Below are 144179 nucleotides of genomic sequence, written 5' to 3'. Positions count from 1 at the left end.
CCGTCCCTTGCCAGGCCCTCTTTGCCAGGTCCCTGTCCCAGGATTCGCATCTGGGCCAGGGCGCCTCATTAGGGAAACAGGCCTGCCCCTCGCCTGGGCCACTTGCTCTCCCTGGGCCCTTGGTCCCGCACCCTGCACCCTGAAAACCCTTACACCTGGCCGTAGACCTGGGCCTCGAGCCCCCTCCCCTCCCCAGCCCCCTGCCCCAGGCCTTAGCCTCTGGCCCCGCCCCCGCCCCCCCACACACAGCCACCGCCCCCCCCCAACACCCTTAAGCCTGGCTCCTGGCTTGAGCCTGTGCTGTCCCTTGTGGCTCAGCTCCGCCCCTGGGCTTTGAAAGCAGGGCCCTTGCTTGGGCCGTCCTCCTGCTCCCCTTGGCTTGTCCGCACTGCCCTGGCCTTGTGCCGCACGCCCCGGCCCTTCCCTGCTTTGCCCTTGCCTGGGCCCCCCCTCTAGTTCCCTAGCCCCGGTCTCCTCGCTTGGGTCCCTGCGCCAAGCCCCTGGACCACCCTGCCGCCCCCTCCGCCTCCCGGCACTGGAGCTGCCCTCCCTTGGCCCCTGTCTATCCCCTGACCCTGCCAGAGCCCTAGGCCTGATCCCTATGCCAGGATGCTCCCCTAGTCCAGGGCAGTGGGCTTGGCCTCTTGGCCTCTTGGCGCCTTGGTGCTCCCCAGGGGACAAGGCAGCCCTGCGCCTTGCCTGGTCCCTTTGCCCTCCCTCTGCCCCGGCCCCCCCAGCCCCGCCAGTGGACCTGGGCCTTGAGCCTACCTCCCCAGGGCCCATCCAGTGCCCTCCTCTGCCGTCCCTCCCGTCCACCCCATCCCCTGCATTCCCTCCCAGGCCCTGTCCTTTCCCTTGAGTCCCTGAGTCCGGCCGGGACCCCTCGCCATCACTCGTGGTCTCCCGTTGCAGGGCCTGGCTCCTTGCTTGAGCCCAGGCCGCTCTTCGGGAGGACCCTGTCCCTGTCCCATCCTCTCAGGCCCCTTGCTTGGGCCCCCTCCTGTGCCTGCCCTCTGGTCCCCTGGTGCTCTGTGTGTCCTTGCCCTGCCGAGAAACACCCCCTCCCCTGCTTGCCCCTCGCCTGGGCTCCTGGATCGGGTCCTGGCTCTCCCCGCTCCCCGGCTTGGGACCCAATGTCTCCCCCTCTCGGTGCCCTCCTTTGGCCCTTGTTGGCCCTCCACAGTTGGTCCCCCGGTCCCTTGGTGAGCAACTAGTCCCCTGGGGCAGCGGAGTGGCCTTGTCTGGCCTGTGCGCCCTGCAGGCTCCCAATGGGAAACACAGTCCTGCCCCTCTCCGGGCCCCCTTGCTGCCCGCACCCTGACACCTGGCAGTGGACATTGGGCCTGGCCTTGCGCCGCTGCTTTCCCCTGCGCCCTGCCCTCCGTGCGCCTGACCCTTCGCGCTCCAGTCCCCTGAGCCCCTGACTGCGTTCCTCCTATCGCGTGGCATGGTGTGGCATCGTGTCTGCGCTTGGGCCCCCCACCGCACTCCGCTTGGTGTCCCTGGTGCTTCCCTGGGTCCCCTCTTATCCTTGCACCGCCCCCATTCTCCCCTTCCCTGCTTTCTCCTCGCGGGGCGCGTTTGTTGGGTCGGTGCCCGCGTCTTCCTGTGGTGGGTCCGTCCCCTGCCTGGGCCCCTTTCTTGGGTCCTGCACTCTCCCCTCTCCGTCCCCACCATGACCCTGCTCGGAGCCCCTCCTGTCGCCCACCTCCAGGCCCCTGTCCCTTGCCAGGCCCCCTTTGCCAGGTCCCTGTCCCAGGATTCGCATCTGGGCCAGGGCACCGTAGAAACGAAACAGGCCTTCCCCTCGCCTGGGCCACTTGGTCTCCCTGGGCCCTTGGTCCTGCACCCTGCACCCTGAACCCTCACACCTGGCAGTAGACCTCGGCCTTGAGCCTCTTCCCCCCTGTTGGCATTAAGTCCCTCCCCTTCCCAGCCCTGTCTACAATCAGGATCCTCCTTCCCCAATCCTTTGCCTCTGGCTCTGTCCTGCCCTGCCCTGGCCTGTCTCCTGGATTGAACCTATGCAGGTCCTTGTGGCTCATCTGAGCACATGGGCTTTGAAAGCAGGGCTCTTGCTTGGGCTTTTCTCCTTCTCCCCTTGGCTTGTCTGCACTGCCCTGTCCTTGTGCCACCGGCCCGGCCTTTTCCTGCTTTGTCCTCGTGTGGGTTCTTCTCTAGGTCCCTAGGGTGAGCTCCTTTATTGGGTCCCAGCCCCACATCCCCCCTCTACTCTTCTGCCCATAGTACATCTCCACCCTTTGCCTTATCTCCATGGCCCTTTTAGTTTCTATTTCTGATTGACCCCTTTGTCTGATTTCTTTTTCTGGTTGCTCCTCTGGTGAGGCCTGTATGATTGGCCTTTTGGTCCGTTGGGCTTCCATGGGGCCTAGCATCTCCTTCATGATTTCTTTTTCCTCCTTTATCCACGGCCCTAGTCCCGAATTCTGGCTCCCAGCAGCACATCCAGGCCTTTATCCTACCTCGCCCTGTGCCCTTCTCTCCTCTCCCTTCTTTTCCTATCCCTGCATGTTTTCTTGAACTTCCTCCCTTCCCTCTATTGAGGCTTGCTCTTCCTTTTCCCAGCTCTTTGCTTGAGCCCCAGCTTTTCTTCTGGTGTACCCTTTTCTTGTCCCTTGATCTGAGACCCTCGGTTTTGCCCCCTTTCTGTGCCTCTTGTTTTTCGTTTGCTCTCCTTGGGTCCTTGGTTCCGTACACTGAATCCTTATATTTGTAGTACTCTTTGGTCTGGAGACTTTGTTCTAGTGTTCCTTCCACCTCCGTTGTCCTCCCTGGCCCTGTCCACTTTAGTGAATTCCATTCCCAAGCCTTAGCCCTTGACTCTACCTTCCTTGTCGTGGCTCCTGGCTTGAGTCTCTAGTGGCCCTTGTTGCTCCGTGTGACCTTAGGCTTAACAGTGCCTCTTTGCTGTTTTCCTGCTCTCCAGTCTGTTAGTGCCGCTTGCCTGTCATCTCTGGCTTTTCTCTTCTTATTGATTTCTTTTTTCGTCTATGTGGACGCAGAAGACATGTGTATTTTATCACTGATGTGTTAATTTGCAATGGCTCATCATAATACACTGAGATTTCATGGGATATATGTCATTTGATTCATCTTGAAGCCAAGCCATCTTGAAAGTATTTAGAATTTAGTGTATGTTTAATAAACAGTTTGTGAATCAGTAAAATAGTGAGTATATTCTAGTAACCTAAGGAGACAAGTGTCAGGTATTGTCATTTGTTTCTTACGAAATTGTATTCTATCTTTTTTTTTTTAAGAGAGAGTGAGAGAGAGAGAGAGAGAGAGAGAGAGAGAGAGAATTTTTTTAATATTTATTTTTTAGTTCTCGGCGGACACAACATCTTTGTTGGTATATGGTGCTGAGGATCGAACCCCGGGCCGCATGCATGCCAGGCGAGCGCGCTACCGCTTGAGCCACATCCCCAGCCCCTGTATTCTATCTTTAATTAGCTTGAGGCATTGCAGTTTGCTGAAAATTAAGACCAGGACACCTTTCAGGATATTATTGGAATGAATCTGGCGAAATGCAATGTAGTCTGAGAAAAAGGACACATTCCTTCCCTTATCAAAAGAGATCTCACGTCTACTCCTTCCCTCCGTGCACTAAATACCCACACTTCCACCCTGGGATTTTGGTAGAGCTGTTACTCACAGTATGGTATCATCCGAACACAGCTAATGGTCCTTGTTCTGGTTCAATGAACATATTGTTTCCCCTCCCTGCAGTTATCAGTTTTCGTGGACTCGATGGAACCGAAACATTCCAAAATTTGTGAGAGGAACCAAGTAATAATTCCAAGTTGAAACATCAACAATTTCAAAGCACAGGGATGATCTACAAGGGCACAAACTCACAGTAATTTTAGATGTGTATTCCAAAATTCAAGGTACGCTGCAAATGAAATGATGGCCAAAAGAAGACAATTCCATCAATGCTCATTTTCCTTCCTTCTTTCTTTCCTTCCTTTCTTCCTTCTTTCTCCCTGCTCTCCATATTTTGCTCCTTTCTTTACATTAGGCAGTACCAGTGACAATGGCCTGTCTATGGATGGTGGTGCCAATTGGAAGGTCAAGGAAGTGTGGTAAGCTGGGACATTGTGTAGGTCTATTCAAGAAGGTTTACAGGAGAAATTATTGGGTTCTGAGGGTTTTAGATCAATAAGTGAATTAATCCCCAGATGGTACTAACTGAGTGGCTACACAGGTGCTGTGTAGCCCGATGTGGTGGGCCTTTGGGGTCATGTCTTTGGGTTATATATTTTATATCCAGCACAGTGGAGTCTCTCTCTGCTTCCTGATCATTGTGTGATCCACTTCCCTCCACCTCACTCTTCCACCATGATGTTAAGCCTCATCGTGAACCTGGAAGAATGGAGCCTGCTGTCTATGGACTAAGACCTCTGAAATGGTGAGCCCCCCCAACAAAATTTTCCTTCTCTAAAATTGTTCTTGTTAGGTACTTTTAGTCATAACAGTGAAAAAGCTGAATAAAATAGACCTTTTCCTGGTCATGCAGAATTAGGGCAGGACAGAGGAGGACAAGTCAAACTGGTTGGAAGCAGAGGACTTTCATTTTCTCAAGGAGCCAGAGCACCATGACAGATGGCTGGGCAATCTACATAGTAGAACTCAAGGCAATAGCCTAGACAGATCCCCTACCAAATGAGAGGTTAGAAACTCTACCTGGGCAGTCCCCATGCGGGCCACATCTTTGCTCTGATTGGGATGACCCAGGTAAACTTAGGAAGATTTAGGAGTCCAAAACTTGTGCTGGGACCCATCGAATTTGACATTGGTGACTATGAGTCAGTTCCATGTCCACTGGCCAGGGATAAGAGAAGTTTCCCCTGCATGACTTGCTCTTCTAAGATTCCCAAGAATGGGGAGGCCTGAGGCTAGAACCAGGGTTTGTCTGTTATAAGGAGTTATGGAAGGTAGGGATTTGATGATTAAAACTGACTCTCAAAATGACTTACTGCCATTATAATATTCACTCCCCAAGTGAGCACAGGTGGGACCCCTAGTTTTCTCTGTTTTTAAAATCATGATCCTTTTTATTTCTTCCCTCCTTTTTGGACCACCAGGGATGCAGCAGTAAAACCTGAGAGATTTTGGTTATTTGTGCTTATGCTGTTGATGAATCTCTCTTGAATGTCTCATTTTCCTTTTTTTTCCAGAAAGAGTAGTTTATACAGATAGTAGCATTTGAGGATGTTCCTTCAATTTTGTCACTCCTCTAACTAGGTAACATGTTAATCTGGTGTTGATAGTGTTGGCCATTGAGACAAACTGACCAGTCCTAATGGAGGCCTGTGTGGGCCTCTGTGGCAGCAACTACCCACATACTTCTTTCAATATCCACATGGTTCCCCCTTTCTGGCTTTCAGATGCAAAATCAAAGAAACTTAAAATCTGAAGGGAAAATTCCCTGGAGCTCAACAGCTTGGATATTGTATTCATTGTTTGTTCAAATTTTCCGTGATATAGTTTACAAAAAAGATATAGACAACATGTATCACTTTAGTAGGGAAAGGTGTAAATCAGAATGAAAGAACTTACTATTAATGCTGTTTTTTTGGCTTTTTTTTTTTTTTGAAGAGGGTTATTTTTTCCCCAGATATCTGTAACCAAAGTAAAGTCTGGACAGATAGGTTTTATTGGGTATTGAAAAGATGTCTATTGAGATCTGTTTAGATTTGAGGCGAAATTGCCAATAGCCTAAAACAATAAGTATGTATCGACCTAAAACACAAATTCATAATGCTTGAAGTATTTTTCAAGAGAAAACCAAATTAAAGTATAGCATAAAGCAGTATGAAATAAATTATATAATCAGACTTCATTTTCAATATTCTTGACAGTATGGCTCAAAGAATACTCTTCCATGGCACCAATATTATCAGGTAGAGGGAGGGAATACCTTTATGAAGTTCCACCTTTTCTGCCTTTGTTCCCAAACTAACTTTTGTTCAGAAAAAGTTACCAACTCTTTGCATTGTCTTCCCTGGAAAAACCAGGAACTTCCAAACCCAATATTCTTAAAAAAAATGTATTAAACCAAAGCTCTTGACTTTAAAGGGGTAATCTTCCCCTAATTTATTTAGATGACTTTGCTCATGGTTGTGATATTATAACCAGAGAGGAACAAGCATTTTTCAATGAAAAGTAACTGTGAATTGAAGGATTCATTTTACCATGTGGAACTAAGTAAAGAAACCAGTATATTTTTATTTCAAGCAAAATAACAAGTTGTAAATGCATGCAAAACATTTGAAGGTCTGGGTAAACCAAGGATCAATTTATGTAATAATGTAATAGGATTGTGTTTCACAAGTAATATCTGTTGTTAGGCACCTTATTCCCAAAATCTCCATAAAATTTATTTGAATTTCTTGTGCACAGTATGCTACAACTGACAACGCTGGAGTCTGGCCTAACAGATGCTTTTCTAAAGAGTGGCGTTCACTTGAAACTCAGAAGAGGTAACCTGTATCTACCAAGTTATGTGACCCTAATAACCCATACAAAGTTTTCTAATTTCTATGATCATTATCTGTAAATGGGATGGTGCGCTTTGCCCGGAAGAAGTAACTTGGTTACTTCCTGGGATGGTCTCTCCCCTATTGCCCAGGTCTGTAAGTTCACATGGTGTGCACATACTTATGTGACAACACACTGAGGAGGAGCTGGTGCTCAGGGAGCAACTGGTCCCAAAACACTTGCGAAGAATCCCTGTGCTAAGCGGCTTTCAACCTTCAGGAGTTTTCGGATAAGTAAAATTCAAAGAAGATGAAAGGTGACAGATGTAAAGTTAGCAACTTTTATGAGTATAAACACAATCAAAAACACCAAGAAGTGGAGAGGAGTGTCAGCTTAGTGAAAAGTTGGTTTACTGATGAAATTTCCCTTTGGTAAATTACCAAATTTTAATTATAAATAAATTTTTGAAGTTTTTTTTTAATTTACCTCCTATATTATGTGATCTTGATGTAGGTCATTAATGACCAATAGTGATATATTTGTCCTCTAAAAGGCTGAAAATTTAGCTTAAGCTAGCTTCTATATTCATGTTGTGTCCGGAAATGCAAATGAATATAGACTAAAACAGAATGTGTTGTGAAATGATGTGAATGTTTTTAGTGATAAAAAATGTATGATGTTTCAATCAGTTTTCACAATAGTAGCTTGCCATAGCCTCATACAACATCCTAGACATCCCAGTATGTTTATCTGGGCAGCTGTTTCATGACGTATAGGTGAACAGTAGCAGAATCAATTTGCTTCATTAATGTTCTTGATGTCATTCCATTTACTCTAGTCTTTGATGTACCATTGTTATGCCAATGGATATACTGCTAGTTAGATTCAAAGCATGACTACCCCTCTATGACTGTATCAGTGAAGAACAAAATGAAAGTGATAAAGGATTGAGATACAGAACTTTTACAAAACCTCTAAAAAAAAAGATTTCCCCTAGAATGTACAAGGCTGGGATGAGACAGACCAATCTTAAGTGCATAATATCGTGGCAGAGGAACTAATCTGAAGTCTTCAAAAGGTAAGATGGAGATCCACAGATATCCCAAATGAAGGTATGTATCAGCATTATGATAATTTTAACATCTTCTGTGAACCACAGATTTTGATACATTACTTTTTTATCATAAGACGTTGCTGAGGGCCATTGCCAAGTAGGAATGACGCAAGACGTAAGATCATTATACCTATACAATAAAATTAAAGAATGAGTCTGATTAATTCTTAATGACAAGTCTTAAATGCATAATGTGTAAGGAATCCATTCATTATCTCCTAGTCGTGTCCAGTTTCACATGAATAATTGCAGTTTAATGCCCCTGAAGAACAGCTGCTGCTTTTTGTCTTTCCTCCAACATCTCTTCCTGTGCCAGTGGTCTATCTGTAGTGCTGCCAATCCAGGTGAAGGGTTTATTAGTATAGAACATCACATGGTGATGGTTACATAGAATGTAAATCTTAACCATTAATAAGAAAGACAACACAGAATTTTTTCCACATTCAAGATTAACTGTTTCCTGATTTGACCTTTTAAAAAAATATAATAATATATACTGTTTTATAAAATAAGTAGGCATTATTAAAAGTTTTCTCATTTAGGTAAGAATCCCAAAAGAAAGGTACATTGACTTGATGCCACAATATTTTAAAAGTACTATAGAAGCAAACTTGTTTTTTGTGAAAAAAAATTAAAAACTGCTCATGCAAAATCAATTCCACCAAGGCAATTTCATTTCCCAGCACACTGCCCTGATTAGATGGAAGCACTTTATTTGAGTGATCAGGAACTATAACACGAGACACCCTGAAAGAAGTTGGTGGAATCTGTTGCTTTGATAGTTTCTACATGATAACAGCTATATTAACTTCAACTTCCAAACTGTCACAAGTGTGTCTTCGATCTCACTTATTTTCCTGGGCTTCAGTTCCCTGTACTAATTTCCTGTTTAGGCTCTGTCCTATCATAATCTTAAAATCAATGTATCTGAGATCTGAAATTAATTTTATTATCTTCTATTCAGATCAGATATTCTCACAATCTGCTTTTTAAAGGACTCATGCCAGCCATGAAGTTAACAAGAAACTTCAAATAGTGACATTTAGAAACTTCAATACTATGACCCAGTCTCCTCCTTTTTAGGAAAACTTCTATGGTCTCACTTCTAAGATTACGTAGTTTTTTTTTTTTAAATTTGGTGCCAGGGATTGAAGCGAGGGACCCTTAGCCACTGAGCTACATCTCTAGCATCTTGTTTTATTTGCCAAGTTGCTTAAGGCCTTACTAAGTTACAGGGGCTGGCTTTGAACTTGTGATCCTCCTGGGTTAGCCTCCCTAGCCATTGGGTTGTTTTATTCTTTTTCTCAACCCCTTCCTCATGTAGTCTAAACCCCTCTTTTAGTAACACCTCTTGATTAACTAAACCAAAAGGCACATCTGATACTTTGGGCCATAGAGATTGGTTGATGAATAGGCAGGTGACTAAGATGCTAGTAAATATTTTTAAGAGGTTTCTCAGAAAAGCACCTTCATTATCCTTCAGTGGAGATACGCTCTTTCTCTTGGAAATTAGGGGGGGAAAGACATAATGCTTCTACAGCTGCTACCCCTTTCTTATAAGTGAAAAGTATATAAATTTAGGCTTAAGCAGAAAGCACAGGAGAAATTAGATTGTGACATTGTTGAACCACTAGATCATGACTGACCAGAAACCTATTCTTTTTAGGATTTTACATTTGTTGATAAAAATGTTTCCTGTGTCATTTGAGCTAGTTTAATTCATGTATTTTGTTTCTTGCAACCTAAACATTCCTAAAAAAGTACATCTTTCAGTTTGTGGTTTTCCTTTTATTAGGTGATTTATTCCAATCTATGTTATAATGGCAAATGTTTCTTACTTCGTATCAGGCCAGAAGTTTGGAACTTTTAAAGATGTACATCCGGTGTGTTTATGGCATCCATTCCCCATTGCAGGTGACCTTGCTTATCCTTCATTCCTTTATCAAGCAGATCTCATTTTATTGCACTTTGCTTTATTGCATTTTTGAAATATTTTATTTTATTTTACAGATTGACGTTTTGTAGCAGCCCTGCATCAAGGAGTTAATACCACTTTCTGAACAGCTAGGATGATGATTAGCCTTTTTTACCAATAATGAATTTTTAAATTAAGGTACATGTACTGGTTTATAGACATAATGCTATTACACACATAACAGAGTCATATCTTTTATATACACTGTGAAACAAAACTTTAATGTGCACTGGGAAACCAAAGAAATGTGTGTGATAATTTATTCCACTATATTCTTCATTGTAGTGGTCTGGAGCAACCAACAATACCTCTGAAGTGTGCCTATACATTAAATTAATACTAGTCTGAATTGAGACTGGAGGTTTAAGTAAGTCATCCATGGAAAGGTAAAGGAAAAAAAGCATTCCTGAAAAAAGGCATAGCTTGTGAAAAGTCATGGAATAATGGATGGCACATGCTATTTTCTTTTTTTTTATGAGTTTTTTTTATTTTTTTTTAGTGGTTGTTCAAAACATGATATGTGAAGAGCTTTGTAATGTTTTGAGTTTTTTTTTTTAATGTTTATGTTATTTATTTATATGCGGTGCTGAGGATCGAACCCAGGGCCTGACACATAGGCGAGTGTTCTACCAGTGAGCCTAAAGCCCAGCCCCACACATGCCATTTTCAAGAAACTTTGGGCTATTCTCTAAGGTGAGAGCAGAAGACACAAGTTTTGCACAATCAACACTTGAGAACCAATCGGAGTGACCTGTTGCCAGATTTGTTATTGTCTTTCTCACGTTTTGTTTAAAACCAACCAACAAAATTAACAAACATAAAACCAACCTTTGTTGTGATCCCAACATCCCTCTTATTCTTCTCTTCATGCTGGGTTGGTGTCCAAATTTTAAGATTTATTACCTTCTAATATCCAGCACTTTAAATTGTGTTGATTTCCAGTACATTTCCTTAAACAGGGAAAATTCTAAATCTGAAGTAGACTGCATTGAATTGTATTCTGTCTTCAGTTCTGACCCATATTCAAAGCATGTAATTGGCTTCATTGAGTATTATAAAAAATATTTTGGAAATTAGGGAGATTATTGTTGATATTTAAGTGGATCACAATAAAAATTCATTTACAAGGTCTTGAATGTGAAGTGAATTGTTAAGCAGAAGAGGGTTTAAGCGCCTACGTATTTTTAAAAATTTATTTTTTAGTTGTAGTTAGACACAATACCTTTATTTTATTTATTTTTAGGCAGTGCTGCGGATCAAACCCAGGGCCTCTCTCGGGCTAGGCGAATGCTCTACAGCTGAGTCACAACCCCAGCATCCTACTCCCACACCCTAAGTGCCTCCTTTTAAAAAAAGAAGGGAATTTAATTATATCTAGTAAAATAGGAAACTCAAGAAATGGTAAGCTACAGAACTATCCAATTGTGTGCTTTTTGTTGGTTTGCTTCACTTTGGAAAGCTATTTTGCCAAAAGTACATGTTCTGAGGAATACAGGACTCTGTTCCAATAACTAAGCTCTTGTCTTTCAGTGGGAAACCAGGCCCTCTGTACCCTGAGCCACCTTGCTTTGCTGGGACAGGGATTCCGCACTTTATTTTTGCCCTCTGCATTCTCTTTTTAGGTTCCAATATTGCGAGCACTAGAAGGAAAATGGAAGCGGTAAGAGACAGTGCGGCCATCCCTCTTTGAGCTTCCTACCTGTCTGCCTTTTCTTCACATGAGCATCGTCTGTCCTTAGTTCTTCACTCCAGTCGGCAGCAACTAAAGGCAATTCAGTTTTTTTTTTTTTATTTTCTGTGAGTAAGTTTCACAGTATATACTCAGAAACACTGGAATCAGTCAACTACTCCTAGAGTTTTTTCCAGAGGGCTCTAGTAAAGCCGTTACAAGGCCCTCAGGATCTATCTTTGGTTTTAAAATTATTACAATTTAATTTCTAATTTTAATAATTATTAAAACTTAGTTTTTAACTGTGTAATAGCTCTGAGTTCTGTTTTTCACTGTCAGTCACCTAGCTAATAACTTCTTACTTAAATAATTATTTTGAATTCTCATTGTTCATATAATTAATATACAGAATTCAAGTAATGAAGCAGAACCAGAAGGGTCCTATATATCAATATACATGCATATTTATGTATATATGATTTATAGAAATCATATATATATATATATATATATGTATATATATATATATATATATATATATATATATACACACACACACACATACTTGTACATATACATTTACATATCGTTGTTCCTTGGTATCTACAGGGGATTGGCTCCAGTCCCCCACCCCCAATGAATACCAAAATTTATGGATGCAGAAGTCTCTAATATAAAATATTGTCGATATTTCCATATTATCTATATACTTCCTCATACATACTCTAAAAAACATCTAAAAACCTCTATATTATTCATAATACCTAACACAATGTATCTGCTATGTAAGGAGTTGTAACACTGTATTTGGGGAGGCATAATGACAAGAAAAATGTCAATATGTGTTTAGTAAAGACAAATATTTTTTCTAACTATTTTTTATCTGTGGTTTGAACCCTCAGATGCAGAATACACAGACACGATGAATCGATTGTGTATACGAATTGGCTTAGAGTATTGTGGATGCTGAGTCATCACTTCTGAAATCAACACAATAGCCCATCTGGAAGGGTAGGCTGCAGCTTTTTGCAGGCTCCCAAACTACTGTCCCCAGGTGAGATTTCTTCCTTAGGGTACTCAGTTCTGCTCTTAAAGTCTTTCAGTTACTGAATCAGGTCCACACAGTTCATCCAGAATAATCTTCTAAAGTTAAAGTCAATTGATCAGGGGTTTTAGTCATACCTACAAAATGCCTCCACAGTAAAAGTACATTGATGTTTGATGTCTTAACTGGTGACTGTAGCCTATCCACATTGACACAGACCATGACCATCACAGTTAGGGTAGTTTCCTACCTTGATATGTACCTCCAACTCACACAGACCTTCCACTATCTGTAGATTGCTGGACTTTTTTTCTGGCTGAATAAATAATGGGAAAGAATTGCTTGGTGAATTTCTCATTCTAATTCCCTGAAGAGATCACAAAAGCGAAATCACCTGTGAATCCAAAGGGCGGACTCCAGCGCAAGGGTGACCTATCTTTAATAAATTTGCTTCTATTCCTGCCTTTGGCTTCTTGTATTTGATTATTGTTAATAAATTATGAGGAATACAACTTAAAGTTTTATTGAATAACAAACTATGTTTTCGTTAAAATAGTGAATTAGATATGGTGTTCTTAATTTCAATATTATCAACCTTTTAGCTTTCTGAATATTTCCATCAGATGCCTACAAATAAGAACTGCTCTAAAACATTCTATCTTTTTCTCTTCTATTCATTTATCATTTTGACCCAAGGCAAGATACCTAGTTAGCTCTATGACTTTCAGTTCCTTTCCCTGTTTATTTACCATGTTTCTTTGAGGTTCAAGTGGAGAATGTCAAAAAAGATGCTGGGTGCCTACTGGGAGGCACTCTCTACTTCAGGGAATTTACTAGGATTTCAAAAAGAGATGCACATAGCCATTCTGTTTCCTCTGTTCTAATATTTTAACTCAGTTTTCTATTTCTATTTAGAAAAGCTTTATTTGGCCTCTGGATTTATTTGTTGAACTTGCTATTCCAATAAAAATCATCTAAGAAATTGTTTCCTTTGGGAGGCAGTTATAAAGAGATGTATGAGTTTGATTTTCTAGATTTGTTTTTCAGAATGATAGATATGACAGAGATTGTTTGACTTCTGTTAACCTAGCATTCCTAAGTAGCACTTATAGAACTGGCGAGCCAAAATTAGACCCGAGACTAAAGGGAGATTTAACCTGCCCTCCATCACAGCCTTTACTAATGCTCTGAAAACAAATGCACTTATATCTTAGTTTTAGTGCATCTGGTCCTCATGCTGATATGACTGTGGTCTCAGTGCTATAGACTTGAGAATAATTTCCTGACTGCTGAGAACACAGTACCAGGGAGTGTGGAATGAAAGTCCATTTCATGTTTCCTCCTGGATGAACTATACCATTTCATTCTGGAGTTTGTTTCTGAAATGCCTAACTCAGTAAGCACAAAACACTGAGCATAGGACAGATTGTTATTCTGCCAGATAGTCATCTCCTCAGACATACTCAGGAATGGATATTGGAATGAAAAACTAAGGACAAAAGAGTTTGGAAAGACATGTGTATTAGTTTGTTAGAGATGCTATAACAAAATACTACAGAATTTGTGGCTTAAATAAGGGAAACATTTTTTTCACAGTCTAGAATCTAAGAAGTCTAAGGAATATTTGATTCCTCCTGAGACCTCTCTCCTATGGTCCCTGAAATTAAAGGAAATGTGAGAAAATCACAGACTTTGGGAAGTTTCTGTCAATGGAAAATGAAGATATAGAAACAAACTGTACTTCAGTTTTACATCACCTATTGACATGCTTTTGACTTTCAGGATCTTGGTCAAGAAAAGATGATTATGCCAGAATGTATCCAGGAAGAACCCCTCCAATTGGACTACCTTCTGCAGTAGACTGCCAAGGTTTTGCTTCTAATGGCCCTTCTCCAGAGGACTCTTCTTGGATTACTCATGCTGTTTCATCTCCTGGACTTGAGAAGAGCAGATAGATACTGGGAGCACAGATTCCCTCCACCCAGGATTGTCCACTAGTCAGTGGCTGACTGGTCCATAATCAGGAAGCCCAACACCCCATGTGGAAGCAGAACAAATTGCAGTAATAAAAAATGTACACCCCACAACAACCTTGGGCGTTAGATTGAAGTTGGAACTTTACTAGAAATTTCAGCTTTTCTTGGTTTCTTCTCTGTTCATGTTCTACTCCCCCAACTCCTGTCAGTTACCCTGGCAATGTGTCATTCATAAATTATTTGCACATAAATCTTTGACTCAGTGTGTGTTTCTAACAGACTTAACCAAAGCAACTTCTGTGACTAGATTTTATTCTAGTTTGTTTAATTTACTTGGAAGTAAGTAAATATTAAATCCAGACACTGTGATGAAAGGGGATTAAAACAGGAATCAGAGTTTAACTTTTACTCTGTCATGTATCAGCTTAGAGTCTGGGTCATTCATTTTAGTGCAAAAAGGCAGAAAAAAATCTATTCAATCACTCTTTAAATTAAAAAAAAGATTTGCTTATGTATATAACACCAAATATAAGGGTAGTCTGACTTCAGGCATGATTTATACTAAAAATTGTCTCATTTCTTCTGGTTTCTCCCTGAATTATGGCAAGATAGCCACCATGAACTCCAGATTTACATCTTAGTGTCCAGCAACCTCTGCAGGAAGGGGTCCATTGAGTCCCTGTGTTAGTCACCTTCATATTACCATAATGGAATATCTGAGAATATTAACTTATAAAGATAAAAGGTAGATGGCAATGGTGGGGACCCTGTGGAAGAGGAAATTGCTCATATCATGAGTTGGAAAAAGAGAAAGGGCTAGCCAAGGTCCTCTAATGCCCTTTTTGGGGAATGCCTCCAATGAAGGTCCTCCTAAGGACATTGTACAAGGCTCTGGCTCCCAAAAGTTCCTCAGTCTCCCAGTCAGACCACTTTGAGAACCAAGTCTTTAATGAATAGGCCTTTGGGAAACATTTGACATTCAAGGTGTAATCATCACCCCAAACACCAACATTCCTTGAATTTCCTCTGATTGGTCCAATGTAGTGCACATGCCTGCCCTTGTACCAATGAATGTGTCTGCTTGGGTAGTTATGGGGAAGATTTTCTTCTTTGGAGCCAGAACAGAGTCATCTTTATATTGAGTGAGAGTGGGAAAGTTATAGAATCCTGAAAAGAAAAAATGAGATATAAGAAAAGTGAGTGGATACTGAGCAAATAATTAATTATCTCACTCATTAATTAGCTCATAGAGTGAGCATGAATGAGAAAATTAACATTTATAAACCATAATATCCTTACTGTTCATTGGGGATACAGTAGTGATTGCAAAAAGTTGTTGTGATGATTAAATGATAAGTATAGAAAAGTTTTCAGCACAGTGCCCGCAGGTCATACTTCCTCAGTGCATGGTAGCTATTATTAGTACACCATTGGTGGAGTTAGTTGGTTACCACAAGTCCCCTTCTGCCTAAAGAACTTCATATTCTACTTTAGGTTTTCAGTAACACAATAAGATGTCAGGGAATGAACTAAGGCTGAACCAACATCCTGTGGACATGGGCCTGGAATGTCAAAGCACCCAGGCACAAGTGCTTAAAGATATAACAGAAGGCAATTCTGTCAATTTTTAAAATCCATTTGTAATTATTATTTCATCATGAGATCAAGAAGTACATTTTAGGGTTGATAACATGGAGATTTTGGAGGGAAATTAGTAGAGTAATGTGGAAATATTGCATTTTGGGTATCTCTTTGCAGCTTCACGCAATGCCTGTTAAATTGCTGACTAAATGGTAAAAAAAAAACCCACATGATGTACAGAATTTTATTCTAATGATCATGAGGGTGAGCATGAGATGATGATGAGTACCATCTGTGGCCCTTAGTAGAAAAACATAAATTTATCATATCACACAGCCATGTGTTAGGTGATAGTGGAACAAATTCCCATCATATATTATATCTTGTTTAGTTTCTAGGTGTCCTTTAATCATTTCCTGATTGAATGGAAATATATTCAAATTAAACAGTGCAAACTGCCTTTACAGTTAAACTTTAGTCTTTTTTCCTGAAAATAACCTAAACAATTACAATTTTTTTTTTAATATTCAATTGGTCCTGTTCCCGTAGACCCACACAGAAGAAAAGAGGAAGTTTAACAAGAATTCTGGCTTTATCTTTATTTTTTTCTTTGAAAGTGAAAAATATGCATTTCATCCTGGAAGTAATTTTGTAGTTATAATTTTATGGTTAATAAAAATGCTTTCTTTAAAAAGGTGGGTTTTTTTAACTTTGGGAAAAATGTTCTCCTCAGAACATATGTTCCCTTCTTGTCACAGGATAATGTCATTTTATTCATTTTGAGAAGAAAGAAAATCATCAGCTACTCAGACATACCCATTTGCTCAATAGATAATGTTCTGAGTAGATAGGGAAGACCTAGAGGGTCAAAAAGTATGATTTTCCCATTAGTAAGGGCTCAGGGCTCAATGGCCTCTTTCTTGCCAACTTGATCATGTGTGCTTCATTGAACAGAAAATAATGTTTTCAATGATTTTTTTAGAAAAACAGAATCCATTTGATCTATTATGAAAATGAACAGATAAATCAGAATTTGTTACAACTGTGATGGGTGAACTGGTGGGTTTTTGTTTGTTTGTTTGTTTTTTTAACACAAGCCTTGCTTCTGGGAGAAGTCCTAAGTATGCCCTGCTCCAATGCATTTGTTGAGAGGCTACTTAGGGTGATATCATCGCCTTGGAAATATACCAGGAGTCAGTGTAATGTGGGCTTCATAAAAGTACAGCTGAGAGTCAAAGGGCATTTTATTTTAGACTGTATTCAATTTTACAACTGCATAAAATTGAAGAAAAATATCTTTAGCTGCAGGGAATTCAGAGGAATATTACTGGTAGATGACACAATTAGAAATAACCTACTTATCATAAGTATGACAAAATTATTAAATATTATTAAACTGTCCTAAAATTTGTTTAATAACTCTAACTACAAATTGCCATCTGAACCAGTCTTGTTTTACTTCACTAGTAGCAGCATGCATGTAATAAAAAGGAAATTTAAGAAATAACAAAATTTTAAATAATTATTAATTTTAGTAACACAAAACTGTGAGATGGAATCACATTCACATATTAAGAAGAATAAATTAGCTCTCTACATACATACCCAATTTTCCAAGGTATTTAAGAATTGCAAATTTAAAAAGTAAATCTATGAGCTCATGAACACTTAGTTTTAATACATAGAAACTATTAATGCATAGAATGATTTTTTATAAACATGTATATTTTAAATTTATTCTTTTTTAATTATACATGACAGTAGAGTGTATTTTGATATACATACATGTAGTATAACTTTCTTGTGGTTGTACATGATGTGGAGTTATACTAGTCATGTATTCATATATGAACATAGCAAAGTGATCTCCTATTCATTCTACTGTTTTTCTTATTCCCACCCCCTCTCCCTTTCCTTCATTCTACTTTCTGTAATCCAGAGTACTTTTATACTTCCCTACACCCCCTCTCTTATTGCCTATTAGCATCCACATATCAGACAAAACATTCCTCCTTTGGTGTTTTGGGATTGGCTTATTTCACTTAGTATGATAACCTCTAGTTCCAACCATTTACTAGCAAATACCATAATTTCATTTTTTCTTTATGACTGAATAATATTGTGTATATGTACCATATTTTCCTTATCCATTCATCTGTTGAAGGGCATCTTGATTCGTTCCACAGCTTAACTATTGTGAATTGAACTGCCATAAACATTGATGTGGCTGTGTCTCTGTAGAATGCTGATTTTAAGTCCTTTGGGTACATGCCAAGGAGTGGGACAACTGGGTCAAATGGTGTTTCCCTTCCAAGTTTTCATACTGCTTTGCATAGTCGTTGCATCTGCTGAGAGCCACAGCTGAGTTGGAATGGCCCCTGGCATTTTGCCAATAGTATTGATTGGTGAGGCATTACTATCAGCTTCAGCTGCTACTTTGCAGTTCTCATTGCTACTTTGGAGTTCTTGTGAGGATTCCCGGAGAGTTCCCATTGGTTGGGGAAGTGCAGGAGGAGGGATTTCCGGAGGATATTTCCAGCTGCTGGTTCCTGGATGACCTGCATGGCATGGGGGAGGAGTTCCTACCTGTAATGGATGAGTTTACCTTTCCCCCCATTTTCTCGCCAACATTTATTGTAACTTGTATTCGTGATAATTGTCATTCTGGCTGGAGTGAGATGAAATCTCAGTGTAGTTTTGATTTGCATTTCTCTAATTCTAGAGACACTGAACATTTTTTTCATATATTCTTGACCGATTATATTTCTTCTGTGCAGTTTTTGTTCAGTTCCTTTGACCATTTATTGGTTGTTTGGGTTTGTTGTTGTTGTTGTTGTTGTTGTTGTTTTTCTCTTTTTTTCTTCTTTCTTTCTCTGTTTCTTTCTTTTCTTTTCTTTTCTTTTCTTTCCTTTCTTTCCTTTCTTTCCTTTTTTTGTTGGTGTTAAGATTTTCAGTTCTTTATATCTCCTGGAGATGAGTGCTCTATTTGAGGTATACAGGTGGTAAAGATTTTCTCCCATCTGTGGCTCTCTCTTCACATTCTTGATTGTTGCCTTTGCTTTTTAGTTTGATACACTCCCATTTATACATTCTTGATTTTACTTCTTGCACTTCAGGCATACAATGATTCTTCAAGCCTAAGCTCCAGAGTTGATGACCTCCAAGGAGGACTAGAACCATGAGCTGTGTTTACAATGAACCTTATTTCGTGTTCTTCAAATGTTTCTATGTGAAAGTCAGCAGAATATTATAATAATACCACATGTATATACACATCATCCATATTCAACAATTATCAGCATTTTCTATACTTGCTCCTTATTTTGTTTCTTTTCTATTTTATTTTGGAAGTATTTTAATGCATATCTTAAACATTAATATTTCATCACTAAGGACCTTGCTGTACAAACACCTCCAAGTATGTGAATATTTACCTGCATGCACACAATACCATTATCTCCTTCATCACAATTGCCAGGGACAGACCCTTAGTCCCCCACCTCTTCCAATTCAAATGTTGAAGCACTAATCCCCATGATGGTATTAGAAATTGGGGCCTGTAGGAGACAATTAGTTCTTAAGGGTGGAGCTCTCATTCATGTGATGAGTGCCTTGTTAAGGAGAGGACAGAGAGTTACCTAGCCACCTTTCTGTCATGAAACCACAAGGAGGATTCTGCTGTCTGCAACCCAGGAAGTGAATCCTTACCAGATGTTGGATATTGGCAGCACCCTGATTTTTGACTGCTCATCCCCTAGAACTGTGAGAAATAAATGTTTATTTTCTAAGACAATCTATGGCACTTTTTTATAGCAGCCTAAACCTACTAGGGAAATATCGATTTATCTAACCACACTGACTACCTAATTTTAAATCTGGCTTCAACAGGAGCTGTCCATGAGGGCGGAATTGTTCTGAGCATATCCTAGAGGTGGTCTGATTTTCCGTCATAACCCAGGCAACACCTTCTGGCTAATTGCCAGGTGCTATCTTAGCCACCTGTGGCCCCAGGACTGGGAAGTGGGTAGCAGCCAGCAAGTTAGGTTTCCTCCTTTCTGATGCAACATGCCCCACATGTTACATCATGCCCTACAGTTTGTATTTCTTCTTTTGAGAAGTGTTTGTTTAATTCATTTGCCCATTGTTTAATTGGGTTATTTAATATTTTGTGTGTGAAGGTTTAAAGCTCTTTATATATTTAAGGTATTAATCCTGTCAGAAAAGTAGCTAGAAAAGATTATCTCCCATTCTGTAGGTGCTCTTTGTTTGTTTACTTTGCTGTGCAGAAGCGTTTTTTGATTTGATGATGTCACACTTATTAACTCTCAATATTATTTTCCTGAGCTTTGGGAGGCTTATGAGAAAGTCATTGCCTGTGGTACAGTGGTGGCCCTCCATTTTCTTCTGGGAGTTCAGTAGTTTCTGGTCTAATTCTGAGGTCTGTGATGCATTTTGAGTTGATTTTTGTGCAGGGTGAGAGATAAGGGTCTAGTTTCATTTTGCACATATAGATAACAAGTTTTCTGACTTCATGGTTTTGGCTCAGGCTCTCTCTTATGATTCCAGGAAAGCTCTTGACTGGAGCTGAAGTTTTCAGAAGACATGACTCTTTTATAGGGCATCCTCTAGAGCACATCCTGTAAGTGTGTGTGTGTGTGTGTGTGTGGGGAGAGAGAGAGAGAGAGAGAGAGAGAGAGAGAGAGAGAGAGAGAGAACCCAAATCAATTTTTTAAAAATATATTTAAAGATTTTGCTATCAGAAGTGATTTACTATCTATTTTGGCATGTATTGTTTTGGTCTTAACACTGATACAGTATGGGCTAGGATGACACAGTTATGAATACTATGAAATAGAATTATTAAGGATCATCTTGAAAACTAGCCACTAAAAATGCTCACAAAACAGATGGCATCATCAGTATTCTAGATGCAGTGTTTCTGAAAGTGAGACAGAGAGACCTACTTGGATGATTCCACAGGTATGTACATGACTGAGCTGGAATTTAAATTTCACTCTTTCTGAGTCCTAATCTTTCACCAAGGACAAAAATTTTCTAATTTAATCATTTAAATGACAATCATTTTTTTTTCAAAATACCTCTTATACTATTCACTCTGATTTTTTTTATTTTTTTATTTTTTTATTTTTTTTATTGGTTGTTCACAACATTACAAAGCTCTTGACATATCATATTTCATACATTAGAATCAAGTGGGTTATGAACTCCCAATTTTTACCCCAAATGCAGATTGCAGAATCACGTCGGTTACACATCCACAATTTTACATAATGCCCTATTAGTAACTGTTGTATTCTGATACCATCTTAACATGGATTTTAGTAGTTAAACTTTATTCCAAGATATAGGAAACACAGAATAAAGAGATAAGTAATAAATATAAATAATAAAATAATAAATAATAAAATAATAAAGATAAGTAATAAAGAGATAATAAATGACGATATTTGATATTTCCAAGCATAGATGTTCCCTGGATTACAATGGTTCAAGTTGGTGTGAAAGCAATACACATTCAGTAGAAAGCATATTCCAGACCTTTTCCCTTGCTAATGATGTGCTGCACAATGCTCTGTGGTAACGTTGGGCAGCATCCAGTGAGCCCCCAATAAATGAGCAATTGACACTGCATAGTATAATATGAAGTGAACCTGTGCTTTGCAGGTTAGGTGTGGGGAAAGGCATTTTCTTTTTTTTAACAATATTTTCAACTTGTGATGGGTTTTTCAGGATGTAACTCCGTGATAATTTTAGGAGTGTCTGCATACAAATGACAAGAATCATTTTACATAGGTAGGAGATGTCATGAGAAACATAGATATGGCCTTTAACATTGAATCACATAGTCACAGGGATTCACTTTCAAACCTCCTGATAACATCAAAGAGAAAATCGAAGTGATGCTAAGTCAATTTTAGCAATTCTCTGAAATGATTAATCCTATAATACCATGGGATTAGCATTATACTCAGCCTCAGATTGTTAAACAACTATTGGGTAATGGTTGCTATCTAGAATATAATAGCATTCATTTAACTATATATATATATAATTTATATTTAAGTTTTATTGAGATATAGTCAGCAAATAAAAATTGTATGTATTTAAGGTATAACAATGATTTGCTATATCTATTACTGTAAAATAATTATCACAATTAAGCTAATTAACACATCCATCAGCTTACATAGTTACCTTTTTTTAAAATGGGGAAAATTGAGCCACCAGTACTAAATTACATTTAAAATATATTTTAAAGAAAAGTTTTGGTTTAGAACAAAATTGAGCAAAAAACAGAGTGTTCACATATACATCCTGAACTCCTACAGCAATTTTCACCATTAGTATTCCACAACAGAGTGGAATATTTGGTAAAAATGATGAATCTATATTGACACATCATTATCATTCAAATTCTATACAGTACATCAGGTTTCACTCTTGGAATTATATATTCTATAGGACTTGATACATGTACATACCCATTATTTTAGTACTATACAGAATCATTTTACTTCCCTAAAAATCCTCAATGTTCCCTTATTCATCCTTCCTGACCCCCTAACCTTTAGCAACCTCTGACCTTATATAACCTCTGACTTTATGTTCTCTCAGTTCTTTTTCCAGAATGTCACATTATTGGTATTATTTCTTAGATACCTATCACTTGAATGTTTTCACTGAGAAATATACACTTAAGGTTCTTCCATGTGTTTTCTTGGCTTAATGGTGCATGTCTTTTTTTTTTTTTTTCTGAACAATGTCCCCTGTCCGGATGTTCTACATTTTATTTATCCATTTACCTACTAAAGTGCATCTTGGTTGCCATCAAGTTTTAGCGTTTATAAATAAAGCTGCTATAAACATTAGTGTTCACATTTTTTCTTAGGAATAAAGTTTCAAATAATTTGGGAAAATACCAAGAAAGGAAAGCATAGGGGTGCATGAGAAACATATGTTTTTTTGTTTGTTTGTTTGTTTGGTTGTTTTTTTTTTTTTTTTTTTTTTGCGTTTGTTGTTTTTGTGGTGGTGGTGGAGGCAAAGGGGATTGAACCCAGGGCCTTGTGTACACAAGAAAAGCATGCTACCAACTGAGTTATATCCCCAACCCTATATATTTAGTTTTGTAAGCAACTACCAAACTGTACTCCAAAGTGGCCTTGTCATTTTGCATTCCTACCAGCAATGGGAGTTTCTGCTGCTCCACAATATTTGGGAGTGTTTTGTCCTGCATTTTGGCTATTCCAATAGGTATATAATAGTATACTTTTGTTTTATTTTGTATTTACCTGGTGACATAAGATGTAGTGTATTTATTCATATGCATATTTGCCACTTGCATCTTCTCTATGGCAAAGGTCCTATGTGTTTAGCTCCTTTGCTCATTTTTAATTGGATTCATCCTTTTCTTACTGTTCAGCTATAAGATTTTTGTATATAAGATTTTGTATATCAGATATCTTTTTTTTGTAAATATTTTCTCTATTCTAGCTTTTCCTTTCATTTTTTTACAATGTCTTTTGCAGAGAAGTCTCTCTATTTTTAATGAAGTCCAACATAATAAAATTATTTCTTTCAAGCATAATACTTTTGGTATTTATATAAAAAATAACATCAAGTAATTCAAGGGAACCTAGATATTTTTCCATAAGAAACTTCCTAGGCTTCACAGTTTTGGATTTGCATTTAGGTCTATGGTTTATTTTGAGTTAATCCTTGTCAAAGACCATATTTATGTGTATACATTTATGTGAGTCTTTTATTATGTTCTTTTTCTCAATGTGTGTATCATTTCACCAGCAATACAGTACTTCGATTGAAATAGCATTTGTATTTATTCTGTAGTTTTTCTTTGGTCTCATTATCTGCATTTTTGGTATCATTTTAATTTTAATGAGTAAAACTTGCATTTTAATTATAGTAGTCATGCAATATTCCATGTTAAAGAACATCTGAAGGTTAAAAAGATGATAAATGAAGCAATAGAGGTACTTCTTAACACTAATACACATTATTAGCAGAAATGATAGGTAAAAATTACTAACAAATTTTATTTTAATAATAAAAACATATTTAACCATAAAAAGATATAAACTGCTGGAATTTTATTGAGAATTTTTGCATCTATGTTCATTAGAGATATTGGTCTAAAGTTTTCTTTCTTTGATGTGCCTTTTCCTGGTTTTGGGATCAAGGTGATATTGGCCTCATAGAATAAGTTTGGAAGTGCTGCCTCTTTTTCTATTTCTTGAAATACATTGAAGAGTATTGGTATAGTTCTTCTTTAAAGATTTTGTAGAACTAGACTCTGTATCCATTAAGTCCAAAAACATATCAAAAAGATCATGCACCATGATCAAGTGGGATTTATCCCAGGGATGCAAGGTTGGTTCAAAATATGGAAATCAATAAATGTAATTCATCACATCAATAGACTCAAAGATAAGAAACACATGATTATCCCAATAGATGCAGAAAAAGCATTTGACAAAAGACAGCACCTTTTCATGTTCAAAAAACTAGATAAACTAGGGATAACAGAAACATATCTCAACATTGTAAAGGCTATCTACACTAAGCCTCAGGCCAACATCATTCAAAAAGAAGAAAAATTAAAGACATTCCCTCTAATAACTGGAAAATGACAGGGATGCCCTCTTTCACCACTTCTATTTAACATAGTTATTGAAATAGTGGCCAGAGCAATTATACAGACAAAGAAATTAAAGGGATACATAAAGAAAAAGAAGAACTGAAATTGGCACTCTTTGCTGATGATATGATTCCATACCTGGAAGACCATAAATGTTACACCAGAAAACTTTTAGAAATAATAAATGAATTCAGCAAAATAGCATGATATAAAATTAACACCCATAAATTGAAGGCATTTCTATATATCAATAACAATTCCTCTGAGAAGGAAATGAGGAAATATTTGGGAATCAACTTAATGAAAGAGGTGAAAGATCTATAAAATAGAAAACTACAGAACCCTAAAGAAAGAAATCAAACAAGACCTTAGAAGATGGAAAGATCTACCTTCCTCTTGGATAGGCAGAATTAATATTATCAAAATGACCATACTACCAAAAGCACTATACAGATTTAATGCAATTCCAATGGCATTCCTCATAGAAATAGAAAACGCAATCATGAAATTCATCTGGAAAAGTAAGCGACCTAGAAATAGCTAAAGAAACACTTGGTAGGAAGAGTGAAGCAGGTGGCATCACTATACCAGAACTTAGACTATACAACAGAGCAATAGTAACAAAAACAGCATGGTATTGGCACCAAAACAGACTGGTAGACCATTGGTACAGAATAGAGGACACAGACACTAACCCGCAAAATTACAATTATATTATATTAAACAAAGGTGCCAAAAAAATGCATTGGAGAAAAGATAGCCTCTTCAACAATTGGTGCTGGAAAACTGGAAATCCATATGCAACAAAATCAAATTAAACCCATATCTCTCACCATGCACTAAACTCAACTCAAAGTGGATCAAGAACCTAGGAATTAAACCAGAGACTCTGAGTCTATTAGTAGAAAAAAGTAGGCCCTAATCTTCATCATGTCAGATTTGGCCCCAACTTCCTTAATAAGACACCTATAACATAAGAATTAAAATCAAGAATCAATAAATGGGATTGATTTAAACTAAAAAGTTTCTTCTCAGCAAAGGAAACAATCTGCATGGTGAATAGACAGCCTACATCCTGGGAGCAAATTTTTACCCCTCACACATTAGATAGAGCCTTAATCTCTAAGGTATATAAAGAACTCATAAACCTAAGCACCAAGAAAACAAATAACCCAATCAATAAATGGGCCAAGGACCTGAACAGACACTTCTCAGAATAGTATATACAATCAATCAACAAACATATAAAAAAAGTTCATTATCTCTAGCAATTAGAGAAATACAAATCAAAACTATCTAAAATTTCATCTTACTCTGGTCAGAATAGCGGCTATTAAGAATACAAACAAGAATAAGTGTTGTCAAGGATGTGAGGGATAAGGCACACTCATACATTGCTGGTGGGACTGCAAATTGGTGCAGCCAATAAGGCAAACAGTATGGAGAATCCTTGGAAAACTGGGAATGAAACCACCATTTAACCCAGCTATCCCTCTCCTCCTCTATACCCAAAGGACTTAAATACAGCATACTACAGGGAAACAACCACATAGATGTTTATAGCAGCACAATTCACAATAGCTGAACTGTGGAACCAACCTAGATGCCCATCAGTAAATGAATGGATAAAGAAAATGTGGCATATGTACACAATGGAATATTATTCAGCAATAAAAGAGAATAAAATCATGGCATTTGCAGGTAAATGGATGGAGCTGGAGAATATAATGCTAAGTGAAGTTAGCCAATTCAAAAAAAAACTAATGCTGATTGTTTTCTCTGATATAAGAAGACTGATTCATAGTGGGGTGGGGGGAGGGAGCAAGGGAGGAATAGAGAAACTCTAGATATGGCAGAGGGGTGGGAGGTATAAAGGAGGGGGCAGGGGGTTAGCAAGGATGGTAGAATGTGATGGACATCATTATCCAAAATACACGTATGAAGACATAAATTGGTGTCAAATACTTTATATACAACCAGAGATATGAAAAATTGTGCTGTATATGTGTGATAAGAATTGTAATGCATTCCGCTGTCATATATTTTTTTTTAAAATCAGTTAAAAAAAGAAACACACTAAAATATAATTAAATAAACTGCTGTACATTTCACCCCCAATTACTCTTAACATTCCACCATGAAACTTTCCAATATTAAATATTCTTCAATACATATTATTGTATTAATAATTCACAATATCATTATTTGAAAGTTTTGGTAATTTGATATATTGCCAACATGTTGTAATTATTTTTTAACTCCTGATAATGAAGAAATATTATCTATTCATGTGATTTGCATTTCTAAGAATTATCATTTGTATGAATGGAGTGTTGAGATGTTTCTTATTTTATAAGAATTTGGTACATATTTAGCATAGAAAACCTCCATCTATGACATTAGCCAAGGACATTTTGTCAGTGTGCTATTTGCCTTAATAATTATATCAACACTTTTTGACATATTGACCTAAAATATTCATCATTAGTCATAGTCATCTTCATGTTTAAGCAGTTTTCACCTGTTTATGTATAAAATTTCTCTTTGATTCTAGTTTTTAAGGTAATCAGTTTATTTTTTATATATTTCAATTTTTCTGTGCTATTTTTAGCAAATTTATAACACATTTTTATAAATTTCATGGTGTTATCAGAGGAAAGTAGGGCAGGCTTTTTCATAACAGAGAAAATTCAGGGAGTAGGTATGTGAATAAAATGGCTAATTAGTTTGAAAGTTTTGTGGTCTGTTTTTTCCAATCCACTGCTGGCAGTCTCTTTGGAATTCAATAGTCAGTGGCAGACATCTGACATGCTCTAGACTGGAGAGACAATTGAATAGACTGCTGTATCACCTACAAGCTTAATATTTGAAAGTTTGCATATAGTGATTTCCCATTTAAGATAAATTTTCACATATACAACAGAATGCAATTTTTCTAACTATTTCAGCATAATCCAACATTTACCAAAAGATTTAGAAACTACACTGCTAAAATAAATAATAAGTAGATATAGATATTTTAGCATACAACAAGAAACCTGACAATATTTTTTATCTGCCTTCAAAAGTAATATAGTTCTCATTTTTAGTTTACATAAGTGCTTTTATTTAAGTGATTATAATTTTGCTCCAATTGAATCTTGATAAGATTATAATTCTTAGGATAGTATTTTGTAAATAAAGATGGTTTATAAATCTTATGAGTGAATTATTTCCATTTTATCTTATTAAAGAGAGTATAACATTTAATTTGAGTAAACCACTATTATATGAGCAACAGACAGAGTTTTAAATATGTAATCTTTCAGTTGGGGATATTTTAAATTCCAAAGACTGTTCCTTTATACAAAGAAACCTATTTACTGTGATTGTAGCAAATGTGAAAGTAACTTTATGCTTAATGAAATATTTTAATTAATTTAAAGTCTTGTTTGGCATTGATAATGATAATAAAAATCTGCTACTTTTTCCATTAAAAAAAGTTATGACTAGAGCATATTAAGAGTAAGCCAGGAAACACAATTAAACATGTCATGGAAATAGGAGATTTTGAATACAGAAAAAAATTCCAATTCTCAGAAAACTTGTAGGAGTTGAAAACCATAATTTAAGTTCACTCTGTCCCTGTTTTTTTCTTACATATTCTTTATTTCATACACATTCCGCTGATATGGGGAGAATTCTAGTCTTTGTTTTGTTTTCAGGGAGAGTTTTATAAAATGCAAATACATTATTAGGACACTGAAATAAATAAACAAAGACATAACTCCAAATTTTGTTATTGTTATATTCAATAAGCATAAAATGACTCTGCTAAACTACTGTAAAATGTTTGAAGTTCTTATGTTCAATTTCTATTTCATTGCAAATAAGTAATAATTTCCAAAACTGCACCAGTCCAGAGGTGACACTTTGAACAATGCTTCCCTGATTAAGACAAAGAAAGAACATTTATTAAAAATACACTAATTAAGAATTAGTGGTTAAAGCTTTTTTTCAAGTATAAATATGTTCTTCAGTTTTTTTGTGAAGATTATATATTTAAGTCTAAAATAAATACAGTAATATAACTGTCTTCTTAAATATAAACAGTAGCCTTATCACAATTGATGACCAGTGAAGACTTTCAATTAATTTATTTATTTTTTATTTTTTATTTTTTTTTAGAGAGAGTGAGAGAGGAGAGAGAGAGGGAGAGAGAGAGAGAATTTTTTTTAATATTTATTTTTTTTTTTAGTTCTCGGCGGACACAACATCTTTGTTGGTATGTGGTGCTGAGGATCGAACCCGGGCCGCACGCATCCCAGGCGAGCGCGCTACCGCTTGAGCCACATCCCCAGCCCCACAATTAATTTAAATGAGGAAAAAGTTGGGCCTTGAAAAAGAAACTCTACCAAGTTCAACAAATCTAATCTGTTTTCCCTCAAGAGTAACATTGGTTGTTAAATCAATCCTATAAATAATTTTTACTTTCCAGCATAAAACATTACTTGCTCTAAATAAGTGGATGGCAGTCTACATCCAAAGTTTCTGACTATTTCTGACTATTCCCCCACTGATCTTAATCAAGAACTATTTCTGCCCTAACTACTATGGGAGAATAGTTGCTAGTATAGTTCATGTTTTACACCAAGAAACTGAAAATAATGTAATTTCAGGATGAAAACTGTACTGAAATGCCTAAATATCATGATACAGTCCTATAAAAAGTTATAGCTTCAGAATAAAATCCTGAAAGGCCCTTTTAAATATGACACCATTTAGTGAATCAGGTTCCAACATTGTTTACAGCTCTAAAAAATGACAGTAAAATAAAATAAAACAATGTTAAAAATTGGCAATTTATAGAAAAATAAGGAAGTATTAAATCAAAAAACAAAGTAATATATACAGTAGATGTTTACATGTACTTTACCTAAATAATTGGGCTGTTATTTTAAAAATCAAAATTCCCACAACTAAAGAGGAATCCTCCTCCTGATATTTATGCTGTCATAATTAAAGAAATAGTCTTTTCTTACATGACTAATGTGAATAAATATAGCACAAGTGAATGAAACTAATAGGTATATGATTAAGTGTTTTATTTATAACTATTTTTAGTTGTTGCTTGACCTTTGCTTTATTCATTTATTTATATGTAGGATACAGAATCAAACCCAGTGCCTAACATATGAAAGGCAGGAGCTCTGCCACTGAGCCACAACCCCAGCCCATGATTATGTTTCAATAACCACTAACAATAATCTAAAAAGATACTGAGAATATCTATATTATAAAATAAATACAAGCCAAAAATAGATAACCAATAACTATTAGGCCTGAATTATTTTCAAATACTTTATTCATTACAAGGATTCCTTGATTCTATAGTGGTTTTATCAAAGGCCTGAAATATTTCCTAGCACTTGGCCAGCATCTACTCTTCTACAATAGAGGAAATGGGTATGGTAGAATTTTGCTGAAAAGAATTAAATTCATAAGTTCAGGGATAGCATTATTCCTCAAATATGCTATGGACCTGAGAGTAAAAGAATTACATTTAAAAAAATTTGAGGGCTGAGGTTGTGACTCAGTGATAGAGCACTCACCTAGAACATGCAAGGTCCTGGGTTCAATCCTCAGCACTACACATAGAAAAATAAAGTTATTATGTATATCTACAACTAAAAAAATATATTTTTAAAAATGGTTAACATGTAAAATTTTATTTCATGTCTATTTTAACCACAATACAGTGTTTAAAATGGAAAACGAACAACTGAGGGGCTCCAGTGAGGGAGCTGTGAGTCTAACAGAACAGACAGGTGGGTTCTCAGTGAGGATGGCAGGTGATTCAACTTCAATACGTATTTTAGATGGTGCCATATCCTGGGATATCGAGCCTGGTGAGGTGTTCATTTGAGGATTCATTTGGGAGGATTTGGTTGGTGATGGCAGGCTGTTCATAAATCCTTGCCTGAAATTTTGGTTGAAGAAGTCATTATGCCATTAGTGATATTAATATTGGGTCAGAGGAAAACATACTTTTTTTTCAATATACAGCTGAATGAAGGTCATAAATACGACAAATGTGGCCTTATATTAGAGTTTTTAAAGTGACAGATTCCTGAAAATAAGAAATGACACCTTCATTTGGGACATGTAAACCTCTATTCAAAATATGTATATACTTTATGTACCCATAGGAAAATTCTGTGATATAAATTACATGATGCACTTTTTCCTGAGTCCCCTCTCTTCCATTAGCCCATGACTCTAAGAAGAGCACCTCCTAGAGGCTGTAGGGACTGCTGCCTTAGAGCATTGAGCTCTGCCCTGAGCAACCTTGAAAGTGGCTTTCTGGTGAGGTCCAGAGAACGGCAGGAATGGAGAAGTCTGGGCAGGGCAATGGCATGGCATGACAAGAAATATTCTGAAAGATGCTGCCTTCTGTCTGGAGGATCTACTGGAAAAATAGATGTTGAAAGGAATTGTGACACCAGGAAACTTGGGGGAGGAACCATGCAAAGCATGCTGTGAAACCTGGCTTCACCTCGGAACTTTTCAGTAAACCTGTCTCTAACTGTGCCTAGAGAGGTGTGTGGCTGTCTGCACATGGGACAAAGTACCTAGTGGCTCCTCCTTCATCAAGGATAAAATCAGGGCCTTAAGTGAGACCCTGTCTTTTTTATGACTGGCTTCTTTGCATTGGCTATTATTTTCAAGGTTTATTCTTGTAATAGCATGTCATCAGTACTCCATTCATTTCTATTGCAGAACAGCATTCCATTAGATGGAAATGCTATATTTATTAATCAATTTTGTTAGTTGACTGAGTCACTTGTACTTTTTGGCTATTTGAATAACGCTGCTGTGAACACTCATATACCTTTGTTTCTCTTGGGTGTATACCTAGAGTGGGATTGCTGGGTCATTTAGTAAGTCTGTGCCTAACATGGAAGGAATTGCCAGACTGTGCTAGAAAGTAGGCACATTCTTTACATTTTTTCCCCAAGGTCACAGTGTGTCCTGAGAACATATGCTATTGTCCATGTCTTTGATTGTAGCCTTCTAGCCATAAAGTAGTCTCTTGTTATGACTTTGATTTGCAATTCCTTAATGATAAATGATAAAATGATTACTGTTTTGCAAACATAATGACCTTTAGAGAAGTGCATATTCAAGTCTTTGGATACTTTTTATTGGATTTTCTTTGTGTTTAGTTTTAACAGTTCTTTCTATATTTGGGAACAGTCATTTCTGAGTTATAATCTATGACTTACAAATATTTTCTTTCATTCTCTGAGTTGTCAATTCAATTTCTTAGTGTGCATTCTTTGATGTTCAGAAGCTTTTATTTTCAATAAAGTTCAATGTACTTATTACTTCCATTATTGCTTAACTGGTGCCTTATATTAGCAACCACGTCTAAATATAAGGCCAAAATGATGTATTCCTGTTTTTTTTTTTTCCTAAAAGTTTGTAGTTTTAGATTTGTGTTGAGTTCTGTGATATATTTTGAGGGTATGTGTGTGTGTGTGTGTGTGTGTGTGTGTGTGTGTGAGTGTGCATGTGTATATGAAGTGATGTAGGGAGTCTGACTCCATTCTTTTCTGTTCTTACATGCCCATTCATGCTTGGTGATGCCTTAGCACATCATAATATTGACCATACATATAAGGGTTTTCTGCCAAAACCCATTCATACTTTGCTCTTCAGGATAAGGAGACATGAAAGCCCCTAGGTGACAGGTTTGCTCTCTCTGTCCTTGCCAGCTCACTGTACAGTGCTCAACTGCAGGTATAGGTACAGCCTGTGCTTCCAGAGGCTGGGCTTTCTCTGGGCCTCATGCCCTGAAGACTCCATTTCCAAAGAGCACTCATACCCATACTTCTGTGTCCATACTACATATTAGCACCTCTGCAATATGACACCATAGTTGCTACTTGACCAAGCACATGTCCATCTAGACTGAACAGAGACCAAGGCACATTGAACCCAAAATGGACTGTTAGTCCCTTCAAGTGCATAGCTCCACGTGGTTACCACAAAGGTCTCTCCCTAGGATCTCATCCAAAGGGGCACATTAGCACATCCATGTAGAAATCAGTTATTGATTGTATGGGTAAGAGATAATTACACTTATATTAAATATCCAAAATTAGAAAATCATAGAGTTAGAAAGGAGAGAGTTTGTTGCCAGGGACTTGGAAGGCATTTAAGTGGTTGATTAACAGATTAAATTAATTGCATCAGTTATTAAAATGTTTAAAACCAAGTAATTGTGGTAATTTTACCACAAGATTGTAAATGTCAATACTTAACTTATTTTTTGATGGGCACTCTTATGAAAATTCAACCTCAATAACACCAATAAGAAAAAAATCGTGAAAACACTGAAGTCTATATAATTATAGCCAGAGGTTACAGAAATGAACTATGTATTTGGACATAACTTTCTTATCTTTGCATTTGAACAGATGACCAGAGTAACTGTATTATGTAGAACCACAAATATAGAATTCTGAGTACAATGAGTTATACTCAATGTATGCATAATATTCCAAAATATTTCCTATCAAAGTTAATATTTTAAAATAATAAAATAAAATAAAAAGAAAGAAACTATGGAGTTATAGTCACCCACATGTACTCTGTATCACCAGACTAAAGCTTGGATGGTAACATTGGATAACAGAATTCAATAGCTTTCTCTGTGTCAGACATTCATTATTTACTTTGTCCTTATCTTTCCATTATCTTGAGTCCTGACTGGAAGACTTCTAATCTTACAGATGAGTACACTAAATTCGAGGGATGAATGATGGTTCCAAGATCATCATCTACTCAGACTAAGGCTCTCACAATTAATTTGTGTGATTTACAATTTAGTGTATCATGTATCACAATACAAAGTCAGTCAGTGTTTTTTTTGTTGTTGTTGTTGTTGTTTGTTTGTTTGTTTTGGTTTGGTTTGGTTTGGTTCGGTTTGCCACCACCCCCCACTGTAGGAGGAGGAGAAATTACAACAAGAGGTAGAAATTACAAAGGGCACCAAGAACCATATGCATAAACTCTCAATGTAAAAAACTTGATTGTGGTCACTGTTATATTGGTAAATAGTATGTCCCAACATGACAAAATATGAATTATATATGTATAGTTTATTTTATTTTGGTATTACCCTAATACAATGGTTTTACATTTGAGTGAAAGAAATAAATATATTCCTCAGAAAACAAACTATTTATTTGGAAAGCATAAGAAAAGATGATGAATATTATATGTCATTGATAAATTACAAATTAATCACACCTATAAAAATTTACAAAATTTCAAACCTGACAACATCAAGAGCTGGCAAAGGTGTGGAACAAGAAGAACTCTCGTACACTGCTGTTGGGATCACAAAATTGGACAGCCACTCTGGAAGACAGTTTTGTAGCTTCTTAAAATCACAATATTCGCTTAATATGGCCCACTAATTGTATTTCTCAATGTTATTTCAATGGAATTAAAAACTAAGTCCACACAAAACCCACATACAAATGTCCACAGCTTCTTCATTCATGATTGCCAAAACAGAAAGCAGCTAAGAGAGACTTTAGTAGCTATTTACCTGTTATTAATGTAAACACTGTGATACATCCATACACTGGAGGGTCATTAAAAAGTTAAAAAAAAATGAAATTTACTATCAAACATAAAAACAATGTAGGCATCATAAATTTATATTTGCCAGAAAGAATATATTGTCTGAAATGCCATATTTGTGACAGGGAGAGTAGAAGATGCTAAAGAGGGACTTCTGTGTTTCATTTTCCTGTAAATATACAACTCTTCCTTGCCTCAAACATTCCCATATATTTCTCAGTAATATACAAAGAAAAAAGTAACCACAAACACTCTTTAACAGTAAATTCCCATAATGCTCATGTCTAGATTATAGGTGAAAGGATATAGAGCAGGGCCATAATGGAACAGTGAACATAAGTCCTTAGTGAATAAACTAGTACCTTACATTCAAAAGATGCTTTTACATCAATAAAAGTGGTCATTTATCACTCTGCTTTAAAAACTGTAAAATTAGTGTTTTAATAAATAATTAAACTATTCATTGCCATTAATAATTACTGGAACTCTGAGACTTTCTACATAGAAAGTTCACTTTATCTTACACAAGTTTTCAAGTACTTAATCTTTATAAATCCAGTAAATTAAATGTATAGATATGGTGACTTAAGTTTTTATAAATATTCATATAATGTAAACAAATTTGGTAAGAAATCTATTTAAAAACTACAATAAGTCAATTACTTAATTATAAATTTTGAAATGGAATTAGGAGACTGACATATTGCTCTAGTAGGCTGTTATAAGTATATAAAATAAATACGTGCTGCCTCTTTAGCATAAAATTCCATGAGTATAACTTGCAAATATTTTTATATTTAAATTTAAATCTCCCCATGGTTGGAAGTTGCATATCCTTTATTTAAACACTTAGATATCATCCCAAGATATTTTTGGTGATAGCATTTTAGCTTATCAAAGTTTTATTTTTAAGAGTTCAGACAGGATACCCTGGATTTCTTCTTGATAACTTTAATACACATTGTGTTTAGTAATGATTTTATAACTTCAAGAAAGGTTGATCTCACAGTCATTGTTTGTAGCCTCCAGCCTAGATTAAATGATACTTAATTTTTCTATTATCTAACAGAATTCTGAAATCCTTACCTCAATTCTTATCTTTAATTTTCATTTATTTAGCTTCTGAAGACATTTAAGGTCTTCCTACCTATGACTAAAGATGCCTGAACCAGATAGAAATTCATTTTTTTTTTCCACTTTTTCTATCAGGTAGAAACAAGCAATTACTACAGATATTAAAATAACATTTAAACAAATTTCATTCCCATGGCTGTCTGGATTTGCCACCACCAATTCCAATTAATTATACTAACAAAACTCATTTTTACATTTTCTTCCATTTAAAGAAATATGACTAATGCTACATTCTGTCTCATTTTCTCCAGTGTTTTTCAAAAGATGAAAAATATCTTCATTTGTTGAATGGATTCCCTGTTTTCCTCATAAATCATTAGATAAGGGTAAACAATATTCCAATGAGGAAGCACTTCTACCTCCTAAAACAACTGCAGTGACCAGCGATCTCTCTATGGGACCAAAAAGAAACTAAAACCACTAGACGGAGATGAAAAGAACTACTCTGCAGTTCAGGTCACGTCAGGTCAAAACAGGAGCAGCACGTCAGACTCTAAAGAAATCGTCCCCAGCGGTTCCCCTCTAGACAGACATCTGAAGTTGAAAAGTACCCACCCTGGCCCAGAATCACTGTCCTGTGTTTTCAAAGAGTGGGGAAAATGTCTCAGGAAAGAAAAAGAATGACTGGGGGTCTGGGGCTGTGGCTTAGGGGGGAGCACTTGCCCCTGTGAGGCCCTGGGTCCATCCTCAGCACCACATAAAAATAAATAAATAAAACCAAGGTATTACATCCATCTACAACTTAAAAAATATTAAAATAAAGAGTAGGTAGTTCCACAAAAAGTTAAACCCTTCCCACACAACCCCACCAGTTCTACTCCTCAGCATACACCCAGGTGAACTGAGCACACATTTACACAAAAACTTGTACTGGGATGTTCCTAGCAGCAGCATCCCTGGGAAGCAACCCAAATATCTATCAGATGGTGAATGGAGATACTTCACATTACTGAGCCATATTGTTGATCCACACAATGAAATACTATTCAGCACTCAGACTCAATATGGATTAATGCTAGAATATGGATGAACCCTGAAAACATCATGCTAAGACATAAAAGGTCACATACCATCCGATGTCATTTGTATGAAATGCTCAGAATAAGCAAATCCAAAGACAACAGATTAGCGGGGAAGGAGGAAATGAGGAGTACTCCAAAAGGGTGACAGGTTTCTTTCAGGGTGAGAAAAATGTTCTGGAATTAAGTCACAGTCATAGTGGCCATTGAATTGTTCACTTTAGAAAGGAGAATTGCATGGATGTGAGACCCAATTTTTAGAAATTCTAACAATAGAAAATAAATTTTAAATTTAAATGGAAATAAATTCTAACATTGGAAATAATCTTTAAAAATGTCTATGACTGCACATATGGTACGATGCTACATCGTGTACACAGAAATGAAAACTTGTGCTGCAATTGTGTACAAGGAATCAAAATGCATTCTGCTATTTTATATATATCTAATTAAAGTAAATAAATAGTTTTAAAAGTCACTGTCAAAAACCACATATATACACACATACATATATAAAAAGATAACACAAATGGGGTAAAACGTTAACACATGAAATCTAGTAAAGATATTCAGGTGTTTTTTTAACCAGCATAATTAATCAATTGATTGATCTAATCCATTGACTAATCCAACTGATCCATCAAAATGGATTCATACATGAAAAAGATTAATCCACTGCTGGCTGAATGAACTATGTGAGGTGTCACCTGGTTGGAGGAAGTAGGTCACTAGGGCGTGCCCTGGAAGGGCCCTTCCTCTCTCTGTGCTTCCTGCTCTGAGCTGAGCAGCTTTCCTTCACCACTTCATTCCACCGTGATGTTTCCACCACAACCTGGCAGACCATGGACATAGACTGAATCCTCTGAAATCATGAGCCAAAATAAATCTTTCTCCTCTAAGTTGTTCTTGTCAGGTGTTTTGTGACAGCTATGAAAAGCTTACTAACATGCTGGCATTTTTCAACTACTATTGTATCATTTCTTTAATAGCATTCATTTGTTCTCTTCCCAAATTCTTCTGAGGTATGTAGCTATTATGAGTGACAGATTTATGTATTAGTACTTCTGTGTGAACAACAAAGCATGGTAGAGCACTTGCCCAGCATGAGTAAGATCCTGGGTTCAGTACCCAACACTGCACAACACACACACACACACACACACACACACACACACACACACCCCAAAGCAACAGGCATTTGCAAACAAGTCTTTCTCAATGCCCATTAATAATCCTCACAATTTCTTAGGGAACTGACATTCTAGAAATCACTCTAAGATGGAACAATACTAAAAATCACTCAAGCACAGTGACTCTCAAGGATAATATAAGATTCTACTCACATCAACAAATCAAGGCAGTAGTGCTCTAGAATGCCCTGTAAATAACTAAGTGACATCCCTGTAAGTCTCACAGGATTAAAATAACTGTAAGCTGATTACTATTGCACTTACAGCTTTAACTAAGCCACCTTTTTAAAGCTAACCTTGAAGAATAGGAAATGAATCAAATTTTGCTTCTCAGATCTTGCCTAAAAAGTTAGAAGCCGATAGTTTATTCAAGTCTATAAATACTACATGCCAGGCGTAGAAGCACACACCTATCATTCCAACTACTTGGGAGCCTGAGGCAGGTGGATTGTAAGTTTGAGGCCAGCCTGGGCAATTAGCCAGATTCAGTCTCAAAATAAAATAAAAAGGGTTTAGGATGCAGTAGCTCAGTAGTAGCACAGCCCCGGGTTCCATCCCCAGTACTGCAAAAATAAGTAATACCTACGATATACAGCCATATAGCTGTAAGTATTGAAAAGGAATTTTAAAAATACTCTTAAAAGTTATGTAAACAAGGGGGCTGGAGTTGTAGCTCAGTGGAAGAGAACTTGCTAGCATGTGTGAGGCACTGGGTTCGATTCTCAGCACCACATACAAATAAATAAAACAAAGGTCCATCAACATCTAAGAATTAAAAAAAAGTTATGTAAACAAGAAAGAAAGGGCAAGAATCAGTATGTACAAGTATTTCAGTTACTGGCCCAATGTTAAGTTCAATATCTTCTGAAGATTACTGGATGTCTGAAGGGTTTTGCATGGCTGTGCAATGGTGCATGCCTACAATGCTAGCTAGTCAGGAAGCTGAGGCAGGAGGATTGCAAGTTTGAGGCGAGTTTAGTTAAATGAGAATAGACCCCGTCTTAAAATAAAAAATTAAAACAGCTTGGGATATAGCTTAGGCGTAGAGAACTTGCCTACATATGTGAGGACCTGAGTTCAATTCCCAGTACCCCCCCAAAAAAATTACCAAGTGAATGTAGAAATGCTTCTGTGGAGGCTCGAAATACCTCCACAAGCAAAAATATATCATAATCTCATAATCCAGAGCTTAGGTTACTATTTTCTCTCCTGTTTCCATTTGAAATAGATCTTTTCTGGTGATGTATTACCTTTTTTTTCCTGAAGCAATAATCTTTATATACTTTCTGCTTCAGCAAGAATCTCCCTGATACTATGTCATCATCAAAAGTATTTTTTTTTGCTATAGTCCATTATATTGTTGGACAGTTATTGTGCCAAATCATTTCGAGAGTTATCTATCTTCTGTTCCTATGAATACATATAACACTTCCCAAATTACTTCTAGAGCACTTTCAAAATGAATAGTGTTTGGTGAAGTGCTATTTATTTACCACCTACTACATATATGGTATTGTAGGATACTACAAAGAAATAAAAATAAAATAAAAACTATATTGTCCTCAAGAAGCTTATACCAGCACAAAGGGAAATACTGTATTTAAACAAAAAGCTACAATCACTGGCTGAATATAAAGAATGTCAGAAAAGGAGTGCCAATAAAGTGATATTGGAGCCAGGTGTAGTGGCACATGCCTATAATCCCAGAGGCTTTGGAGGCTGAGGCAGGAAGATCAAAAGTTCAAAGGCAGCCTCAGGAACTTAGTGAGGCCTCCCTAAGCAATTTACTGAGACCCTGTTCTCAAAATAAAATATAAAAAGGGCTGGGGATGTAGCTCAGTGGTTAAGTGCCTCTAAACTCAATCCCTGGTTTAAAAAAAATGTTATTGGAATTCAGAGCAGAAAAGATCACTTAAGATTAGGAAAATCTATGAAGTTGGCCTTAAAAAGTGAGAAGGATCCTAGCCTGGGACAGCAGCACATGCCTATAATCCCTGAAACAGGTCAAGGTCAGCCTCAGCAACTTAGTGAGACCCAGTCTCAAAAAACAAAACAAAAAAGGCTGGGGATGTATCTCAGTGGTAAAGTGCCCCTGAGTTCAATCCCCAGTCCCCAAAAAATAAAAAGTGAGAAGAACCCTGACTGGCCTTGATGGGAAGGAGAGGGTGGCTGGGGAGGAAGAAACGTAAGGAAACCGCACAGATGGTGCATGAAATCTGTGCTTGGCTGGACTCTGCTGGAGGGAGACCCCAGGAGGGGAGAAGCAGGGAGGCTGGAGGAGATGAGGCTCTCCAGGAGCTTCACCACCAGGCTCTAAACACCTCCACAAGCAATAAAGGGCTGTGCAGAGTGATTCAAAAAATAAAGTCAAGAAGAGTAAACTGAGCTCTGGGCTTAATTTGTTCTTTTTGAAGTGGGCAGGTGAAGGAGGAGGTTTCCATAATTACTTCAGCTATCAGAAGTCAGCAAGTTTTCACAGGACCAAGAGAAAGGTAGCCACTGAGTGAATGAACAGTGACCTTGGCACAGTGTGACAGCCAACAGCACGCGAGGGGACCGTGCAAAGTCACTGCAGAACTGAGTGGTTACTACAGATGCTTAAGGTACGTGATGTGAAATTTTGATAGACAGACTAGATGGTCACTTCAATTGAGTAAGTTAATGTCCCCCATCTCATATATTTATTCCCTCTCCCTTTTTCTGTGACAAGAGCAAAATCTATTCTTAGCTCACTTCCAGTACACAAAGCAACATTATTAAATACAGTCCTCGGGCTATAATTAGGTCCTCAGACCTGCAACTACGTTCCTTTGACCCACATCCCCCCATCTTCTGCCCCCATCCCTAGCCCTACTCCTCATAACTGCCCTTCTACGTTTGTTTCTACTAACTTGTTTCTGCTAATTTCATTCAGCCCTACAGGTTCATCCAGATTGTCATGAATGGCAGGATCTTTTAAGCTTGAGTGACACTGCATTGTGTGTATATAGGCGTGTGTGTGTGTGTGTGTGTGTGTGTGTGTGTATCAGGGTTTCTTTATCCATTCATCTGATGGATGGTTTACTCCGGTATCTTGGCTATCACGGTCAATGCTGCAGTGAACATGGAGTGCAGATATTTCCACAAGGTGCTGATTTCATTCTCTGTGAATATATGCCCAAAAGGGATTGCTGGGATATATGGTACTCCTATTTTCACTTTTTGATGAACTCCCAGTTTTCTGTAATGGTTACACCAATTTACATTCCCACCAATACCATACAAGGATTCCCTTTCCTCCTCAACACACTTTCTTGAGTCTTATTGATAGCAGCCATCCTATCTCACTGCAGTTTAGATATGCATTTCCCTAATGATTAGGGATGTTCTGCACCTTTCACATCCCTTGGGAGAAATGTCTATTCAACAGGTCCTTTGCCCATTAAAAAAAATCAGTTTTTGTTTGTTTGTTTGTTTTACTTATCAAGATATATAGCTCCTTATATTTGGGATATCAGCACCTCACCAGGTATGTTCACAAATGTCTTCTCCCATCCCTGATCTGCCCTTTCACTTTGCTCATTGTTCTTTGTTGTGCAGAAACAATTAGGCTGATGGTCCTACTTGTCCGCTTTTGGTTTTGTCACAATGTTCAAAAAGTCATTGCTAAAGCCAATGTCCCTTGTTTTGTTTTGTTTTCCCTTTCCCTTCACTTCCTCTTATATGTAATTTTGTATAACAATGAGGGTCTCCTTCCAGAAGAGAAATGAATTATAGTAGATGGGGTAGAGAGAGAAGATGGGAGGGAAGGGGAGGGAAGGGGAGGGGAGGGGAGGGGAGGGGAGGGGAGGGGAGGGGAGGGGAGGGGAGGATAGTAGAGGATAGGAAAGGCAGCAAAATACAACAGACACTAGTATGGCAGTATGTAAAAACGTGGATTTGTAACCGATGTGATTCTGCAATCTGTATACAGGGAAAAAAATGGGAGTTCATAACCCACTTGAATCAAATGTATGAGATATGATATGTCAAGAGCTTTGCAATATTTTGAACAACCAATAATAAAAAAATAAAATTTAAAAAAATAAAGCCAATGTCAAGGAGCTTTCCCTCTATGTTTTCCTTCTAGGAGATTTATGTTTCAGTTCTTGCATTCGAGTCTTTAACCCATTCTTTGTTGATTTTTATGCATGGCAGAGAGTTCAGGTTTTTCTGCGTGTGGATATCCAGTTGTCCTGGTATCTTTTGTTGAACAGACTCTTATTCCCACATGCGTCTTCTAAGTGTCCTTGCTGACAGCGTGCACTGGGTTTACTTCTTGGCTCTCTATTCTGGTCTATTGGTCTATGTGTCTATTTTATAGCATTTTGATTGCTATGGCTTATGATATAACTGAAACCAGGAAGTGTGATACCCTCCAATTTTTTCTCAAGATTTCACTGGCTACTCAGTCTTTTGTGGAATCATATAAATTATAGGATGCCTTTTCTATTTCTGTGAAGAATGGCATTAGAATTTTGAGAGGGATTACACTGAACTTGCATATTGCTTGAGGTAGTATAAATTATTTTACATTTATATATATTCTGATAACATTATATATAGCATATGTTATTCATCATACATTGTAGTTGGGTTCATTTTGACAAAATCATACATGTGAGGAGTTTGATTTCTATCCCCAATTCCCCTTCTTCCTATCCCTTAGTATGAACATTTTAACATAGTATGGGAAATAATAGCAAAAGCAATCAGATAAGAAAAAGAAATGACATCCCTACTACCTCCAGTACTATGCTGAACAGAAGCAACAGGGCAATCTTGCCATGTACCAGATCTTGAAGAAAAAACTTTGTTTTCCTCCACTGATTATGATGTTAGCTATGGACTTTTAAAAACGGCCTTCATTGAAGAAATTGTCTTCTACACCTAAATTGTTGAACGTCTTATCAAGAAAAGATATAGAGGGCTGGGGATATAGCTCAGTTGGTAGAGTGCTTGCCTCACATGTACAAGGCTCTTGGTTCAGTCCCCAGTACCGCAAAAACAAAAAAGAAAAGATGTCAAACTTTGTCAATAACTTTTCCAGCATCTATCAAGGTGGTCGGTAGTTTTTACCTTTCCTTCTGTTATCCAGTATATCATGCTGACCGATGTGCATCTGTTAAACCAACCCTGCATCCCAGGAGTAAATCCCACTCGGTCATGACACACAATCTTTGATACATGTTTGGATCCTGTTTGCTAGAATTTTATTGAGGATTTCTGCAGGTGTGCTCATCATCAGAGCCACTGGCCAACAGCGTTCTTGTGTCTGGTTTCGGTATTAGGGTAACACTGGCCTCATAACACGAGTTTGGAAAAAATCCCTCTAGTTCCTCCTCCCACATGGTCTTTTTTGGGGAATATTAAGAAATCTGGTATTGATTCTGTTAATACTTTGTAGAATTCAGCTATGAAGCCATCTGGTCCTGGGTTTTTCTTTTGGAGGAGGCATTTAATTACTGCTGCAGTCTATTTGTTATTGGTCTGTTCTGGTCTTCTATTTCTTCCTGATTCAACGTTGGTATGTTTCTAGGAACTTATCCATTTCCTCTAAGCTATCTAATCTGTGAGCATACTTGTTCATAATAGTCCCTTGTGATTCCTTTTATTTCTGAGGTATCCATTATAATGTCTCCACTTTTATTTCAGATTTTATATGAGTTCCCTTTGCTTAATCTAGCTAAGTCTCTATCAATTTTATTTAAAAAAACTTATCAGTTTGTCAATTTATTCTATAGCTCTTAAATTGCCTATTTTATTCATTTCTGCTCTCACCTTTATTATTTTCTTGGGTTTAGCTGTTATTTTCTAGTTTTTTGATATATAATATAAACTTTCCTCTTAGAATTACTTTTGCTGCATTTCAGAGGTTTTGGTACATTGCATTTCCATTTTCATTTGTCTCAAGGTCTTTTTAAATTTCCCTTTTGATTTATTCTTTGACCCACTGGTTATTTAACTTACACACATTTATGAAGTTTCCAATTTTCCTCCTGTTGTTGATTTCTCATTTCATGCCATTAAGTCACTTGATGTAATTTGTCTTCCTAAATTTGTTTTGTTTCGTGACCTAATATATTGTCTATCCTAGAGAACATTCCATATACACTTAAGAATGTGTGTCATGGGCTGGGATTGTGGCTCAGTGGTAGAGCGCTCACCTAGCATGCCCGGGACCCAGGTTCGATTCTCAGCAACACATAAAAAAAAAAAATAAAGGCATTGTGTTGTGTCCATCTACAAAGAAGATTCCCCCCCCCTCTTTTTTAAAAAAAGAATGTGTGTCATGCTACTTTTGAATAGAACATTTTGTACATGTCTGTTAGATGCTGCTGAACTAAACTGTAGTCCAAATTCAACGTTCCCCTGTTAGTGTTTTGTATGCATGATCTACCCATTGTTGAAAGTGGGATATTAAAGTCCTCTATGATTATTGTATGGCTATCTACTTCTCCCTTCAGACCTACTAATAATTGCTTTGTGTTTTAGGTGCTCCAATATTAGATGCATATAAATTCAAAATTATTCTTGGTAAATTGACCCCATGACACTTTTCTTAATGTCCCATTCTGTATTATATACAGCTTCTAAAACCAAAGCCTGTAGCTAAAAAGAAATCTTCTTTTTATCTCTTAAATCTTGTGTTTTCATTATGGATCATGAATTAAAACTGTTCCTAAGAGCTAGACTTTTCAGCAAGATGAACAGGATCTTAGAATTTAAACATGTCTCTTCCTAAACTTTGTATTCTGAATAAAAAAAAAGAAAAGAAAAAAAAAACAGGACCTCCAACTGCTGATCTTATGAGGCCCCCTAGTGCTCACAATGTAGATAGAATCAATAATAGTTCAGGAAAACCTTTAACCATTAAATTAACTACAGAATCAATCTGAAGCCCATTTTTTAAAAATCTCTTTGGGGGAAATCAATAATGCAGATGAATGTATAAGACCTAATTCAACTTGAATTCTTTTGAGTCAACTGTCAGAAGAAAAGGCCTAGAAAATCCTAAGCAATAGTTAATAAGACTATTTTTCAAAATTATGGTAACATTCCATTTTACTTTTTTATTCCTTGATCCAGTTAAAACTATTAATGCAACACTGTATAACACCCAAAATGGCAAAAGCTTTAGATAATAATACATTAAACTTAAGCCTTCTGTAAGGAGTTTATCACTTGGATACCTTTTAAAAATAAAAATTAAACCAGGTGAGGTGGCACATGCCTATAATCCCAGCAGTTTGGGAGGCTGAGGCAGGAGGATTGAGAGTTCAAAGCCAGCCTCAGCAAAAGTGAGGCACTAAGCAACTCAGTGACACCTTGTATCTAAATAAAATACAAACTAGGGCTGGGGATGTGGCTCAGTGGTCAAGTGCCCCCAAGTTCAATGCCCAGTACCCAAAAATAAAAAATTAAAAATTAAGAAGTCAATGCACGTTATTTTGCTCGGCAGCTGGTCTATCTTCTGGAACCTCACAGCACCTCCTCTGTGTCGCCATGTTTCCTGTATCAATATTCGTCAATGGCACTCTCCTTTTCACCTTCTCATCACTGCACCTTCTACTGATGAGAAACCCTGGTGTTTAGCCAGCAGCTGGGAAATGTGTCCCAGTGACACCTCCAAGCCTGCAGCAGTGCACCTTCCTTCCTGGGAACCACTAAGACCCAGAACTTCCACCCTCGACACTGGGAAGACATGCTCTGCACCTCTCTACTGCTCTTCCTCTCATCGTCCCCACCTCAGAGGGACAGACAGGCAAGGGGCACCAGGGGCGTCACTCATGTGTGGCTGTCCTCCTGGGAGTGGCCGCAGGCTTTCCGGAGAACACGCTCTCCAGCCAGGAGCTGATGCTTCAAGCCGGACTGCAGCGTCTATTTCTAAACTGTACAATCATCTAGAGGAGGAGAGAGGCATGAGCAGTCGACCACCAACAATATAAACTTCAAAAGATGATCTCTTTGATAACATAACTCTCACTTTCTGCTTCTGAGTGGAAGAAAAGGGAACTGAGCCTCACCCAGAATACACTTGCACATATATCGTCCCCTGTTTGCTCTACAACAATAAAAAGCCAGACTAGCCCCACAAGATCCCATGTTTAGGTCACTCGTCATTTATGTCTTAAACTTTACCTCAAGTGGATAAATCTTTATCTTCTAAATTATAAAAAATGTCCCTGAACATATAAATCAAGTCCTAATGACTATTGTTTTTATGCCACTTATTAAATAACTTAAGGCAATTTTATACACTCAGGAAAGCTTCACTGAGTGTATAAAATTGCCTTAAGTTATTTAAGTTATTTAGTATCTTTGATAACATAACTTGTAGAAAATTATCACATTTGGTAGGGCAAAGCCCTTTTTTAAATTCAAGAACATATATCGAAGACTCTTCTTAAAACTAAGTATACTTTAGATTTATTTTAAAGCACATCATAAATCCATATAGGACCATTTAAATATGTGAGAGTGTGTATTTGCTTTTTGTTTGACTAGTAAACTATTTTTTCTTGTATTACTGTGGGGTTTTGTTCTCTTTTTCTGTTTTTAATTTGGCATTTAAAAAATGAAAGCATGATTAATATTTAGTATCTAACCAGTGCTCACAAATCATATCCAATACCATTGACAACAGTCTCAGAATACAAATCTGCATTAAAATAATTCCCTAGACTGAATTCTCCATCACTATTCAACAGGAACTACACATACAGGAGGACTCCAGCTTCATGCAGCATTTGGGCTAATTTTCATGTTTTTTTTTCCTTTGAGTTAACCACTGTGAGTCTTTAACTTAAGGTGTGAGTTTCTGATGGGAAAAAACATCCTGTTGGTAAATTCTGAGTCCCACCATGACCTTATATTCTTTGATGGTAGCTCGGTACACAGAACTCTGAAGGTTGACTCCTAGCTGGTTACGCATTTAGAGGAAAGGGCAGAAACCACGGACTGGGACAGACCTGTGTTCAGCCTTTCTCCCTGGAGTTGTGAAAACATGGGTAGCATATATAACTTCTATGACCCTCAATTTTCTCATTCAATTTAGAGAGAACCCTTATCTTTCTTATCTATAAGAAAAGAAAAAAATGTGAGAGCCACAGCACATAGTAGGTGTACAAGAAATTACAACTGTTATTCTGATTACTTCTAAATACAGATGAAGGTCACCATGGAGTCACAATATTGCTACAACAATATTTATTTTAAAAGACTCTCAATAACATATTTAGTGTCAAATCAACTTACCAAGGCAGGAGTACAAACCCTGGCTTATCCAAGCGAATATGGCCAGAGTTATAAGGTCCCCAAAACTGGCAGCAATGGGTGTAGCGACATTATCAGGATTTATACCAGTCTTCTTTGAACCAACGATAACTCCAACCATTATTATTCCTAGAGGAAAGAATGTTCATCACTTTCAATGTTATGATTTAAAGAAAATAGATCCCTCAAATACTGAAACATACAGGACAGACAACCAATATCTCAGTTCCAGAGAGACTGCTTGGATAAGCTGATTAAGCAATTAAAACATTTTATCCCAATGTCATGGCAAAATGCCTTTTAACAAAATCCAAGCGGAGCTCACAGATCTGAGAAGTTCAATGTTGTACTTAAAAGACCCAAAAGTGACCATAAAATTATGTTAAAGCTAAAATTTTGAATTTAGTAATGTGTGTGTCTTAGGATTTGATACACACAAATAGACCTAAGATTTTTAAATTTAACCCTCAAATAATGTATGAAAACGCCAGAGAAAGGTGAGTCATACGCAAGGCAACTGGGAAGAAGACCAACAGATTTGTTCACATATGGTAGCTAGAAATGCTTGCTTCATTATGTTCTTTAGTGTTGAAGTATTAAGAAGCAGGAAGTAATTAAACTTGAACACCAGAGTCCAGAACACAAGAAAGTCTTTGGAAAAGATATTTTTTAAACCCAAAGTTTGTTTATAATTCTCCAACAGGATAACAGAGGATGAAAATGTGACTTTGCACTTGCACTTTTGAATTCTTCTTTTCTTGAATCAGATACATAAGAGTAAAATGATAACATTTATGTCTATACCCAGTTGTACAGATTTTCTCATAGCAACACATTTGTTAAGAGGATGAAGTACAAAGAAAATTTTAAATGTCTATGTGCTAACCACAGCACATAGATTTTCAACTTGAAATCTAAATATGGCTTTGGGGAGAAAAAAAACCAGAAGCTGGGTGTAGAGTCACACACCCATAATCCCATAGACTGGGAGGCTAAGGCAAGAGGATCACAAGTTCAAGGCCAGCCTTGGCAATTTAGTGAGGCCCTGTCTCAAAATAATAAAAAGGGCCAGGCTGTTGCTTAATGATAAGGATTGAACTCAGGGGTGCACAAACACCAAAAATAAATAAAAAATAAATAAACAATTTCACTGCACTTTTAGAATAAAAAGACTGCAAATATTTTTATTCCAGAATACTCATTATAGATAAAACTGAGGTCCCCAAGAACAGGTTTAAATACGTGCCTGAAGTCACATAGCTTATGATTCTAGGCCAGTGGTTTTTAGTGTACCATATATAAAGTCAGTACTCTAAAGAGCAGAATTTTTGTCTTAAATCAAACAATGCATTGTAAATTATATTCTGGAAACTTTTTCAATCACTGGACCTTACCCTTTTTACAATATCACTATAAAGGGGGAAGAAAGCAATATCGGAAGTGCTTTTAGAATATGTTATATGATAATCCTACAAAATATAATGAGGTGTGGTGACACAGACCAGTAACCTCAATTACTCAGGAGGCTGAGGCAGGAGGATTGGCAAGTTTGAGGCCAGCCTGGGCAGCTTAGCTGGACCTTGTTTCAAAATAAACATTTTTTAAAAGGGTTGGGGATGTAGCTCAGCCAGAGAGCACTTACCTAGCATGTGTGAGGCCCTGGGTTCAATCCCCAGTGCTACAAAAAAATAATAATCCAACAAGATATGATTACATAGAAATCTTTTTTCCACAATCAGCACAAGGGAAGCTCTCCTCTGACAGTGCTACTTTTATCTTTTCAGCTGAAAGTAAGCATTTTTTGTGCATCATGGCTCAGTGCAAAGAGCTAAAAACCAGGAAAATTTGGTTTTAATTCTGATTCTGCCACTAACAAGTGGATATAATTGGACAAGTTGCCCTACCTGCCTGAGTCAATTTTCTCATGCACAAAATGTGGTTAATGGTATCTGCATATATTAAGATGGTCAAAAAGGTCAAGTAAAACTAGAAGATACAGTGTTCAAGGTAAGAAGCTTTAACCAAATGTACAGTTGTTTTAAAATTTGAATTTTTGATGGTTTTGAAAATCCTAGGCATTTCAAACACTTGCTGGACTGAAAAATTTCAAACCTCTCTAAATGACACAAAATCAGAAAGAAAACAAAAGTTAAGGAGCCTAAAGAGAGTGCTAACACCGCAACCTTTTTTTCTTTTTGCCAGAAATTTAATTTCCCAATAGCTTCATCTCAATCGTTTCTAGTAATTCCATATAGAAATAAGAAAATTATATCCCTGATTACTATTCCATAAGAAGCTGGTTATCCAGTGGAAAGTTCACATTAATAAAAAATCCAACTGAGAAGTTCTAATGTAGTTAGTTTTTTTAAACTAGTTCTTTAGCCATCTGTAGCCAATAATATGCTGTCTTCAGAATAAGGTTATTTTTGTACTACCACAGACAGGAATTTTTTTTTCTTAATATGAAACTTAAATTTTTTTTTAACAGAGGGACTGCTTTTGAAACTCAGAATTCCTGGAACACTTGTTACTCAAGAGACTAGCCAGTAAATCCCCTGCATTACTTCCAGGAAGTTTCTCAACTTCATTTACAAAACAAATGAATGCTCAGGCTATTCTCCTGATCTTATTTGGGAATTATACCAGGGCATCAAAGGCCAGGACACAGCCTCAAACAGCCTGCTCTGCAGTAAGGTTCATAAATAATGAAACGGAAATATAGCTGAAATAAGATATGATTGAGGCTTGTGATAACTTTTTTTCTGTTGTTTTCATCATAAATATCATTTGAAGAGAGAGAGTCATCATCTTGAGAAATAAATCATTTAAGAGCAAAAGATTATAGACATTTGCAAATCCGCTCACCCTGTAGAAGAGACGCGATGAAGGCGGTGGCCACGCTGCTGGAGCACAGGAGGATGGAATGATCCAGGTAATACTTTCCCTCTGGAATCCAGCCCAAGATGATCGCCGCCACCGCTGCTAAAAAACCCACGACTGTTGCCTGAACCTAAAAAATTTGTTACAAAATCCAACTGAATTAGTAATTTAAAAAATACTCAGAATCTTTCCTATGTAAACATTACATACAAGAAGCCTGAAGACATACTGCCCCTGGTAACTAAATCATACTGCCTTTTAAAGAAGCTACTATAGATGAGTTTTATATTCCCTGAGAGTGGGCTCTCAAACTGCCCTGATCTGGTGGCAGCAGAAATGGAATGGGGTGCAGGAATCTGTTTTTAATAGTACCCCAAAGAATTGATCCACAGATCATCTAAGAAAATTCTAGTTTTAGGTTAAAGAGGGCCCCACCCAAGGTGGAAAGCAGGCTCACCAGGCAGCGCTGGGGAGATTGAAATCAAATGATAGGAGCCTGAATCCTTCTCTACCACTTAACCTCAGGGCAAGTTATCTAAGGCCATTAACTCAACTGGTATTTATTCAGATTCTACCAAGCACAATGCACTGTGCTTGATACTGAGATAGGACCATGGTCAAAATGGACTCCCTGTCTCAGTGGGAAACAGACATTAAAAAATACCCTCACAAATAATCACACTTATGATTAGTACCATAAAAGCTTCAGTTCCAGCTGCACATGATGGTGCATGCCTGTAATCTCAGCTGCTCAGGAGCCTGAAGGAGGATTGCAGGTTCAAAGCCAGCCTCAGTAACTTAGGGAGGCCCTAAGCAACTTAGTGAGGCCCAGCCTTCAAAATTAAATTTAAAAAAACGGGCCGAGGATGTGGCTCAGTGGTTAAGCACCCCTGGGTTCAATCCCTGATCCCCGCCCCCAAAAAAGTTTGAGTTCCCTACTCTATAAATGACAATGATAATATCAAACTTTGAGATTCAAGTTACATAAATAAATAGTTTCCTGTAGTGCAGACACAAAGCAACACTCAAAATAACTTCCACTAAGAAAAGGCATTCAGACAGCTGACTCAGGCTACCAGGATGACAAAGCTATAGCAAAGCCCATGGGAATCACTTTTCCCAGTGGTTCTTAACTATGTGTGTGTCGTGGCCCCTCTGACAATCTGGTAAAAATTCTGTAGAACAGAGACCTTTCCCCTAAGAAACACAGAACACTCAACATCTGGAGTGGAATTTCTGGGTGTTCTCTAAAGCCAATCCATGAAATGGGGTCAAGGGCTCTAAGTGATCGATCCCTGCTGCAGGATGACGCCATTGTACAGAAAATCAACAGAAAGGCCAGGACTAAAGAGCCTAGATATCCTGCCGTCCAGCCCCACAAGCTTTGATTACAGTTTCTGTTGACATCACCCACACCTCAGAGCTGACCTCCAGGTATGAGAGCCACTGTGGCTGCACAGTCGTTAGACATGTCAGCATGTTCATGCTGGTTGGTAAATAACACACACTTCACGCAGTAGAACTAAGTACTAATGTAAATTCCACCACTGTGATTCCAAGTCCTTCCTGGCATGACCTGGTATGCATGGCAAGGGAGCCTGGTGCAGACATCATGGTATGTGAGTCTAGGCACGTACATGCATCCGTAGATCTATTTCTGAGGAACTGGAGGCACATAGCTGAGCTGAGAAGTCCTATTCTGTACATCTGCAAAACAACAACTAATTGGAAAATGATTGATGTGCCCAAGAAAAAGCAAAGCCTGGGTTCAAGTGGTAGCTGGGTTTAGAAGGATCTCGGGGCATGGAGGCTAAACAGGGGCCACAGGCCTGAATAGACCTTGGTGCAGGCTACATCCCTCCTAGCGAGGTGGTGGTTCCTCAGATGGCACCGGGGGCCCTGTAACTTATGCACAGTCCACGCAGCTGTTCTGTACAGTGGTGAAGAAACCTGTAGCAGGTAATCTGCTGGGACCCAATTTAATAGCAGAGAAGCACACTCCCTCCTAAGTGCGCCTGGGCCTCCTGTCTCTACTCTTCCCCGCTCTGCCCTCCACAGCCCACCTCCAGGAAGGGGAGCACAGGCCACCCACCCTGCACCCCTCTCCTCGCTCAGCTTCTCCTTCACAGGCTTTTGCAGGTGAAGCCTTTTCCCCAAGCCCACCCACATGTCTTTTTGGTGGGAGGTATTAGGGAGTTGAACCCAAGGATGCTTTACCACCTTAACCACATTCCCAGTCTTTTTTTTTGAGATAGAGTCTTACTAAGTTGCTGAGTGAGGCTAGCCTTGAACTTGGGATCCTCCTGGCTCAGCCTCCAGCATTGCTGTAACTACAGGTGTGTGCCACCACACTCAGCAGCCTGTCGTCTTGACCTTTGTCCACTGGAACTGAGTCCCAAGCAACTGGTGCCTCCTCAGCTGGCCCCAATGCTGTCCTGGTGGGCATGCTCGGGGTTCTCTGTTCATACATGGATGATGGAGTGAAGCAGACACGGGCTTTGGGTTCTGGCAACTAGGATCAGCAAATCCCCAGCCATTGCCAGCACCCATCCTGACCAGAGGTTGCAGGGAGCGAGGATGACAAGGGAAAGGTGCACATTACGAACAGAATGAAAATTAAAGCTGAGATGGCACCCGCTGCCATGGGCAGCTCTGCAGCCCCCGTATGATCACGACTATGAGACCACTTTGGGAAATTTAATAAAATCTTGTCTCAAAATGGAAAAACGGCTGGGGATTTAGCTAAGTGATAGGGCACTTGCCTAGCGTGTTCGAGGCCCTGGATTTCATCCCCAGTACTGAAATAAATAAAACAAATAAATAATGCTGAAATGGCCATTATACTAAAATGATTTGATATATAATTCATACTACAACTCATTATTTCATATGAGTTTAGGGTATTTAAAGAAGAAAATCAAATATATTTTCAAATACATTAATATTTTGGATATTTGAATATGGTATTAAATATTTTTATTATCACCCCTGCACAGATAACAAGTTCAAGTTGGAAAGGATTTTAGCCTTCTCTAATATAATATTGTGATTTGAAAGACAAACGGGAAGCCCAGAAGGGCTAAGTTACAAAGGTTATACAGCTGGTTAATGTTAGAGCTGAGGTTAAGATCCCAGATTTTATCTCCAACCCTGCAATTACACAGGTATTTTTAAAAAATAACCACAATCCAAAAACTCCTTTGTCTTTAAAATACACTACATAAAACCATATTCCTACAACCAAATTCTCCACCACCTCATTAAAGTTCCTGTGCATCCCCTCAGCTAACCCTAGCTAGAGAATTACCACAGGTAGCTGCAGTTTTCTGCCTCAGAGATGGGAGGGATGGGGGAGAGGCAGTAGAGGTACTCACCTGAGATCTGAAAGCCATAGATTTTATAGAACCCAGTTTAGTGTTTATATCATTGGCAATTGAACGCATTCATTTATATCAACACTGGTAACATCAAATTGAGGAAAAGTCAAGACAAATGGCTGATCATAATATACAGAACTCAGTTTCATTAAACAAATACTTTGAAAAATTAAAGTAGGCTGAGCATGGTGGTGCATGCCAGTAGTCCTGCCTACTGGAGAGGCTGATGCAGGAAGATCACTTGAGCCTAGGAGTTTGATACCAGCCTGAGAAACACAGTGAGTCTGTCTCAGGGGTAAAAACAATTAAAGAAGAAAAATAGCACCTAAAAAATGAAATGTTCAATATTTATTTGTAAGATATCAACACAAATTCTGGCTTTATCACATAGTTATGAAAGAAAATATTTATATATCTATCTTTAATATTTGTAAGCATCTGATTAGTTTCTAGAGAAAAAATGACTCCTGGAGGTCAGAGGTATCCACTAATTCCATTATTTTTTCAAGGTACTAAATGATTTCAAGGTACTAAGTGATTTAGTACCTTGAAAAAAGTAAAAAATGATAGACTTCCCAGCACTACAGTTGACTCCCTTCCAGAGGTGACCCCAAGACCAGTAAACACAAGATCTATAAACAACTGTGCGCCACTTACCTGCTTTAAAGCCAAGTTGCCAATTATTAGGTTCCACTTTTCAATGGGTGAGTCCATCTTCCCAATATTTACCTGTTAAGGTGGATATTTTCATGGATCACTGAAAAATCTATATGTTGTTTACTTTGCTTAAATAGCATATAAAGTCTTAAAAGTACAAAATAATTCTGTACTAAGTCTGGTAAGGGCACCTGTACTTGAATGTAATTCTGAATTCACTCCATCTACCATTCAGATTGGCTGAGATGATCAGGGGGACTTTTTTCTTTAACCATCTTATAATAACTAGTGGCCCAGTTAGTATTATAGTATTACATATATATATATATATATATATAAAACATTACCATGTATCACCCTAAAATGCTGAATTCTGTGTACGGAGGGTCAATGAATAATTACATAATTTTGAGCTGCTAGCATTTAATTTCATACCATAAAATTAATATAATCTGAAGAATTGTTAATCAAAAAACAATATTTAAACAAATCGTTCATATGTATATAATCTACATTTGATTCATGACAAAAATTGTTAGCAATAAAAATTCATTTGGTTCACAAATTTTGATCATGCACCTCACTAATTAAAAAGTATACATCTTTCTTCTAAATTGAATACTTTCCAAAATAATATTATTCACATATTCAGTGTCTCTGTGAGCTAGGTCATATTTCTCAACTACTTAATATTCAAAAAATGTACAACTAAGACTGCCAAGTTTTCCAGTCATTTGGAAAGCAATGAGCAATCATTAGTAAAAATCCTATATTAAGCTGGATTTTCAGTTATTCATCACCTGGTCATAGAAGGTTTTCAAATGTTAAAAAAAGGTTTCTGGGCAAATGGTATAAAGGGAAGTACACAGGGTTATTATTTATGGATCATTTCAAACAAGTACAAACTAGAGCTTAGCTCATGGCTTCAGACCAGCAGGTTCAGGGCCACATCAACATTCCTCTACCAATTTGGAAAACAGACTCTATTCTGTAATTTCACTCCAGATTTTAGTTTCAAAGTCTCCAGCAAATCAAACATTGAGATTTCTCAGTGTTTCAGGATAATTACTCCTGCAAGTCTTTACTGATATATTTCTTGACTAAAGCTGGGAATCTAAAGTATTGATAAAATTCATGTTTGTAGTTCTAACAACCTGGGGCTCTGCTCAAGTGAGTAATAGAGACATGGGCAATATTTGAAGAGTGCATTCACCTCAGGTTCAGAGTTCAAGAACAAAGCATGAGAGAAATTCATGCTATTTTGAAGAATTCTTAATTCTTAATTCTTTGACTGTGGCTATGGGAAGCAATCTCAGATGAGTCTACGAATGAGAAAACATTAACCCTCCAGAGTGGCTTAGTGAGCCAGGGAGACAGGAAGCGTTCAGGGACCAGGAAAAGATCAAGGGAGGTGGGGGCAAAAGGGTGAGGGAGAGAGAGCCAGGTTCACTTGGTGCCATGGCCACTACATACCTCAAATCCTTGTCCCTACAACTTCCGGTCACAGTCTACACAATGGGAACATACCTAAAATTTGGAAGGCATAAGCTAAGCAGAGGCCACTATCTTTGGCAGGCAGGCAGCCCTGGTAGGCACCTGGGCCTTTGCCATAAGACACGCTCGGCTTGTTTCCCCTGCACCAGTGATAGAGTGCCTTGGATTCAATCGGGCCGTTCCTCTGATTTTCCCTCCACACATCTTCACTTCCCCAACTTCCCCACATTTGTGTAGGCCCTATTATAACTAGAGCACACATCTACCATGGCTGCTTTCTGGACCAAACCCAGGCTGATAGTTTATTAATTTAAATAGTGTAAGGTTGTACTCTATATACAAATGATGAGGGTCACACTTTCTAAGTCCCTTCTAGATCTAGATGTCTGTGGATCTGCAATCTTTTTACTCTAACATAAAATAATCAGTATCAATTAAAATGATATCAAATTAAAAGAAGAATATATTCACAAATAAAAACATTTTTATAAATCAATATCTTAGAGAAAACCAAAAAGAAATGTCAGCCCAAATTCACATTTTAGGGAAGACAGTATGCTGCAGGCATGCATTAGGAGTGGTGGGGAAGGGCCAGACACAGGAAGATGACCTGTTGCCTCCATCTTGGAAAAACTACACCAAGAACAGGGCTGACCCACCCTCCTGTCCAGTAGTCAGGGATAATATAACCACCCAAGCTTCTTCAGAAGTGGAGGGAGAAGTAGGCGTGTGCTGTCTAAAGGCCTTTGGCCAACCTACTTTTGTTAGATTAGTTGACTTGCTGGTGCTCTCAGCAAGAGAAACCAAGAACTGGGAAAGTGATAAAGTGTAGGCGGGCGTGATTTGGTAAAGATTTCTGACTAATCCATATTTATTCAAATTACATATATCTTGAAGCATTAGAAAAATAGGCCAATATGTTTGCAGAGACACCAACTCATTCACTCATTAAGATGCATCTGTTTTGGGCTGGGGCTCATTGGTAGAAAGCTTGTCACATGTGTAAGGCCCTAGGTTCGACTTCAGCGCTGCATATAAATAAATAAATAATATAAAAGATCCAATGACAGCTAAAAAAATATTTAAAACAAAAAGATGCATCATTTTGCTGAAGATATAGCTCAGTTGGTAGAGTGCTTGCCTTGCACTCACAAGGCCCTGGGTTGGATCCCCAGCACCACATACACAAAAAAAGATCATCTGTTGAATTCTTAATGTATTTTCCCCTTTAGTTCTTTGGACATGTTCAAACCAGCTGTTTTAAAAGACAGTTAAATTCACCACCTGGGCCCACTGGGAGTCCCTCCCCATGGATGGATATGAACCACACTTTTCTTGCAAATGGATCACACTTCTGTTTCTTTCTACCATCTGATGATATTTTTTGTTAAAAACAAGCCAGTGTTGACAACATAGGAGAGTGACTCTGATACCCGTAATGTTCTACGGATTGAATTTTCCTTCTAATTAGCAGTTAATTTGCTGAGAGTCAAACTACAGAGTCTTCTCTCTCCCGGGGTGGAGCAGTTCAACTTCTACTTGGTTCTTTTGACTACGATACTGCTTTTCAGTCTAGCCCTTTGGGGATCACTTCCATACCTATGTAGTTTGATGGTCAGGCAACGAGTTGGACAAAATTTGTGGTCTAGTTTGGAGTTAACCCTCTCTGAGGTTCTCCTGCCTCTGGTATTTCCCCATGTATTTCCACTGGCTCTCTTAGCTTCAAGTTCTATCATCTGATACTTCGATCCAGTAAAATTTCAATTCTCTGCCACAACAGCTGTGCATAAGGTCACAGAAGGTGTTCGATCAAAACAGCCATCAAGCAGCGGCATACTCTGTAATTCCAGGAACTGGGGAGGCTGAGGCCAGAGGAGGATGGCAAGTTCAAGGCCAGCCTGGACAATTTAGTGAGACCTTGTTTCAAAATGAAAAATAAAAAGGGCTGGGGCTGTAGCTCAGTGGTAGAGTGCCCTGGGTTCAATCCCTAGTACCCCCCCCACACACACACAAAAGCAAAGAGGAGGGAGGAGAAGGAGACAAACAGGTAGGGAACAGACAAATCTCAGTGAGTGCACTGGTCTTTCAGACACATGCCCCTCTCACATTTCTGCCCACTTGTTTTCTTTTTTCTTTTTCTGCCAGGCTCACACTCAGGTCAGGCCTGTATACACATACTTTTGCAGTTAGCCAAAGATTTGAGCAGATCTTATATTCCGACTTTGGATCTTACCTTTCTGCACTTCTAGAATTCCCTCCCTAAGTTTCCATCTCCCCTTGCCAATCTGAACTCTATCTCTGCCACCTGGAGCAGGGAAGACTGAGTTTTCTGCCACTCGAGATCCAGGGACTGGAGAATGCCCTCAAGCAAAGACATCTTGCAAACACTGCCATTCTTAGTCATCGACAGCATGCTATTTTAAAGGAACTCAAAATTCTGCTTTTTCACTTTTTATTGCCATCGAATAGTTTGTCTAGATTTTGTAACTGTATTGAATGGCAGGGAGGGTTCACCCAGCCAATTCATTCTGCCATTAACTGGAATCAGAAACCCTGTTATATATTTTTACACTCAATCTTAGCCACAAGTCTAAGAATCAATGGATTATACATTTATATATTTTATTTATATATTTTAGATATCTTATATAAAACATAATACACTCAAACACACACAAACTAATATCTTTCTGAGCATACAGGGCAATGCACATGTCCATTACCCCGATGGTTGCCACAGTCTTGGCTGGGCACAGAATCACGAGCCACCACACAGCTTTGTAGATTCAAACAGCAATTCTTTATTCCCGAACTCACACCGGCCTCCACACACGCTCTGGGGCAATCCCAGTTCTGCTGCCGCCCAGTCCACCTACTCCACGAGGCTTTTTTCCCATATACCTTCTGAATCTCACGAGAGCAGGAACGCCCTAATCCCGGCAGCAATAATCTTCAACCTCCAACTTCCCTAAAACCCATATAGTCTTAAACTGGGAACGCCCTAAACCCGAGGACCGGGATACTTCCTCAAACCTGATCAGCTCTAAACCCGGATCCACCTTGGTCTTTGAGCAAGGTCAAAGAAATTGGAAGTCCAACATCAAATTACTACAGGAAGAGGCTTTGTCAACAACTTCTGCTAGGATGTCAGCACCACAAAGGCAGGTACATTTTCTGTCTTATGACTGAGCACACAGATCCATGCTTGGCATACAGTAAAGACCCAAAACACATTTTTTAATTAGTAAATTAGAAAGATAGAGCATTGTCGGGTGTGGTAGTTCACACCGTAATCCCAGCAATTTAGGAATCTGAGGCAGGAGGATCACAAATTTGAAACCAGCCTGGCAACTTAGCAAGACCCTGTCTCAAAATACAAAATAAAAAGGACTGGTGATGTGGATCAGTGGTAGAGCACCCCTGGGTTCAATCCCCAGTACCAAAAAATGAATAAATAAAAATAAAATAATAAAGAATATTACAAAATAACTTCAGAGAACTGAGAGTTCTCTGACAAGAGGTTTGAGGCAACAGAAATCAGTTTTGCCTGGAGTAGAAAAGGGCTAATAAGATTCTGCCAGGCAATTTGCTCCTGGGAAACCAATTCACAATCTTCTTTTATTTTTTTCTTTCCTTTTAATTTATCTTAAGGATACCATTTTTGACTCATATCTAGCATTAAAGAAAGAGAAAATTTTAGACTTAAACTAAAGAACTTAAACTATAATTGAAAACTCTTAAAACTCCAGAAATCATTGTGCTTGGTTTATTTTCCAATTGTACAACACTGCCACATATCTATATGAACATCTATATAAAAAATTGAAAAAAAATCTATCTATCTATCTATATATCTATATCTATATCTATATCTATCTATCTATATATATATATATATATATATATATATATATAATTTTATATACACTGTTGAAAAATTAAAATCCAGGAAAAGTAGTCAATTTAATCATATCTTTACAAATAAATTTGGACTTATGTAAGAGGGCAAGATAAAGCTGATTTGTATTCATCACTATTTAATTTCTTTGTTGAAATAGGAAATCTATTTTATTGAAATATCTTTTCATCTAGTTTGACGGAATAACAAGCTCTAAGGACAAGTGACCTTCAATAGACTGAATGAATAGGCTGTCTCTGGTGTCTGAGGTTTTAAGCTCTCTGTCTTTCTACTTATTGAAGATCCACCTTATAATCCTATAAGCTCATTTGTCCTGGTTCTCCTGCAGATAATCATAAAAATGATAAAACAAAAAGATTAAAGTAATCACCGAGTGGCCTTCTATAGCTATGATTTTCATTCCTAATCTTAGAAGTGAAAAGAAATATTTCACAAAAAAACATAATTGTTGAAAAGAAGTATTCTTTAACCATAAAATTTTAAAAGCCAGGGCTGGGGCTGGAGCTCAGTGATAGAGCACTTGCCTAGCATGTGTGAGGCCCTGGGTTCTATCCTCAGCACCACAAAAAAATAAATAAACAAAATAAAGGCATTGTATCCAACTACAGCTAAATAAATAAATAAAATTTTAAAAAAGTTAAAAACCAGCTTTCAAATAGAACTTGTTGAGGTTTTTCAAAAATTACATTCATTTGCTCCTTTGCCTAGAGCCAGGAAGCACCGGCCACCACAGTGGAGACCACCAACCCCAAGTTCAGGTGGCAGTGGGTAGGCATAAGAGGGAAGAGCAATTTCCAGGTGGAATGACGTCCAGGCAGGAGCTGGAGAGAGTGAGAAGGGAAGGAGAGGACCTCCCACTAACCCACAAGACACTTCAAAGAGAGAACCTGCTAGAATAAGGGAAAGTGACAGTTAGTTCTGAATGCAGTGAGTGGCTTCCAGCTGACAACAGACAGTTCAGCTCTGGGGTCAGGAAGGGAATGGAGAAGGGGACTGAGTGACCAGTGGGAGACAGCATGAAGCTACTGAGGGCGGATGTGTAAACATGTGTCAAGAAAGCCTCAGAAGCCGCCCGACAGTGACGCTCTGGCCTTCCCTCAGAATGGTAGCATTCCGCCTATGAGATCAACTTCTCCAAGCAACTTCAATGCCATAAACTAGAAGAGCACACCATGTCGCCACAGCTTCACACCCAAGTGACTGCTTCCCATCGACTCTTCTGTCTGGCTTTGCCAGAGAGAATAACCGACAGCTCCTCTACTTCAGCAAATGCATCAGCTGTCTGTCGGCTCTATCTGAACATGGGCTCTGACTCCAACAACCTCTCAGGACACCCTCTACTACCACCCCCACCCCAGCAACATCATCTCCAACTACATCATGGCAACGAGCTCCCAGCCGGGCTCCCTGCTTCAGTCTCTGGTGCCCATACCGCAACACGACAGTCAGAATAATCTGTTAAAGAACACTGCTCAGACCACACCACGGCTCTGCCCAGAATCTTCCAATGGTTTCCCTATTAGGAAGCAGCCAAAGTCCTTCCAGGAGACCACAAGGTCCCTTATTGTCTGGCCCCTGGCTCATTCTCTAACCTCCTCTCCTAGGACCCCCCTGTTCACTTGGTCCTAGCACCATGGGCCTCCAAGGCGCCTTATCCAACACCGTGGTTCTCCAGCGTGAGTGTACCTCGGAATCGTCTGGAGAGCTTTCTAAAGAACAGATGGGGAGCTGGGGTTGTGGCTCAGCGGTAGAGCGATGGCCTAGCAAGTGCGAGGCCCTGGGTTCAATCCTCAGCACCACATAAAAATAAATAAATTAAAAGAAAGGTATTGTGTCCGACTACAACTAAAAATTAAATATTAAAAAAAAAGAAACAGATGGCCAGGTCATCCCACCCCCACATTTCAACTCAGTGCTTTGGAAGAGGGCTGAGAAGTGGCACTTCTAACACATCTCTGACACTGATGGTCAGAAGACTGCTCTAGAACCTTCCGTCCAACAGCAACCACAGGCCCAGCCTTGGGCTGTGCATTGCCTGGGACCTTCCTAGCTCAGCCTTGGAGGTTCACTTTCTTATTTCTCTCTGTTTATATCTGATATATCTCTTTAGCGACACAATTCTGAAACTACAGAAGACAACTCTAGCCTTATCGCCTCAAAGAAAGGCTCAGTTAAGTCCGCCCTGCAGTGGGGACCTTAGCAATAAGCTCCCTGTGCTGAGCCGACCAGCTTTGGAATTCCCCTCTCTTAAGGTGAATAGAAAAATGCACATAAACAGACATACCTAGCACGAAATAGAACACAGCAGATGAAGTTTAAAAGAAGATTAAGACTAAATTCACTTCCAGGAGATTTAATGGTAATGTGATCAAATGAACCAGCAAAACTTCATTTGCAGTCAATTCTTTCTGAACCAGATTCCCTACAGTATGGCCTATTTTAAAATGGACCGGCATTTTAATCTATCACTTGAATCTAAACAAAGCTGGACAGTGCTCAAGAACAACGCTTTCAGAGGTCTTTTCTTTAAGGTAAGCGAACCAGAACTTCACTCTTCCTGGCAAAGTGACTCAGAAGCCTGCCTCACTCTATCTATCAGAGCAAAGTTCATTTTCCAACAAGTGAAACTGGAGCCACCTTTCAACTTCCATTCCTTAACTTTCCTCTTCCTTGACTGTTGCCACTTCTGTTTTCAAGACCTTTATTCTCTCCTGCCAAAAGGGCTCTTGGATTGAGTTCCACCTAAGTGACCCACGAGTTCTCACAAGAAAATGAAGTGGGGAAAGCAGCAGGTAGGAGACCTGTGCGCAATTTCACTAACTCTCAGAACCTCAGTGAAGCTACGTGGGTTTCTTCTCTCTCTTCTTCAGATATTCTCGACACACAGTCCAGCTGGTGTCAAAGGATCAAGTGTTAAAATCAATATTCACTGTCACTAAATGTCATCATATAATGAACTAATGGGATACAAGAATAAATATGAAACTCAAATTTTGAGCATTTTATCATAATTTCATTATTAGAATTTTTAAAAAATGATTTTTTTAGTACTGAGAGCTGCTAGATGACCTTGTGGTTACTATTCTCATATCTGCAATGCTAGGTACTTTCCAACCAAGTCACTGAAGAACCAAGATTATTTTAGGCTAGCTTTGTCAGTCTAGATGGTGCTATGAACAGTGTCACCAAATTATTAGACTTTCTTTCCTATCAGGGATTAATTGCTGAGATCAAAGACTGATCTTCAAGCCCCAGTATAACTACGGCCCCAAAAGATTACAGTTGACAGTGATGATACAATCATTGAAATAATTCCAAAACTGAAGCTTTGTGAACCATTTGAAGAGGATGCTTTCTAAATATCCTCAGGTGACTATAATTGTCCTAATTTATGTTTTTATTTTAATTATTGAAATGCATTTATGGCTTTATTATATCACTTGAGAAAAAAAATTTTCCTTTTGTTTAAGGACATTGGATCTAAAAGTGTATGGAAGTAGAGGAAGTAGGCTTTAAAGATACCAAAAAAGGTAAGGAATCTCTAACTACATGTCCATTTTTATTGCCAATTTCAGTATCTTCCCAAAAGTAGAATGATAGAATTTTTGTAACAGGTGTCACGTAAAAAATATTTGCAGACTTCAAGGTATATCCACTTGGTTACTTCACAAAGTTACAGTCAAAGAACTGCTTTTTTCTGCAAACAGCCACTGGTTATTAGTTAGTAAGTCCTATTATGTTGGTATTGTTACCTGAAGAATGTAATATTAAGTCTCTTTTGTTCAAGGAACTGTTTTAAATGTATATCTTCTTTTCTACCTTGTTTCAATAACTTGCAGAAGTATCTAACAAGGCAGGTTCAAATTCTCTTTTATGTCATGTAATTTTTTCAAAATTTAAATAAAGCTTTCATTCCTAGACTCTGGATCAATAATACTCTAAATCTGGGTAAGAGGGGCCCTACCTCTGAGACTTCAGGTTTAGAGGGCTCCACCTTGGCCCTCCTTTAGCTATGTCCCTCCACTAAGGAGAGGCATTCACAGCCCCCCCCCCGACTCTGCCCACCTGAGATCTAAGCCTGTGCCTCTCCCATCTCCAGGCCATCCTCTGGATGCCCAGGACCATAAAGTTCCCTGTCCAAATAGCCTGGAGCCCCTTGTTGACTTCTCCCTCCAGCTGGTGCTGCTGAACGCAGATCATGCCACCAGTAAGTGCAGGCCCAATCCAAGGAGTGCGGGGTGGTTGCTGCTGAAGGCACAGCTGAGGGTGGATGTGAGGCCTGAGATGGGCACAAAGCCTTTCAAAGTGCCATGCAGACAGCCAGGGGGAAGGGGCTGGCCTCAGACCAGAGCCCAGCTGTCTCTACACCACCAGCTCCAAAGCAGAAGCCAAGATGAACAAGAATTCTAAATGTGCTCTTGGACTTATAGGTCTTCTTACAGATACACTAGGGGTTGGGTTTGGTTTTGCCTTACAGGGCTGGGGGCCTACACAAACCCAGGCCTTGAACAGGCAAGTGCTAAAGATACATTTGTTAAGGGAGAGAGAAAGATTTTTTAGTAAGTTTCAAAAATTGTTGTGTAACTTTAAACTATGTAGATCTGTCTTGAATCTCCATGTGAATTCTGCCCACAGACCATTCTGGAACTCCTGTAGGATACGACCTTATCACATTGATAAACAGCACTAACTGGGATGGTCTCTTCTTCTTAGATTTTGACGTGGCTGACTCATTTTTATGATTCAGGTTCCAGCTCACCTGTCACCTCCTGGGTAGAGCCTCCACGTGTAACCTGGAGCAGACCTCAGAATCACCCTTCCACAGCACCCATTCTTTTTTCTTCACTACCTTTACTGATATCCGGAGTGATCTATGTACACTCCATCTGCCTTGTTAACTTATGGACTAGATGGACTTTACCTTAGGGGTTATTGTTGCATATTTCATGGTGCAGATCGTCCCAGATCTGGCCAAGACACTGCCTTGTATCTTTTTTTGTCATTTCCCTGTTTTGGGGTTGGTTTTGTTTTTTAAGTACTTCTTTATTTTCTGGCATAAGATGTTCCAGGTTCATCTTGTACTTTTCTGATGCAGCCCAAGGAGCTTTTATCGCTCTCTAGTCCTTTCAATATTCAATAATCACAGTGACTACATGCTATAGGCTAACGGGAAGTTACCAAAGTAATTCTACTCTATGAGGTTTAGCTCCACCTACATGACTAGCCAAGTGACTAGAGATCATCCCGAGTCACGAGCTAACTTAAAGAGTAATTTACGATCCTAGAATTTCCCCTAAAGAAGAAAAAGTACAAAAGGATATTCATACAGTTTTGCTTATATTAGTAAATCGTTAGAAAGAGCTCACATATCCAGTGCTGGATGAATCCAACTGTTGCAGAGTACTACAACATAAAAGTACAGAGCTAATGAAGACAATGACACTGACATGGAATATGACCAGGATGTATTCTTAAGTGGAGACCACAGATTATAAAAGAGAACATACAGGATTCCAGTTTCTTTTTAAAATGCCCAATGTTATATACATTATGATATCCTATCCACATATAAATACAGATATGAAAGTATAGGGCTGGGGTTGTGGCACAACGGTAGAGCGCTCACCTAGCACGGGCGAGGCCCTGGGCTTGATCCTCAGCACCACAAAAAAATAAATCAGCAAAATAAAGGTATTGTGTAAAACTAAAAAAATAAATATTAAAAAAGGATGAAAGTATAGAAGAATCTACACCAAAATATTACTAGTGGTCATGTCCAGGTGGAAAAGTAAGGTGGTTTGGGATTTTCTTTATTCTTTTCTCTCTTTTCATTTTTATAATAAGCATATGTTGCTTTAACAATCATGGAAATTTTAAATATCATTCAGCCCGTCAGAGCCAGAAAGACTCTGAGCATCTGACTTACCCCATCAAAGGAGACAAGTAGGTTACTTCTCGTGACAAACACAGGTCTCTAGCTCTCAGATCAGACAACCCTGAGGACACTCAATTTATGGGATCAGTTACAACCCTAAGGGCCAGAGACTCAGACAGACAGAGGGAAAAACATTTTTCCTGATACAAGTTCTTCCTAATAAAGGAAATAGTATAAGTGATACATACACTATGAGGTAGGAAAAAACTTACTGCGGTGGACAATCTGGATGCCAGTGTCATTTCCAAGTTCCCTTTGAGACCGAGAAGGGCAGGAACTAAAATGAAAACTTCTGTTACGTTTTTGAACACCTCCCAGTGCTGAAAGAAAAATTAAAAAAATAAGAAAAATAAAAATTTCTGATGTTATTTAAAAACCACCTTAAAACAAAGACATTTCGAAAAATCCCCTTTCTCCCCACTCCCCAACTTTGCACCGACATCCTGAAGTGCCACACTGGTCACCAAAACAGGGAACATATAGCTTAGCCCTACCTGCTGTGCGTTGGGGCTTTAGAAGACTCAGGGGCAGTAGTGGTGACAGCCGACAGTCACTACCTCACATTCTATACTAGCACACAACACACAATCCCAAAACTTGTGAATTTTTCATCACTTTATGACGGCAAGAGTTAGCATAACTAGGTTAAAAGCACAGGCTCTAAAACCAGACCTTCTGAATTTGAACCTTGGTTCCAACACTAATTACAACAACCTCACAAGAAAATTACACTACTATGATTACCAAATTTCACAAATTAAGAAATAAAGATTCAAGGGCTGGGGTTGTGGCTCAGTAGTATGCTGCTCGCCTAGCACATGAGAGGCACTGGGTTCGATCCTCAGCACCACATAAAAATAAATAAATAAAATAAAAAGGTACTGTGATCAACTACAACGAATAAAATACATTTAAAAAAAAGAAATAAAATAAATTATGCTAGATGGCATACTCCTGTCATTCCACCAGCTCAGGAGGCTGAGGCGGGAGGACTGCTAGCTCAAGGCCAGCCTCAGCAATTCAGCAGGGTCCTAAGCAACTTAGTGAGACCCTGTCTCAAAAACATAAAGAGGGGCTGGGGATGTGGCTCAAGCAGTAACATGCTTGCCTGGCATGCACGGCACTGGGTTGGATCCTCAGCATCACATACAAATAAAGATGTTGTGTCTGCCGAAAACTAAAAAATAAAATATTAAAAAATTCTCTCTCTCTCTCTCTTAAAAAAATATATAAAGGGCTAGGGATGAGGCTCAATGATGTGAATAAGTGCCCCGGGATTAAATCCCCAGTACCAAAAAATAATATAAAAAAGAAATGAAGATCCAGACATATTCAATGATTTTCCCAAGGTCAAAAGATGGGAATGCAATTGACTTCAGGAGTTCTGAGCAGTCCTGGGTTCTGTCCCCCTATTTTAGGGTGTGAAGCCAAGAGGGTGTAGAATACAAGATCATAAACAGCACTAAACCAGAATAATAAAATTTTAATAATATTATCAATGATAGTAAATAAAATTTGGGTTTTTAATTTTTTTTTTTGTAGTTGTAGATAGACAGAATGCCTTTATTTTATTCATTTATTTTTATGTGGTGCTGAGGATCCAACCCAGTGCCTCATGCATGCTAGGCAAGAGCTCTGCAGCTGAGCCACAGCCCCAGCCCGTAAAGTTTGTTTTTCTGGCCATGGATCTGTCACAACCTAGCTGCATGATCCTAGATGACTCACATTATCTTTCTAATCTTAATTTTTCATTTATGAAATGAAGATAACATCCACCCTGTCTAGCCCTTGAAGAAATACTACGACAGTTAAATAAGAGATAAGAAAGTACTTACGCTAAACTGAAAAGACCACATAAATACTTTAATAACACAAAATGATATTTTAAAAATGCTATTAAGATATGATTGCCACAGTAGGAGATTTTATGGGCTAAGAATAGTAACTTCATGCCAAAAAGTATCAGGAACACACATCTTATCACTAATACCAAGACAGGTGAGAAAATAAAATTTAAACCCATCAGATAAATGAAAGAAAAGTACAATTTGTTCCCAAAGTTTCCCTATAGGCTATTCCAAACAAGTGTATAACTGGGAAGCTGGGTGCAGTAGTACACACCTATAATCCCAGCAACTCAGGAGGCTGAGGCAGGAGGATGCAAAGCCAGCCTCAACAATGAAGTGAGGCCCTGTCTCATAATAAAAAAATAAAAAGGGTTGGGGAGGTGGCTCATTGGTAAAGAACCTCTGCGTTCAAAAAATAATAATAAAAAAAGTATAACTGGGGCTTAAAGTGTTCAGAAATGTTTGTCAGATCAGTCTTCTATAAAATCCCAGTTAAAAGATCCAACTAAGGATATGGGGAGGGGTGGGGGGGAGTGGGGGCAGGCCAGAGACGTAGCTCAGTGGTAAAGCACTTATCTGGCATATACAGGGCCCTGGGTTCTGTCCCTAGCGCAAATGCACGTGCACACACACATAAAAAAAAAGAAAAGAAAGAAAAAAGGAAGGAAGGAAGGAAGGAAGGAAGGAAGGAAGGAAGGAAGGAAGGAAGGAAGGACTGGGATTCCAGTGGCACCCTAGATCTCTAGTCTTAATAAAAATAGGTAATCAGTGTTGTCCATATTTTCTAATGGGTTAAAATTCTCCTATGGAGACCTGGGGAGGTAGCTCAGTGGCAGACTACTTGCCTAGTGAGGCCCTGGTCTCCATCTCCAGAGCCTCACACACACAAAAAATTGAGTGTGCTAATAGAATAGCCTCCTTCCAGGCCGGAATGATAGTGATGGCCATGACGATGTGAATAACAGGTGATAACAGTGACACTAACAGTATCTAACATGCACTCACTGCTCCAGACCCTGTTCTTTAGACTCCCGCATTTCATCTCAACCACAGACCTAGGAGCCAGGTACGGCTTTTATCAAATCCCAGACATGATTCTAGAATACATTTTAGATCATTTTTCTCACACCTACCTAGACAGAAACAATGGGCTGATGTCACACTTTGGGCCTGCTGAGATGTACCCCTTTGGGCTACTATTTTCTAGTCCAATTCAAATCAAAAATTTATAACCAAACAGAATTACTATGTAATCCCCAACGACTCGGCACTGGTGTGTAAGAGATGTGAATCACTGACTTCCTATCTTTGCCCCAAACATTCTTTTCTCTCCACCGCCAGGCCTGTGCTAGAAGCTCCCAAACTTTCTTAGTCCTGGCACTCTCAGTATCTCAGAAAGGTGTTCATGGCATCTCTAGGACAAAAGAAATATGTAGAAGTCCTATTATTAAGTAGTTGTCTCGAAATAATAAGTATTTTCCCCAAAAATTTAGTAGTCATTTGTTTCTGAAGGTATCCTTCAGAAACTAAAAAGAAAGTCTTTCCAAGACCAGAAAATTTCAGAAAATTCATCCCCACAGCTAACTTTAGCAGAAGTGTGTGAGGGAGTCCCAAGCTAGACGCAAAAGGATGGGACCGCTCAAGACACCAGGCAGAAGCACAAAGCGCGCTACAGCAGACACAGAAGGGAGGAAGAGGAGGACCTACCAACATTGAAAGAGACAATTCAGTAAAAAAAAAAAAAAAAACATAATGGCATTTCATATAATCATGATTATTTACTAACAGAATAATGTGTGCCTGTTGGGCACTGCGTAACCTGTCAGGTCTTGGAACTGGACATTATCATCCTCATTTCTTATTTTATATTGGTTTTCTGAGACACTTTTTTTTTGGGGGGGGGCATCAGTACTGGAATTGAACCCAGGGCCTTGTGTATGCTAGGCAAGCACTCTAACATTCAGCTACATCTCCAGCCCTTTTCTTTTCTTTCTTTCTTTTTTTTTTTTTTTTTGAAGCAGGGTCTTACTAAATGGCCAACACTGACCTCCAACTTGTGATCCTCCTGCCTCGGCCTCCTGAGTAGCTGGGATTACAGGTGTGTGCCACCTCTTACCACAGATACTTTCTCTTTAATCACAGGAGGAGGACCTATCAACACCAAAAACCAAGCCTCAAAGATGAGCAAGAAGAAAGGAACACGGGTAGACACAGGGGACAACCTGCAAAAACATGCATCAAACGACAAGAGCATGTCACTACTTATCAATCAAACCCTGGGAGTAAGAGGAGTAAATTCTCCGTGTAGATTCAGACCATCTGACTGGATTACAACAAAACACAAAAGCAGCACCGGGGACACGGGGACAGGCACGTTCCCTACAGGAAGCTCACTTCCTGGTAAAGCCACCGAGTAGAGTGGAGGGACAGAGAAGGCCATCACACAGAGGGAACCCCAAGGAGCAGGACAAAGGTGGGCCAACAGAGCAGCTCACCAGGCAACCACATGGGATCCCCTCAACAAGGAAATATCAATTGTAAATAGACACACACCCCCTGCTGGGACCCTCCCAATGACACGAAACAAACCTGAGCAGACAAAAGTGGGAGAGAAGCTCCAATACAGTAACAGACACCCCACTGTCACCAGCACAAGTCCATCTAACAAAGAAGACCATGAAGAACCATCAGAATCAAACCAAACCATGGGCCAGATGGACCTCACAGCGTTCATCCAGGAAGAAGGGGAAGAACACATACTGGAGAAATGCGCCTAACAGAAAATCTAAGACGGACACAGTAACTGAAATACAAACGGATGGAACAAATGTCTATGAAAAGAAAATTCACCAAAACAAAGGAAGGAAGGAAGGAAGGAAGGAAGGAAGGAAGGAAGGAAGGAAGGAAGGAAGGAAATCTGATTAGTCCGGAGGCTTTTAAAAACCCGAGTTATAGTTGGGTGTAGTGTGTGCACCTGTCCCAGCAACCAGGCTGCAGCAGGAGGATCAACTGATCCAGGAGCTGAAAACCAGCCTGGCAGATAAACTTCCCAGAGAGAGAGTTCCAGGCCAAGAGGTCTTCGTCAAGAATCATAGCAAACATGTAAATAAATAATGACAGTTACATAAACCCTTACAAAGAATAGAAAGGGAAAGAGTATTTTCAAATCCATTTAAGGGACCAGCATTACCTTGATACAGAAATCTGCCAGCTACAAAGACCATTACAGGTTAATCTTACCCACAGATACACGTGCCAAAATTCTCAACAAAACATTAGCAAACTTGACCAGAGTTTTACAAAAGCAACATTTAGACTGGTTATATTTATTCCAGAAATGTAGGGTTTAATAAATGTTATTGAACATTGCAATAAAGGAAAAAATCAATATATCAATAAAAAGAGAAAAAGCATTTGATCAGTCAACATCCATGCACATTTTTTTTTAAAAAGAAACATTAGTAAGCTTAAAAAAGAGAGTCTTGCCGGGCGTGGTGGTGCACGCCTGTATCCCATAATCCCAGTGGCTCGGGAGCTGAGGTAGGAGAATTGCAAGTTCAAAGCCAGCCTCAGAAACTTAGTGAGGTCCCAGGTAACTCAGTGAGACCCCATCTCTGAAAAAAATACAAAGGGGGTGGCCTGGGGACATGGCTTAGTGGGTAAGCTCCCCTGGATTCACTCCCCAATACCAAAAAAAAAAGTCTTAATTTGATAAAGAGTATTATAAAACCCAATAGCAAACCCCATATTTAAAGGTGAAATGTGGGAAGCTCTGGGAACTAGAAAGCTTCCTGCTGTCACAGCTTCTAACAGGCCCCGAACTGATCAGCAAGAAAAAGTAGTCCAGTGCACAAGGCTCAGGGGAAAATGCGATTTTTTACAGACGATGGTTAGTTATGCTGAAGAAATTCAAAATGAATCTACACATAAATTATTAACCTTAACACAGGACTTTAACAAAGTTGCTAGACACAGGTCAATAAAGAAAAAACAATTTACATACCTACAACACACAGAAAATGGATTTCTTAGGGAACCATACCACCGACACCAACATCAAATAGCATCAAATAACCGGGAATGAATCTAATCAAAAAATGTAAAAGTTCTATGTTCAAAACTAAAACAGCTGGGGCTGGGCTCAGTGATGGAGCACTTGCCTAGTACATGGGAGGCACCGGGTTTGAACCTCAGGGTTTGAGGCCCAGGGTTTGAAGTTGTTTTTTTAAAAAAAAAAAAAACTCTAAAACACCCCTGAGGGCAATGGAAGCGATCCTTCTTGGGAGTAGCTCGAGGAGAGTGCTTGCCCAGCCAGCGCAAGGCCCTGGATTTGATTCCAGTATTAAAAACAAAACAGAGTGACCTCCACAGAGGACAGGTCGAGGCCGAGTTAGATCACCAAGCACTGAGAGTCGATTCTCCCCGAGGTGAAACGCAATCGAAATCACAACTGCAGCGACTGTTTCTGTGGAAACTGACAGAACTATACCAGAATGCAGGCGGATGGTTGTAGTTGGACAGAATATGTTTATTTTATTTATTTATTTTTATGTGGTGCTGAGGATTGGGCCCAGGGCCTTGCAGTGCTAGGCAAGCGCTCTACCACTGGGCCACATACTTTATACAAAGATATGAAAAATTGTGTTATATATGTGTCATAAGAATTAGAATACATTCCTCTATCATGTATTTAAAAAAAATCCATGAATAATCCCAGCACAGGGCCACAAGCCTGTAATACCAGGAACTCAGAAGGCTAAGGCAGGATGATCTTAAATTCAAACCCAGCCTGGGCAATTTAGAGAGACCCAGTCTCAAAAATAAAATAGGCCAGGCACAAAAGTAAAAGCCTATCAGCTCAGGGATGCCGAGATAGGAGGAGCAGGATCAAAAGTTCAAGGCCAGCCTCAGGAATTTAGCAAGAGCCTCAGCAATTTAATGAGAATCTGTCTCAAAATATTAAAAGGGCTGAGGATATAGCTCAGTGGTAAAGTACCACTGGGCTCAATTCCCAGTTCTGGGAAGTAAGAGGGCAGATGGAAATGCAGAGGGCAAAGAATCACTGAAGCACTTCTGAGGATGAACAAGGCAAGGAGAACACCTCTACTCCATACCAAGACTTGTACCAGAGCCAGGGGACAGCAGGGATGGAGCCAGGATCCTTAAACACACAAAGGACCAAGGGCACAGGCACCCCATGCAGACCGCACCTGACTCACCACAAGGAGCAGGGCCAGGCAGTGGCCAAAGTTCAGTCTGCTTTGTATTCCTTTCAAAATTTGACATATTATTTTGAGAGCAATTATGTAACAGCATAGATACAACAGGAAATGTACGTGGAAAGAAAAAATACAGCCCCCACTTCCCACTCTGAACAAAAAGTCAGTCCAGGCAAGGGATGGTCTAAAAGCAAAAGGAAGCACCAAAGCACTAAGAAGGTGACATAAGGACATCTTAATCACCACAGGGTATGGGAGGATTTCTAAAGAGACAAGACAAACCAAGGGAAAGTAGGAGGAAGAAATGTTTCAAAGTTAAGAAGTTTTCCTCATCAAAATGCACCAAGGAAAGAATAAAAAGGCAAGCCAGGGGAATAGATATTTTTAATACATAGAACTAAAAAGTTTATATTCAAGAAATATAAATAACTCCTACAAGCCTCTTAAGAAAAACAGAAAAAAATCAGCAAGGACATTTCGCCAGGCATATCCAAATGATCAGCATGCATCATTAGTCATCAGAGAGATCCCCACTAACACCATGATGAGAAGCCACCTGCATGTGTGAGAATCCCTGAAATCAGAAAGAGCAGATTCCAAGTATAAATAAGCACACAGACCAGTGGGATCTCTTGTACACTGCTAACTAGAGGGAAAATTGGCACAATTAGTTTGGAAAGCCACCTCACATCTATTAAACTTGAGTACCTACATATTCTGAGACCTGGAAATCCCATATCTATACACAGAGCCAACAAATTTGTACACACGAACACCTACAATCGAGGAGAGTGCTTGCCCAGCTAAGCACACCCTTTCTCTTAATGTCCATCAATAGTAGAATAGAGAAATTGCAGGACATTCATACAATGGAGTACTATGCAGCAATGAAAATAAATGAAAATACAGTCCCATGAAACTTACGGACACAAAGAAGGCTAATGAAGGATTGTACAGATGCTGTTTCTTGAGCTGGTTGATGGTTATATGGCAGTTTGTAATATAAAAATCCACCAAGCTCTAATGTTTTTGCTTTGTACACTCTGAATGTATTAAGTTTTACAAATAAAAAGTTTTTAAAAGCATAAATAAAATCCTTCAAAACATTTACATACTGTTTTTGCCATTTTTAGTACTAAGGTTTGACACTATAAAGTCATGAGGCCAGTAGTCCTAAAGTCCACAGGACCTTTAATTAATTATACATGTGCTATTTTTTCCAACACTAACAAGACACAAGCAAACACGACACCGGAGGAATGCACATGAAGAGCCACGTAAATACTCTGCCACTCTGTCCCCTAACATGTTATTCTTATAGGAGCCACCAGCTAAATGGTGTTTCTTCACAATGATTAGTATATCAGAAAAAAAATCCAACCAAAGACAGCTTATCCACTGTGGCATCTGTGACACCATCATAATAACCTGAAACAATCATATTTCAAATGTTAGGTGGGGTCGGTCCCCCTTTGGTGTTATCTTCTGTTAAAAAAAACTTAATACAGTTCCTTTTGTCCTCTGCTGGTGGGAATGTTTCTATTTGTGTACATTTCCATTTAGATAAAAATGCTATCTACTGATGGCTCAGAGTCACAAATAACCTGAGATTCTTTTAGGAAGCAAATAATAAAAAGCAAATTACAAGATACCCTGCCTAACACACTGGCTGTGGTCAACTTTCCTAGGAAGGATTAAAACTGACGGAAAATGATAGCACATTTTGACAATTTACTACTTCAGAAAAATAGTTCTGTAACCACAATACATTTAAGTGGCACGGGAGGAGAGGGTTTGACCTAGAACCTTTTGTTTGTATGTGGTGCTGAGGATCGAACCCGGGGCGCAAGCATGCCAGGCGAGTGCACTACCACTTGGGCCACATCCCCAGCCCCCACAATACATTTAAACCCCCTACAAATCAGTAAGTAGCACATCCATTTTTAAAATGAATAAAAGATACAAAAATAGTAATTGACAGAAAAAAATCACCATGGCTAAAATAAAGACATGGAAAACACAAAACATTAAGAACCATCAAAAAACGCTGAGGGCTGGGTGAAGCTCAGGGCTGGAGCACCTGCCTAGCAAGCACGCGGCTTGAGTTCACCCCCAGCACCAAGAAACCAGTAGAAAGATAAAGTTGATTAAAACCCAATAATATTTTCCCACAACTTGGCAAAAATTAAAAAGATCAAGAATACCCAGCGCTGATGTGGTGTAGGAAAATAAGAGTATCATGTATCTATGGTAGGAGTGCAAGATGGGACATATCTGCAAAATTACAAACACACACACTCCCTAACACCCAGCAGACTCGTGTTTTGATTGGTGAGTTACAGTTTTACCTAATAATGGACTTCGTTGTGATATCCTCACAGATGCACAGTCAAAATTTGGCTTGTTTCATCCTTTGTACCCCCACTTCCTCTCCCCTTCTCCCTCGGGTCTCCTGGTCTATTTTCCTAAGGTCCCTTTTCTTTCCTTCTACTCTGGGGCTTCCACATGAGAGAAAAACCTATGGCCCTGCATTTTCTGGTTCTGACTAATCCCACTTGACAGAATGTTCTCGAGTTCCATCCTTTTCCCTGCAAATGACATGATTTCATTTTTCATATGGCTAAATAAACTTCTGTTGTATACACCACATTATCCAGTCGTCTGCTGTTGGACACCTAAGCAGATTCCATGACTTGGCGATTCTGAATTGTGCTGCTATAAACATGGGAATGCAAGGATCGCTGTAGTGTGCTAATTCCTTTGGATAAACACCCAGGAGTGGTAGAGCCAGGTCATGTGGTGGTGCTATGTCCAGTCTTTTGAGAATCCTCCTTGCTGACCTCCACAATAGCTACCGTAATTTACAGCCCCACCAATAGCATAGAAGTGTTTCTTTTTCCTGCAACTTTGCCAGCATTTATTATTATTTGTATTTTTGTGGGATGTTTACTGGGAATTGAACTCAGCAGTACTTTACCACTTAGGTACATATCCAGTCCTTTTTATTTTTTTATTTTGAGACAGGGTCTATGTTTCTGAGGGTCTCACTAAATCGCTGAGGCTGGCCTTGAACTTTGATCCTCCTGCTTCAGCCTCCAGTTAACAGGAGTGTGCCTATGAGCTCGGCCATATCTGTATTCAATGACTGACAATCTGACTAGAAGGAGATGAAATCTCAGTGTAATTAGATTTGCATCTTCCTAATTGCAAAAGGTGTTGAACATTTTTTCATGTATTTGTTGGCCATTTGAATTTCAGAATCTCTTTTTTGGGTGCAGGGTACTGGGGATTGAACTCAGGGGCCCTTGACCACTGAGACACATCCCCCGCCCTATTTATATATTTTATTTAGAGAAAGGGTCTCACTGAGTTGTTTAGCACCTCGCTTTTGCTGAGGCTGGCTTTGAACTCGCCATCCTCCTGCCTCAGCCTCCTGAGCGACTGCGTCTGGCAGAAATCTCATTTTTTAGATGTATTCTATGAGCTGGGCATCATAGCACATGCCTATAATCCCAGTTACTCAGGAGGCTGAAGCAAGAGGATCTCAAGTTTGAGGCCAACCTAGGCAACTTAAGGAAACCCAGTCTCAAAATAAAATTTAAAAAACAAAGGACTGGGAAGTAGCCGAATGTTTGCCTAGCAAGTGCAAAGCGCTGAGCTCAATCCCCAGTACTACCAAAAAAAATTTTATTTCTTATATATTTCATAACCTATGAACATATTAGTTCAAGTACATAAAGATACATTTAGATACATTCACCAGGATATTTACTGGAACAGCAGCATGGAAGAAGAATAAATAAATTTTGGTATATACATATAATGGAACATCAAGCACTTATTTTTAATGCCATTTTTATTTTTATTTGTTTTTGAATTACTGGGGATTGAACCAGGGCTTCACACATGCTAGGCCAGTGCTCTACCACTGAGCTTAGTCCCCAGCCAAAGCACTCATTTTAAATGCAGAAATCTTTGAGAACCAATGTGTGTACAATATGTATTACTAAATAATGAAAATGAGTTGCAGAAAAGTATATGTAGCATTTCATCTTTATTTCTGAAAAGAACTCAGATATGTATAAATACACCACAGAAAAAAGCCTCAACAGTGGTAATCTCTGGAAGGAGGGAGTATGAGTTTGGAGATGAATAGTAGAGGTGATTCCATCTTTTACCTAATACTCTTTAATGTTTGGATTCGTTTTAATGAGCACATATTAACTTTTACTGACTATAGTAACAAGTATTTAATAAAACATTTATTGACTTTTTCCTTTCTCCCTTTTTATACTGGGGATCAAAATCAGGGCTTCATACACGCTATCACAGCGATATATCCAAGTCCTGGGTTTTGTGTGAACTAACTTGTTTTGAATTACTTTATGGCCAGAAGGACTATTCTGATCTAGGGATGAAGCTCAGTGGTGGAGCGTCTCCCTAGCATGCACGAGGCCCTGAGTTCAAATCCCAGCACTTCAGAAATCGAGAAAGTAGGTTGGCTGGCTGTTTTGAAATTCTTAACCTATGCGAACAGAGCATTTCAATGAGGATGGAATGACCAGAAAGAGAGCAGGGTTAACCTGAGCACTCACCTGGACTATATCCAAAACCATGCCGGCTGAAACCGTGCCAAATCCAGCCAGCAGAAACGGCACCAGGATCTGCAGGGCCATGATGCCGCTGGATTCCTTGGGCAACTTTTGGCTTGTTTCCACAATGATGTCCTCGTCGCCCTCACTGGACACGTCTTCGCCCTGCAGCATGGCAGTCATTTCTGAGGCCTCCTTGCCGTCACAGTAGTTGTAGTTGGCATAGTCGTCGTACTTGGGACTGCAGTTTGAGGGCGCGTGCCCACTGCTCCCATGGAAAGGCTGCTCGGAGAAACCGTGGTACTCCACGTGCTGCTCGGACCTGCTACTGAACGCCTGGCCTGCCCCTGACAACCCATCTTGCCAAAGGCCATTGGTCTTTTTGTGCCTGTCTTCCTGGCTTTTCTGGTAAATTACTGGAACCATGCTCAACAGTAAGTTTAAAAACTTGTCAGACTGAATTGTATTTAAATTTAAAGTCCAATCGACAAAACCTTCTCCACTACTGAAACCACCACTTGTTTTATTGCTAATAGATCTTCCTTTACTATTAGTCATATTGTCATCACAAAAGTCCCTGTATTCCTTAGACCTCAGGCTCCGCGACCATAGCAGATGAACCAGAGCCACCCAGACACCTGCCGAGGTTAAGCTGTTGATTCCATCCTTCGGCAGCGCTTCCTCCACGAATCAAGGATGCTCAGAAGCTCCACCTCGGAACTGGATCTGCCAGGAAAAAAGAAATCAAGGTTTAAAAATCAGATGAACTATCCTGCTACCTAAATTTGCAGAGTTAAAGTATAAAACGCATCTTAAGCAGCCTAAGGTGCTCACACTAGATTCTGTGGGCCAGAAACAACTGTTCTGTGCCACATAATTGCTTTGCACAAAGAAACTACAGAGTTATTTTTTGTGCTCGATCTTGGTAAAAGCATTTCTTATTTTTGCATACTTTATGTAACTAATTCCCATGTAAGTTCTTTAGCGGCCTCTGAAGTTCCACAGTGGATGAATCTATGAAATAACAATTACTATAGAGGACTCAATCTAATGATACCAACTTTTACATACACAAGATAAAGTAGATAGCATTCACTATACTTTAAACATTAAATAATAAGCCATATTACTTTATTTACAACTTAATCAACTTTTGTTATTAAAATAAGAAATGATGATGATGTCTACAGTAACAACGCCTGGTAGATATCCTCATATAAAATTAGGTTACAGTCATAGTCGTAGTTCGTAGTTCTGACATACAAAAAAAATTCCCTATAACTGACTTAAAAAATATAATCCTTCTATTATTTAGAAAATAACCAAACTGATTAAAGGGATTACAGAGATTCATTCAATTGCAATTTGCAAGCCAACCAAAGCAAAGCCTGGAATGCACTTCCGGACTTCTCAACGTCTGCCTGGCCCTTCCTCCCGCAGTAGGCCCCTCTAAAGAGACACACACTGAAGTTAGTCAGAGTGTGATGGGCACTGAAGCTGCAGGGCCACACACCACCTGCTCAGGTGGAGAGCCTAACTGTTTGCACAAATGCTGCCTCAGCTGGAGGGGCTTTCAAAGCTATCGACTGACAGGTCTAAGGCCTCGGCTGTATGTCAACAACACCCAAGTGGGTCTGTACTCCCAAGATCAAGACACTGGCACTGATATGATAAAGGACAGGTGGCCCCACCACCTATGGGACTGCCTATCTACCAAGCTAGACCAAGACGAGCTGCCACCAGTACTGCTGGTTTTAAGGAAAACCACTGCATTATTCAGTACATTTGTTTTCTGTGCCTTGGAACATCCACCTCCTCTCCTCGGAGAGAAAGAGAAACAGGAAGCTGTGGAAAAGGGAGAAAGAGGTGGGGCTGTGTAGGCCGAGGGCCTGACTCACCCATTTTGTCCTTCATTCACCCTCCTCACCTCCCTCTGATTACAGGGAGTCTGGGAATGCCTACCAGGGAATTCTCAGAATATAGATTCCAGGACCCCAAACCTACTAAGAATATCTATGTTTGAGGCCCACAATTTTTTTTTAACTTCCCCAAGTGATTACAGCATAGACTTCTAAGGACCTGCGCTAAGAAGGTAATGAGTAGATGAAATGCTGCAGGGGACCCTCCACGCCTGCAGATTCCACATCCAAGAGTTCAACCAATCACAGGTGGACAATGTGCTTAAATGCACTGTATTTTTAAAGAGAATTTTAATATTTATTTTTTAGTTTTCGGCAGACACAACATCTTTGTTTGTATGTGGTGCTGAGGATCGAACCCGGGCCGCACGCATGCCAGGCGAGCGCGCCACCGCTTGAGCCATATCCCCAGCCCTGAAAATGCATTGTATTGAGAACACACAACTGTTTCTTCTTGTCATCCCTAAACAAGATAGTAGAAAACTTTTACAGAGCATTTACACTGTGCTAGGTACTCTAAATAACCTAGAGGTGACTTAAAGTTTTGGCTAGAATGTGCATTGGTTATATCCAAATACCATTTCATATGAGGACCTGAATATCCACAGAATTGGGTATCTGTGGGGAGTCCTGGAACCAGTTCCCCACAGGTGTCAAAGAGTGACAGTAGTTGCCAGTTTTGTCCCTTGCAGGATGATCAGTATATAAGAAAATCCCATGAAGGGAACCCATGCAGAGTGGAGATGAAACTGAGTACTAGAAAAAGACCTGAAGAGCTGCCGGGAGCTTCTGGAATGGAAACTACCCATCTAGAATGTCAGAGATCTGCAGCTTTACAGGAGTGAGACTGAGTGGTTTTTATTTCTTCAACTCATTTGCCTTTTTAAAAATAGCATTTCACTTCCTCAAAGAAGTTTTTAACCAAATAAAATGCAAAACAAACCCAAGATCTATTCCACCAAAGGACCAGGGATGGGCAAGTTCTTCCTCTTGAAGCAGAATTACCAGGTGGATGAAAGTGGAAATGGCAGAGAAAAGCAGGTAAACAAGAAGGATGGAGGGCAGCTTCCTCTCCTGATTCAGCCAGCTTGAAGTTCAGAAAGCTCTAAATGTGCTCAGGACACTGGCCCAACAAGCAACGCCAAGTAGAAAAATGGGGAAGAAAGGGGAAAGGGGGGATTTCCCAAGACGCGTCATCTCTCAGAATCTCTCAGGATGTGGCTAAGGGAGTGCCTCGGAGTTGGCCGATGGGATCCAGATGTGCAGCACATCTGCTCACACCCCTACTCCTAGCAGTCCTACTGCAGCACAAGCCGTTTAGAGGGTCGGATGGAGAAGTGGGCTCTGCGGCCACTGTGTGCACACAGACCACAGAAATTTGGGTGAATGATAAAATAGTGCTTCACAGAAAAAGGACACTCTGAGCGGAGCCTTGGGCCAGACTTCAGTCCCTGTCCATCCCTTCAGCCAAGCACCCTCGCACAGTGAAGAAGCTGGTCAACCCCGTGCATGAGGGCGAGCAGCTGGGTGAAACGCTAAGCCATGCTTCAAGAACACGAAACACACGGCGGACAGATGTTTTATTATTATTTGCTCAATATCTTTCCCCAATATTTTAGCTAACGGTATCTATTTCCTGTGGGAAACTGGCCTTTCCTACTCCAGGAGATTCTGGTAGGTCTTGTGATCACAATGGAAACCTTCCAGACACAGTGACAACAAGCAGCTCACCAAGGACCCAAGGCACAGGCACTGACTTCTTAACAAGACTCCTGAAGCCCAAGATATAAAACCAAGAGTCAGTAAGAGGGATGACATGGAATTAAAAGGCAAAGAACGGCAAAGAAAACAAGAACATGAAGAGAGAGCCTATGGAACGGGAGACCTTTATCACTGCTCCTCAGACAAGGGATTAATATCCAGAAATCAAGGAACTAACACCAAATGTGGGAGGCCATCCTTGCACGTGATTCGAGTCACCTCCCCGGCTGGGTGAGAGGCGCTGAGACACATCTTTGTGTCCAGAGCTTTCCCCACCCTTCTCAGGTCCAAGGGCTTGTCTGTGTGGAGGCGTGCCTGACCACAGCCCCTGAAGACCCAATTGTCTCACCTGACCTTGGGACACTGCCCCCTTAATCTTCATTGGATGGGATTTTCTCCAGAATTTTTTATTCCTCAATAAAAGTCCACTCCCTGGCGTGTTCTCTCTCTCTCTCTCTCTGGCCTCTTCAGTAAATCTCGCTACCCTAATAGGTAGCTGGAAGCTGGAGCTAAGAGAAACCGTCCTGGAGCTGGTTTAAAGGTAATTAGAGTCTCTCTCTGTAATTTAAACTCCCTGTGGATTTCTCATGAAGCCGAACCTTCACCTATGAAGCCTGTGCTGGCCGCAGGCTAAAACCAAAAAAAAAAAAAAAAAAACCCGTCCTATTAATAAATGGACAAAAGAACTAAACACTTCTCAAAAGAAGTAATGCAAATGGCTGACATATAAATGAAAAAGATTCAACACCTCTAACAATTGGGGAATCACAAGTCAAAACCACATTGGGCTTTCATCTTGCTCCAATCAGAATGGCGATCATCAAGAATACAATCATAATCAAGGCCGGCAAGGATGTGGGGAAAACCCGACTCAGACCTTGTCAGTGGGACTGAAAGTTAGTACAACCACTCCAGAAAGCAGTGTGGAGTACAAAGAAAGAAAACTTTGAATGGAACTGCCTTTTAACCCAGTTCTCCCCTCCTCAGCACATACCCAAAGGACTTCAAATCAGCACACTACAGCCATCTAGCCCCATCAGTGTTTATAGCAGAGCAATCCACAATGACCAAGTTAGGGAACCAGAGAACAGACAGATGGATAATGAAAATGTGGCCTCTCTGCACAGCGGAGTTTTACTCAAAGAAGAATGAAATGATGGCACTTGCTGGCAAACAGATGAAACTGGAGAACAACATCATGCTAAGGGAAATAAGCCAGACTCAAAGTCAAGGATCAAAGGTTTTCTCTCAGATGCTGAAGCTAGACCAAAATAAGGGCAGAAAAACCCAGAGAATCCCATGAAAATAGAAGAAAGATCAATGGAGTAGAGGAAGTGACTATTGGGGAGGGAAGAGAGACAGAAAACAGAGGAACAATAGAATGAGACTGACCAAACCTACCCATGGGCCTGGATGAACATACCACAGGGCATTTCACCTTGATGTGTATCTACAATGCTCTCATTTAAAAACTAGAAAGAGAGACAGACAGACAGACTGGTAGAATACAGGAAAGGAAACAGGGAGGAATGAGGGGGCAAAGGGAAGCACTGGGGCTGAAATGGAACAAATTATATTCCATGCTTGAATAACTATGTCAAAGTCTATCATAGTTATATAATATATATATATATATATATATATATATATATATATATATATATATATTGCACTAATATACAATTTTTTTTAAAAAAGAGGGCTTGAGCCTTCCCTGGAATTTCATATGTTTGTTGTTTACCATTGCCTGAGGGCCTACTAGATGCTGGGGCTGCTGTGATTAAGGAATTAGGCACAGTCCCTGGTCTAGTCAGTCGGTTTTACCTTGTAGTGGGAAAGAAAAACAAGTGGGTGAATAAGTAACTGAGTCAATCTGGAGAAAGGCCATGAAGGACACAGTTAATTTAACCAAAAGTGAATGACTGACAGGCTACTTTAGAGGGGAGGGCCTCTCGGGGAGAGTTCTCACTGCCCTTGGCATGACATAATTCTGAAGCTGTCACAAAACTCCCCCAGCCACCACTATCACTGCCGCTTGCAGGGAAACCCACCTGCATGAGAAGAGGATCCACAGGGTCAGAGCTCCAAGGCATTTATTTAAAGCCCCCTCCACCCCTGTTCCTCCCAATAATGTGGCCACTCAATCTCCACTGTTGAAGCTACTCTGAGAGGTGTTTGTTTGCACAGTGTTTTTTTTTTTTTCTTTTTAAATGCAGTTTGTAAGTACTACAAATAGAATTAATCCATGAGAAAGGGAAAACTAGGAACTGCCCTTCAACGAGCACACGCTGCGGATCACATATCACCAGCCTTCTCCAAGAAAGTATGTTTGTTTTTGTTATCCTTCACTTCATCCAGTTATTCTCATGCTTGCTAACTGACAAAGCCTACACCTCCTTAAGGACTCTTTTTACTTTCTTACTTTAAAGAAATCACTTAGAAACTCTTCTAGTTGAATCATGGATTGCAATCAAAATAGCTTTGTGGGTTGAATTAAAATGAGTAATGTCCATAATTACTATTAAATATCAATTCTGTATCTGTTATTCATTTGTGAATGAGTAAAAACAGGTAAAAATGTTAAAAATAATAGAACCCATCCAAGCTTCCCCTGGCTGAAGGTGCTTATTCTGAGGCACACCCGTAGAGACATTATGGGTCACTCTTCAGCTACTTGGCAGGTTCCACTAATCTAATACTCACATAGCTAAAAACCACCCAGGTCTTCAAAACCTTTTGGAGAATGGTTCAGGTTTAAATTCTGACCTCTTTGTAAACTATACAAAGAGTTTTATATATTTCTTTCTTTAGAAAAAAAGAAATCATAATTTTATTCACTAATGGCCAACATTTGCACAGATAGAATTTTTTAAAAAAGTATGTGCAACAGGTTCAAAAAGTATAGTGGTTAAAATTGACACTCTGATGTTTATTTCAGCATTATTCACAATAGCAAGATCTGGACACAAGGTAAGTTAATTAATGGATGAATGGATAAAGAAAATGTGGTATACATACACAATGGACTAGTATACAGCCTACAAAAAAAGGAAATTCTGTCATTCAGGACATGGATGGAGAGGACATTATTCCAAGTGAAATAAGTCAGGCACAGAAAGACAAATACTTCATGAAATTGCTATCATGTGAAATCTAAAAGAGTTGCTGTCATAGAGAATGAAAAGGTAATTACCAGAGACTGGAGGGGAAAAGGAGAAGGGATGGGGAAAGAGAGGATGTTGATCAAAGTTTCAGTGAGAGAAGAATAAGCCTTCAGTGACATATTACAGTGCATAACCATGGTTAATAGTAATACACGCTTTAAAACTGCTGAAATGATAGAGTTTAGTGTTCTACACACATACACACAAACAAGGTAGTGAGGTGATGAATAGATAAGCTTGACTGAATTTTTCTACAATGTATACCTAGATCAAAACATCACATTATAATCCATAAAAACAATTACTTAAAAATAAACATTATCTAAACAATATCAATAAAAATGTCAGGCATAAAGCTAGGTGTGGTGGCTGCAAACCTGTAATTACACCTACTTGGGGGATGGGACAGGAGGACAGCTAGTTCAACGCCAGCCTAGGCAATTTGGTGAAACCATGTCTCAAAAGAAATAAAATGATGAAGATCTGGAGATGTAGCTCAGTAGTAGAGCACTTGGCTAGCTGTTCCAGGCCCTGGGTTCAGTCCCCCTGTATTGCAAAAAAAAAAAAAAAAAAGACATGATTTTAAAAACTTAGGTAGACCTAGCTGTAGCAAATGTTGTTATTTCGCAGTTTTGTTCCAAAGACTCTGTGTGTTAGGTGCAACCAACACAGGGGTGACTCTGCCTATCTGAGTACCTTAGACCTTGCTACTCGAGACTATGGCCTATGGTCCAGTGGCTACAGCAGCACGGGAGCTTGTTAAAAATGTAGGATCTCAGTCAGCTCCCACCCCGAACCCAACCTACCCACTAAATCAAAATCTGCACTTTTAATTGTATCCCAAATGATCACCATACATATTAAAATCTGTCAGAACCCTGGAAAAGAACTTGGCATTATCTACTAAAATCAGAGCATGTGCCCTACCATCCAGAAACCCCACCCAATCATTGCCCCTGGAGAAACTTGCACTGTCCCCTAGAAGACACTGGAAGATGTTCTCTGCAGCACTGTTCATACCAACAAAAAATGAAATTAATCCCTGAGGGGAAAGACCATGGCATATTTGTACAACGGGATATAAGAGGTTTCTTAAGCTCAGAGTGCTCATTACTGCCCTTTAAGCTGTGCGTATATGTTACAAATGAGTCAGCAGGATGATGTCATTTTTACTACTCCTCTCCCAAAAAGGATTGTTCTCTCTCCCTGTTGCCATGTCACCTGCCACACCACAGGAGGGCGACACTGTCTCCAGGGTGTCAGGTGCGGCCATGAGAAGGCTTAGGCCATCGAAGGGCAGTGGGAACAACCCAGGTATGTCTCTTTTCCCCGTCTTTGACAGTGGCATGTCCTAGGCACTTGCTGCTTCTTCAGACTGGGTTCCAGGACAGGGACACATGGAGAGCAGCACCAGAACCAACCATAGCACCCACAGGCTCAGAACACAAGAAATGACCAAAGCTCCTGGCCCTGAAAGTCAATGAAAGTTTAGACTTGCTGATTGCCACAGCGTAACCTGACAAAGCTTCCCAAAGGCATCTATTAAAGGAATCTGCCTGCTAGATGCCTACCCAGATTAGGGGATCTGGCATCCCTGAGCACCTGAAGGCCCCAGTCTATAGTCAAGGAGTTTTCAAACATGTGAATCTCAAACAACAGAAAAATTTCCTCCCAAATTTTACCAAGGTTTTCTTTTTTTGTTGTTGTTGTCAATGGTGCTGACAGCCACAGTCAAGTCGGAATGGCCCCTGGCATTTTGCCAGAAGTAATGGTTGAGAGGCGAGCCATTAAGATGATGCTGGATTGAAACAGGCTGTGTATTCAATTGTATATAGACACCTGCTGTCCTCAGGCACCCGCTACTTTGGAGTTCTCGAGGGGATTCCTGGGGAGTTCGTGTTGGTTGGTGAGGTTCCGGTGGAGGGAGTTCCGGTGTGTGTGGTGTGCCTGGAAGGCCCGAGTGGGTGGCGTTTGCGTGAGTTTGGAAATAAAGTTTGTTCCTGCTTGAGTGGCTTGTGATTTGTGCCCAGCCAGACTGCGGCAAATGGACCTTTATTTTTATTTATTTGTATGTGGTGCTGAGAATCAAACCCAGTACCTCACACATGCTAGGCAAGTGCTCTACCACTGAGCCACAACCCCAGCCCCAAATTTTACCAAGTTTAAATAAATACAATCTTCCTCTAAAAACTCAGCCTACATTTTAACATCAAAAATATAGAAAAAAAAGGAGCTGAGATTCCCTGTAACAACCTTGTCGTGCTTGGGTCAGAGGGTGTGTGACTTAAAGGAAAAGAAATACCAGGCACTCCTTTATGAGTTCAACTGCAATTATAAAAATCCAACATTAGTGCTAAAATTGTTTATTTTTAAAAGTTAAGGGAAAAAAAGTATACTATACATGTGTGTGTTTACTAAGTCAGAATCTTTTTTTTAATATTTATTTTTTAGTTGTAGTTGGATACAATACCTTCATTTTAACTTATTTATTTTTATGTGCTGCGAATGGAACCCAGGTCTCACACATGCAAGGTGATCGCTTTACTACCGAGCCACAACCCTAGCCCCTAAGTCAGAATCTTGGAGAAACCTGCCCATTGTGCCTGAGGAGTTATTCTGTTCCATTGCTAAAGTTAAATAGTACTTAGAATATCCAGCAAAGGCCGGGCACAGTGACGCACACCTGTATTCCAGCTGCTCAGGAGGCTGAAGCAGGAGGATCACAAGTTCAAAGCCAGCATCAGCAACAGCAAGATGCTAAGCAACTCAGTGAAACCCTGACTCTAAAATAAAATAGAGCAAAAGGGCTGGGGATATAGCTTAGGGGTCGAGTGCCCCCAGGTTCAATCTGTGGTAAAAAAAAAAAAAAAGAACATTCAGCAAAGCTGTGTTGGCAGGTATTAATTGTGCCTAATCATTCTGAAAGGTATGAATAGTAATTTAACAATTCATGACAATAAATAAGAGTTTTGATGTAATCTATTACCGGTAATTATCACATTTGGTCAAAACTTTAAAAACATGTTGAACATGTTTTTAAACATATTTATATCAATACACTAAAAACCACTGTCCCATCACACCGACAGAGGCACACAACCACCTACCCGTGGGTCATACTTTGGTTATTACCTCTTCTTTCTTAAGTCCTTCTGCAAGCATGTTTTCCGCTCCTTTCAGTTCCTCTGTCTGATGTTTCTTTTTGTTATTAAAATGCACTAATCACAAAACAAGATATGTTATGTAGTCAACTCAATTAACTTCTAGAAAGGCCATGCCAAACAAAACCGGACCTCAGCTGATACAGACCAAATTATTTTCTTGTTTGATAAATTGTTTTTATTCCTTTGAATAACACTCAGTACTTCATCGTGGGATGGGTTCATAAAGATAAGGATGATGCTCACTCCACTTGCTCTTTGCAGCACTCAAGCAGCAAGCTGATTCTATGGCTGCTCAATTTTCTTTAATTATTTTCATTTAAAAATTCAAATCTGAATAAATTAGGCTTTACTCATTTTCCCTCTTTTTTTTTCTTTTAAATAAAGATACCAGGGGTCATACAGGGTCTCACACATGCTAGCCAAATACTCTACCACTGAGCTACATTCTCCGTGCTTTTTTTGTTTATTTTTGAAATTACAAAATTGCGCCTGCTGGCCTTGAACTTGCAATCCTTCTGTCCCAGCTTCCCGAGGAGCCAGGATTACAGGTAGGCTCCACCATGCCCAACTCCTCTCATTTTAAAGAGAAAAATTTAAAGTGCCAGCAGCCTATTAGACATTAGTTTTATGATTCTGAACTTAGCTTCTTTATTTCTAATAAAACAAAAAATCCCTCTTGACTGAAGAAGCTACCATGAGATCACCTGTCTCCAAAGAGTTTCTCCCTTGGGTTTCCATAAGAACGTATCAGAACCCGCAAAGACCATGAGTCTTGATAATGGAATCACACTGAAGAAGTCTCTTCTCCACCTTGACTAGCTCTAAGCTTTTATTAAACCATTTTTACCCTTTCATTATTCTTATCCACAGGCCTTCTGAGAAAAATCTCAACTTTATTGGCTTAAACTGGAAGCTTTCTGCCTAAACTCAGCTTGAGAGCTCACAGTTTCATTTAGGGCAATAGGTAGTGACATCAAACATTTTTGACAAGAGGGGAAAATGAGAGAAGAGTGAAGGGCATTTAACCTCCGCATACACAGATTGCTATAAAACTGGTGGCCTCCACCCAGCACACAGAAGCTTGAGCAGTCCCCAGGCATGATTCAGCTACTGACACCCAGAAGCCAGCAGAAATCCCTGAAGCCACCTCTCACTTCTAAGGTCACCCACGGAAAGGAAAGAGCAATGCCATAAAAGGTATTAACCCCAACGTTTCTTCATGCCTAAGAGATAGCTGAATATTTGCAAAGAATTTGTTTAAGCCTGCAGAAATAATAGTGGGAATGATAAATCCTTTGTATAATAAATCCTCAATATGTGTCATAATCTTCCAAATGACCCAGAGCAGCTCATTTCATTCTCAGAATCATGAGAACCTCTAATCCCCCTCACTAACAAAAGAAATTTATTAATTATTTTTAAAGAATCTTTATTTGGAAGAAGGCTACACCAAAAAAAAAAAAAAAAGCCAAAATCAGCTACTGGGGAGACTTGGCTAAGCCCATGAGTTCCAGGCCAGCCTGGGCAGCCCAGTGACACTATCTCAAAAACAAAACAAAAATAGAAAACAAAATCAATAAGCCAATGGATCAACAAAGACGGAATCAACTGTTAAAGCAACTCTACCCACTGGGAAAATGTTGACAGATTAAATACTGTAGGTGTCCAAAGAACAAGGTGCACTGCCTAGGACAGTACAGTGTTTTCTACCAGGGCCACCAGGCAGGTCTTATCTACCCCCATGGAAACCAACTGGAAGGCGAACAATATCATGGAACTAGGGATTTGATTAAATAATAGCAACAAATAATCAGTTTTATAATATAGGAAGCAATTACCCTAAGTTTTTGTGCCGCTATTTGAGTTTTTGTGCCGCTATTTGAGTTTTTGTGCCGCTATTTGGAACAGGACTAAGAAGGGCTGGAGGGCAAACAAGCTGAACCAGAGAGCTATTCTGAAGTTGAGGAATTGCCCTCAAACAACAGAAAGGATGTTCCCCACTCTCTCGCAATCTCTCTCTCTCTCTCTCTCTCTCTCTCACACACACATACACACACACACACACACACACACACACACACACACACGGAGCCTTGACACTGGAATACTGGTATTTTTGCTTTTCTTTAATAGAGATGGAGCCATCTGTTTTTAGCAGGGAGGAAACAGCTCCATCTGAAAGTCAAATCTTATGATCAACTTATTCACCTAATATTATATTCGTATTCTGGAATGATTTTGTACTTCTATTTTTTTTAACTCAATATTTCTTGTAGGGGTTTTTATAAGCTGACACAACACTTGTGTAACAAAAGATAGAATACATGATAATAAAACATATCCTTAACTATTTCTCTAACACTTATAAATCTGTAATAAATCTGAAATCCTCATATTTAGAAGCTAAGCAACTATAGCTCATTATCATTTCAAATGAGTAGAAACTGTTATTTGGAATTCATACAAAAGTACACTTTCATATTTTATTCTTTTATCACATTCTAATACTCTTAGGGTCCCATTTTTAAAAATGCATACCCACTTCTACAACCAACTTAAAACATAATTTGACTTACTGAATACATAAGCTAAAAGCTAAAAATAAAAGCTTCCAGAATTTTAAGGTGTAGAAAAGATGCCAAGGGGCCAACATTTAAAAGGAAGAAGTCGATGTACCAATGTTTAACAGAAAAATGAACTTTCAAGAAAAGTGAAAGGGGAAAAAAAAAAGTACTTGCCACACGTAATCATTTCACTCCAGGCTCTAAGATCATGAAGGCCCCATAATTTTCCAGGCTATCGCATTTCAAATATTTACTCAGAGCACTTCTGCCCATCCTCCATATGTCCTTCCCTTTCCCTGTCCCCAGCATGCATTGACACCCTCCACCCGCGAGCTGGCCACTGAAGTCCCTTACCTCCTCTAGGTAACTAAGCAACACAGAAAGCTCCCACAGAGGGTCCCTGGCGACACCTTCACACTGAGGATGAAGCTAGACCTTTTGCCTCCCCAAACTGCTCTCCCTAAGAGGTTGAGTGCACAGACTCCTGAGCAGAGACTCCATGCTGCTGAGGTGAGGGACAGGTACACAGTGTGGTTTCAATTGGCAATATTTCAGTACCTTTACCCCCTGCAATCATCTCTCTTCTCTACACTTTGGTCAGGGCCAAGCACTTTTTAAAATTCAATACCAGTTAACACAAAAGAAAAACAAGGAGCCCTTTTCTGGAGTACTCGCAGTCCAACTCAGAGCTCAAGATCAAACTACTCCCAGGCCACCCACCCAATTTCCCTGCCATACATGGTCTTTGCTCAGAAAAACACTGGACAATCCTTTGCTTCTCATGTCCATAGAGTTCTCTTTTATTCTTTTTCATTCTACATAAAGAAAGAACTGAGGGTAGACAAAAACTGTCGATCCTGGAAAGCCGTCATCCACAGATGATCACTGGTCTATGCAATGAACTTGACTGTTCCAAATACATGTATAAAACAAAAACTGGGTTTATGTTATACATAAGGTTTTGTGTCCTGATTTTTGCATTTCATAAAGTATCAATAAAAATTTTCCTGGTCAATATTATTCTACACTTATTTTTAAAGGTTACTTGCAGTTTCCTCTATTTTTAAACTCCCAGGAACTCGAAAATCTCTTCTACTTTCTTTCCTCCTCTCTCCACACATTCTCCCAAAGAACAGCACAACTAAAAGACAACAGCCCTCATTCAGCTAATAGATCCCAAACACTCTAGGCAAACTCATTAGTCTACAACATTCTATTTTTCAAACCATGATTTCATTTATAGCTTTTATTTGTTGGATGACTGTGAAAAATAACTACATGAGGCCCAAGCTACTTCAGAGGGCCAGAATACCATGAGGACTGAGGTACATCTTCCCCTAACCCATCACGTGTAGCTCAAAAGCCAAACAAAATAAGTTCAGGTGTCCAAAAGGCCTGATTTCTCCCATGAATGCTTCTTGTTTTAAGAATTATAAAACATTGTAATCCCAACAGCTTGGGAGGTTGAGGCAGGAGTATTACAAGTTCAAAGCCAGCCTCAGCAAGTTAGCAAGACCCTAAGCAACTCAGAAAGACCCTTTCTCTAAATAATACACAAAAAAGGGCTGGGAATGTGACTCAGCGGGTAAGCCTCCCTGGGTTCAATCCCCAGTACAAAAAAAAAAATTATAAAATACTGAATTATTTAAGTTTTCTCTCTCTTGTGGTACCCCCTTGCTGATGCTCAAATACATGCCTACTAGCCTGCCTTTTAAACACTGCCTTTTAGGGATTGAGAAAGGAAGAGTATGTGTTCTTAGGAGTAATAGAAGAGCTTAAATTCAGATTATAAAAATCCATACATGATCATAATTCCAGACCTCAATTTATAGGTTTCGGTCAGGTACATTTTTTAAAAGGAGAATAATAACTATCTATTTAAAATTGTATTATTCATGTGGAATCTTTATAGCAAATGCTTTGTGTAATCTGCAACTGAACATAGAGAGCTATTTCCTATGTTATTGTTAGGTACGTCAATAACATGATTTATATTGAGTGATTTTTATGGTGAAATAATAAGTGACTAATTCAACAAATTTTTCACACTTCAGTTAAGAGGGAAAATTTGTTTCCAAATTATATCTTGATTGTCACTAGCTATGGAACACTTGCTTCTAGACTTCAGTTTCCTCATGAAAAAAAATAAATATGCTCTTTATTGGGTTATTGTGAGGATTAAGTGACTTAATACATATCAACCACTTAGAAAATTGTACTGAGCTTTCAGTAAATGCTACCTAATGTTATCATAGTCACTATTAGTATATATTTTTATAAAAGGCTCAAAACCTAACATCCTACCTCATTCTCCTCTTACTAATGAATATGCTATGTTACACAGTCACAAAAATGCTGTACATTGCTGTACTGAATCTCTGGTTTATAATTTTCAAATGAGTTGATACTGTAATAATTATAAATATCTCTTATATTATAAAAATAAAGACACAGGATTTGAATTCAGGACTCTCTAACCACTGTTAGTGATACAGAAGCCACTGCAGGTATTCTTTGGTATGATCTACACCAGCTTACATGGCCATAGGTACAAGGTCTGCTGCAATCCTACTGACTCTGCAGGCTGAGACAGGGGGATTGCAAGTTTAAGGCCAGCCTCAGCAACTTGGCAGACCCTATCTCAAAATCAAAAATACAAAGGGGTGGGAATGTAGCTCAGTGGTCCCACCTCTGATTCACAGTTGAACTCTCCATATCATAATCTATTAATAAATAAATGTTTTCTGAAGACCCAGAAACATAACCATAGCATAAACTGCCTTGGTTATAGACGTCAGACCACAGAGTCCAGAAGCTCCTGTTCCCATAGTGCTCTGACCTCCTTACATCTTACTGCACTCATATACATGAAGGTCATCCTTTTCAAGGCCATGAGCTTTTGAAACAAATTCTACATATTCCCTACTCAGCATCCAACCAACTTGTGTATATGACAATATGTATTTGTTCGGCAACTAAATGAATAACTAAAGTGATCATTAGCTGAACCTTAAAGGACAAGTAAGATTGAGAGATGGGAGAAAAGGAGAAAGTATATCTAACACAGAGACCAGCAACTGGCAGGAAACTGCAGGGATGTGGACAGGTCCCAGCAGAAACTTCCCATGACCAAGCAGCAGGCAGCCATCTGTGCAGACCTGCAATTCCTAAGGAGGCAGCTTAGGACTTCATTTTCTAAACTAGACCAATTGTTTATAAACATTTGTTTTTAAGAAGAGCAACACTTTGATTAAATTAAACCCTATGTGAAATGCCAATACACCAAACGGTTGTGTGAACTCAAAGCACACCAGTTCCCGCACCCTGTACCCCAGCCACTCTGCCCCACCTTACCTGACCCAAGAAGACACCGAGACCTCTCCTCAAGATTGGAAACCACTGGGCTAGAAGAAAAGTCAGAAAGCACAAACATTAAAGTTCTCAAAGAACTCACCTCTGGGGAACCATCTGCCCAGGTGGGAGGAGAGAGGGAAGACACGGGTTCAATGGCCTTAGGTGTCCTGCTGCAGGTTAATGCATCACTGCCCTACAGCAGGACATTTTCTTGACAAAATGACATTGCAGTGAACAGCTGTGTGCACAATATTTTCCCACACCTGGAATTATTTCCTTCTGTGAATTTATACAAGTTAATAGTTTCCATTTGGTCCTATGGTGCACTGCTTAAAACAGGACAGAGTGGAACATAGAAGTATCCAATTCAATGAGTATTTTTAAAAAGCTATCATATATTAGCAAAATTTGACTCTAGCATTCTAGTTCAAGATGTGTATGCATGTGTGTGTACAAAATCTTACTACAAAACTAATTAGGAAAATTTCCACACCTCAAAAATACACTACAATAAACCTGAATCAGAACTGAAATCTCTACCTTTCATGAATTTTTCATAACTTCTCTTGCCACTTATCAGAACGATACACTGGAAGAATTTTCCTTTCGTGATTGGGTTTCACAATTAATTCTGTGAAGTCATAGTACTCTGACAGTAGATTCTCTGGCAACAAACTGAGACATCTTCATATTCTTATTTGTAAGATCTTTGAGGCATATGGATGTTCTATTCTTACTTCTAAGAGCAAAATCTATTTCCTCTTACCTCTAATGATTGATATGTTTTAATCTAACTTACCTCTCTTGGTCCCTAGCAGCTTCCTAAAACTACCTTTGGGCGAGTACTCAGAGAAATGCCTCTAAGTTCAAACAAAATATAAGACGATCCCTAAGCAGGCCGTGGGGGTTCTCGCCTGTAATCCTACTGACTCTGCAGACTGAGACAGGATAGCAAGTTCAAGGCCAGCCTTAGCAACTTGGTGGGACCCTATCTCAAAATAAAAAATACAAAGGGTGGGAATGTAGCTCAGAGGCAAAGCCCCTAGGTTCAATCCCCAATACTGCCCCCACCAAAGGCAGAAAAAAAAAACAATTGCTGGATTGCTAGTTCCTATGAATCACCTGTGCAGTTTTCCTGTACTCTTTGGGAGGAGAAACACCAAAAATAGAAAGCATATTGGCTTTTTTTTTTTCTTATCTCTAGTACTCTTTTATTAATTTGTTAAATTCACTTATTTAAAAGGTAATTTATTTCTATCACTAACATGACTTCAATTGAGAAAAAATTCTAATAAAAACCTTTTTTTTTTTGTTCAAAAGCAAGTTATTACTAGGAGCAGCAAAGCCACCTCCACTCCTACATAACATTTCTATTAACTGAATATAATTAGACTGTATTAACAAAAATTTTCTTAGTCTACAGCTGTACCAGGCACCATGCTACTTGCAAGATTCACTGTGAAAAGACAAAAGTAAGATCTATTCTCAGAGCCTGCCTTCATGATGCAAAGGTAGGCAAAGAATCTTTATGAAATAGAAGATTCTAATAACAATAACAATGGAAAGCTGCTTTAGAACCAGATTTTAGAATACCTGGAACACGAGGCCAAGAGACTTGAAGTTTGAACTTGAGTTGAAAGACTCCACACTGAATGAGACCTTCAGAAAAATATGGATCTAATCAGGCCCCAACTAAATTCAGTGCCTTCTCATTTATTCCGAGATAAATCTAAACTTTCATAAGGTTAACTCGTCCTGCATAAACAACCCCACCCACCCTCACCATTTACTAAGTAGCTACATGTGACCCATCCTTCCTATTTTATTTCTTTTTTAAAAACACACTGGTGGGGGCTGGGGTTGTAGCCCAGAGGCAGAGTGCTCGCCTAGCACATGGGTAGCCCTGGGTTTGATCCTCAGCACCACATAAAAATAAAGAAATAAAATAAAGGCATTGTGTCCAACCACAACTAAAAAAATATTTTAAAAATTAAAAAAAAAAAAAAAAAGAAAAACACTGGTTTGCTGGGCACAGTGGCGCACGCCTGTGGTCTCAGTAGCTCAGGAGGCTGAAGCAGGAGGATGGTAAGTTCAAAGCCAGTCTCAGCAACTTAGTGAGATCCTAAACAACTTGGAGAGGCCCTGTCTCAAAAAATAAAGGGGCTGTCGATGTGGCACAGAGGTTAAGTGACCTTGGGTTGAGTCCTCAGTACCAAACACACACACACACACACACACACACGCTGTCACACAAGATACTAAACTGACGCCACAAAATACTAGTAAGCACTTGCAGTTAGAAAAGTTCCACCCTCAGGTACTGCACATTCTCTTCCCTTTCACCTGGTTTCTCTGATCCTGCTCATGATCTTGGCTCTTAGACATCACTTTCCTGGCCTTTGAAATTCATTCCCCTCCTCTGGTCCCAAAGTTCTAGGCTGTAAACTCATGGCAGCGAGGACCCATTCCTGACTGCCACTGAATCCCCAGGGCCCAGCCTCATGCCTGTTAACATATTAGACACTCGGTAAATATTTGAGTAGTAACACAAGGAAATGGACTTGTATAATCTATGTATTTAACCACATAATGAAATGGTCACCCACTTTAAAAGTTTTTTTTTAAGAGGTTTAGTCTTTTCCAAGGAAAATATAATAGCAGTTATTTTTGTGAATGGTGACCGATTCCCTAGGCTAGCCCACAAAACCCTTTTACTCACCACACAACTCATGAGGAGACTGCTTGTGTCCCCCTCTGAACGGCAACAGATTAAAGAGACACTTCTTTTTCTCAATCCCTATCATTAGTTTCTCTTACAGTAACTTATCTAATTGCTAAGAAAGGGATAAAGGTCAATAAGACAGGCTCTCGCTGGCTCTTTACGCGCTTATATTGCCTTAGAGAAAGTTTTCCTTTACATTTCACCTCCTATGAGGAAACACCTTAGGGCAGGACTTTCCTTCCTGTGAGGGAAACCCGAAGTTTTTCAGGTGCTATGGTTTCATCTGAGTAGGTATGTAAATTAAGAAGAAACAGCTGGGCACAGTGGTGCAAACCTGTAATTCCAGGTGCTTGGAAAGCCAAGTAAGGAGAATCACAAGTTTGAACCCAGCCTGGGCAACAGAGCAAGACCCTGTCTCAAAACAAAAACTTTTCAAAAGGTCTAGAGATGTAGCGCAGTGGTAGAGTATCTACCTTGCACCCCAAGGCCCTGGATTCGACCCCCAGAATCACCTCCCCCCCAAAAAAAAATCTCAATAGCTAAAACAAAACAAAAACCACAAGTTATACACTGAAAATGTCAACCTTATTCTTCTAGTAAAGGCAGCAAGGCATAAAAGAATCAATAATATTAGCACTGTTTATAATATTATTATATTATAATAATAATAACATTATTATTATTATATTACCACTGTTTATAATCCATAGGTTGAAGTAGAGCTGAAGCTGCTCTCCACACACTTTATTTAGTGGTACTGGGCATTGAATCCAGGGGTGCTCTACTACTATGCCACATCCCCAGCCCCTTTCTATGTTTTATTTAGAGACAGGATCTCATTAAGTTGCGTAGGGCCTTGCTAAGTTGCTATATTGCTGAGGCTGGCTTTGAACCCCTGATTCTCCTGCTCAGCCTCCCCAGCCACTGGAATTACAAATGTGCACCACTGTACCCAGCCCCAGCCCCAATCCTTGTTATCTTTTTTGTTGATAGGGACATGTCAAGTTGCACAAGGTAGCCTTGAACTTGAGATCCTCCTTTTTCTGCCTCCCAAATAGCTGGGATTACAGGATATTGGCATTGTACTTCACATACTTTTAATCAGTTGCTTTTTTCACTGTTTCTATTTCAAAATTTTTATTTTCTATAACGCTTCTGAAATTTGGTAGTACACTTTTAAACACTGACAAAGATTCTTGCATGACCAAACTCTAATCCAATTCCTGAACCTTCTCCTAGGGCCATCTGTGCACATTGTAAAATTCAGGTTTAGCAAAGAATCCTGCTGAGTTAGTTTAACCAGAAACTCCCACCCTGACTATCTAATCAGCTCCTCCTCCTCCTCCACAACCCCTAGGTGATTGATCATGGGATCTATTTTTACTAAAATCCTGTTATGTTGGACTGGCCAGAAAACCCCAACCCCTGATGTTTCCCCTTTGTACTTCTCAATGAGGCCTTTAAATTTTTATTTTACTAATTTTTTTTCAGCACTTGGGATCCAACCTAGGGCCTCAGGCACGCCAGGAGAGTACTCTACCCTGAAGCCACACCTTAGCCTCCCTTTGTACTTTCCTATCCACTCTGCTCCTTGGATATCAATTCCTACTTGCCCCACGCTGTATTCAGAATTGAGCCCAGTCTCTCTCCCCAACTCTGCAAAATCCTATTGCTATGGTCCCTATATACCTTTTCTTTTTTTTAATATTTTTTATTTGTAAGTGGATCCTTTATTTCATTTTTTTATTCATATACAGTGCTGAGGATCAAATCCAGGGCCTCACACATGCCTTGCATGCATGGGGCACTGGGTTCGATCCTCAGCACCACATAGGTAAAATAAAGGTAGTGTGTCCGTCTACAACTAATTTTTTTTAAATAAATAAATCTTCTTATTATACTTTATCAGGTATTGTTGAATATTTTTTTCTTTAATCTATTAGATTAGTGCAAAAATGAGTCTGAATTCTTGGAGGTGCTGTCAAAGTAATTTTTGCTATCAAGATCTGATGCTGAATTGGTGCATACTGAAAAATTAACAAGCAGTAGGCATAACAGTGCTCATTCACCTGTAAGTGGCTCTTTAATGCCATCAAAAATATTTACCACCCATGGTTGTACTAAAAATGACACAAACTGAGGAAAATAAGACCCTCTGTTTTGCAAGAAGCATATAAAATTCTGAGTAATTTAACTGAGTAATCTATTATTAGCTCATCTAACTAGACACCAATATAAATTATTTGTAATTAAAGTGATAACCAGAACTTTTCAAACTAAGCACAGAATATATGAAAATAGCAAGTACAGGTTAGCCCTCTTGACTCTGGTCAGGACTTCTGAAGCATCTCTCATAAGAGAAAATAGAATGGGGACAGGAAAAAGGCCAATAATAAGTAGAGTGTTGTGAAAGGATTAAATGGCACTTATTCAACATCTACCCAAGTACAGATTTTAGTATTGTGTTGGTTGGCTTTTTTTTTTTTAAATCAGTGCTAGTCCCAAAACCCAGAATGCCTTTTTTTTTTAAATAAATGAACACCACAACTCAACAGTAAAAAGTCAAATAACCCAATGACAATTAGGGCAAAGAATTTGAATAGCTATTTCTCCAAAAAAAGATACTCAAATGACCAATAAGCATATGAAAAGATGCCTGGTATCCCTACCATTAGGGAAATGCAAATCAAAACCACAAAGAGGTACCACTTCACACCCACTAGGGTGGCCAGAACTTAAAAGGGAGTCAATAGAAAATAACAAGTGCTGGTGGGGAGGTGAAGCAACTGGGAACCCTCATACACTGCTTGGAGGGAATGCAGAAAGGCACAGCTGCTTTGGTAAAGCCTGGGAGTTTTTCAAAAAGTTAAACAGAGAGATTCCACTTCTAGGTATATGCTCAAATGCACTCAAAACATACGTCCGCAAATATTCATGGCAGTATCATATTCAATAACTAAATAAAACCAAACCCAAACGTACATGAACTGGTGAACAGATGAGCAAAAGGTGGAACTGTGTGACACTTCAGAGAATCATTCAGCTATTAACAAAAATAAAGTACTAATACACACGGAAGCATGAATGAACCTGGAAAACCCTATGCTACGTGAAAGAAGCCCGACGGAAAGACACCCATCCTTGATTCCATTTATCGGAAAGGTCCACCGCAGGCAACCCACAGGGACAGAAAGCAGCTTAGTGGTTGCGAAGGGGTGGGGTCGGGGGAAGCGAGAAGTCACTGCCAACGGGGACAGGTTTCTTGGGGGACGAGGTAAATGTTCTGAATAGTGGTGGCAGTGGCAAAACTCGGTGGACACGAAAATCCACACTTCCGAGGGCCGAGTTGGATCGAACGTGGCGTAAATCTCGATTTTTAAAATCATTCATTTACAAAAAGATGACATGTGTAATCTCCACACAAACGTAATCCACAAGTCACAGACATCAGTGTGTCATCTCTTCCCACAAATGAACACTGGGGGATGATGATGATGATGATTATTATTATTATTATTATTATTATTATTATTATTATTATTATTATTATTAGTTCTTTTCTTAATGGAGACACACTGTACAGACAGAAAGACAAGACCCGGGTGACAACCTCGAAGCCGGACTCGGTGTGCCGGAGGCCCCCGACAGCATCCGCGTCCGCACTCGGCCACCGCCCGAGCTCGGGTCGGGGCTGCGGGGCCGGGCGACAGGTCCGCGGCGGCGGCGGCGGCGGCGGCGGCGGGGCGCGCGAGGAGGGTCCGGTGTGCGCGCCCCGGCCCGGCCCGGCCCGCCGCGGGTCCCCGCCCCACCTCCCTCCACCACCTGGGATGCGCCGGGTCCCCGCGTCGCGGACAAAGCCCGGACTTTCCCTCCGCGACCACCTGCCGGGGCGGCGGCGGCCGGCGGGAGCGAGGCCAGTCCCTCAGTCGGGCCGCGGCCGCCGGGCGCGCGGGGAAGGGGCATTCACCTAGAGCCTGGCACCGGCAGCGGGGCGGGCGGCGGCTCCGGCCAGCGGTCCTTCCTGCTCGCGCGCCTCCAGGCGCCGTCGCGGCCCCGCGCTGACAGCCGGCGCCCGAGGCCCGCCCCGCCCCGGCCCGCGCAGGCACACGCCCCGCCGCCGCCCGCGCTGGTGATGTGGCCGCCCCGCGGTGACCTGGCCACCGGCGCCGCCCCCGGCCCCGCGCCAGGAGGGTGCCCACCGGGGGCCGCTCGGGGAAGCGGCGCAGTGGCCGCGGAGGGCGGTCGCCCTGCGCGCCACCCCGCCCGGCACCCCCACGGCGCCCGTGCCGACGTCCGGACCCCCGAGTCCGCGACTCACGGCGTCTGCTCCCAGACCGAGGGCCTCGGTTCGGCGGGGATCGTGCTTCTTGCGGATTGGGATTAAAACCCAGGCACATGTGAACCTGCGCGTGCTTTTCCGCCGTGCAGTGCAGAGCGTGGGCCGCGCAAGAGCCAAGGTCCAAGGGAAGGGGAGAGATGCCTCGCAGCCCGCAGCACCTTCCCGGCGCGAGGGAGGTGGGAGCCTGGGCGAGGGGCGCCGGGCGGCGGCTGCACGCGGAGTGGCTCTGCCTGCCCACGTTTCCCTTCAAACCCAGGTGAAGGTGAAGCCCCTCCTGGGAACAGCTGCTTACAGGGGGCATCTATTGTCTGTGACTAGGGCGATGGGATGTGCCCCGGGGCAACTCCAGAGGAACACTTATTCTGAAGGGAAGACTCGTTTTAAAAATCAGATCACAGCTTCCACCAAGTCTGAGTTCCACCATGATTTAATAGGTTTTCAGGTGGTGAAGGGCACCAGCGAATGTTTATGCAGATTTCCCCTCCTTTCGTTTTACAATCAAACTTTGAACTTGAACCTTCATCTTCAGGGTGAAAGGTGCTTCCGTGTCATTCTTGGCCATTTGAAGTCCTGCATGTGGAGGCCACTATCTCCGTTCTGATGGTTTTCAGGACACCTTTTAAGAATGAATGTTCCATTGCAAACAATAGGGGTGTTAAATGCTAAATACAGGAAGCCACCGTTTTTTTTTTTTTTTTTTTTTTTTTTTTTTTTTTTTTTTTTGGACCGGGCTCTTGCACTGGGCCCTAAGAGTAGGCTAAAACTCAAAATGGAGTGGCCAAAGTTGTACATCACCAAGATGAAGCTAAACTGTTTGACCTCAAGAGCAACAGCGGTTTTGATTGGCGTGACAAGGAAGTGGTCTCTAACTTAATTCTTGTACAAAAAAAGGTAACCCGAAGTAACCTGATCTAAATCAGGTTTTTTTTTCTATTATTCTGTTTCCTTGTCCCTACCTTAACAAGAAAACTCACTTTGAAATGATCAGTCTGCTTTTCATTTTTCATTTCTTAACTTTCTTCAGCCCTTTTGTGTCCATAAAACAAACCTGTTCTGCTTTGCTTATCTGCTTACTCTATTTTGTGGAGTAAAATGTTGACCCCTTCTACAATCAGAAAATAAAACCCATTAAAAAACAGTTGAAGTAAATTGTCATTTTGTCCTTTGACCTAGGAAAGCAGTGTTTTGATTGCATTTTCAAATGTTTCGTAATGTGTTGTTGTTGTTTTAACTGCACTAGAAAATAACTAGGTGCTCTTGAAGATTTGCCAGAAGTTCCAACTTAATAGGTGTTCCTCCCCTGGGTCATATGTCTTTCAAGAATTCTACACACAGCACATATAGGAGAAAGCAACCTCTGGTGGTTTTGAAATTCCACCATTTTTTCCTGAATGAGTTGGTGGTTTCTGCCACACTTCATTTCAATTAATTGGCATATGGCAAACAACTTTCTACTTATGTTCTTCATTCTGTGTGTCACAATGTAGTGTTGTTGGAAGCTATGTCATTAACCCAGACTGGACTTGTGTCTTTCCACAAGGTCAGAATTTATTGATTAGCAATAAATTCATAGCTGTATCCATTTCAGTAGCTTTAATTCACAGAGTTCTCATGGTTCACTTGGTGTCATGAGAGTAGCAATCACCAATTCTTTTATCCTGTTCCAATTTTAATTGTGAATCTCTATAACACTAGGGACATACAGCACACGTTACCAATGATATATAGGTTGCAGAGCATCTAATAAAGGGTTAGTAGTGGCCACAGAGTTGAGAGGCATAACTAACAGCAGAGGCAAAGAGCTAATAGAGATGTAGAAGAGTCCCTGAGGGATATTCTGAAAAAGAAAGAACCCAGCCTTGGAAATTTCTGGAGGCATGGAGCTGCTCAGGTTTCAGGGAGCTGGTCAAGGCACAGAGGGCAGGAAGTTCCAAGTGGGCCACGTCAAGAGTGAGATCAAGCTGAGCTAAAGCCCCAGAGTTGGGATCTTTGTCACCTATTGATCTCAGGTGGTGTGAAAAGATGACAGTACAGGTTGGGGTCGCCATCTTAGGTGCCCTTCTTCTTATGTGTTTCAGGTGAGGGGGTTGTATCATTTGATGGGCTTGGGTGTTTGATAAGCTCTTGGGCCTGGTTTCTCTAGCATGGATTCGATACGCCCCTGCATCCAAGTGCCTCAGATTTAATTCAGTAAGTTCCCAAGTGATGATTTTCATAAGCTTGATGTTTTAGTCAGATTTTTCATTGCTGTGACCTGAAGACCAGACAAGAACACCTTAGAAGAGGAAAGGTTTGTTTTGGCTCATGGTTTCAGAGGCTCAGTCCATGGTTGACTTGGCCCAAGGTCAGGCAGCACATCATGGCAGAAGGGCTAGCAGAGGAAAGCAGCTCAGGACATGTCCACCCAGAAGCAGAGAGAAAACTCTGTTCACAGGGACATCCCTAGTGCAGCACGTCCCCAGTTCCCTACTTTCTCCAGCCATACCCTACCTGCCTGTGGTCACCACCCAGCTAATCCTTATCAGTGGATTAATCCACCAGTTAGGTTAAGGCTTTCATAGCCTAACCATTTCACCTCTTAAACTTTCTTGAATTATCTCACACATGAACTTTTGGGGGACATCATATACCCAAATCATAACATATGATTGATTTATTTATCATATTGTGCCTTATGATTGCGCTATGCACCTGGGGATTATTTTTTTCAATAAATTCTTTATGTCAAATATCGGGTATTTATTTGCCTAGACGAGTTACCAAGTCATTCTGCCTTAGGATGGATACGCAAAATGGAGTGGATCATGGCAAACTGCTGCTTTATAAAAGGAGTGACTCGGGGTTAGGCACAGTCTGGAGACTGCTGTTCTACACCACCTGCAGTAACCCAGAGCAGGCGCATCTTGCTCTCCACAGGTGGGTGTTTTTGAGGATGTTCAGCTTCGAGTCGGAACTGAAATGTAAATTCAATTTCAGCCCTGAAAATAACTCGAGCTGAAATCAGGTGAAGAAGCCTCCCCTTCTGAACAGCAAGTCTGGAGCGTGCAGATAAAACAATCACATTACTCTCTTGTCTGCTGCCTGACAGCTGGCAACTCAAAATGTGAAGCAAGAGGCACAGAATTGAGGCCAGGGAGCAATCATTGTGATGATTGCCAGAAGAAAACCTGGGAGTTACAGAAGTGTGGAACAAAGGGGCCTGTCTGCTCTGGGCAAGCAAGATCTCCTTGAGGAAGTGACATTTAATCTGAGCCTTGAAGAACAAGGAGGAGGACAGAGAAGGGTTTAGGGGCAGGGAATGCATTTGCTGAAGGAACAGCCTTTGCCAGACCCCTAATAGGAAGGGGCTCTGCCTGCTAAGGCCTTGGGCAGAGGCCACCATGGTTAGCGTAAGATGGCTAGTCCTGAAGGAGGTGTGGAGCAGAGCCCTTGAGGGTCACACTGAGGACTTTGGAATTGAGCCTAATGGTAATAGGAAGCCACTGAAGAGCTGGAGAGGGTCCAACTGGACATGATCAGAGTTGTATTTATAAAAGATGGTTCTGGCAGTGATGTGGGGAATAAATAAGAAGGTAGCAACAGAGGATGCCTGAAAACCAGTTTGTGAGCCGTTGAAATTAGGAGATTGTGGATTAAAGATATAGACCAAGGTTAGAACCAGTTCTGTGTGAACCGTGGAGGAGAAGTGCCAACTGACTTCTGAGTTTCTCATTTGAAATGGGAAGCTACAGGAGAAGGATGGAAGGGGACAATTTTGAGTTGCTATAGATACATTGAGTTTTTTTGTCATTCAAGTGAAGTGGCTGGGTATATATTTGGGGGAAAAATCTGGGAGTAAAAGTAGAGATTTAGACAGAGATGACATCAAAACTAAGTTTAGGGGAAGCATGTTATAGGTCTTACGTGTAAGAATGTAACCTCTGAACTTTGGAGACAGCTTGAGCAGAAGCAAAGGGACCCTAATAGTTACCAAGTGTGAGGCACTTCACAGAGATGACTCTATTTAATTCTTACATCCATGAAGATAGTATGATAATCCCATTTTGCATATGAGGAAACCAAGGTTTAAATCCTTGCTCAGGGACAGCAGGTATGGGGGTAAGAAGGAAGTAAAATGAGTGGGACATTACCCTATGTGCACATATGATGACATGACCAGTGAATTCTACATCACATACAACTAGGAGAATGAGAAGTCATGCTCCATTTATGTATGATGTGTCAAAATGCATTCTACTGCTATGTATAACTAATTAGAACAAATAAAAATAAATAAATCCTTGCTCAGAATTAATCCCCCAGCTTCACCCCAGGCCCATTAAATAAGAGCCTCTGTGGATAATTCTGATGATCACCAAGGTTCAAGAACCACAGTGTAGACTACCTAAAAGGGGTCCCACAAACCATATAAAATGCCCCCCAAAGAAAAAGCATTGGAGGAAGCATCATTCAGGAGACACACAGCCCAAGCAGCAAATGTTCCAGACACACAATCTGGTTTCTGCCCTCAGCCCCAACATCAGCACCTTCCTAGGAGTCTCCAGAACATTCAACTGTGCATAGCTATTGTGGGACTTTTGTGTGCCAAATATGGGTTTTCATCCATTCATTTGCAAATATTTATTGAGCACTTAACTAAATGCCATTCTCTGTCCTAAGCTCTGGGAATACAGTTGTGAGTAAATTAAACAAATACCTGTCTTGTAAAAGAGTTCCTGCTCCATTGAGGAAAGACAGTAAACAAGTAATAGATACATAGATAGATAGATAGATAGATAGATAGATAGATAGATAGAAAGAGATAGAGATATATATGTGTGTGTGTGTATATATATATATATATATATATATATATATATATATATATATATATCTACATATGTCTACATACATGTATTCATATGGTGATAGCCACTATGAAAAGAAATAAAGCAGGGTTAGGGGCCTCAAGAGTTTCTGGGCAGGATGGGGAGATCGTGCAGAGGAGGGGGCACTGTTTTATTTGAAGTAACCCTGGGAGATGTTGATGGCTGGATGGAAAGGCGCGTGGGAACAGTCATGATACATGGGGAAAGCCCAGCGTGTGTCGTGTTGAAGAGACGGCAGGAGTCCTGTGGCCCGGAGTGCAGTGGTAGCAGGTGCAGCGAGAAGTAGCTGGGGTGGGGCATGAAGCTCACCGGCCTTGTGAAGGCCTTTGGCTTTGACCCTGAATGAGACAGAACTGCTGAAAGGATCTGAGTGGAAGTGGTCCACTCTGAGTTAGGTTTCCATGGGGTCACTGTGGAGAGCTGACCAAGGGAGCCAAGGGTGCAGGACCTGTAAGGAGACTTTGACAAAACCCAGGTGAGAGGGAGGTGGCCTGAGCCATGTGGTTGCCCAGTAAACAATAAGGAGGGTGGACTCTGGGTCCATTCATTGGAGTGGAGCCAAAGGATGGCATTTGCTCGTGGGTTAAGTGAAGGATAGGAAGGAAAGAGAGGGGTTAAGTGGCCTCCAAGGTTTTTGGCTCAGCAACTGGAAGAATGGAATTCCTGCCTCTGAAATGGAAGTGGGTATAGCAGTGAAGTCATGAGACAGGTATGAGATCACCTGGTGAGGGCTTGTGCATTGCTCTGTGGCCTGGTCCATCTTGCCCCTGTGAACTATTCTGCCCCCACACCTCTCCAAGGTGGGTGCTGTGATTATCCTTGTTGCACGGGATGAGGAATGGACCTCTACCCTGGTTTGCACCTCAGATTCTCATCTGGAAAATGGAGGCCATAGACAGCTGAGTTCTCCTCTGCATTGCCTATCAGGGAGATGGACAATGAAATACAAAATGACGATGATGTGGAATTGTTCTGTGCAAGAGCAAGTCTGAGGTGCCATGGGTGTACCAACTAACTTCCGGTGGGGAGTAAGAGAGAAGATGCCTAAGAGGACACAATGTTAGACTGGAAGGCTCAATAGTCGTTCAATGGGGGATTTTTAGGAAAGACAGAGGACAGGAAGAAGGAAGAGCACTCCTAGCAGCACGAAGTACTTAAGCAGGAAAAAAACAAGAGAGACACAATGTTAAGTAATTGGAATTACTTCTGGGTGATCTTGGTATTAGGGAGAACATTATGTTGACAGGGCCCTATTCCGAGATTCTCCCCACAAGCACAGGGTAATGCTGCAAGTATCCCTGTCCCTGTGTCTTTAAAGTGCAGCTCAGAGGAAGCAGAGGTGGATGTGTTCAGGTCTCTATCATTCCTCAGCTGTGCCCACGAGTTCCTGGCTTTGGACCTGCTGTTCTCTTTACCTAGGACACTCTGTTCTCCCAGATACCTGCCCAGAGTCACACAGGACAGGTAGATTTAAGGTCCTCTCTTTTTCCCCAACAGCCATTGAAAACCATGATTGTAGCTCTTAAAAATGCCAAAGCATAAAGCTTTGCTGATCTTTCCACTCAAGAGTATCTTCTTTTTTTTTTCTTTTTTTCTCACAGTTCTGGGGTGGAACCTGGGGCCTTGCCCTCTTCCACTGAGCTACATCCTAGCCACATCCTCAATAGTACCTTTATCTTAGGGCACAATGTTGTTAGCCTTGGTTTTCCGTATCTCCTTCTGCTTCTCTTCAGCCTCCCTCTTCCATCTTGAGGACCTTATGATTACACTGGACCCACACAGATAATCAAGGATAATCATTTTTTTTTAGTACTGGGGATTGAACTCAGGGGTGCTTTATCACTGAACCACATCCCCAGCCCCTTTTTTTTGAATTTTATTTAGAGACAGAGTCTCAGTGAGCTGCTTAAGGCCCTGCTAAGTTGCTGAGGCTGGCCTTGGACTTGCAATCCTCCTGCCTCAGGTTCCTAAACTCTGGGATTATGAGTATGGTGGCTTAATCGCCCTATTTTAAAGTAAGCTGATTAGAAATCTTAATTGGACCACAATCTTAATTCCTTTTTGCCATGTAACTTAAATATTCATAATTTCCAGAAATTAGTGTACCTAGGTCCTGGGAGAGAGGTTATTATTCTGTCTACTCCATTGTGTGATTCATTCACATGCAATTCCAGAAAAGGCAAGGCTCATCTATGGTTAAGGAATAGAAAAAAAGGAGAAGGGGGAGAGGAAAGGGAAGAAGAAGGACTAGGGGGAGGAAAAAGGGGAGGAAGAGAAGAAAAGGAAAGGTGACTGCCTTTGGGTGGGAGAGACTGACCACAAAGAAACATAAGGGAACTTTCTGGAGTATTGAAATATTCTGTTTCTCAATATGCACATGGGTTTAATATGCATACAGGATACTGTCTCATCAAATTGGACACATAATATTGATGCCATTCATTATATGTAAATTTTACCCACAAAAAAGAAAATTATAATATAAACAAATATTGACCTCTAGATTTTCACAGTGCTATGGATAAGTAATTCTGAAATTAGTTTCTGAATATTCTGAGTAAATATATTGAGGATAATGAAAGTCAGGTTTTCAGTGATGTGTTGTTCACCTGGCTCTCTAGGGGGAAAAATCTTGATGTGTAGTATCTGCCGATTACTATGGTGTAAATACTACCATAATTGATTTCAATTTACAGCCAGCTCACAGATATTTAGTAATCACCCCTATGAGCTGAATCAAGCCAGCCTATAGCTGTAGGTTTCTTTTGTTAAAGAAATATGAATAAGTAAATAGATACAAAAATAAATATAGATTTAGGAGGACATGCGTGTGTTTGTATGTGTATACATGTTACAAACCCAGCTTCTGGGTTTAACTTTCTAAATAGGATTCTCCACCAGAACACAGCCCTGTGCTCCTTGAAGAAAAGGCTCATTTCAGGGTTGTAGTAGAAAAAGTACACAATGTGCGTGCAATAACTTGTTGCACTGGAAATAAAGGAAGTGTTCAAAGAAATGGTGGAGACAGCTGAGCATGGTGGAGCAGGCCTGTAATCTAAGTAAGTCAGGAGGCTGAGGCAGGAGGATTGGGAGTCCAAGGCCAGCCTTAGCAATTTAGCAAGGCCCTAAGCAACTTAGAGAGACCTTATCTCAAAACAAACAAACAAAATAACAAAAAATAAAAAGGGCTGGGGATGTGGCTCAGTAATTAAGTTCCCCTGGGTTCAGTCCCTGGGAAAAAGAAGGAGAAGGAGAAGGAAGGGAAGAGGGGGGAGGAGGAGGAGGAGGGGGGGGAGGAAGAGGAGGAGAATTGTGGGGACATATAGCACAGAGATTCGCAGACTGAAAGAGAATCTATAACGATGGCATATGCCTGTCATCCCAACTACTCAGGAGACTGAATGAAGCAAGAGGATTCCAAGTTCAAGGCAATTTAGTGAAACACTGTCTCAAAATAAAATAAAAATAACTGGGGTCTAGTTCAGTGGAGAGTACTTATCTAGCATGTGTGAAGCTCTGAGTTCATTTCCTAGTATTGCAAAAAAGAAAAAAAAAAGAGAGAGTTCCCAGTGGGACAATTTTAGTATCAAAATAAATTAAAACAGCAGGACATGGTGATGCACGCCTGTAATCGCAGCTATTTGGAAGTCTGAGGCTGGAAGATTGTAAATTCAAGGCCAGCCTGGGCAATTTAGTGAAACCCTGTCTCAAAATAAAATAAAAAGCTCTCAGTGGTAGAGCACTTGCCTAGCATTCACAAGACCCTGGGTTCCATCTCCTCCCTTTACTGCCCCCTCCCCACCCTCCAAAAAAAAAAGTTTGGGAGTAGAGAATAGGATAGAAAAAATGGAAGTGGGAGGGGGATACCCATTTTTGTAAGCATTTTTTAATCTGCACAATAGGAGTTGTGCACCTTGTCTGTGAATACAAAATTATATCAAAATAAAAAGCTACAAAAGTTAGGAAGGAGGACTCCGGACTGAAGCTACTTTGGCAGGACTGGCCACAGGATGTGTTTTTCTGCTCCTGTTCTGTGAGGCCTCCTCTCTTCCAATACCTTTGTGTTCTTGGCTAAATAAACCAGGGACTCATAACCAGTGTGTGGGGAGTTTGCCTTGGCAGTTTGAAAGAGAAAGACAGGTATTATAACCCCATGAAAGTATTTATTCTAAAATAATTAAGCCCTCTCTGTCCTGGATAAGAACTGAGGGTGGGAATCTTGTAACCTTCTGTAATCAGAATGTGTAAATTTGTAAAATGTTCTTAACAGGAGTTAAAAGGAGGTAGTGTAGGATGAGAAAAAGGGAACAATACCAAGGGTACTCAGTTGACTAACAGAAAAAGGAAGACACGTGCAGAATTAGGTCAGTTTCTATGCATTTCAACAATAGTGTTGAATACGATCATCAGAATAGGAATGGGCCTAATTTTGTACATATCTTCTAAATGGTTTTGAGGAGATGCTGATGACCAGTCCAAGGTACCTTGCTTTGTAGAATAAGACTCTGGAAACTTGACCCAGGAGAAAAATGTAAAAGGTATGAAAATAAATAAAATGGTTTTGATCAAAACCCAATGAATTATTCAGCAGGAAATGGTCCTACCTCCATCTCCTACTATGGTCTGGGTGTTTGTGTATCCCCCAGATTCATGCTGAAATCTAACCTCCAAGATGATGGTATGAAAAGGTGTCACCTTGGAGGTGGTGATTAGGTCACGATATTGAATATGATTAATGCCCTTATAAAAGAGATCTTCAGGAGCTTATTCACCCCTCTGCCACGTGAGGACTCAGAGGAGGGGCCATCTTGGAAGCAGAGAGAGAGCCCTCACACACTAGCTGAAGTTCTTGGAAGAAGCCACATCCACATTTGAGACCCTGCAGACTGTTGAGTTTGGCTGACTAAACACTGTGATTGCGGAGCGATGGAACTTGACCGAGAGCGAGCCATGTTATCTTGGCTATATTTAGTCCCTTTTCATGGCTCTTTACTCTTCAACTCTGTATCAGCCTGAGACAGATTTTCCTGAATGGCTGTAGCCTCCCTATCTGATGACTCCATCTGTGTATTTGGCAAATGCAGACTGATTTATGACTTTATTTTGTTAATGTAACCTCTTCCATAGTGGAGCACATCATTCAAGAAAACCTGACCATGTTCCTGAGCCTTGGTCATTCATATTTGGCTCAGAATAAAATATTTCTTATTTCTTTTGGAGCAAGAGTTCCATTTTGTGTCTTTATACCAAATCTGCTGGTTCCTTCATGTTGGATTTCCCAGCCTCCTTTGGAAGCATGAGCAATAAATTTCTATTGTTTATAGGGCTGGGGTTGTGGCTTAGTGGTAGAGCACTCACCTAGCATGTTGGAGGGTGTGGGTTCCATCCTCAGCACCACATAAAAGTAAATAAATAAAACAAAGGATTGTGTCCAACTACAACTAAAAAATAAATATTAAAAAATTTTCTATTGTTTATGAATGACCCAATCTAAGGTAGTTTGTTATAGCAGCTTGAACAAACTAAGACAGCTCCCCAGTCCCACCCACATACACACTTTCACCCTATATTGAAATACTGTGTTTTCACTAGTGCCACATGCCTTTACTACCAATGTTTGGAAAGGCTGAAGCAGGAGGATTATAAGTTTGGGCCAGAGTCAGAAACTCAGTAAGACCCTGTGTCAAAATAAAAAAAAATTAAAAGGGCTGGGGATATAGCTCAGTGGTAAGTGCCCCTGGATTCAGACCCTAGTACTGGGGAAAAAAAAACAGAAACAAAAAAACAAAAATCTGGGCATGGTGGGGCACGCCTGTAATCCCAGTGGCTTGGGAGGCTGAGGCAGGAAGATCAAGAGATCAAAGCCAGCCTCAGCAACTTAGCAAGGGCCTATCTCTAAATAAAAATATTTCAAACAAACAAACAAACAAACTCTATGTTGTCATTTCTGATCCATTGATAATTAGCAGAATTTAACAACAGATTTTCTCTGTGACATGCCATCAATGGAACTTCCAAGAGGTGATATCTTGCATTATGTACAAAACTCAACACTTAAAGACGATCACGCAAAAATTCCAGCAAATGAGGCAGAGAATCAAAGTGACTCTAGTTTAAGATGACACTACTCAGGACACTAGTCTATTAGTAATTAAACTCTGCCTCCGCACCAATGAAAACTTTATGTTTCTAGAAAACTAAGCAGTTCTTTGACACAAACATTTGATTTTATCTGTAGAATTAAGAGCTAACCAAAATAAGGCATTTGCAATATAATTATACCATAGTTTTCAGGATTAAGCTCACAGGGCTTTACAGAAAAAATAGTTTTGATTTGCAAATTGGGTCATTAGGAGCCAGGTACAAGCAATTTGATCACCAGGGAGGTGATTTGGTCAGTCTCCTGAAGGTAAAGAATAAAGCTGAAAGAATAAAAATAACCTTTTAGAAAAAACTGTTGAAATTATTTATGCACAAATAATTGTGCATAAATATAAATCCCAAATGAGTTTGCAGTAGACATTGTGAGGCTTCCTTATGCCCTTGACACCCTCCCCCACCACTGGACACTCAGACCTCCAGAAACAGGATTGGGACCTTTACCAATTAGGATAGTCCCTCCCCTAGCCTCCACTGGCTCAAGGGTGGGCCTAGGACCCAAACTGATTAGTTACATTGTAACATTTGGATGCCAATCTTATTTGCCTCTTTTCCAATTTCTTGAAAAAAGTTTCCTACTATACCCAATTAGCATTCAGGTACAGCTCCAGTTCTCTTATTGAGAACTGGGATGGGAATTGCCTCAAGAGACAAGCCCTGGGTGGCAGGGGTTGCCATGGTAATGGAACCTATCACACACTGGGAGGTGATGACTCATCTCCAGGTCTGTCCTGCAGTCATTTTTCTTGTGCCCTGCCTCCACCATCTTGATGTCCCTAAGCTCCTACCTAACAGCAGAGCTTGCCTGGACTAATCACTGCCAGGTAGACGTGAATCAGCCAGCGAGTGCTTATGCTGGATGTCTTTCAAGTATCTCAAAAGGTATAACAGCTCCTCCTCTTTGCTCATATCATTTTCTTGTTGAATATAATAGATATTTACCCTGTAGGATTTCCCATGATTGCTTCCTTGAGTGGTTTCATTTGCCCTTTTATTCCTCATATTTCCTGTTAAGTGGTAATCAGTCTGATCCAAGAGGTATTTATTATTATTTTTTCTCTCTCCCTCTTCTTCTCCTTCGTTTTCAAGAAAACTGATCATGTGGCTCTGTGTAGTTCCTGACATCAGAGGCATCTATGTGATATGTGGTTGTCACATTTTTAGTGACAGGTGGGTGACTGAGAGAGCCAGGTCTGTCAGCTTGAGCTGCTCATTAGGAAGTTCCTAATCACCTTAGGTTACTGAATTCAGATTCCAAAGCTCACGCCACAGGAAAAACAAAAAACAAACAAACAAACAAACAAAAAAAAACCCAACCTCTAAGAGGCTGGGGAGAAAGCCTGGGGGAGAGAAAAGACTTCAATCAGTGGTCAAAGAGTGAGAAGAGGAATCTTTGCTCACAACCAGCTTCTCCATTTTCGGAGGCTGAGCGACTCCAGATGGAGGACCGCAATACTAAGGGCGAGGGAGAGGCTAATAAGGGAGAGCAATATTCCTGCCTTTCCTGAGTGGAAACAAGTGGGGTCTTCCAGGAATTCAGATGCCACCTGTTTTCCCTCTTTTTCATGGTCTGGTGTTTCTGGTTAGAGTGGCTGGTAGGTGCTTTTAGCATTGAAGGGAGAAAGAGAGATTAGGCCAGTCTAGGTCAAGTGAATCCTACTTTATAGTTGTGGAAAAAAAAAAAAAACATTGCTCAAATGATCAACGTGTCCTCATGCAGTGTGGAATAGAACCTGACCCAAAGGTTAAGGCAACCAACAGTCAGGTACAAGATGAGGACAGAGATGCCAGGCATTTCCATCCCTGTCTACCCACCCATCCCAGTCCACCCTCCCATGCCACATCTGTAGGTCCAAAAGTTGGTATGTTAGCAAAAGTGGCCTTGGGTCCCTGAAGAGTAACCTAAGCCACAGTTATCACAACTCACGTCAGAGTGTTATCTACAACAAAGACTGTGGGAGGCTAGTCACAAATGACCTATCTATGTGACCTTCTGCTGAGGGCCATTACCAAGTAGGAAATTTCCTTGCCAGCGTACCCCATGTTAATTTCGCTGTTGACATTGCATGTAAGGTGACCCTGCCCAAGGACGAGGGTGGATCCAGGATTAGGGTGTATCCTGCAGTTTGAGGAAGTATCCCGGTCCTTGGGTTTAGGGCGTTCCCGGTTTAAGACAAGTTTAAGGCGTTCCCAGTTTAAGACCTTGGATTTTAGGGAAGTTCGATGTTGAGGATTATTGCTGCTGGAATTAGGGCGTTCCTGCTGCCTGAGCTCCCATTGAGTTCTCGTGAGATTCAGAGAGCATTTTGGGAGAAAAGCCTCGTGGAGTAGGTGATTTGGGTGGCAGGAGAACTGGGATTGCCCCAGAACGTGTGTGGAGGCCGGTGTGAGTTCAGGAATAAAGAATTGCTGTTTGGATCTACAAAGCTGTGTGGTGGCTCGTGATTCTGTGCCCAGCCAAGACTGCGGCAACCTTCAAAATTAAGATTTTTAAATCTACCAAGAACACAGAAGCTAGAGTTATTCAGGTTTTTTTTTTCCCTCAGTAACACTTTTACTTAGTGGTTTTTAGCATCTATTGAAGGTTGTTGCTTTGATTTCTTACTTCCTCAAACTCTATGATTCTGCCTCTATTGATCAGTAAGAATTATTTTCTAAGAACTTTCTTCCCACATCAACTGATGAGTACCCCGAACTACAGTTCTTGCAATCAAGTCTGGGTAAATGCTTACTTTTTAATTTTCCTTTATCAATTTCCAGAGTAATAAGTTTGTGCTCCAACATCAGCAAAGGTGAATAATGAGAGGTTTTAAATTTTTTGTTGGTTTTCCTCTTTAACGGGGGCTTACAGGTTTTTATGGATTCAATGCATTTCAACCAACTCCAGACAGCGTCTTGCTAGTTTGCCCAGGCTTGTTCTGAACTGAGCTCAAGCCGTCCTCCTGCCTCCTGAGCCACCAGGACGGCAGGCATGCACCCTTTATTTTCATTTTGAGATAGGGTCTCACTGAGTTGCTAAGGAGCATACTATATTGCTGAGGCTGGCCTTGAACTTGAAATCCTGCTGCCTCAGGCTTCCAGGCTGCTAGGATTGCAGATGTGCACCACCATGACTGGCTAGGGAGTTTACTTCTATATTTTTCTCTTGCATAAAAACTAGCATCCAAATATTAGTATCACTGCTTATTTTATCCAAGAATATCCATATAACACTTTTAAAATAACCCTATCAATAATCTTATTAAAGCTTTTGATGATTGACTACATTGTAAGATTTCTCAGTGGGTTTGTTGCCATTGTCCTTTAGCTGTGTCTAGCGAAGGAGGCACAGTCCAAATTGTGTGTTTTAAAATAATTATTTTCTGAATTGTTATGCCACAAACTTGTTATGTTAGATTCAGTTATTTCAGTTTGTTTTTAATTTTGGGAAATTTTCTTTCCTTCTTTGCTTCCTTTCTCTCTCTCTCTCTCTCTCTCTCTCTCTCTCTCTCTCTCTCTCCTTCTCTCTTTCTCTCTTGTGCATGTGTGTGCTGGGGATTGAATTCAGGACATCAAGCATACGAAACATATACCCTGCATCTAAGCTACATCCCCAGACTCTTTTTTTTCTTTTAAAAACAATTTTGTTTATATGTAAGGTATTTATATGACTCCAAAGTCAAAACGAGAAAACATCCAGCTGTTGTGGCATACACCAATAATCCTAGCAAGTTGGGAGCCTGAGGCAGGGGGACTGCAAGTTGAGGCCAACCTCAGCAACTTAGTGAGACCCTCTCTGAAAAATAAATAAAAAGGGCTGGGATGTAGTTCAGTGGTAAGTCCCCTGAGTTAATCCTCAGCACCAAAAAACAAACAAACAAAAAACTGTAAAACAAAGTATATTAGGAGATGTTAGAAGTCTAACATCCTGTCCTGTTCCTTCCTTTCCCTTCTGGTTAATTAGAATTTTTTTTTTGGGGGGGGGTCTTATTCTTTGTTGTCTCTCTTTGAAAATATATGTGCATGGGTATATGTATCTCTAAACACATGCATAGGTATTTCCTTCCCTTTATTACACAAAAGGTGGTAAGCTATGAATACTCTTGTGATTTGCCCCATTCATTTATAATATATCCCCAGATCACCTCACAGCAGCACAGGCAGATTTATCCCATTCCATGCTACAGTTGCATAGTACTCCATTGTGTGTCTAGGCAACCAGATCCCTGTTGATGGACATCTGGATTATTTCAGTTTCTGACTGTTACTAATAATAGCACAGTATTATAGTAGCAGCACAAATTATTTTGTATTTTTCTCAGAGTATTGTTAAAAATTACTGAGGAAAAAGATAAATGCACATGTACTTTTGCTAGATAATGCCAATTCCTTTCCATTGCAACTCTACTATTTTGCCATTCCCAAAATTAATGCTGACAGGGCCTGGTTCCCTACTACCTTCCCAAAAGCATGTTGTATTTTTTAAAAATTATTTATAATACAATAGATGAGAAGTGGATCTCAGTGTTGTTTTCATTTTCAGCATTTTTTTTACTAACAGTGAGTTTGAATAATCTTTTATATGTTTAAGCAACACTTGTATTTCTATTTCTGTGACTTTTTTCATGTCTCTAACCCATTTTTCCATAGCATTATTGGTCTTTTTCTCCTCAGGTTTTAAAAGTTCCTTATGCTATTTATAGAGACACTCTTCTGAGATCTAAATTGGAAATCTCGTTTCCAAGTTTTTGCTGATTTTTGTTATGTAAAATTTATGTTTAAAATTTTATAGTCAAATTTATCAGTCTTTCCATTACTGCTTCTATATTTTTAATCATAGGTTTTCCCATTTTCAAGTTATAAAGAAAATTTTCCTCCCTCCTTCCTTTCTTCCTTTCATCCTCCCATCTCTGCTTTCCTTCCTTCCATTTTTTACACTTGAATCTCTGCTACATTTGAAATTGATCTCTGTTAGTCAGCTTTCTGTTGCTATAACAAAATACCTGAAGTAATCAACTTTTAAAAAAGAAAGGTTTATTTTGGTTTATTGTTTTGGTAGTTTCAGTCCATGAACAAGTGCCCCACTGTTTTTTGGCTTGTGTCAAGACAGCACTTCATGTCAGGAAGCATGTGGCAGAGCAAAGTTGCTCACCTCTTGGTGGATGGGAAGCAATCAAGAGAGGAAGAGGAAGAGGCCAGGGTCCCACAATCCCCTTTGGGGCATGCCCTAATGGCCTAAAACCTTCCAAGAACCTAAGACCTCCCATTAGGCCTAATATCCTACAGGTTCTACCACCTCCCAGTTGTGCCACCCTGGGGAATGAGCCTTTATGTTTTGGGGGGCCTTTGGGGTCATTTTGGACTCAAACTATAGCAATCTGGATGTGTGCTGTGCAGAGTAGATCTAATTTTATCTCTTCCTCTGCTCCCCTCTACCCATGACCATCCTATTGTTCCAAAACCACTCATTAAAGAATCCGTTCAGCTGGGCATGATGACACACCCCTGTAATTCCAGCAACTCAGGAGGCTGAGGCAGGAGAATCACAAGTCCAACAACTAGCAACTAGGGAGAACCCGTCTCAAAAATGAAAAGCAAAAATGGCTGGGGATGTAGCTTAGTGGTAAAGCACCCCTGGGTTAAAACTCCAACACCAAAATAATTAATTAATTAATTAAAATATTAAAAAATAAAGAAGCAATTCATAAAGACAATGTTACTGATCTAACTACATTCAATGTATGCATGCACTGGGATCTATTTTTGAATTTTATTTTTTCCCACTGCTTTGTTTTGGCACCCATCCTGTTTTTAGTTATCATGCAGACTTCATGTTTTAATTTCTTCCAGGAGTAATCCCTTGCTATTCTTCTTTGTTCAAGTCTTCCTATTCTGTTCTGAGAGAGGGTATTATAATCTCCAATTATTAAAGTTTCTGCTTATGTCTCTTTGTATTCATTTTAGTTTATCTGAATGCTTGTGGCTGCGTTTCTAGGCAAGTGGACATGAATGATAGATTCCCCTTTGACTTGTGGCACTTAGCGATACAGCATCTCATCATCTGTGTCCCCTCTTCCCCCCGCCCTGTCGTACTGGGGATGGAACCCAGGGTCTTGAGCATGCTAGGTAGGTGGTCTACACCACGGAGCTACACCATGAAGCTACACCATGGAGCTAAATCTGAAGCTCTTGTCTGCTTGCTTTTTTTAATTTGCATATGCCTATTTTATCGATACCATCATTTTATTTTTACCATTTTTATCTTTTGTTTCACTTAATTTATTTTTGAGATGAGTCTTCTCACTAAGTTGCCCAGGTTGGTCTCTAACTCCTGGGCTCAAGTGATAATCCCCAAGTACCTGGGACCACCAGCACACACCACCATGCTCAGATGTATCTTTGATTTTAAAGAAAGTCTCTTCCATGCACTATTAGGGTTGGACCTTCACTCTTTAACCAATCTGAAAGTCCTTCTCCTTTTGTAGATGAGTTCAGCCCATTTTCAAGTATTAGATCATTGAAGTGCCATGGTCCAGAATGTCACAAATCACATAGCCTTTCCCTTAAAATCTCTTTATTCTCCCTTTTCTCTGTCTCATTTATTTTGGTTTGAAGCAAGATGTGTATTTTCTTCTAATAACTTTACATCATACTGTCCAATTTTGATGGTGTTCATTGTCCTCCTATGAACAATGTTGACTTTAGCTAGTAACCTCCTCTTTTCCTTTCCTTTGACCCCAGACACCTAATTTAATGTATTATCATTTTATTTTCAGCTTTTTTTGCTGGTGCGGGGGGTACCAGGGATTTAACCTAGGGACATTTAACCACTGAGTCACATCCCCATCCCTTTTTTTGTATTTTATTTAGAGACAGGGTTTCACTGAGTTGCTCAGCGCCTTGCCATTGCTGAGGTTGGCTTTGAACTCATGATCCTCCTGCCTCAGCCTCCCGAGCTGCTGGGATGACAGGCATGCTATACCATTCCTAGCTATTTTCAGCTTTTGAAAAGCACAATTTTCTCTGGTGGTCTAGTCTCTGCTTTAATTCCCATTGCTGGCTTTTGTATTATATCTACTTGATTGACACCTATAAGAGTTAAATATAATTCTTTCATGCTTTCCTTCATTATTTAGCCTCAGGTCTGCTGTAAAATGCTCATCACCACAATTTCTCCAATAATTTTCTGAGTACTCTGAACTTTTTGTCTGGTAGATTCCTCAAGAAGGCTATGAGAGCCACGTTTCCTGAGTCCTCGTACATTTACAGCTATCTGTGGCTTTGAAACTTACATTTCAAAAGCAACTAAGTCGAATCTTTAGCTTAAATTTTCTTTTTTGAGTATCTCAAATATGTCATTCAATTGCATTCTAAATTGCAACTGTTGTTAAAAAATATGATTCTCATCTTTTCTTTCCCTATGACTGACTGGATTTTCTTTTATTGTTTTTCCAAAATACTCTATTTTCCCCCTTTTTTAAAAAAATGTTTTTGTAGTTGTCGATGGACCTTTATTTTTATGTAGCAGTTCTGAGAATCGAACCCAGTGTGTCACACATGCTGGGCAAGAGCTCTACCACTGAACTACGACCCCAGCCCTCCCCTTATATTTAAAGTTCAAAGTCTTACCAGAATATGTTCTGATAGTAACTGTTTTGACTTGGTTTTTATAGTTAAAGGACATGTGTTTTTGATATATATGTATATCTATGCATATATATTCAAGTTGCTAGACATTTTAGAAAATTTTTCTTGATCACTTTTTAAAAATAAATTCTTAATTTCAAATAATCATAATTTTATGGAAAATAATTATAATTTTATGGAAAATTCTGAAAGACAGTACAGAGAGTTCCCATATGCCCTTCACTCAATTCCTCTTCTGTCTTATTATCATATTCGACCATGGTTACTTTCATCAAAACTAAGAAACTGAGATTGATACATTACTATTAACTAAAATCCAGATTTTATTTGGCGTTGAGTTATTTTCCAGTCCATTTTTCACTGCTACAATGAAAGAGGTGAGGCAAACTACTGAGGAAGAAGGGAGATCTCTTTATCTCATGGTTTTGAAAGCTGAAGGTGAGAACAGCATGGTGCAGACTCTGGTGAGGGCCCCCTGCTGTGTCATCCCATGACCGATAGCAATGGCAGAATCATGTGCCTGAAGAAGGGGTCATACCTTGAACAGAAAGCCAGAGAGACACCCAGGGGTCATACTGAGGCTTTGATAACAACTCTCTCATGAGAACTCATTTCAGGAGACTATCATCCCCTTCAGTGGAAGCACCCCCAATGACTGGAGGGCTTCCAACGAGGCCCCATCTCTTGAAGTTTCCATCAACTCCCACACCATCATAATGTGTCCAAGGTCCCTACACATGGATCAGGAGGGACAACCCACGTGCAAGCTAAAACATCTTCTATTCCTTAGCTCTTTCTCTTCAGGTATGGTATGGTTTGGGTGCTTGTTTCCTCCAAAACTTGTGCTGAAATTAATTGCCATTGTAATAGTATCAGAGGTGGCATCTGAAGAACTCTCTAGGCCAGGAGAGATTTGCCCTCAATGACACGACTAATATTCTCATAAAAGGGTAGTTTGGCTCCCTTTCCATTCCTTTTGGTTTTTCTGACTTCTGCCATGTGAAGAGGAGGCATTCTTCCCCTCCAGAGGACTCAGCCTTCAAGGTGCCCTCTTGGACTCTGTTGTGAATGAGCTATGCCATTCACCAAGACCCGATATACTTGTCTTTTCACAATCTCAGAATTTATCCAGTAACAATAAGTTCACAAGCTACATCAGTTCCACTGGCTTCGATTTACCAGATATTCATGGTTCACTAAGTGTCATGACCGCGGCAATCGCAAGTTCTTTTATTGCATTTCAATCTGAATTATCTGGGACACCCAAGCCATATCACACTTTGCACAATGATATATATATATCGACTACAGAAAGGCTAAGAAAGGATCAAGTTTACCAGAGGATTTAAAAAGATGTATATCTGAAAGCAAAGGCCGAGAGCTGATACAGATCATGTCCTGAAACATGCTGGAGAAATTGTTGGAGGCTTGGAACCAGTGCAAGGTGCAGAGTTTTAAGGGCACAGAGCTGTTCAAAGCAAGGGTGGAGTTTTGAAGTGGGCCACATCAAGCAGGGAGATCAAGCTGAACTGAAGCCACCAGGTCAGAGCTGGGAGTTCATCACCTGTCAATCTTGCAAGGCATTCACCCGGAAGTATGATAAGAGGTCAGTGGCCACGGTCCTACCAAATCTTAGGTGCCCTTTCTTTTCTACGTATAAGGTGAGGGGGTCACATCATTGAGTGGTCGGATGTGTTTAATAAGTTCCCAGTCCTGGATTCCCTGATATGGATTTGATACACCCCTGCATCCACGTGCCTCTGACTTAATTCAGTAAGTTCACAGGTGGCCATTTTTTATTAGCACAAATTGATTTATTTATCAGTTTGTGCCATGTAGCTGGGGGTTCTCTTTTCTATAAATTCTGTATGCTCAACATCTGATAGTTGCCTAGACAAGTTGCCAAGACACCTGCCTTAGTCCTTACACTCAAAAGGGAGTAGTTCATGACAAACCGTTGCTCTCTGTGATGCAGCAACTCGGCACCAGGAAGAGGCTGAAAGCCAAACACCGTGAAGAGACTCAGAGGAGGGCACAGCCTGCTCTCCACAGGATCAGAAAATTGCCACACCTGCTAGCATCATGATGGTGGGCTTCCCAGCCTCCAGAACGGTCAGCCAATCACTATGTGTTCACTATAAATCACCCAGTCTGTGGCATTCTGCACAAACAGACTTAAGACAGAAATTGGTCCCCAAGGAGCAGGATGTTGCTAGAGCACATGCCTGAAAATATAGAAGCAGCTCTGGAATTGGGTATGGGATAGAGGCTGGAATAGCTTTGAAGTATATACAGGCAAAAACTATATTACTGTGAATGGAGCACTAAGAGCTATTCTGGCCTGCCATAGTGTCACACGCCTGTAATCCCAGTGACTCTGGAGGCTAAGACAGGAGGATCACAACTTCACAGACAGCCTCAGCAACCTAGAGAGGCCCTAAGCAACTCAGTGAGACCCAGTCTCTAAATAGAAAGTTTTAAGAAGAGGGCTGGGTATGTGGTCCAGTGGTTTAGTCTCCCTGGATTCAATCCCTAGTATAAAAAAAAATCTGGGTGAGGGAAAGTAGAGAAAGCCCGATTATTCTTAGAGATCACTTAGGTGGTCAAGATCAGAATGTTGGTAGAAATGTGGACAGTAAAGGCCATTCTGATGAGGTCTCAAGTAGAAATGAGGACTATCTTACTGGAAAGTGGAGAAAGAGCCATCTCTGTTCCAAAGTGACAAAGAGCTTGGCTGAGTCATGTCTGTACCCAAGGGTTTTAAGGAAGGAAGAATTTAAGAGCAATAAACTATTGCTCATTGGGCAGCGGAGTTTTTGACCCAAATTGGTATTTTCCAGAACTTTCATGGGGCCACCCTATTCAGGAGGGTTTATCTATGAATCTTTATTACTTCAGCAATATCTGGCTGAAGAAATCTTTAAGCAAAATATTGAGAGGGCTACATGACTTCTCTCAATTGAATGTACTGAAGTGAGAGGAGAAATTATTATTATTATTATTATCATCATTATTATTATCATTCCAGGGATAGCATCCAGGGTGCTCTACCACTGAGCCACATCCCCAGCCCTGTGTGTGTGTGTGTGTGTGTGTGCGTGTGTGTGTGTGTGTGGTGTGGTGCCGGAAATTGAACCCAGGGCCTTGTGCATGTGAGGCAAGCACTCTACCAACTGAGCTATGTGCCCAGCCCCCACCCCCAGCCCTTTTTAATTTATATTTTGAGACAGGGTCTACCCCAGTTACTGAGGCTGGCCTTTAACTTGTGATCCTCCTGCATCCGCCTCCTTTTTTAGATAGTAACTAGCAATGAGCAGTGGAAGGCATAGCAAGGTCACAGGTTTAAGTTACTCTTAATTTTTTCTTGAAGTTACTGCCAAGACAGAGGAGCAGATAACTTGTAGCTGATGATAACCTGTAGGAAAGCACAAATACCAGACCTTGAAAAGAAGCAAACAGTAGCTGGGGCTGGGGCTCAGTGGTAGAACGCTCACCTAGCATGTGTCAGGCCCTGGGTTCAATCCTCAGCACCACATACAAATAAATAAAATAAAGGTCCATTGACAATTTAAAAAAATATTTTAAAAAAGAAGCAAACAGAAACAAAAGGAGCTAAATGGGGAAAAGCATCAAGAAGGAAGAATTAATTGGACTAACTCCTGACAGGGTCCACTGAGGTCGTGGTAAAGCTAGGAATTATGGCCCCAGGTGTCTCTATTTCAGAAAGGAGGTTTCTTTAGTAACTCAGGCCTACTAAGATCAATTCTGATAGATTGCTGACCCCAGCACCCACATTAACATAGGTATGACTTGTAGATAAGCTCCCCTGAATAGGGTGGACACCATGACAGTTCCAGAAAAGACCAATTAGAGTCAAAAACTCCACTGCCCAACATGAAGGAGAAGTTTAACACCTGAGTGGCAGAAGGGGGCCCCCAGATCTCAAGAGAAACAAATAGTAATAAAGTTTTTTTTTCTTTTTTTGTACCAGGGATTGAACCCAGGGAGCTTAACCACTGAGCCACATCCCCAGTCTTTTTGATTTTTTATTTTGCGACAGGGCTCACCAAGTTGTGTGGGGCCTCACTAAGTTGTAGGGGCTGACTTTGAACTTTCAAGACTCCCAAATCGCTGGGATTATAGGTGGCATACACCACTGCACCCGGTTTAAGCAGTAAAGAACTTAGAGACACAATTGTTTCCTTTGTGGTTCTCTGCTCAGAGACAGCTTGCCCACTCTCTCCCTTGGGAGTGCTATCTGCTTGACCTCGACCCTCACCCTGCTCTCACTTCACTTCCACTTTACCTTCACTTATAATAAAATTCTCTTGCATGACTTTTGGTGTCTGACCTTAAATTTTCTTTTGTTGGAACACAAGGACTGAGGTTTGGAGCTTCACTTCCCTGGTCTCCTGTGATATCCTGAGTTGCTAGGATTAGAAGCATGTGCCGCCATGCCTGGCTATAAGAGGAGAAATGATTTAAGTACAGAATTCATAATTAAAAGGGAAGCAGAACATACAGATTTGGAAAACTTTCGGTCTGGCTGTATAAAGCCAAAAAAAGCATGCTCAGGAGAAGAAGCCAAGATTGTGGCCAAGTGACCCTCTGATAAAGAGATCAGTAGGATAGAGGGAAGCCAGGTGCTGTCTCAGGATGATGGGAGAATGACTGAGCCTGAGGGCATTTCGGAGATCCTTCGAGATCTTCCAGGCTGCCTCTCCATCACAGGGCCTGGAAAGGAGAACTGTTTTAGGGAAGAGAGGGAGAGGCCCAGGGCATCCCTGAAACCTCTGCACTCACTGCCCAGGGCTACCTCAATGTCCACTCTCTGCATTCCACATTCCAACACAGCAGCCCTCAGCCACCCCAGATAAGGCTCAAGAGGGCCCAGAAGTGGCTCCTGTCACCCCTCTGGAAGGTATAGGACATACACCTTGACTGCATCCATGCAGTGCTAATTCTGCCAGCCACAGAGCCCGGCTGCCTTCACCTCCATCTCACAAGATGCTGCACAGATCTGCACAAGTGAAGCCACCGTAGAGCATCCCCACTGAGGCAATGACTGTGGGGCTGTGGACATGGGGCCACCTCCAAGATCCAGAAGTGAAGTGCTACCTGTGGACTAGGAGAGCCACAGGCAGGAGACTCCAACCCTTGAGAGCTGCTGCATGAACTGAGCCCAGCAAAACTGCAGGGTGTGTCTGCCAGGCCTTAAGGGTTCGGCCCCCATTCCAGAGAGTCCAGAGGGAATTAAAGGTCATTCGCAAAGTTTAAATGTAGTGTTGTTTCCCCAGATGGGTTTTGCATTTACTTGGGGCCTGTGATCCTTTCTTCTTGCCCACTTCTTCCTTTTGGAATAGGAATGTCTGACCCATGCCTGTCTCAACAGAGTATTTTGGAAGCATGTAACTAGTTTTGATTTCTCAGGCTACCCACACAGCTGGAGGGAATTTGCTTCAGCATGAGTCACATCTCGAGTCTTACCCATTTAGATGAAATTCTGGACTTTTCAGTTGGTTCTGAGCCAAGTTAAAACTTCTGGGGCTTTTGGGATGAAATCAATCTATTTTAGTTGTGAAAAAGATCAGAGTTTGAAGAGTTCGGGAACAGAATGCAATGGTTTGTCTGCCTGTCCCCTCCAAAACTCATATTAAGATTTAACTGCCATTTCAACAGTATAAAGGGGTGGGCCTTTTGAGAGGTAATTGTCTCTGCCCTCACAAGCAGGATTGATGCCCATAATTATAAAGGGCAAGTTTGGCCCCCTTTTTTTCTTTCTTTTCTTATTTATTTATTTACTTATTTTACCCTATTGCCTTCTGCCAAATGAAGACAAAGCATTCATCACTCCTGTGTACTCAGCATTGAAGGCGCCATCTTGAATTACTTGGGTTGGGGATGTAACTCAGTGGTAGAGCACTTGTCGAGCATGTACAAGGCCTTGGGTTCAATACCCAGCAACGCAACAACAATAACAAAAATACCAAATTCTTCTTCTTCCTTCTCCTTTTCTTCTTCTTCCTTGGTGCTGAGGGTTGAACCTGGGGCCTTGCACATACTGAGTACCTGTTCCAACATTAAGCTATATACCTAGCCATTCCTTTCTATATTTTGTTTCCTTATTTACTCTGTATTTATTATTTTTTGTGGTGTTGAGCATTTACTCTTTTCTCCTTCTAGTTTAGTTTCACTTCTGAAATAATTTTTAAATTACATTTATATGATCCAATGAATTCTGTATTCCACCATCACAATCATTACATAGAGTATTTTTCCTCACCCAGAAGAGCTTCCCCGAGCCTGTTGGTAGTCAGCCCCCTCCCTCATCCCAGGCCTGACCATTGATGACTTGCTTTCTGTCATACATTTCCGTTTTCTTGAATTTCAAAAAGACAGAACTAAACAATATGTCACTTTGGGGTCATGTTGACTAACTTCTCCATTTAGCACAGTGCTTTGAAATGTTTCCCTGCAGTATGTAGCAATGATGCTGAGATGGAACTTCTGACTCACTGATAATGGAAATGGAATCTAATCAACTGAGCATGAAGACACAGGCAAGGCTGTCACTGGGACATCAGCTGAAGGGAGATGACTCACATCAAGGGACCTGGCTGTTCTCCAAACATAGGGAGATGCAAGGTTTTGTTGATTTTCTGAGGTGGGCTTCACATCTGGTCATTTTCCATGGGCACAGTTCCAAAGATGTTTCTTCTTGCCTGACACCCAGACCACCAGGTGGTCAAGGTCAAGTGTGTTATTCTGGTAGGCCAACATCCTGGGCTCATGACTCAGTCTGGGCCTTACGATGGGGCTGATGAACTTGGGATGCTTGGGCTGCTGCAGCTGCTGAAAAAGTTTAAGGCAGGGTAGAAGAAAACACACACCACCTCCCCCCGCCATCAACGTGTCTGTGTGCAGGGCCAAGTAGAATCCAAACCAAAAGTTAAGGCTGCAAAGGAGGGTAGACATAATATGAAGACAGAGATTGCATATCCAGTCACCCAGCAGACATCTGTGGGCCCAATGAAGAGTCAGTATTCTTTTTTTTAATAGTATTTGATCTATTTTTTTGTTTTGTTTTGTTTTAGTTGTTGATAGACCTTTATGTATTTATACAAGGTCCTGAGAATCGAACCCAGTGCCTCACACATGCCAGGCAAGCATGCTACCACTGGGCTACAGCCCCAGCCCAAGTATTTTATTTTATTTTATTTTTTTACTATTTATTTTCTAGTTATAGGTGGGCACAATATCTTTATTTTATTTTTTTTAATTTTTATGTGGTGCTGAGGATGGAACCCAGTGCCTCACGCATGCCAGACGAGCGTTCTACCTCTGAGCCACAACCCCAGCCCCCAAGTCAGTATTCTTAATCAAAAGTGGCCTCTAAGCCCCTGAAGCGTAGCCCACATGCTAGGCGCTATCCACAGCAAAGCTAGTGGGAAACCAGAAATGTATTGCCCAACTGTGTGACCTCCAAATGAGTGATTTTTAAGTTGACTAAATTTAAGTGAAGCTGCAGGGTTTATTTAGGTTCCTCAGTAACAGTTTCATCTTGTGCAAAGATTCTGCTTTTGTGATTTCATCGGAGTGTTGTGGTGGGTCTGTGGAAAAGAGCAGAAGGGTGCAGAAGCCACCTGCCATCATACAGAGTTCAGGGTGCTCTGGGGGTTATGTCACTGTCCCAGTCGTTTGTCCCACCATGATGCTTCCTGGTTCTCATCAACAGTTTGATTTTTTTTTTTTGCTATGTGGTTTTCCCATTGTACTGAAGCACCAAAATATTTTAATCCACTCCCCCAAGCAGTTGTCTTGTTTCTAATTTTGGCTACCATGAATGAACCTGCTACAAACATTCAAGTGTAGAATATTCTGTGGAAATACATTTCCATTTCCTCTAGTCATTTCAGCTATCTATTGCTATGTAAAAAATCACCCCAGAGAAACATTTATCTCAGTTTCTGTAGGTCGAAAATCTGGAGCCTCCAGTGCAAGGTCTCTGAAGGGGCTAAGTGAAGCCCTTGAAAGGAGCTGTGGTTTCATCAAAAGGCTCAACCAGGATCTGCTTCCAAGTTCTCTTGTATGAGGAACTGGTAGGATTCAGTTCCTTGTGGGCATTTATTTGAGTCTCAGTTTCTCCCCTGGTTGTATAGGTCAGGTTTCCATAGCTGTGACAAAACACCTGAGAAAATCCACTTAAAAGAGGAATAGCTTGTTTTGGCTCAGGGTTTCAGAGGTTTCAGTCCATGGCCAGCGGCCTCCATTGTTTCTGGGACAGTGATGAAGCAGAATGTCATGTTAGAAGGACATGGTGGAAATAAATTCACTCACCTCATCGCAAGAGAAGGTGAAAGAGAAGGAAATTCAGGGAAAAAACATATCCTTTAAAACATGCTCCATTGACCTCTTCTTCCAACTGGGCCCTCCTTTCTGGTAGCCCATTGGGCTATGAATGGATCAATAGATTGATCTATTGGTGAGATTAGTGCTCTCAAGATCCAGTCACTTCCCCAAAGCAAAAGCCCATCTCTAAACATTGCTGCATTGGGAACCAAGCCTTCAACACGTGAGCCTTTGGGGGCGGTTCCAGATCCAAGACATAGCAATGGATGTTGACTGGAGGTCATCTTCAGTTCCTTGCCATGTGGAAGTCTCCACAGGGTAACTTACAACATGTCAGCTGTCTCTGACTTGACCCTGAGAGCAGAGTATGAGAAAAGAGAAGTCGCAGCCCTTGGTAGCCTAATCTGAGAAGTCATGCCCCACCCTATCCTGTTCATTGAGAGCAATTCAATAGATTCAGCCCACACTCAACAGAAGGCGATTATATAGGTCTTAAACACCAATACCAAGTGTTTAAGGGGCTATCCTTGGGACTATCATATGGGTGACTACCTAGTATTGGAACTGTGTCACAGGGTAAGTCTATGTTTACATGAAACACTGAGCTTTTTTTCCCAAGTGGCTATACCATTTTTCCCCCACCAGTAATATATGAGAGTTCCAGTTTTCCTCAGTTTCTCAGCCTTGACATCATTGACATTTTGACCCAGATAATTCTTTGTTCTGGGAGCTGTTCTTTGTTTTGTGAAAAGTTAGCATCATCCCTGGCCTCTGTCAAGTAGATACCAGGAGTTCCCTTCTAGTTGTGGTGACCAAAGATGTCTCCAGGCCTTGTCAAATGTTCTCTGGGGCAAAATCACTCATAGTTGAGAACCATGAATTATCCACATCTTCATCAACATGGCATTTCCAATCTTTTTAGTTTTAGCTATTCTAGTACTTATTTAGTGTTTCCTACAGGAGTTTTAATTTGCATCTTCAGAATGACAAATGATGCTGAATGTCTATTTGACATTTGCATGCCTTCTCTGATGAAGCACCTCTTGAAATCTTTCACCTATTTTTAATTGAATTGTCTTCTTAATATTAAATCATAGTAGTTTTTTAAAAGTGCATTTTATGTATGAGTACTTCTATAATAGAAGTTTCAGAAATATATTCTTCCAGTCTTGGCTTGTGTTTTCATTTATAGTAGTATCTTTCATAAACAAAATATTTTAATATTACTGAAATCAAACTTATCAATGTTTCTTTCATGGTTTCTGTCTTTTATGTCTTGTCTTAGTTTATTTCAGGATGCTATAACAAATTACCATAGATGGAGTAACTTTTATAAACAACTGAAATATATTCCTCACAGTTCTTGAGGCCAGGAAGACCAAGATCCGGCTGCTCATGAGGATTCTGACCTCATGATCTAATCATCTCCCAAGGCCCCACCCCTACCTCCTTTTCCTCACATACTTATTTAGACAGGGTCTTTCTATGTTGCTCAGGTTGGGTCAGAATTCCTGGGCTCAAGTGATCTTCCCACTTCAGCCTCCCAAGTAGCTGAGTCTATAGGCCTCTGCCACCACGCCTGGCCTGGCTCCAATTCTTAATACCATCACCTTGGCAATTAGGATTTTAGCACATGAATTTTGGGAAGACATAAAAATTCAGATAGTAGCATATCTTATTTAGGAAAACTCTGCTTAAATGAAAATTACAAATATTTTCTTTTTCCCCAAGAGTTTTATAGTTTTATCTGACTTGCCTTTCTGATCCATTTTGAGCTAACTTATATGCATGGTATAAGGTAAGAATCAAGATCATTTTGCTTATGGATATCCAACTATTTGAAGACCATTTGTTTTAACAAGAGTATCCCAATTATACTATCTTGATACCTATGTTGAAAATCAATTAACTGTATATGCGTGGATCTATTTCTTAAATTTCTGTAATGTTCCACTGACCTAATTGTTTATCCTTACACGGATATCACATTGATTTGCTATTGTATCTTTATAGTATATTCTGAAATCAGATAGTGTAAGTCCTGAACTTTTGATCTTCTCTTTTTTTTAATTTAATTTTTTTTTTGTATTTGGACAGAATGCCTTTATTTTATTTGTTTATTTTTATGTGGTGCGGAGGATTGAACCCAGTGCCTCATGCATGCTAGGCAGGCACTCTACCACTGAGCTACAGCCCCAATCCTGATCTTCTCTTTTAAAAATGTTTTGGCTTGGTTGGGTGTGGTGGTGCATGACTGTAACCCCAGCAACTCAGGAGGTTGAGGCAGGAGGATGGCAAGTTCAAGGCTAGCCTTAGCAATTTAGTGAGGCCTTATACAACTTATCGAGAACCTGTCTCAAAATTTAAAAAAAATAATAAATAAAAAAAATGTTTTGGCTTTTCTCAGTTCTTTTCCTTTGCATATGAAAAAAATGTTTGGCAGTGCTAAGGATCAAATCTAGGGCCATTCACATGCTAGGCAAGCATTCTCCCACTAAGCTATAATCCCAACTCCATTTTCCTGGAAGTTTTAAAATTATTTTGTCCTTTTTTTACAAAATAACCCCTTATGATTTTGACTAGATTGCATTGAATCTATGTATCCATTTGACATTTTAACAATAAGGAGTAGTCCAATCTATTAACATACTTCAACACATTTTTAGGTGTTCTTTAATTTCTCTCAGCATATTTTATAATTTTCAATGTAAACACTTTTTTCAAATTTTGTAAATTTTATCCCTCAATATTTTGCATTTTATAATATTGTGAATAGCATTATGTTAACTTTAATTTCCAATTGATCATAGTTAATATGTAGAAAAATGATTAATTTTTGTTTATTGACTTCATATCAAGCCAACTTCCCATACTCATTTATTAATTCTAGAATCTTCTATAGCTGGTTCCTTGGAGAAAAAATGATAAACCTTAGAAATTTCTATGTAGATGATCTTCTCATCTTTGAATGAAGACATTATAATCTCTCCTTTCCAATCTTTATGCCTTTTTCTTTCTTTTTTTTAATAAGAGCTATAGCACCAAGAGTTTTAAACCTGCTTTTGTAATTTTTTTTAGTTATTGATGGATCTTTATTTTATTTATATGTGGTGCTAAGATTCAAACCCAGTGCCTCACACATGCTAGGCAAGTGCTCTACCACTGAGCCACAACCCCTGCCGGCCTTTTTATTTCTCGTTCTCTTTTCTTTTTCCTTTACTGTACCAGGCAAGACCTCCAGTATAATGCAAAATAGAAGTGGTAAGAGTGAACTTATTTTTCTTATCTTCAGAATTAGAGGCAACATCTTCATGATGTTAGCTATTAGGTCCTCATAGATGTCCTTTATCAGGTTATTGAAATTCCCATTTATTCCTTGTTGAGAGGGTTGAGTTGTTGTTTTTATTCTTTTCTTTTTCTTTTTCTTATTTTTTTTTTTTTTGCACTGGGAATCAAACCCAAGGCCTTGTGCATGCTAGGCAAGTGTTCTACCACTAAGTCCTTCTTATTATTCTTAAAAATTTGAGCAGGGTCTCACTAAGTTTCCCAGGCTGGCCTTGAACGTATGATCTAGCTGCTTCCAAGTAGCTGGGATTACAAGTATGCACCACCATGTTCAGCAGCTGAGAGTTTTTTTAATGATGAACAGGTGTTGACTTTTGTGTCTCCTCCTCCTTCTCCTCCTCCTCCTCCTCCTCCTTCTTCTTCTTTTTTTGTAGCAGGGCATTTTACCACCAAGTCACATCACCAGCCTTTTTTTTTTTTTAATATTTGAGACAGGGTCTTGCTAAGTTACTTAGGGCCTCCTTAAATTGCTGAGGTTGGCCTTGAATTTGCAGTCCTGCCTCAGCCTCCCAAATCGCTGGAATTACAGGCATGTACCACCACACCCAGCTTGTCAAAGGATTCCTTTTTTTTTATTGGTTGTTCAAAACATTACAAAGCTCTTGACATATCATAGGATTCCTTGCATGTATTAAGATGATGCCTGTTTTTCCCTTTCACCCTGTTATTAGGATAAATCACATCAATTGATTGTTTAAAGTCAAAAGGTTTCTGTCACTATAGCCAAATATACCTGAGGCAACTAACTTATAAAGAGCAAAAGTTGATTTTGGCTCATGGATTTGGAGGTTCCACTCTATGATCAAGCATCCATTGTCTGAGCCACTAATGAGGCAGAACATCATGGTAGGAACATGTGGCATAGTAAAACTGCTCACCTAATGAGCCAAGAAGCAAGAAGAGGAAAAGCCGGTGTTGTAGTACATGCCTGTAATCCCAATTACTCTGGAGGCTGAAGCAGGAGGATTAAAGTTCAAGGCCAACCTGGGCAATTTAGTGAGACCCTGTCTTAATATTAAAAAATCCTTCCTCAGCATCCAGAATAGCTAGGATTATAGGCACCACCACGCCCAGCTCCTAAATGTATCCTGTAACACACCAGCGGAGCCACTTGGGCCTGGTATTTTCTTTGTGAGAAGATTTTCAACTATAAATTCAATTACAGTTTTTTCCTTTTTTAGCTTATTTTTATTGTTGCAGCACGGGGGGTTGAACCAGGGTCTTGCACAGGCTAAGCAAAGCACATTACCACTGAATCACGTCCCTATTCCTTTAACAAATTCTTTGAGACAGGGTCTTGCTAAGTCTCCCTTGCTGGCCTCAAACTTGAAAACCTCTTGCGTCAGCTTCCTGAGCAGCTGGGGTTCTAGGCTTGTGCCACTGCACCTGGCCATTTGCTCCTTTCTTCAGTTAATGCAAAAACTTAGATGAATTTTTGAAATTTTGTTTCCTCTTAAGCACAAGCTTTTACTGGTATAAAATTTCCTGTTTGCACTGCTTTTGTTTTTATCACATAATTTTTCATATTTTCTGTTTTCATTTAACTATATTTGAACTCTTCTTAATTTCCCTTGTATTTTTTTATTTGACCTCATGAGCTATTTAGAACTTAGTTGTTCAATTTCCAAATACTGGAGATTTTAAAGGTATGTTTCTGTTATTGATTTCTAGTCTACTTTTATTGATGTCAGAGAACTAATTTTGTATCATTTCAATCCTTTTGATTTTTTTGATTTATGGCCTTGTAAATGATCTACATTATTGACTGCAATGAAAAGTTAAAACAATGTGTATTCTGCTGTTTTCAGGGTCTGTGTGCCTATGTCAATTGGGCTAAGTGGGTTTTATATTAAGTCTTCTTTATGCTTACTGGTTTTGTTTATTTGTTCTATCAATTACTCGTAGAGGAGACTGTTGATATCTCTAAAGATAATATTCTCCTCTTGATTCTATTAGTTTTTGCTTCTGATATTTTAAAATTCTGTCATTAGATGCATATACAATTATTATTTTTATATCATCATGATGAATTTATACTTTTGCCATTATGGAAAGACCCTCTTTATCCTTGGGTAATAGTCTTTGTTTTGAACCCTATTTTGCTTGATCATAATACAGGATCCTCGAGCTTTATTTATTTTAGTATTTGAATTGTTGAATCTTTGCTTTACTTTTAAGTTTTTAATAATTAAGGTGAATTTCCTGCAGACAACATGCAGTTGGGTGGTTTTTTTTGTTTGTTTGTTTGTTTGTTTTTTTTTTTTTTGCTACTGGGGATTGAACCCAGGGGTGCCTAACCATTGAGCCACATCCCCAGCCTGTTTTTATATTCTATTTAGAGACAGGGTTTTACTGAATTGCTTAGGGCCTCGATAAGTTGCTGAGGCTGACTTTGAACTCGTGATCCTCCTGCCTCAGCCACTGGGATTACAGGTGTGCACCGCCTGGCCTGGCTTATTTTATCTAGTCTGACATTCTCTGCCTTTTAAGACTTTAGCCAATTACTGTGGTCTGAGTATTTGTGCCTAGGCTAGAGGCCAGATTCTGGAGGTTCCAACAAATCAGGTTTGGCCACTTCTCCCCCCAGAAAATGGAAAAAATAAGAGTGAAAAGCCTGTTAATCTACATAATACATGGATGCTATATATTATATAGAAGCATATGAATCAATATAATATATCAATATATCAATCAAATAGCTACACTGGGAAGGCAAGTGAAATCAAGCATCTCAGTCCTGTATTCAGTGTACTGAGCTTTGGGTTGAAAAGAGGAAAAATTGGGGTAGAAGGTAAGAAGTGTACATAATTAAGCAGTTCTGACCAAAGTGGTCTGGTTGATCATTATCTCAATTCTGGTTCTGCAAGACCACTCTGGAAGTCCTTGCCATTTGAGAGGGGCAATCTCCATTGGCTGCTCAGGATCTTTATCTTTCAGATCTGCAATCCCGGAAAAGGGCAATTCTGTTCCCATTAGAAGATTGCTCCTGCTCAAGGAGGGCAGTCTTACCTTGGTGTGATCTGCCTGCAAGATGTCACCATTCCTGGAAGGGGTGAGGCAACAACTGGAGACTTCCAGGTGTCATTTCAGGGGTCTTGAACAGGACAGTTGATTATCCCTGCAAATCTTGAAAATACCTTAGTTACTCTTATTTTGGTATCCTTAGTTGTGAAGGGGACAAGATAAGTTAGGTAAATTTAGGGCTAATAAACCTTGTAATATGCCCCTTATGTGATTAAGATGCCTACCCGCAGAGCCAAAGTTTAAGGTAATAAAGAAGACAGGTACAAAATGAAGGCAGAGATGCCAAGCTTCATCCTGCTTTGAGTTACACACTGGGCATCTGCAGGCCCAAGTGAAGAGTCAGGTGGTGCACACCTGTGATCCCAGTGACTCAGAGGCTGAGGCAGGAGGATTGCAAGTTCAAAAGCAACTTCTAATTCTCTCTGAAGCCCTCATCAGACACTGAATCTCCCAGCAGCCTGATCTGGAACTTCTAGCCTCCAGAACTATGAGAAATAAATTTCTGTCGTTTAAAAGCTACCCAGTCAGTAGCATGTTAGTGTAGCAGCCCAAAGGGAGGAAGACACCAATTTACATCTCCTTAAGGCAAGATTGTAATAAATCACTCAGTCAATCTTAAAGCAGGAGAAAGAACCTTTATTCACCAGCTGGTTGGGATCCACCAGCTGGTGGGCCAAGGGGCAGGCTGCAAGTCTACACTCTTTGACCTCCTCCCAGGGTTTGAGTACACCTTTTATGTTCCCAAACCATATTAATCATAAGTGGCTGTTGCTCTGATTCAAAACCATAAACAAACGTCATGAGATCTAAAATCATACACAGAGAGTGGGCCAAAACGTCCCTAGTTGAGTACAAGTTAAAGAATGGTTACTAACATCTACACAATCAATCTCTGACAGGGTACATTGTCCAAGAAAAATGGGAACTGAAAAGAGAACATTTTTATATTGTATAAGAATTGCCATTTTGTGTTGTCCAACATGCTAAGCTAAGCAACTGTTGATGGGCACAGAGGCGGGGTGTTCCCATGGGAGGAGCATTTCTTGCATGAGTCTGAGGGCAAATGGAGTCTGTCTGTTTGGTCCTTGTCCATATAGCCTGGCCCATAACAATCTAATGCAATTACTGATATGGGGATAGTTTACATCTCCTATGGTGATTATTTATTATCTGTTTGTCCCATCTGTTCCTCATTACTCTTTATCTTTTATACTGATTTCTTTTAGATTCATTCAATATATTTTATGGCTCCATTTCATCTTTGCCATTAGCCGAGTAGATATTTACTTTTAAATTTTCTTATATTTGCTCTAGTATTTATAAAGTTTTAACTTATCACTGCCTACTTTTAAACACTAATAAAACACTTCACATCAATAACAAGATCCTTAAAATAGTATATTTTCATGGACCACCTACATCTTCTGTGCTATATTTTCATAAAGTTTGCTTCTATATTTGTTTTAAATCTCACATATTTTGTGCTTTAAGCATCCATTTACCTCTTAAAGAGATTAAAAAGTAAGAAAACTATGCTTTATATTTATCTTCATATTTTATAAAATGGCTTTTCTGGCTAATAATATCATTTTTTAGGAGGGAGACTAAATCTATCAGCTTGTCTTCTATTCTTGGCAAGATCTGAATCTCTTAATTCCTAAGTTATTCTTACAAACCAGCAATGTCTCATGAGTTTTTTTTTTTAATAATTTTTTGTAGTTGTAGATGGATACAATACCTTTATTTTATTTATTTATCTTTATGTGGGGCTGAGGATCAAACCCAGGGCCTCACATGTGCTAGGCAAGCGCTTTACCACTGAGCTACAACCCCAGCCTCATCTCATGAGGTTTATAGTGTTGTAACTCCAGAGGGTGCTTCAGAGTTTAGTCAATAATTCACATAAGAGATCTGAGGACATTTGCAAAGACCTGAATCCAGGTTTTGTTTTGTTTTGCTTTTTAAAAGCACAGAGAGAGTTCATATGTTCATCTTCTTTCTCATTGTTCATTCATTCATCAAACTTGGATCAATCATTAACTGTCTATTCCAAGCTACAGTGATGAGAATACAAAGATACTATACTTTCTCAGAAGGATCTCTAACTAGGAAGTAGGTTTAAAAAAGTAGATCAAATCCTGGTTTAGGGAGGTGATCAGTCAATCAATGAAATACTTTTTTTTAAGAGAGAGAGAGAGAGAGAGAGAGAGAGAGAGAGAGAGAGAATGAGAATTTTTTTAATATTTATTTTTTAGTTTTTGGTGAACACAACATCTTTATTTTATTTTTATGTGGTGCTGAGGATCGAACCCAGCACCCCGCGCATGCCAGGCCAGCGCGCTACCGAGTGAGCCGCATCCCAGCCCAATGAAACACTTCTAATAAAAGTATTCATGTGTGGGCTGGGGTTGTGGCTCAGTGTTAGAACGGTTGCCTAGCACATGTGAGGCACTGTGTTTGATCCCCAGCACCACATAAAAATAAATAAAATAAAGGTATTGTGTCCACCTACAACTAAAAATATTTCTAAAAATTATTCATGTGTTCATCTTCTTTCTCATTGTTCATTCATTTATCAAACTTATTCCAAGCTACAGTGATGAGAATACCAAGAAAAAAAATACTATACTTTCTCAGAAGGATCTTTAACTAGGAAGTAGGAAGACAATAAAATAAAAATTTAAAATGCATTATTTAGTGTTTCCTCCTCAGTGCCTACTATCATTTCTCCCATAATTCTTTGTTCCCTGTGTTTTATAACTTGGTTACTATATGTGTGCTAAATTATAATTACCATAATAACAATAATGCAGATAGTAGTGTTGTTACATATGTTTTACGCCTCTACTTTTTGAATCCTTAGGAAAATTATATGAAGTATTATTATCCTGCTTTTGCAGAGGAGGAAATGAAGTCTCAAAGAATGATGTGCCCAAAGTCACAGCTATTACATGAGTGATCTGAGACAGGATTTAACCCAGCTCTGACTTATTGAAGCGCTCATGTTCTGTCAGAAATATGCAGAAAGGTTGGTCCAAGATTTCTACTTCTGCTCTGAACCTCATAATAGAGGGGTTTGGGAATACTACAAGTGGCTAATAAAAAAAAACCTCAAAAAGCAATCAACAGAGCAAGGCATGGTGGTGCACACCTGAAATACCAGATACTTGAGAGTCCGAGGCAAGAGGATCACAAATTCAAAGACAGCCTCAGCAACTTAGTGAGGTCCTGAGCTGAAAGGAAAGTGACCACAACACTCGGAGCGACCAAGAGATCTTTATTGCAGCGGTGAGAAAGAGGAGGAGGAGGAGGAGGAGGGGGGGGGAGAAGAAAGTGTGTGGGGGGGAAGAGCGCAAGAGAGTGGAAGCAGAGAGAAGAAAGAGAGAGAGAGAGAGAGAGAGAGAGAGAGAGAGAGAGAGAGAGGGGAGAGTTTTTATAGCCCAAATCTAATGGAGTCACTGGTCTGCAAGCTGTCTTGTTGGTGTATAGTGATTGGGTCACCCAGTAGTTGCTAAGGGTGTCATCTTCTGTCTTCAGGCAGACCAGGCAGGGGGTTGGATATGGGCTTCCGTTGCATCAGACAGGTGGGGGCTGAGTTTAGACTTGAGTGGGGTTGAGTGTTCAGACTTGAGGCAAACCAGACAGAGGGGGGTCGAGTGTCCAGGTTGAGTGTCCTGCAGCTAATATTGGTTCAGCCTGCTCCGCAGCTAACATGAGCAACTGAGGGAGACCCTGTCTCAAAATAAAAAATAAAAATGGCTAGGGATGTGGTTCAGTGATTAAGCTCCTTTGGGTTCAATTCCCAGTTCCAACCCCCACAAGCAACAGCAACAACAAAATAATAATCAGCAGAGAAAAAGAGCAACCTACAGAATGGTAGAAAATACTCGCAATGACTATATCTTATAAAGGGCTAATATTTAGAATATATAAAGAACTCCTATGCTGCAACATAAAAAGCTAAATAATCCTGACCTTCTGATTAATTCTATAAGTTCACAGGTGGCCATTTTTGTTAGCATGGTTTATTCATTCACCAGTTTGGGCCTTGGGTTATGCAAGGCAGATGGTGGTTGTTTACTGGTACAAACAAGGTGCAGAATCATTCCACCTCAGGACTTAAAATGGAGTAACTCCCAGCACACCACTGCTTTAAAAAATAGAGTGGCCCAAGATTAGGCACAGTCTGAAAACGGCTGTTCTATACATCATGGAGTGACTCAGAACAGGGCACGGTCTTCTGTTCATACCTTGCACACCATTGGTGGGAATGTAGGATGGTGTCAAGAACACAGTGTGGAAGTTCCTCAGAAAGCTAACAGTAGAATTACCGTATTATCCACTAGTCTCACCTCTGGGTAGATATCCAGAAGAACTGAAAAGTAGGATCTTGAAGGGATATTTGCACACCCTTGTCCATTTCAGCATTGTTCATAATATCCAAGAGGCTGGAGGAACTCAAATGTTTATTGAGGGAGGAATGGGCAAAGAAATGGCATATAATTCAGCTTTCAAAAAGAGGGAATCCTGTCCTATTCTACAACATGGAAAAACCTTCAGGGCATTATTTTAAGTGAAATAAACTAGTCTCACACACACACACACACACACACACACACACACACACACACCAAACCAAAACAGAACAAATACTATATGATTCTGTTTATATGAAGTAATCAAACTCATAAAAACAGCAGAATGTTGTTTCCCAGCCACTGGGAGAGGAGACAATGGAGTGACATTCTTCAATAGGTATAGAGATATTTTTTATGTACTTTTTGGTGCTGAGGATGGAATCCAGGGCCTCCTGGATACTAAGCTGCCATTCTACCACCCAGAGCTGTAGGGTCTTTTCTGCTACTTAGAGATGGAACTCAGGGGTATCTCTATCACTGAGCTACCCTCCGGCCCTAGATATTTTTACTTTTTATTTTGAGACAGGATCTTTCTAAGTTGCTAAGGCTGGCCTGGAACTTTGAGATCCTTTTGGCTAGCCTCCCGAGTAACTCTGATTATAGATGTGTGCCACCGAACCTGGCCACAGTTCCAATTTTGCAAATTGAAAATGTACTAGAAATCTCCATACTGCTTTCCATATTGGCTGTACCAATTTGCAGTCCCACCAGCAGTGTATGAGTGTACCTTTCCCCCCCCACATCTTCGCCAACACTTATTGTTGTTTATCTTCATAATAGCTGCCATTCTGATTGGAGTGAGATGAAATCTTAGAGTAGTTTTGATTTGCATTTCTCTAATTGCTAGCAATGATGAACATTTTTTCATATATTTGTTGATTGACTGTATATCATCTTCTGAGAAATGTCTGTTCAGGTCCTTGGCCCACTTATTGATTGGGTTATTATTTATTTATTTATTTTTTTGGTATTCAGCTTTTGAGTTCTTTATAAACCTTAGAGATTAGTGCTCTATCTAATATATGAGGAGTAAAGATTTTCTCCCAAAATGTAGGCTCTCTATTCACCTCACAGGTTGTTTCTTTTGCTGAGAAGAAACTTTTTAGTTTGAGTCCATACCATTTATTGATTCCTGATGTTAATTCTTGTGCCAAAGGAAGTTGGGGCCTAATCCCACATGATGGAGATTAGGGCCTATTTTTTCTTCTATTATATGCAGGGTCTCTGGTCCATTTTGAATTGAGTTTTGTGCATGGTGAGAGATAGGGGTTTAATAAGCAGTATGGAAATTTCTTGGAAAATTGGGAATGGAACCACCATTTGACCCAGCTAATCCCCCTCCTTGGTCTATACCCAAAGGATTTAAAAACAGCATACTACAGGGACACAGCCACATCAATGTTTATAGCAACACAATTCACAATAGCTTAACTGTGGAATCAATCTAGATGCCCTTCAATAGATGAATGGATAAAAAAATGTGGCATATACACACTGGAATATTACTCAGCAATAAAAGAGAATAAAATCATGGCATTTGCAGGTAAATGGATGGAGTTAGAGAAGATAATGCTAAGTGAAGTTAGCCAATCCCAAAAAACCAAATGCTGACTGTTTGATATAAGGAGGCTGCTTCATAGTGGGGGAGGGAGAGGTGTATGGGAGGAATATATGAACTCTAGATAGGGCAGAGGGGTGGGAGGGAAAGGGAGGGGATATGGGGTTAGAAATGATGGTGGAATGTGATGGACATTATTATCCAAAGTACATGTATGAAGACACAAATTGATGTGAATATACTTTGTATACAACGTTAAAAAAAAAAAGAAAATGTACTAGAGATCCCTTGTACAGCAACGTCAATAATGTGCACGCTACTGAACAGTAGTGCACTGAACAATACACTTACAATGCTTAAAATGGTAAATTTTGCTACGTGTTTTCCACAATTTTAAAAACAAATTTAAGAAAAAAAGTGCAGAGGAGGGCAGCTTCATGCTATGCTCTTAATGTTCGAATCTGTTTAAATAAATAGAGCGTTGACAGCTCTAATGACGACGACAGTACCTCAATCAGCATCAACCTTGCTTTCCCCAAAGAGGGAACCTCCTCCTTGTGCTAGGTGTCACGCTCCCCTGGCCGCCCCTCGCCCCACCCTATCCCCGCCCACAACTTGGTTTAATCCAATCGCAGCCGTGGCTCCGCCCTCTCGGCTGTGTCTCTTTCCTGCATCCGGGCTCTTTCCTGCAGGCCGGCTGGGAAAGCATGGAGGTCCACGGTGAGCTTAGCGCCAGCCCCAGCTCAAGCTGTTCGTCGTCCACCCGGAACTGCTCGGGGGCCTCCGTGTCCAGCGAGCTGCTGACAGCGGGGAGCGATGGCCGAGGAGGTGAGGGGCCGGTGGCGGCGGCGTGGGGCGTGCACGTGCGGCGGAGGAGCCCCAGGGACCGTGCGAGGCCGCGGCGGGGCTGGGGCTGGCGCGGGCGGTGCTGTTCCGCTAGACGTTGGGCGTCCACGTTGCGGAGCGCGGTAGCGGGGCTCCTCGGGTGCCGCCAAGCTGGGGCGCAAATCGGAGCGAGGGCGTCGGGTATGGCGGTCTGGGTCCATGAACTTGCTGGTCGGGAAGATGGTGATCATTCAGCTGAACACTGCGCTCCTCCTCCTGCGCGCACAGAGCTCCCCCAGCGCCGTGCTCTTGGAGGGAGACGTGCGCAGAATTTCAGACACTAACAGAATTAAAGGATGGCTTCGAATCCTGTTCCACAGTGGGACTTCTAGGAGACTTATTTACCCTCTCCAAACCTCGGCGTTCACGTTTCAAGAATAGAGGTGGTAGCACCAGTAGAATTTCTGTGAGCAGGAGGAGAATGCATAAAAGGGCCTGCGACTGTTCTTAGTAGGTAGAAGAAAAGATTTTCTTCTAGCTTGGAGAAAAGATGAGAATCCAGAGCATGAGAAGGAGCTGTAATGACAGTGATAGCCAAAGCTCGTGTAGTGATTGCTATGCCTCAGAGTTTAGTACTGAACAAATTTAATACTGCATGAAACTGAGCAGAAGGTTCTCTTGTTTTCTCCGTTTTATAGGTGAGCAAGTTGAGGCATGGTGGGCATATAGATAAAAAAACAGATCATTAAAGAGTACATCTGAAGGGATTGTGGCTGGAAAGTAGCAAACCTGTGATGTGATTTCAAGTAGTCTGGGTGCAGCTCTGCTTTTAACTCTAATCCAATGACTAGTCCTTAAGTAGTAAATATTCAGTGGGCATTTCTTTAACTCTGCTTTGAGGATTAACAGGATTTTTGTACCAGAGAGTTAATAGATTTTCCAGGTATTAGAAATGGTGGGTAAATCCAGTAGCTGGGGAGGCTGAGGCAGGAAGATTGCAAGTTCAGGGTCAGCCTGAGCAAATTAGCAAGATCCTGTCTCAAAATAAAAAGGATTGGGGATGTAGCTCAGTGGTAGAGCACCCCTGGGTTCAGTCCCCGGTATCACAAGAAAAAGAAAAGAACAAAAATAATAGAGAAAAAGAAATAGTGTCAAAGCCTTGAGTTTTAAAAGTTCTGTTCTCAGAGCTCTCATGGGCTAGAAAGTTAGGTTGACTGGAGGAATAGTGGGTGAGAAAGCTCAAAAGGTGGAACGGGAAACAAAATTTCCCTGAAGAGCTGCTTTGCCTAGCTTGGTCATCTCTGAAGAAGTAACCAGATAAGCATATTTTACAAATGAAGAAACAAATGCTCCAAGTTGACTGATTTTACAGACTTAGAAACAATTTCTGGCTTTACTCAACTAATATTATACTGGTGCTGCTTCCTCTATCGTTGCAGGCTCGCATTTGTGCACTGATGCATTTCTGACCTAGAAAAATGGAGTTCAATGTGCATTTATTACTCATAGGTGTAATAATAGTGATGAAGGAGACAGGCTTAAGAAAGGATATACACACACAGTCAAAATGTACTGAAACTCTGAGTGCCTCTTTTTTACAGTGCAAGAGATTGAACCCAGGGCCTTGAATATGCTAGGCAAGCACTCTTTCACTGAGCTATACCCCTAAACCTCAGTCCCTGTTATTTTTATTATACTATAGTTAATCAGTTTCTATGTGTTTTCAGGTATATGGGACAGGTTACTCATCAATTCCAAGCCTAACTCCAGAAAGGCCTCCACTCTTCAGACAGTTCGGATAGAGAGGAGCCCGTGTAAGTACCTCATTCCCTGTCTTGTGCTAAGAATGCCAAAGTTTGTCTAATGAAGATGTTATTTGATGGGGCTGTCTCTGTCTTCATAAGGCAGACATCAAGCCACAAAGTCCAGTAGAATAAGTCCTATTGTAAAATCAGTATACAAGGATAGAATTTCTTGTATCATTCCCCTGCCTTAAGCTGACTTTCCTGTAAAGCTACTTGAGGTATGAATTTTTGGAAGCCAAAAACAATTATTGTTGTTAGTGGGGTGTGCTGATCTGCTCCCACAATCCTGGCACTTGGAGGCTGAGGCCCAGGGATCACTTGAGTCCAGGAAACCAACCTGGGCAGCATAGGAAGACCTACACTCAAAAAAGAAACCAACAAAAACTAATTGTTACTGGTACCATGTCACATGCCTGATACCTGGGAGGCCAAGGCAGGAGGATTGCAAGTTAGAGCCCACCTTGGATATATTAGCAAAACCCTGTTTAAATTTTTTAAAAAAAACAACAGCAGTGGTTAGCTTAACGGTAGGATGCTTGTCTACCATGGGAGAAATTGCTGGTGCTGCAAAAAAAATTTAAAAAAATTATGGTTAATCTCCATGTTATTTTTTTAAGAAAGCCCCATGACATCCCTCAATTGGACACAGGTACTTCAATGGTAAATGTTGCTTATAGTATGACATAACCAAGCCAGTTCTGTTTATTAATTATTCTATATTATTATACTGCACATTTATAAGTTTGTTCAGCACTCACTTTTCAAATGGCTCCTATATAATAGTAAATGTCTGTTAATTCAGATGTCAAATATTTAATTAAAACAATGTAAATGATGCAGGAGGTTATTGCATCTATAAATTAAGAAATCATGAATACTCCAAAAACTGAACCATTCCGTGCACTGAATCTATAGTAGCTAAAATGACTATATGGTAGCTTTTTGTTCAAATTTTGTGTAGACGTAGGTTTTCATTTTGGGAAGGTGCATACTTAGAAGTGAAATTGTCCAATTGTTTGCTTAAATTCATCTATCATTTTGCATTCCTGAAAGCAAGGTAAGAGGGTTTAGTTAGTTGCTGCATATCCTCACCAACATTGAGTGTAGTCTATTCTATTGTGTGTGTAATGGTATTGGTTTGTGGGTTTTTTGGTTTTTTTTTTTAATTTTGAGACAGGATCTTGCCACGTTACTGAGACTGGCCTTGAATTGCAGTCCTCCTGCCTCAGCCTTTTGAATATCTGGGATTACAGATGTGTACCACCACACTCAGCAAGCATCTTTTCATGTGTTACTGTTTAAATGTTTTTGGTGAACTATTGGTTAAAATCTTCAGTCCATTTAAAATATACTACCTTATTGATAAAACACCATTTTTTATAGTGGAGGTGTGCTAGTGATGACTTTGCTAGCCTTTGTTTTATTGTTTTTATGCTTTAAAAAAGAATTTAAAAAAATTTTTTTGGCAATACTGGGGATTGAACCCAGGTGTACTCTACCACTGAGTCACATCCTAGCCCTTTTTATGTTTTATTTTGAGACAAGGTCTCCTTGAGTTGCTTAGGGTCTCCCTAAATTGCTGAGGTTGACCTTGAACTTGAAATTGTCCTGCCTCAGCCTCCCAAGTTGCTGGGATTACCAGCATGTGTCACTGTGCCCGACTTCTCTGGCTGCTTTTAAGATTTTCCTTACCATTGGTTTTCATCCACTTGATGATGTGCGCTATGGTTTTTCTTGTGATTCTGGAGTGTGGAGATTCATTGGCCTTATTGGATCCGTGGGGTTATGGTTTTTATCATTTTGGGGGAAATTTTCACTTTTTCCTTCCAATGTTTTTCTCTGCCCCTCTTCCTCTCTTGCCTTTCCTCGAGAAATACACATTTTTGCCAATTGAAGTTGCCCCTTTGTTGTTTAATACCTTTTATTTTTTTTAGTCTTACTTTTTGTTTTATTTTGGATAATTTCTGTTGCTGTACATTCAAGTTCACTAATCTTCGTTATTGTCTAATCTGTTAATCCTGAATCAGATATTATAGTTTCCTTCTCCACACGTTCAATTTGAGTCCTTTTATCTTTTATTGCTTTCCTCATTGTGCTTTGTTTGCTTTGTTGAGTGTATGCAGTATATTTATGGTAACTATTTTAACATTCTTATTGTCATTAGTGTCATTGCTGATTATTTATATGTTTGGAAATTGTGTGTGTGTGTGTAACTGATGATTGAACCCAGGGCCTCACACATGCTATGGGGGTGCTCTACCTATGAGCTATGTCCCTAGCCCATTTAAAATTTTTATGTATGTATTTGTTCATTTGTTTATTTTATTTTATTTTTTTTAAGTCCTGGGTATTGAACCCTGAGTCTCCCATGTGGTGGGCAACCACTCTGCTACTGAATTATAACCTTGGCCCTTTTTTCTTTCTTTTCTTTTTTTTTGGGGGGGGGAGATGGGGCTCACTGAGTTGCCCTGTCTTGCCTAGAACTTG

At 40.0% G+C, this 144179-nt stretch overlaps 1 protein-coding gene across 1 annotated transcript; it reads right to left on the bottom strand.

The window, feature by feature from the left end:
- Positions 1-46338: 46338 nt before the first annotated feature.
- On the bottom strand, positions 46339-99434 carry LOC308633206 (solute carrier family 41 member 2-like; the record flags this gene model as incomplete). The annotated part of the gene is made up of 7 exons (XM_081265741.1): positions 99344-99434; positions 76732-77454; positions 65283-65390; positions 53723-53794; positions 49674-49818; positions 46791-46937; positions 46339-46451 (listed from the first exon to the last, which is right to left on the bottom strand). Exons 2-7 carry the CDS (start codon positions 77284-77286, stop codon positions 46339-46341), a joined length of 1140 nt encoding a protein of 379 aa, XP_081121867.1. The 5' UTR covers positions 77287-77454; positions 99344-99434.
- Positions 99435-144179: the final 44745 nt, after the last annotated feature.

This window comes from Spermophilus citellus (genome assembly GCF_964194105.1).
Source record: "Spermophilus citellus genome assembly, chromosome: 14".
Lineage (NCBI taxonomy): Eukaryota > Metazoa > Chordata > Mammalia > Rodentia > Sciuridae > Spermophilus > Spermophilus citellus.
The sequence above is the reverse complement of the archived record's forward strand: the minus strand, read 5'-3'. Positions and strand labels throughout refer to the sequence as shown.